This window comes from Apteryx rowi, unplaced genomic scaffold (genome assembly GCF_003343035.1).
Source record: "Apteryx rowi isolate R43461 unplaced genomic scaffold, aptRow1 scaffold_100, whole genome shotgun sequence".
NCBI lineage: Eukaryota > Metazoa > Chordata > Aves > Apterygiformes > Apterygidae > Apteryx > Apteryx rowi.
Window position 1 is genome coordinate 1,950,762 of NW_020447198.1, and position 144,179 is coordinate 2,094,940.

At 41.2% G+C, this 144,179-nt stretch overlaps 1 protein-coding gene across 1 annotated transcript; it reads left to right on the plus strand.

Annotated features, from left to right (window-relative positions):
- The first annotated feature begins 4,822 nt into the window (after positions 1-4,822).
- On the plus strand, positions 4,823-67,611 carry PLA2G4A (phospholipase A2 group IVA). The gene is made up of 17 exons (XM_026062842.1): positions 4,823-4,955; positions 11,617-11,698; positions 26,093-26,241; positions 30,288-30,401; positions 33,860-33,897; positions 34,231-34,372; positions 39,173-39,309; positions 43,440-43,662; positions 44,690-44,804; positions 48,427-48,564; positions 48,893-48,985; positions 51,287-51,358; positions 53,481-53,723; positions 58,836-59,020; positions 62,966-63,161; positions 63,395-63,552; positions 65,056-67,611. The coding sequence occupies exons 1-17, from the start codon at positions 4,923-4,925 to the stop codon at positions 65,185-65,187; spliced, it is 2,250 nt and encodes a 749-aa protein (XP_025918627.1). The 5' UTR covers positions 4,823-4,922; the 3' UTR covers positions 65,188-67,611.
- The last annotated feature ends 76,568 nt before the right edge of the window (positions 67,612-144,179 follow it).

Genomic DNA, 144,179 nt, shown 5'->3' on the forward strand with positions numbered 1-144,179 from the left:
GACAAAACGCACGGTTTGTGTGTAGTCCTTTCTCCAGCATCACTGCAGCGCAAGCGTGACAGTGTGTGTGGGCGCTGGGTGATACTACAGTTTGCTGCACTGAGATGTCAGAAATCCTGGGAAAAAAACAGTTTGTGTAACTTGCCCTGGAGACCAATTCATTGAATGAAAAAAGATATTTACAGAGATTTTTTGTCTAGCTTCCAGCTAAGTTTGGTCTTTTGCTGACGTGTTTTACCTGTACAGAAGCCAGCTCTTAATTTCACTAGCTCTTTGCATTTTTTGAGCTTTTTGCTTTCTACGCTTAATCCTTCCTCCCCGTCGCCCAGGCTCTTGTTTGCAAGGCATGGGAAGCACCGAGGAGGAAGCCTTGCTGCTTTCCCTGTAGGTCGACAAAGCAGGTAACTTTCCACTTGTGCTGGAAATGGAGCGAGGGGTGCTCTGCGCAGAGTAAGAGGTAAGCCTCATTTCTTGTGTGGGAAGACCCAAATTAAGAAATAACATTACAGTAATTTTCCAGGATGCTTGGCAAAATCGTGTAGAAGCAGATTATTTGTTATTTCGGTCGTACAATCACAGAATCCATCTGTAACCAAATAAAATTCTGCAATCTGATTTGATAACAGTGGATGGTGACATTCATACCAAAAACCTGAGTCAATACTTGGCTTATTCTGTGCCCACCATTTTTATCATATCATCTTCCGCATTAATGACTGTGCTAATGAGTCACATTTATTGACTATCTTTTAATTGTTCATGTCGTTGATTTTAAAAAGAATTGGCAGACTTGTTATAAACAGTCTCCCCTTATGATTTTTCTTACTATCTTAAGAACTTATTCTAATTGTGATATTTATACTGAGTTGTGCTTTACTCATTTTTGGAGTTTCTTTGCTCAGTGAGACTGTGGAGTAAACTCATACCCAGCATGAAAATGGCAAAATCTCATTACTCATGTTGTCCTTTCTCCTGGACATATCCAATAAAACTGAATTATCCCTGGCAGTGGTATTGGATAAACACTGAAAATGAAAGCTTTTCTAGTAATAATCAGTGTCAACCTCTTTTTGTGTGTTTTTTTTACTCTTTTTATAGTTGATCTTTATAGTCAGTCTTCCTGTATCTATCTGAGTCTGTCAGCTCATGTGAAAATTGCTGAAGATCACGACAGTGTCTTAACTTAAAACACAAAAACACCTGTCCAATAATAACATGTTGCTTTTAATGTCTTGAACTGTGCCTAACAATTAAATGTTCGTGAGCTGAAAAAAATGGAGTTACTTTTCAAGTGAAAGTGAGAATTTAGCAGAAAGCTGTCTCTCTGTATTATGTCACCAAATTTAACTGTGATCTCTTCAGGATACTGTGTTTAGTATGGTGTTAATAGGACAATTTGCAAATAGGACATTTGTCAATGAAACATCAAGGAATATATCATTAATCAGTCTGGTCAGCTTAATTTTGGTGAACACATGAATAGACACAGTTTATGCTCATATTCTCCTAGTAGCATTATGTGCTTGGTGTTTGCTAGTCCTTTAGGAAGGAAGAGTTGAGGGAATCTCACAGTCCACAGGCACGGTGTCAGGGACGCAAACAATATGTGGTAATACTACTAAAATGTCCTTTTGGATCTGGCTAGAGATGCTAGTTCCCCCGATCCACCAAGGGTTGGCCTGTCAGCGGCTGAACTTTAACTCAGTTCTTTGTATGTGCTTATGAAATTGTCCCTAGTTATGTGATTGATCGCGTACTGATTTTTCAGTTAGGCCTCGGTGGGATGGATGGCATATAGGGGCTGTGTGATGTGAGAGACTCTTCCAGGATCACAGCTTGCTTTACTGCAGACACCTGAAGTTAAACATTCCCTGGGACTTTCTTTGAGGCTTTTGATGACCTTAGTGGATAGCTTCTCCTAGGGCTGTACTTTGGTTCCTCTGCCACAGCAAGATTTTAGATAGACAAACATATTAGCGTGATTAACCCAAATTCCACTTACATGGTTAAAGTAGTACAGACTCAAAGAGTTCGTTGTTAGTTATGTTAGGGTCAAGTAACTGTGACTTGGATTAAACCCACTGTAAAGGACATCAGCTAGCATTCGGGTGACTTAAACATCGGTGTCTACTGCCACTTCAGACGTCCTGCTGGCTTCTGGAGGAGCGTGGTTACCTTCAGATCTGCCAGCCCCACGAGGTGCCCTGATACACTAGCACATCTAAAAAGGCACTGGAGGACTGTGTTCAGGTACCTGCCTGTATTTATCGCTTCCTGAAAGCCCATGAGCAAGCAAAGAATTCCAGTTTAGAATAATGTCAGCATTACTAGGACTGGGATCCCTCATGCTGTTGGTTGGAGGTGCATGGAGGAGGGGATATTCTGCTTTTTGTATCACACCAGGCTCCGTTTGCTCCCTGGCCCTTGTTTCCCAGTTCAGAGACTGTCTGTTTATCCTTAACTTGCCTTTTGTGCATGCGTGTTTCTGATAGAGCTGTTAATTCCGTGATTGCGTGTTTGTTTGTCTGCGTGATCCTTGCCACATTCAGCATGGAGGACAGATGGTGCCCAGGGACTCATTGCGACTGTGTAATCAAAGAGGCTATTTGCAAGATCACAAATTTATTTCCTGCAGATGTTGTAATAAATGAGGCAGGGGGTTGTAGGAAGAGAAGGGATGATCTCATGTCTAAGAGTTCACTGATGACCTAGAGAGCTGGATCCCTGCCCCTAGGATACTAGACAAGTAACTCAAACCAGACTTTTCTTCCTAGGTCTAACCATTTTTCTTAATTCTAGAGCAGTATCCTCAATTTAGTTCAGTGCCTCCTCTCAAAATGAGCATGGTAACTTGTTGGTAGTTGACTATTCACTTAAGAGACATGGTGTGTTTTCTGTTTTGTAACTTCTAGACTTCCTCTTCGTTATAACGATCGAAGTTTCCGTACTGGCTTCTTTTCTCGATCCCCTTTGAAGTTTGCATTACGTCTTCAATCCCTGAGATAGCCAGGCTTGTTTACCAAGGCTCTAGAATGTCCTATTTTGTTTAAGTAGGGCACAAGGTAACATAAACTGGAATGCAACAAATCAATTATATGATAYGTATATAAACATAATACCGCTTCCCTGATGTCTGCCTGTTTACACCTCTGCTGAATTTGGCTGATAGAATTTAAATTTAAAAAGTCTTTGTAATTATTATTACAGGACCATAAGCAATGGTATATTTGCGTGGTAGAGATTTAACTTCAAGTCTGAAAAGCTCCTTCCTTTCTCTAGTAAAGTTCACTTGTTCCTGTGCTCCAGGCAATGAGCTGCCTTAAATGAAAACTATGAACTGAAAGTATGTTAAAGTCTTTCTTCTGCAGACTTCCTTAGAGTTTTAAAAAATAAGCCACTGGAATTTCCAGCCTGAGGATATTGGTAAGTCTGACAGGTTCAAAGAAGAGAYACAGCATATTTTAATGATCACAGCTATATGGAATTTTTATGGATCCCATTGCACATGATCTCCCAAGAGTTTTTGGAAGTGACATAAATCGTCCTTCTGTAAGGCTTATCCTGCCCTTTAAAAATTGGGGATTAGCGGGAAAGATTTCCTTGAAGCCAGGACTTGCACGGTGCTTTTTTCATTTCTCTCTGAAGCTTCTGTTGGTGATTGTGGTCTAACTGAATCTTAGATCTGATCCTGGCCTGCAGTTTCTGCATTTTTAGAGATGCAGAAAAGCCTAATGCTTTTTTTGTTTATTTTACTTTGCTGGTTGAAAATGGTTTTGAAATTTAAGGCCCCTGATGGCCCCTGTCTTCAACAGAAATCTTCACGAAGTTTTTTCAAAAGCATGGTGGCCCATGGAGAACCTGTTTAAATACTGGAAGCTGATTTGCAGTTTGCCCATCAAAGCCTTTCATGGATCTCTGTAGATAACTGTGTTGGTGAGGGAGATTATATACAGCTTAAATTGCAGTTCTCTTTCCAGATTTACAGTGGGCACTGTTGCTTCTAGTTTGTAGCTAGGTGGGAAGTTGTCAGGTAAATTCTACTGTGCTGCTGCCGACGAGTAGATGCTGGAATTTGTTTTCTGCTACTTTCTTGGCTGCACTCAGATGCARCTTTGGGAATTTGCTGTTTGAGAAAAAGCTTTCCATGTGAAGGTAGTGTTAGAAGCTGTATTAAACTGGCTTAACAGACTTGCTGCAAAGGGTTGCAGCTGTCTGAGGCAAGTTGCTGACTGTCCCACTAGCGCTCTCTTCAACTGGCTTTGCAGTTCCAAAATTCAAGCGTCTTGGTGCGAGTGCRGGACACATGCTCGTACTACCCCCTGTGCAGAGAGGAAGATGCAAAGAGGAACTTGGTTTCTTCTATCCTGACCATGTGTGCACCTTAATATAGAACCAAAGTGTAGGAACCAAGAATTTGTCACTACAGTAAGAAGACTATTAACTAACCAATCATTTTGATTATCCTATTAAAATAATGTATGGAATTGTATACATTTGAAAGTATATAACTGATAAATATAATTGATTTATTATTTTGTTTATCTSTAGGGCTGAGAGAAACACTTGGATGACTGGAATTCGGGATATTTGGTTCATGCTCGTACACTAAAGTGAAGGAAATAAGCACAAGAATTTTCTCTGGTTCAGGCAAGTAGAAATCTATACCTTCATAGTTTATATTGAATCAATTTCTCTTTTAAAAAGATGAGTTTTGGGAACCTTATTAAAATGGGGCAGCTAATCTTTTTATTACAGACTATATTTTGAAAGGAACACAAGAATTTTAATTGCAATTCCTGTTCATTTCTTAGTGGTTAAAGGATCTGCCATTCTAAATTCTGCTTTGAAAAACTGGGAAGCCTCGTCAGTGTGGAGTTGAACTGGGCACTTGACAGCTGTCTTAAACAGATATTGAAACAAAGATGTCCTTCATAGATCCTTATCAACATATTGTGGTAAGTATGTTTGAATATTCTACGTATGCTGTCTTGTATAGCTTATTCTGTAAAAAGTTACCATAAATAAGCACAAAGTATTAGTGTTATCAGGAATTCCTTAATATAATTTTGAGTGTGGTTAGAGGAAATTTCTGAAGAAACTTATTTGAATGAAATTTGAAAGATATTTGGGTTAATTTTTCAGAAGCACGTAATGATTTTATGAGCGTAGGTGCCAATGCATAATTGGCATATGCCAATTGGCAATGCATAATACAGGCTCCTCCTAACTTACCATGATGAGCAGAATTTCAGGAGAGTATGATTTTAAAGGAATTGCCTGTTCAATGCGATTAGTCAAAGTGCTTGTATTTGATTATTTTATTGCATATAAATTTCTCACATACTGATTGTCAAACTGAACTGCCAGTGAAAACTTTTACCAACCATCTACGAAAATAACATTATGTATGTTAAACTTTTTCTCTTACGGTACAGTTTTTCTATAAAATTCTATTTAACAAGTAACTTTTTTCCATTTTCATCAGGATGAATAGAGGGAAGTTGTGAATTTTGGTAGATCCTGAACCAGTGTATATCAGTAATGTTGATTTTTAAAAGAAACTTCCAAATATTAGCCTGTAAATGCTGAATAAAGGTCAGTGAGATGAGCTGTGCAGCACATTGCTGCCAAAATCTCCTTGCTCCCTCCTTTCCACTTTCTTCCAGGCATGTGTTCTTGGTACATCCTTTGTACCAGCTCTGGAACTCACCTGATCTCCGAGTGAGCCAATTCACCTTCTTGAATTGGCAGAAAGCTAGACCAACAACAACAACAACAACAACAACAACAACAACAACAAAAGTTTTCTGCTGTCAGAGCTGGTGCAAGGACAGGGCAGAACCGTGTGGGCACAAGCTGTGAAAGGAGAGAAGGAGGGACAGGAGATGGAGGAGAAGGGAAACAGGAGCAGGACTGCCCTTTACGTGGTGGCAAGCCAGCGGATTGGCTCGGCTGCTTGTTGAACACTGAGTTTAGGCTGCAGTGTTCACTCGCATATCTTTGCTTGAGTGACTTGCCAAAGAAAACACTGAAATCTCAATTCCTATCTGAGCTGGAATCTTGAAACAAGTTGGGTGTGTTTGTATCAACTACTTTTCATAACAGAACCGGCATCTATCACGGCAGGAAAAGCAATTCATAGTCAAAGATATGTACCATCCATTTGTTGTAATGTTGAACTTTTACATTGCTAAAAATATAGTGTCCGCTTCCTTGAAATGATCTCTTATCAATTATGTGGTTTTCGCCCCACACAGTCACATCCTTTACATGAGTCGGCAGCTAACAGATGTAAAAGCTTGTGTTTTACACCATAGTCTTGTGAAAGCTGCTATAAGGACGTGTTTCAGGTCGATGGCTTTATTTAACACAGAGTTTTAAAACAATGTGCTAACTTGTTCCTTTTTGCATCAGTGCCCTCTCCTGGGTGGAATGTTCGATCCCATACCTGAAGGGAAGCGGTCTCTGAGGCACTCATTTATATTTCATCGAGTCATTCATATAAAAGTCCTGTTTTGGTACCAGTACAGATATCATAGAGGACAAAAGGCATTAGAAGCATATGTAGTTAAAATCCTCTGGCAGTGCTGAATTGTTGTTGAAGGGACATTGTTAATGTAAGAGCTGATACCAGAATTGCTTGAAAAATGAGATGCAAGTCTTTGAGGTTTTTTGATTTGAAGAYTGAAATTACAAGGAAAGTTTTACCAAAATTAAACTCAGAGTCAGCAGAATCCTATCAGTGCAAAAATGATGTGTTTTTTTTTTTTAAATGGCATGTGGCATTGAAAGACTCAATTAAAAGAATTCTGCATTTTCCAAAAGTCTTTCTGCTAACTATTATGTATTTTACAATCTCTCTATTTTTCTTTCTTCTCATTTTATGAAAAACTCAGAGGAATAAAAGAAGAAATTGATCAAATTACTGCAGGTACAGGCAAAACTGACTGTACAGAAAATGCTTTTAGACTCACTGAATAAAGAATTAAAGAAAATTATTATGTAATATCTCTTCAGTTACGTTGATATTGGGGATAAATATTAAAATAATGGGTAAAATCATTTCAAGATTAAAAAAAATCSAGGTGTATGCAAGAGTGTCTGTCTTAATACGTAATATACCGTTAGGAGAATGGACTTTATGAAAATCTGTTACTTAAGAAAACAGGCAAACGTTTTCACTTCTCCAGCCCTGTTGCCAGCTCAAATATCCTACTTAATGTCAAGGAAGTAAAAATAATAAATACTATTTACACAATCGATCTATACCAGAACTTCCTGATGTGTATAATAACATCTTGTGATTGAGTTACATTTAATGACTGTGCATTCTGGACTATGAAAAATATTGTACTTAACAGATGCAAATTTCTTGCTTTCTCAGTAGGCGCAGAAAGTACATAGACAAAACCTGATTGTGTTACAGCAAATTTTAGTGTTGTTCTGTTTCCCATTTGAGAAGCGGGGAATATAGTGGTATTTATGTACCTGGGAATGTAATGATACTTATGCCTTATGTAAATAGAGGAAATAAGATAATTAGGAAAATTTTACTGGGAGAAAATACGGTCAAAGGCGGAAGAGGAAGGAAGGAGGCAGGAGGAGGAGCTGGAAGGGATGGAGAGCTCTGGCGTGGGAGCAGGAGATACTGAACAGTGGCTGTTCTGAATATTCAGAAAATCTTGTGTGTAGCAGGGGCACGGTGAACCRTCAGAGAGAGGATACTACACGTAGAAGTTCTTATCGTTCAGAAAAAACATGTTCAGAGGTGGTATGGTACGGATTTTTCTCCTTCCTTCTCTAACTTTCTGGACAAAGAGGAAGCAAAGTGGAAGAAAATATTTAAAGGCAGGTCACTTTTGAAGATAGGATTTAGGCTTTTAAATTAATGATGAGCTTCTGCATTTTTTAACCTGGCTCAGGTTTTTAAAGGTATGTAGATGTTGCTCCACTCAGTGTTGCAACACTTGCGTGATTTATATACCAACTTCCATTTTTCAGAAGTAACTAAGGAGTTGGCAATGTACAGATTTTTATCAAGATTGAAGGTGAACATAAATCATTTTGGAAAACACAGCTTAGTCATCTAAATTAGTACGGGCTGGATTCATAAAAGTATTTAGAGTCGGTACATTTCTTATGGTATTTTCAGGGGGGTATCTAAGTTCTATGGGAGTTAGTTTCTCTGCAAACTGACAAACAAATGTTTCTGAAAGTCCTGCTAGCTGTTAATGTGGATATTTAAGCTTCTTAGTACCCTTAGAAATTGGATCCTAAGTGCAAAATAGCCTTATTTCTAGGTTGCTAATAGTCACTTCTTCATATGAACAAAGTTTATAGAAGAAAGCCAGGTAATGGTAATTTTTTTCCTTTTTGGCCTTCAGAACCACTATGGTCCTGTCTTTAGCATAACACAGAGCTGAAGACTGAAAGCAGTAGTATCAGTAGGCAGTTTTACAGGCAGGACTCTGGGGCACCAAAATTACCCAGGAGTGCCACAGAGCAGCTGAGAACTAAATCCAGCGCTCCCATGTCCCATACTTGTAACTTATTTATAGCCCCATCCTCTGCTCTGTTGCTAAACGTTCAGTGCTCTCTGATTTGTGGTCTTGGTGAGGACGGACTCTCTGTCCTAACAGCTAAGAATAAGGGGAGGGGTGGCGTGTTTGTACTTTGGGCTGTCTCTTTTAATTATAAGGTTGCATATGACAAAGCAGCTACATCAGTCTGTTGYGAAGGACGTCTGGGGCCGAGGCCGCACTGTGAAAGCAACGCTTCGGCAGTCCGACGTGCGTGCGAAGGCCGTACGCGCTGACAGAGCAGCTTTGAGCACTCCCAAGAAGCCAACCAAAAACAAGGGACTGAGATGGAAGTTGTTTTCTGGAGAATCTCAGCCCGTAAAAAGTCTTGAAACAATGTAAATGACAGAGCTGGAATACTTTTAGGTAGCTGTGTGACAGGTAACGCAGGCAGAAGTTTGTTCAGGGAGAAGTCCTACTTTTTCCCATTCATCCGTTTACTCTGGGAAGCAGTGAGGCAAAAGATAATGGGTGTCTCAAAAGTACTGAGATGTCCTCACGTCAGCACAAGCCGGGCTATTAAGTAGGTGTTGCTTCTTAACGCTTTTCCTATTTACATATCTAGACCCTTTCTGTTCAGTTTGATACTTTTGACCAGAGTTAACAGCTCCACTTGGGAGAATCGGTTGGAGTCCGAATTGCGCTTTTACTGCAGTCGGTAAGCCGCTTGCTGTGGCGCGATGACTTCGGTGTGCCACTTGCATGCTAATAGTTTGCCTTGCCGCAGTTTTCCTTCTGCCTGCTTGCTTGTCTTTGGAACAGACAGCTCCTCCTACAGCTTCCAGGGGAGCAATTAGAGCTGGATGTTATTGCTGAGCAGACTGTCATGAACTGAACCTCCCTCCAGCGGTCCTCGCAACGCGTGGGCGACTGCAGCCTGGGGAAAGAGGCGGCAATTCGGTGTCTGGGTCAGGCAGTGCCTGCAGTGAAGTCATACCCTTAATATCGCTGTGGGCATTTTTCTCCTTGGTGTTTGCCGCCGTGGTGTGGCTGTGCCCTTTGCAAACCTCTAGACTTCAGACTTGTGGAGGAGTTTCTGCTGGTATCAGCTGTGTTATTTTTCAGTGCTTCCTGACTCAACTGTTACTTAGTTATTCACAAGCCAGCTTTGCTACCATAAGATGATTAATTTGGGCTTTTGGGGGGGAAAAATCGTATAAGAAACATATTTATAAGAAATATTATAAGAAATTTAGAAAAGAGATTAAAGGAATTGTCATTTGTTGCCAGTTTGTATTGGAGAGGGATCCAGTTTGGTTGCGGTCTCTGTGTGTGAGCGGGATATAGGTATAAAATGGTGAGACGTGGCTGAGACAACCATGGTTCTTCTGAAATAGTTGTGAGAACCTGTTGAAGGCCCTTACAGAATCTAGCTGTTGAATCAGTAAATAAAGGCACATGCCCCTGCTGAAAGCTAAAGCGCATATGAATTGAAGGGTTTCACTGGCTCTTCTGTTTCTATTTTTAAAAAAGGGGTAGAAAGAGGGGAGTATCCAGAGGAAAAGACAGCAAGAAAGCAGCAGGCACAGCCTGAATAAGCGGGTGCTATGACCACGATACTGTGTATCATTTGTAAATAAACGTCAGAATTTCCAGGTTCCAGCACTTTCYCTTTTCCTTCTAACTGGAATAGCTTGTAAGATCCTTAATACTTGGTTCATTGTTTTGGTCCTGATAATTTACTGATATGCAGTGTTTATTTTAACATATTTCACAAAGTTAATGGATGAAAAAAGATAAAATGGGGGTCATTATTTCAGTTTTACAAGTTGAAACCTGAGGTACAGGTGCATTACGGTATATCGGAGGTGACTTACCTATAGGAGATCCCATAGGAGGTATGTTTTTGATACAAGGGCTTGAGTGGTAAGAGCCGAGCAGCGTGGAGGAACGCACTGATGCTGTCTGTGGGGTCGAGCTCAGGTGTGAGGCAATCTCCTCCCTGAGCCCCAGTTTCCATCGCAGGAGAGCGAGTCGGCTCCCTCCAGGCTGGGCCGGTGGGCGAACCCACGCCTAGGCCGCGTGGGCAGTCAGACAGCTTGGGTAGAGTTAAGATTGGCGTTAAGATAACAGTTTGCATGTAAGCACTGTGAGGCAAGAGCCTGAGACCTGTTCCTGGCTCTAACGTGTAACACTTAACGATTTACCCATTAGCTCTGTGCTGGCTCCCTGTAGACGGTGTGTGCTGTCTGCCTTGTCCCATGCCGTGGTGATGCTCCTAATGGTATTCAGTTGGATAGTCAAACTTATGGACTATGTACRCAAAGTAAAAATAAACCTGAGTCACCGGACTCCTCTTCATTAAGTTTTTTACTTTGTTTCTTATTTTTACATCTCTTTCTACTTCCTGTTTCATACAGGACTGTGGTGTTCTGGCTGCCCTCAGAAAGCCTGCTCCTGCTGCGTTCCTGGTTTTGCAGGGAGCAGGAAGCACCGGAAACTGCAAAAAAAGCTCAGCTCGTGGGTGTTTTTACAGCTTGCTTTTCACCTTTCCTCCATTGTCTTAGGGACGCCTACACTTTGAATATTGATGTGTGCTAAAAATGACCTGGGGAGTCCCTGCATTACTAATGATTCCCTTGCATCTGCAATATGCGTGTATCTGTTCCAGAACATATACTTAGATATAATTGTACCCTTTTTTTATTGGAGGAAGGTAATTACAAACACCAGCGCATTGTAAAATAGCCTTTTTTTTTCCCCCCATACCGAGTTGTCACTGCCTGACTAAATGCCTTAAAGCAAGTTCTGCAGAGAGGAGGAGTGTTATTCACTGAGATTAGAAAAAAATAAAAGCATGTTATGAAGAACCTGTTAAGTAGGTGTGGCTGCAGGAAAATCAAGCAACCTTAATACAAGGTCTGACCTTGCAGTAAAGCTACAGGGTGCAGTTGYGCTTTAAGATGCTCTATCCAGTATGCATTTCACTTACGTTTTGAATGGGGGATCTCTCTTTTTCAGTTTTTGGACAAAATGAAACCTATTTTGATGCTTTTTGGTTCTGGAGCTTAATCACCTCTAACTCTCTGACTTCCAGGTGGAGCACCAGTATTCCCACATATTCACTGTGACTGTAAAGAAAGCCACAAATGTCACAAAAGGAGCGATTGGCGATATGCGTGAGTATTTTTTTTTTCTGGTTTCACATCTTTCATCTCTCTTCTAGGAGACTGTTTCCTTAGGYGGGGGAGATGACACAATAAGCTTGTCATGCATTCAAAGATTGTGGGTTTCTTTTCCTTTCTTGTTAAACCTAAGGCAATGCACTTATTTCATTGCTCACTCACTTTAGCTCATAAAGCAGATTTGCCGCTCCTTCTTTCCATTGATCCAAAAAAGATGAATGAGTGAGTTGTACATAATTTGCCTACAAGCAAGCAACACCTGTGTTTAGTTTTTGGCTTAGTCGGAAATGCTGTTCTGAGTATAGTGAAACTGGCAATTGCTGTATCTTCAAAAGGCTGTGGTTTGGTGGGAACACTTAAAGAAAGAAACCCAAAGCTCTGCTGAGTCAACGCTCTAAAAAGAAAGAAAGAAAGAGGGGGRAAAAAAAAGACAGATAAGCAGATCTCATGATGGAGAGCTATATGAGACACTACTACTTCTCCTTTCTGTTACACTTCTGAGTCTCCAGATGTGGCTGCGCAACAGGAAACCACTAGGAAGAATGACCTGTGAAAACTCTTGTCTGCTCTTACGAGGGGAAGAGGGAGAAAATAATATGTTGGCTTAAACTGTTTTTTTGTGTTTTTTTTTAATCTTGCTTCTGTGATTACAGCTGTGGTGGTGTTATCAGTTCCTCTCTCCCTTTCCCTGGCACTTCGTGCAGAGCATTGCATTGCCTGATACTGCAGGTTGAGGCTGGGAGGATGAGTGTGGTGCCTTGTTCCTCCTTTTCAGGGAGTTTTGATCAGGCTTGTTTGATATACACTTGTTTCTTTCCCGGCACATTCCTGGAAACTGCTTTCAGGTCAAAATACAGCAACTGCTCTAACATGTAGCTTTGCCACAGCAGGTTAACAGTTCTTTTATGTTTGGTGTCCAGTACTGATATTAAACATGGGGGTAGGTGGGAGTGGCAGTGAGGAGGGGAACATAGCAGAGCCCCTAGTATGGGGGGAGCCTGGCAGAAAGGGAGAAGGAATTGGGAGTCCAGTTAATACCTAGGGTGGGGAGCACGCCGAGAAGGTGCACTGGGGCATGGCCTCTGAGAGGGTGTTTATACAAGAGGTGTGCTCCCTTGGAGCGCAAAGGCCCCTGGCATGAGAGAGTGTGGAAAGGGAAGAAAGGAGTGTGAAAAAGAAGGTAGGAGGAATGGGGGCTCCATGATGTTAAAGGGACTAAGAACATGGAAGGGGTGAAGAAGAAAGCCAAGAGCCCATGGTAATTTTTTTTTCTTTTTGGCCTTCAGAACCAGTATGGTCCTGTAATTCCAATTAATAGCTATCAAAAAAATTGGTGTTTTTCCAGCAAAACTCTTTCCGTGAAAACTTACTGAATTATCAAAACTGAAAAGTTATTCCAGAATGACTTCTTTTTGATAAAACCTGCCAGARTTATGCTCAAGGGCCGTTAAAAACTGCCTGGGTTCCTGCTAGCTTGTCAAAGGCAGCTGCGAATGCTCCATAGCTGAAGCACCAACACTCTGGGGCATCTCGGAAAGGGCTTCCAAATTCCTGGGGCTTGTGCTTGAGTGCCTGCGGTCCTGGCAAATACTCCAAAGTGAAAACATTTTAAATGAAGGAAAATATTTGTCTCCTGTGTATTTATGAAGCTCAGTGTATTGGAGCCTGGAAGCTATTTGATCAAATTGGTAAATAATATTAAACGCCTGAGAAAGATGCATGAAGTTGTGAGCAGCGCAGGGCCATTAGTTAGTCATTCTGGTCAGTATTTTTTTCATTTGATTTCTTGAAACCTCAACTTATTGAAGGAATGTGCCAGCTTTTACACTGGATTTCTCTTCTCAGGCATAGAATTCACTGCCAGGGAGAGGGGCTGGGATATTTAATGTGAGATGCCCTGGTCTGGGCTGGGACCTGAGTGCTACTGTCTGTGACGTGGGAGAGCAGCAAACTGTTGACTGTTCTTGTAGGGGTTTCTCCTAATCTCCTCTGTCAGAGTTGCTCCACTTTGTGCAGTTAATGAACTGTTCTGTGGGCCAGAGGTAACTTTACATTGAGGTGGTGATGGAGATTGTGGAGCATGTGAGATTTTGATTCATCTTTTGTTTCTGTTCTTTTTTCCATGTCCTAGGTGAATGCCCGAGGTGCTAAAAGTCTCCCACTAGAAATTTTCAATTCATTTCAATTTCCTTGTATATTCACTGCCCAGACTGTAACCTGGAACTCTCTCTCCCTTTTGGAAAGGCCTTACTTGATGAGATGGGGATTTATACCTCTAGGGGATGTCAAATGCTGGTTTCTGAAGAGATTCTTGTCCTCCGGCTCAGGGCATGGGTGGGCAGCAGCTTTTGCTCACTAGAAGCACCAGTGTATGCACACAATGTGTTGCAGCCGCTTTATTTGTTTGCCATTCTTTCCCATGATCGATAACTTTCTAGAAAATATGTGAAGGATCTGACTAGATCTAAGTTCATTCAATGTATGGAAATGCTTATATTTGTGCTGCATGTGTAATACTTCTGCGGTCTGCCTCTGCTCAAGGAGCTGTAAATGAGAGGTCTGGTGAACAGTCTTTAACTCTGTTCATGGTTGGGGATGGAGGGCCTTACTTCTCATCCCTGACAGAAAGCGTGTCATAGTTATCCACACTGCTGTCTCCTCAAGCCTCGGTTGGGGAACTATATAGTATTTTAAGTAATTTTTCAACACTTCTTGTGTTCTTCATTAGTGAAGAACAAAAATGGTTGTGTCACCCCTAAAACTAGGTGATAGATGCACGCTACATTATAACAGCCACAGGCTCCATTTTCTTGTGTGAACAGGTCATGCACAACACTGCTGATTCAAGAGATATTCTTAGTTTCTTGGCTGATCTGGATGCCCGGAACAACAGGGAAAGTTGGAGCTAGGATAGCTTCCAGCCCTCTACTTTTATTTTGCTTGGCTGAGATTTCCCGTTGTCTCTGTAAGCTCTAAAATCTCTGTAGAGTGATCTGACTAAGACTAGCAAACAAATCTGAATCTGGGTCATAACAGAATCTGAGTCTCTAAGCTACAGTGGCTGTTTTGTTTCTCACTGATAAAGCATGTCAAAATAAACAAAGAATGACAAAAATCACATCATATGGATTTTCCATGCCAATATTTTTCATATGTGCCTGAAGGAAGTTGGTACATTTACACCACTTTGGCTTTCTGTTTGGGGGGGAGAGGAGGGATATGTGAGAGTTACTGTAAAAAGGCATGACCCATGCTGTTAAAAAGTTTTGAGAGCCTCTACTCAAAGGCAGACTAACGCTTTCTCAGAAGTTCATTCAAGTCCTTTATTTCAGAAGTCGGTTCATTTTCTGTTGCCTTCATGTAAGAGTATGTCCTTTACTGATTTCACTTGCTTTAATGTCATCACTTCTTTTTCAAGGCGTCTTTCACACTCTAGATGTTGTCCTAACAACATGCAATCAGTGCAGTTCTATCTTTACAAAAACTTTAAATTATGTTTAAGTGACTGCTGCTGTGATAGCTGTAATGAACTTTTCTGCTTAAGTTGCTCTACAGGCTGGAAGACTTATGAGAAGAGCAGCTTCAGCCTGTAGAGTATCTCAACATCTGCATGTTTTTGGAGAGGGTTTGATTATCTTCATTCCTTAGCTTTCTGCTGGCCACAGGGTCAACAGAACTTGCAAAATCATTTCTCTGACCAGGGTTTTTGGAAAAGACCTCAACTCTAGTCCAGCAAAATCTTATGTAGTAAGTGTTGAGTTCTCAGTCTGCTTCAGGTACTAAAGCATACTTTCCTTACTTCCATGAAAATAGAGGGAGTTACAGGAAAGAGGAAAAAAAAATCCAAATCTGCAGAGTGTTGAAAGAGAGAGCTTGCAAACTTTGGTTCTTTTTCAACTGGATCTTTCCCTTCTGGGTTTTCAAGGGGCTTGGTGGAGAATTGGACCAAATGAAGCATTGGAAAATTTGTCCTACATTTCTAAAGATCTGTTTTTTTCCTTTAAGCATAGTGGCTTCCAAAACAATATGTAGCATCTACAAAGGAAACTAGTTGTACGACTCTGTTCTTAGTGATCCATAATCTTCCTTAATCCTGTTTTGGATTCATTAGCAGCTTTTATTTGCTTTATCTGCTTTTCATGTTACAGTAATATACAGGTTAACTCTAGGCATCTTATGGAAAAGAGTCCTTTTTTAAATAATCAGAGAAGTTTAAAGTTTGGGTAGCTCATGGCACTAGAACTCCAGCTTGTATCCCAGTTTCTATCCGTCCAGTTGGAATTAAGGATGCATTTCCACTGTGGTGATGCTGCTCAGATAAACAAGTTAGTTAAAGTATTGGGAGCAGTCCAGTCAACAGAGCTTAACCCTGCTTGCAGAACTTGCCAGCATGAAGACTGAAAGCAGCTGATGATGGTTATAGCCCATGCGGCTGCAACCAGCAATAATTTCCCCTGGAGGCTAGAGATGTTCCTGCACTGGGGCAGGGTCGCTGACATGTTCCCTGCCTATCCCAAAGGAAAGGAGGAGCCATGGTGTTGCACAGGGCGAGCGTGTGCCTTGCCCTGCCTGCAGCGCGAGTCCAGGCCCTGACTGCCGGACGTGGCTCAGCAACATTCAGGGGCAAGAGAGGAGATGACTTTCAGTGCAATGTCACAGTTGCCCTTTCTGTCTCCATAGGCTTTTACCTTGGCGTTGTCTTCACTTCTGGCCGTAGCTCTGACTGTCCAAGCTAGCTCATTTAAAGCCACAGTAGTTGAGTGCAGTTCAGGCATAGATGCACAGTGCTTTAAACGCGAGCTAGCTGAAAGGGAAGGAATTAGAGATTGCCTGCTTGTAGTGGAGTAGAGACACAACAGCTTGTGTTACAGCAGCTCATTTGGGACTAATCCAGATTGGGTAAGCCTCTCATCCTGACTTAGCTACAGTATACATGATTTAACTGTTGACGTGTCAGATAACTCTTCCTACAAGGCCATGAAGCAGGACCTGATTTTTGCCCAGGAGTTGCAAGAACAAACTAAACGCTTCCCCCTGCCAAYCTAACAACCTGGAAAAAGTAGGTCAGAGTTGGCCAATCTTCCTACAAGCTGCGTATCCAGATCTGCACGTGGCCAGGAGCCGTAAGATGCACTAGATCCCTAACAGAGCAAATGAGAAGGGGAGCGCTACAAGTAGTTCGCAGGGAGGAGATAGCGGTTTTTCCATTTGGACCTATGCTGCACCTATCTGTGTTAGGGTGGCCTGGATGGGCTGCCGAGTCCCRTGGTGACCAAGCTCTGTGGGCTTCAGCAATACATCTTGACTTACCTCTTGCCAACAGTCCCTGTACCAGCTCTGCTGTTGGTTGCGTTCTGCAGTTCTACCACGCTCCACAGCCAACCATAGGAGCTCAATGTGGCTCCCGAGCCATGGGCTAGTAGTATGCTATTGCCTAACTTCAGAAATGAACAGTACTAGTCACAACTGCTCATGAAATTTCTCCTGCAAATCTCAGTCTAACCTTGAGGTAAATGTAGGCCTGATTATAATTTCCTTAACACATTGCAATGTTTTCGCCATGTTGTAGGGTTAGCCATAAACAGCGCTGGGATGTGAAGGTCATGTTGAACACACTCATGTGTTCCACAGTGAAAAATGTTGCATTTTCCGGTTGCAAAAATATATTTTTGATGTAAACAGATTCTGTCTCTGAACACTTGGCATCTCATTATGGAGACAAGGACTATTTTGGTAGAATGTCAGTAAAAACTAGAGTTTTCATCTTAGGGGAAGGCTGTCCTGTGTCTCCTTTACATTGTAATAACATCAAAGCAATCATACTGGGTTAGACCAAGGATTCATTTCACCTGATATTCTGTAGAGCCTCCTCATCTTCCCYTCCTGGCCCTCACCAAGCTGGCCATTTATGACACGAGGAGAAGAAAGCTTGATGGTGACTGTGGAACTGTTTCTGTTCCTGTGTCCTCTCTCATCTCCAGGCATAATTTCACTGGGGACTCCTTGGATGCCTTCAGGAGTGGTGGACRCTGCTGTTTCTCCATTTTTAACCTTTCATCTTCGATCTTCCTCCTTTTATTCTGTTTTTCCTATAATCATTTAATTTCTTCCTGCTTTCTTTTCTCTTCCCTCCTATCCCTCTTCCCAGTGAGGTCTTTGAGGTTTTGTTAGGGTTGGACTAATGCCTGAAACTAAGGGAATATCAAGAAGAACATGTGATACTTTCCCCTGATCTTCTCTGAGCACTCAGCTGTTTTCAGCAGAGGGCCTTCCTGAGCTGGATCTGGTTCTGATGTAATTAATAGCCCTCATTGAGTTTCTCTTGCATAAACTTTACTGTTTTCCTTGAATCCATGTAAGTCTTCTCATCCACAGCTCCTTTGAGGAATTCTGCAGGATACTATCTGGTCTGTGAAGAGGCACYTTTTATTTGTAAGACCCAGTTTCAAAACAAGTGTAACTTGAAGCACCTCCTAGTTACTCTGCTGCATTTTCATGATGTTGCCTTTCTCTAATATATCAGTCCTTATCGAAGAAAAGTTTGTTTGTTTTTTTTACTAATAAGTATGCCAATTTATATATTTCTGACTGATGAATGCATTCTAAAAGGGAGAAGAACGTTCATCGTTCCTCATCCTCCTCAGTACAGAAAGGGTTACGTTTGTAAAGCCTGTCACTAAAAACAATGCTCTGTCACAGTGTCCTGCAAACAGTATTAAGTATAGGACAGTTCAAATACAGGAGACGGCTGCTTGCTCTATGCCAGACTGTGCCATGCTTCTTCGGCCTGATCAACGCGCGTGCATGATCCCTTTCCCTTTATGGAGCTGTTAAGGTTGGTGCGCGTACGCTGTTCTGACTAAGTGCTTCACCATCCAGTCTTAGTACTCCAGATGAAATGCCTCCAGTAACTGCACTGAGCAGCAAGGTTAGGGCAGAAACAATTCATAGGTGTCGCTCTAAGCTTCCTGTAACTGCTTGCGGTAGCACGGATGACGGTTTTCCTAAGACATGATGTTTATGTAAGCAACTTGAGCCTATGCTGAGCTACGATTCTTCCTAGTTAGGACAGCTCCAGGTTTTTGAAACACGTTCCTGACAATCGTTTGAATTAAAAAGTCAGAGCAAGAGCCTGTTCTCCCTAAGGCCTTGAGGCTGCACTTCAGCAATATAGTAAATCCAGCCTCAGGGCTCCTGGTAGGGGATCAAAACCTCTAGAGCCCCATGATACCAGACGCAGGTCCAGTGTAAACTTGTTCTGCGGATTCAGAGTTGTTTAGAACATGTTGACAGGTTAAATTTGTATTAGTAGACCTTATGCCAGACTAGAAATAATCTACACTCCATCAGCCAACATAAATCTGGAATAAAATTCATATTGTGGGTTTTGTGTAATTTACCAGGAATGTGATGATATGGCTAAACATATTCTAGATGAGATTATCACRGGACAGATCTGGCATTATCATGGAACCACAGTCATAGCTCAAGTGGGCAGCCATACCATCTATTCCTCCCTCTCCTGTTAGTGTCTTTGCTGGCAGAGTGAAGTGTTTCACAAGTTGAACACTGAAAGCTCTAAGAAGTCGCCACTTCAATTAAAAAAAAAAAAAAAGGGGGGGGGGGAAAACAAAAACCCAAACTTGGATTCTGACACACTGCTAGAAAACCAGATTTTTCTCTGAACTCTTGCAACCTAATGTTTTAGTAGCTTTTCACTGCTCTTTCTCTGCAAATGAAACAAGTTGGACAGATATTCTAGAAAAGCGTATTTCTTTTCATCTTGAGACTTTTACAAATTTGGCTTGAACCTACTGAAGGGTTTCAGCTGACTTTTTTTTTTTTTCAGGACTGGATCAGCATAACTCCTACCAGTATCCCACCTGCCAGTAAACTAGGTGGCAATATTGTGTTCAGCTGATTCCTTCACAAGTAATGCTGGAGATGAAAAGCGCTGTAATGCACTAGTAATCTCTGGTGAATGCATTACTCAGTGATGGGATTTCTCATAGCAAAGCCTTGTTGCTTCAGGAGCTGCCTTACCTCACTCGTAGTCACCTTCCACCCAGGAAATCTAGCACTGCATCCTTCCCTTTGCAAAATCTCTTCTCGAAATGCCCTGGGATTCCTTATATGCTTAAAAGAGGCAGTCAGAAACCTGTCACTTCCTCCCTGTGGCCCATTACTGGTAATCTCTCTCTGATCTCCCAGATATTTCAGGCTTCCTGCGACCTTCTGTCTTCTCAAGACTCTTTAGCCTGGCATCCACGTTACCACTAGCCTATGAATGCGTCTGTTTAAAGACATAAAAATACCCGTCCCAAACTAATGGGAGGCATGGATTTAAATGTATTAGTTAAAGTGCACTAGTACCTATTGTGAGCACTTGTTCAGAATTAAATTCAACTAATTTTAATTCACTTCTGAGGTGGTCTACATAGAGATTTAATTTAACTTGGCCAATATGCTTTACAAGTTAATTGTTTTAGTTGTCTGTGTATCAGGAACCCTACAAAATTGGCCAGTTTTGAAACTGAACTAGCTGGAGCAGGCTTAGTTGAAATCTGTTTTATAAATGGGGATGCAGGTCACCACAACTAGCTTGAGTACAGGGGACTAATCCACTGTCCCCTTAGAAAATGGGAATTCAGAACAAATTCAGAACTTCAGATGAAAAGTTAGGCCCTGCTGCCTTTCAGAGTCTCCTGTTAGCTCTTCCAGTGCTTTCAGTATCGCAAGGAGGGCTTGGATTATGCAGCCGCGTTATTCTTCAGCGTAGGCATTTCCCAACAGGGTCACGAGACGCTTGTGTGTGCTGCGCCCCGACACGGCCCGTTCGGCTGCCTTGCGTTCCTGGGCTCCACCTCCTCCAGGGGGAGAGCAGCTTTTTGCTTCCCGAAATCACACCTCCAGCCTCCGCGGTAAAGGCGTCCATACCCGTTTGTTGCCTGTGACTTTACAGGGAAGGGAGGGTGCCCCAACCCGGCGGCTTMCCCCGAGCACCAGGCAGTCTGATCGGACTGGTTACTACCCACTCCAGCCGGTCGCCCAGCCAGCTAGCGCTGCTGGCTGCTGGATAGGGGAACTTAGGGCTCTGCTTGTTTTCTTTTCCTCCTCACCCCTTGGAGGCTGAAATAATTAGGAAATCTACGGTGCCTACGTCCTCCTGAACACAGGAGTCGCAGCTCTGTTAGGGCCTTGGGTTAGCCTGTCCCTTCACCAGTTTGCCGCAGAGCAAGGCTGAGCCCAATCTGATGATACAAATATTTGTCAATTTGTTGTTATTTGGGAATTACTGATATTTGGCAGTTACTGATAAATACTGTTTTTAGTTCCCATTTCCCCTTTTTTAAAAAAGGAAAATCACATTCAAGTGGGAAAAGACACGATTTCAAAATACACTGCATCTTCTTCCAGATCTTCTCACGACCACAGTAGAGATATATATCAAATCACATTTCCGTGGCATTGCAAAGCATATTGTGCAATGAGCCCACAAAGTTTGCTATTTGAATAAAAATTCATTATTTTTAAGCACACGTCCATCAAAACTATGCTTCAAGCCTAGGCGGAGATTCGCTGTAGCTTGCACCCTGCTGGTCTGCTGTGATCTGTACTGGTTACTTTTCGAAGGGAGTGCCCTCCTATGTCCCGCTTGGGGTTTCTTTAGGGAAACAGTAGCTTTAGTAACTTCTGTAAACTTCCGAGGAGCCCTGCAGCCGCCCAGCAGCGAGCGTGTGCTGTGTAGGCACGGCCTGCGCAAGTTCCCTTYCCCAGCGGGAAGCACTTGTTCAAGACGGACCCCTGGCGTCTTTTGTTTTTTCTAAGGTGGCAGCTTCCTTCCCCGCGCAGGAGGGTGAGTTAATTCAGCAGTTCCCACTATGAGCGTGGCCTCGTTCAAGTGGCGGAGCTGCACGTACCTTCCCCCCGTTAGCGCTGAAGTCAAAGCGGTGAAGCAGCGTACGGCAGAGCAGAGAATCACCCTTGGCGTTCTCAGTGTCGCGCAAGAAACGAACAGTCGTGAAGTGGGGAGGCATCTCCAATGGTATGTTGGTGTGGGAAGGCAACAGAAATGTGTGTTAATTCATTTCTAGCTTCCGAACTCCCAAACTTTGCCATCTGTGTTTAAAGGAGAATGAGATGTAATTAAGATTTGTTAGAGCTCCTGTGATAATCAAGTTGAACTGCAGTACCGGAAGCAGGGCAACACTATATCTTCTTGGTGGAAAGTAGGCCAAGATGTTCATTTGGGACTACTCTGATTTTATTAAGAAGTCTGCACTTAATGGTGGAGGATGTTAGTTAACAAAAAGGCAAAAAACTCTAATGAACCAAAGTAACTTCTGTAAGAAAATTCTGCGATATACTTGCTGGAATATTTCTGTAATGCCCTAGACATGATTTTTGGAGACCTGGGTCCAGCTTTACTTTTTATAATGGTGATGCATATGTTAACTGAAAAATTATATATTTTTATTTAATATTCAAGTGTTTATGAATGCTCATGTGAAAAAAAAAAAAGAAATTCTTATGATATTAAATTATTTTGTAACAGAGTGGATTTTGGAACAGTTCAGGAACTTTGTGTTTCTTTCAGTTTCCGATGGTCAAATTAGATAAATTTTAGTGTATGGTAGGGGTTGTTTTAACCTTGATATTTTAGATATGAATGGGTTTTCTGTAGTTTCTAGGTGTCTGTTACTTTGCTGGAATAATTGAAATTGGAATGACTGAAATATATCTAGTTAATTGTATTAATATGGAGGCCTGGTTACAGTTCATCCCACCAAATRGGTAACCTAAAATAAAAGTGCTTTTACTCATCATAGGAAATTTTCCAGTTTCTTTAATAGACAGTTTGCTTTACGCATTACTCATTTTTAATGTGAAGATGATTGATCCTAATTACTGTCCATTGTGTGTATAACTTTGTGATTCATAATGTAATTCATAATRTAATTTAGAGATAGGTTTCTATGGGAATTATGTGCCAGGAGATAAAGCAAATGAGGAAGACTCATTGAATCCTTACTTCCTACCTCCCAGCCATTTGTTAAGCCGGCGTGTTTAAAAATAACAGTTTAGATGCTGACTCTATTTTTGATATTGGATATCTGTTTTTTGAATAAAGGTACTCTGCAAATTAGCTAGCAAAAACATACAGCAATAAATGCACCCATGCAAAAAGACATACTGCAACTATATTATCTGCATATGGCAACTTCAATGTTCTGAAATACGTTGGGTGAATACTTTTGTGTTACTTGCCAGGTTGCTGGTAGCGAGTTTTTGAGTCCCATCCCCAACCAATAGCAGGGAGTAAGATTCTGATTAATGAAGTATAGCTTATAGCAATATTTTATTCAGAGTATACAGTCTTCCCGTATTCTTCCTCTTCATCTGAAGAAGGAAGTTTTAAAAGAATAGGTTAGCATTTTCTTAATTAAAAATAGYGCAAAATAAACTTTCAAACATGAAAGGGCAGAGGATTAACTCTGCCTGAGGTTAAGAAAGATAATGAAGGCAGGGAGCGAGGGGTAGGCTTGACAAGACTGAGCTACTAAAATATTTTTCTTATTTAGCGTAGTGACTGACTTGAAGCTTAGTTGTCCCCTGCCTCGGGTTTGGTTTCTGTTTCCACAGCCTGATAGAGAAGTTAGTAATGGGATGCGTATGCCAGCGTACTGCGGTGTGGTTTTTGCCCACTTCAGGCTTGTGAACGCTCAGAGGAAGCCGTTAGAGGAAAATGAGTTACAGAGTTTTCACTCATTAGAGTTTTGGAACTCCTAGTCAGAGCTGGTCACAGCATCAAGTTAAAAACTGATTGCAGAGGGAGGCAGTGGAGTTTTGCCCAGAACGCTGCTTCGTATCAGTGTTTTGGTTAAAAACCAAGCTTTTGTGGGTGAGTTCAGGCTCTTGGTGCTGCAAGTCTGCAGTGGTCATTGCCAAAGCACTGCTCGATGTCCTGACTTTCCAGATGAGATCCTGGCACTACTGATTTCAGTAGATGTTTTGCAGTTCAGTTTTAAGGGGCATCGATTTCCTTCCCACTGACACAATTTTGCATAATAGTTCAAGGGAGCTAAAGCATTCAGTAAAAGCTGACAGTTAATTACATCAGTCAGTGAAAAAGTGGTGCAGAAAACACCTGAGGACTGATCCCCCGTTCCCCTGACTGCAGATAAGAGACAAGGTAAGATTTAAATTCTTAGGAGCTAAAAGCTTTCCACACTGTTCTCCAACTTTAAATAGCTATTTGTTAGTTATACAGTTAGCACTGTGACCTACCAAGTCCTCGCAATTAGAAAGACACGCACGCATGGAGCACTGTATAAAACTCCCTAAGAAGTTCTTTGCAGGATTGTAACAGTCCAAGAAAATTCTGACACAGGCAAATCTGTTAATTGCAGAACAGGTGGGACATTTTTAAAAGTGTATTTACATAGGAAATTTTAATTTAATCAGCCTGAGTCTGTGAGAAGATCTGTTTACTGCCATTTAGGTTTCACTTGCTAAAGGAATTTTCAATTCACAGCATGAGACTTGCATATTATTCTGCATCTCCAGAGGTATTTGAAAAACTTTCTGTATAAGTTCAGTTTTTCACATGTTTGGAGGTAGAGTCAGAAGGAGAGTTAAGTCTGGTTAATGTTCTCCATTAGAACTGGCAGGAGACCAACTGTTTCGGTTCATAAATATTTTTGAAGTTTTGAATTTTGTTTCCATTCTACCCTGGAACACAAACAAAATCTCCTGAATGATTTTTAAAAATTTGTTTTTGTTTTTTTTTTTCCCCCCCCAAAGAAGACAGATTCCCATTTGAAAGTATTGYGATTTTTGTTTTGCTCTTTTCCTCTCCTCCTGGCTGGAGCCGTGTGGTTCTGAGCCTTGACAATCTCTCTGATAACATTTTGTTGCAATCAGAGTCTCTAAAAACATTTGGCTCTGAGAAAAAAGTATCTTTGCACTTAAACTATGTACAAGGAGGAATGTTCTGACCTGCTTCACCCATTAATGGGTTCACTCTCGTTCACACAGAGATCTCTGAGAGAAGTGTTCTTGTTTAGGTGAGTATTGCACTTGCTTGAAAATGTTTCACGAAAGCGGAGGACAACCTTTGAAAAGAAGATCCTGGGAAGATGTGCGTTAATTTTACCCCAGCAGAGCAAATGGCTTTTAATGATGACCAAAACCATGGAAATAACTTCCTGTGCGGTCCTGTGAAAACATCTGAGCGGTGTTGCGGAGGACTCCATAAAGGGCTACATCAGCCCAGGCCTTTGGCTATAATCGTAGCCTCTTACCTACTGCTTTCTCAGTTTGGCTGAATTTCTTCTATTTTTGTATATGTGACATCCTCTCTTTTGGAGTTGATAGAAGAAAATTCCTATTTCCACAGTGCTCTTTGTCTTCTCAAAAAATGAACTTAAATGTAAAAACATGATAAAAATCTCTTCAGGAAATGTAATGTAGCACTGTGGAAGGTTCATGACGACTGATATTTCTCATTTAGGAATGAAATATCATCACACTGGTGATGCTTAAGCCTCAAAGATCTGTTTGATTTGTCAGAAAAAATTACTTGCTTTAACTGATTGGAAAAGTAGGATTGGTAGGGCTGCCAACAAAGCATCTTTGCTTTCAGGAATGAATAGCTATTATTAAACATAGGTCAGGTGAGGTTTTTATCGAGGTGTATTTTTCTGCCACTGATAATTCAACTTAGATATTGTTGGCCTCTGTTAGTATATTTTCAATTAGTCTTCTGCACGGTCATTACTCGGATATGGTATGTAAATAAAATCTTGATCTGTGGTGACTTCCGGAGAGCTCCAAAGATTGTAATGGCTTCAGTTTTGAAAAGCTCTCCTTAAGCTGTTTTTAGGAGTACATAAGTGTCCTGAGTTGTTTCCTCTGTGATTGCCAAAGCAGCAAAGGTGAAAGAGGATGCAAAAGGATATACCAAGCTGCTTGCTTTCATTTCTAACTGAAGACTGTTTTCGTGCTAAACTTACTGCTCTGACACAAGCCAAACTCATTAAAGGATAGAAAGAGAAGGTATAAGAGCTTTTGAAAATAAGTACCACTGCCAGGTAGAAATGTACTTATTTCCAATAAACTAAAATCATTCTCAGTACCATTCTGTTTGTGCAAGACTTTTTCTTCCCCTCTTTAAAATCAAAAGCGTAACTTCTGTTTCTTTTGGGGAGACTGTTAATGTCATTATATCATTTATGTCATTATATTCCTATAATTTATATCATTAAATTTACATATATTTTTCTGTCATAGACCATGAGATGATTTGTGGTTTTGCATAACTGTTTTGCTTATTACAACCCAAACTTGAGTTTAATCTAACTTTTGCATCTGTTTTGCTCTGTACAGTTGACACTCCAGATCCCTATGTGGAGCTGTTCATCCCATCAGCCCCTGACTGCAGGAAGAGAACTAAACATTTCAATAATGACGTGAATCCTGTGTGGAACGAGACCTTTGAGTTCATTTTGGACCCCAACCAAGAAAATGTCCTGGAGGTAAATCATCTGACTGAGGTGTATCTGTAAAATGGAAGTTGAACAATGTCCGGAAGGTTAGAGTAACAGTATCTTGTATGTGTACAGCATCTGTTGTCTCAAGATTTCAAAGATTTTTTTGAAAAACATTAAAGGCTATACTTTGCCTTTAGGCATGGTACTAAGCAAGAGCGTAAGTGTATGGATTGTATTATCCAAGGAGTAGCCTTGATAGTCTTTGTAAGATAGGCTGCTGAATCATCTCTCAGACTGCCCCTGAGGGCTAGTAGCTTACTATTCTTCACATCAGCTGCAAATTATTGTCTCCCTGCTTCCTTCGCTGATTCAACTATTATGGACAGTGAATAGCTGGGGGTAAAGTCAAGTCTCTGCCCATTCCCTGCTCCTCCCTGAGGAGACAGAAACCAGAAGCATGGCTCTTTCTCCTCTCTGCCTGAAGCCAAGGTCTGAGTTGCCCACCTAGTGATGTTTTGGGAACCTTTACTCCATGTGCAGGCTTGTTGACTAAGCCGCCATCTAATCTGAGTGCATTAAGCCTTTCCGGACTGTGTACAAAAGGTGAGCATAACTATTTTGTATGTGGACATGGTAGGCATTTAAGGTTATCTATGGTGCTTTGTTAGCTTGGTGGTTCTTAGAGGATGGCCCTAAAACAGAGTCCTCTTACTCTGGTTTAGACGTGTTCAACCTAAATTAATAGACCAACTGGCACAGAGACTAAAGCTTATGAAGCCTTTATTTGAGCTAGTAACCATAATTTCTTGGAGCTAAACTGTTCAAGGTCTAAAATTGGCTGGTGCTTCCTACAATGTTCCCTGTGTCCCTGGAGAGGCAGGCATGTTCTACCGTTCAGGGAGACAGAATCACACGATCAGCTCACTGGAACACGAAGAGCCCATGGTATGTGTCCTCTACAGGAGGCAACAATACTGGGGAGGTCCTGACAACTTCATTACAGCTTTGCAGAAAGGAGATTAGCTGAAATAACTTCCTCCAGCTGGTCAGGTGCACCAGTCACCTGAGTTGACTCTCACCAAATGTTTTGGTCATGGATATGCAAACTGACACCATGAAGCCTGAGAAAAGTTTGGAATCTCTAACTTCAATTATTTTTTCTAATAACAAGTCAAGCGAGTAGATATCAGGAATTAGAGGAATGAAGTAATTCTGTTTTCTTTATGAGAAGCATTTGTGGAAATGGAGAGGAAGAAGAAAAAAAGAACTTGGGTTCATCAACCTGCCTCTGTTGCAATATGGGAAATAAAAATTGTTATATTTCTACCTGATGAAACTATGTAATCCTTTTTGGAGCCTTTGACTGCAGATGAGCAAATAGTAGAACACAATATGATGCGTAAACAGTTTTTAATAGCTTCAGGTGTCACAATCAGTAATAAAACTTTCAAGTTTAGTTTAAACTTCTACTATAATTTCAGCTAAAATAACTGTCTGCGTTTGTAATCAAATGAGTGTCTTAATTGTTTTTTTAACCTCTGTAGATTCTAACGTAAATCCTGGGGCAGAGCGCTTCTTGTGCCTCCTTGTAGGAGCTCTTGCGCTTTTTAGTTTCATCATTTGCGAATCAAATACAAAGTTTGGGATAGTACTTCTTGTTTTTGTGCTTGCATCATACATGCAGGGGTTAAAACTGCCTCAGCAAAAAGGACTCAGCAAAAATCTGTAATATAATTTATCCTACCAGTTACATGCTGAAGGAGCAAACAAGTGAAAATGGTATGACAAAGGGGAAAATGGAAAATGTAACTCTGCATGTGAGTTACACTTGGATCTTTTTTAAAGTTCAGCGTCTTTCTCTTGGTTTTAACCGATAAATTAGTGAGGTGTAATCAAATCCTCATCTCCATCTTGATTAAGATTTTGTCTTGGAATTTCTTTAGGCTTTTTTCTCATTACATTTTAAAACACATTTATGAGGTGAAATAAGTTACGAGCTCTGAAATGGGATCACAAAARGTTTCCTAATAGGCTTTGTGCCCTCCAGGACACTGGATTTTGGGAGATAAGAAAACAATGCTTCTTTCAGAATCAGGATCAAGGAGAATCCGTTGAATAAAGAACCTGACAGATTTCAGGGAGCCTGCACAGTAATTACAGAGACTCTGTGTGTCAGTTGTCTCTGCCTTGGTTCCTGCTGGTTGTCATTCTGATGCTGTTACAGCTGTTGTGGATGTTGGAAGTTCTGTAGGAGCTGCTGCTGGCTAAAAGTTTGGTGTGGTCTGTAGTAGCTCCCATGGTCCTCAAAAGGTGAGAGGAATGGAAAACTAGCAAATAGCTAGTAAGAGTTAAAATATAGTCACTTGGTTACACTGACATTTTATAAAGATTGGGTCAGATTCTGCTTGTAGTTACACTTAGGCAGCTTCCCTGGTAACGTGTTAATTTGCTGAGTGTAAAATTTGGCTCAAGAATTTTAAAAGGATAAATTACTAAATCGTGAATGCAATGGCTAATGGCTTATCTTCTGCCTTCTTTAGAATCAGATACTGCCTCTTGTACTCCGTATCTTTATGCATTCTCATGGGAAGAAGTTGGGACAGTGGCAAGCCATTCGTTCCTTACCATTATAAGATCTCAGATATTTTTGACCATGGTGTGGCCCGAGTCATTCACTTCCTTCCATGGTAATAATGTGCCTAACTCATTTCCCACTATGGTGAGAATCACCCAGTTGCTAAAACATCTCCTGTACATCAGCTAGCATTTTATGAGGTGTTTCTCATTTTTTAGCGTGGTTTTGTACAGTCATTAGAAAGCATAGTATTTTATGAGCTGGCCCTCCATTGATTTCCAGCATAGTATGGCTACGGCATATTGCTGAATTTATGTAAGTCTCCATTTCCTGTAACAGAACATAACAGCAATCATTGTAAGTAGAGTTTGGAAATGTTTCCTTTTTGTTGTTGTTGTTTTAATCAAAATCTTTAACTTGATCCCAAGCACAGCCTTCACTTTGAAGAAATCCCCTGAAGAACTTTTTGCTCTGGCATTGATTTTATAAGAGAGCCCTCAAAGATTACAGCAATTAGCATAAAGTTCTGTAAGAAAACAATTAAATAATGAGTTCTAGCCTAACATACAGTTCATCTTTCAAAGGATTGCTTGTGGCACAGGATGAGGAGGATTCTTTATAAATGAGGAGAGATTGAACCCAGRCACAGCAACTAGTCATTCAAGTGATTGTGTCTTTATTCCATTTGTTTTATGCAAAAGATATGGTCCAAGCCGCAAACAAGTGATACTTTAGAAGATACAGCTCAACAAAGTGGAAAAAAAAATCATAAGCCAAATCAGTTTGAAGAGCTCACTTAATAGAAACCATGTAAATGGTAATTTGAAATTCTTTTTGAACATCTTACTTGAGAACTTGGAAAGCTAGTACTGACAAAAAAGACTGCTAGATGTAGACCCACATGGATTAGAGCAAAAGCACTGAATGGTGCTCTTTAATATCCACATAAGTGTTTGGATTTTGAAAAGGTATATGCTCTGACATGGAGGATATGAGAAGAGACTTGATCTGGTTGAATACAGAGAAAAGCTTTGTGTAATTTGGAATGCTGTACATTTTGCCAAATCATTACCATGACATTCTTGGTTTGTAGATATAAGGCTAGGGCATACAGATTCTGTTTCCATCTTTACTGAAAAGTGAACATCACATTTAAAACTTTTATTAGTTTCTCCATGGATAAATTTTATTAACTGGAAATTTGAAAAAAAAATTGTATCTGCTTAGAAAGGTGGTGAGATTTTATGACGGCAAGGTGCCCAGATGAAAAATACTTTGTAAGCGGTACTTTCGTACTTGTGCAATGGAATGCCTTGGAAATGCCACATACACTATACGTGAGCTTTTCCTATTTTTAAAAAATATCACTCCTGGCTGGTGTTGGGTGTTGACTGGGTTGGGTTAGTCATATTCTTTTCTACATCCTTTTTTTTTTTTTTTTATTTCAGGCATAGGCTGTATGGAATTAAAAACGTAGTTGTCAAAGTAGAATTGAATGCCTGTGTATCTTTTCTAGGTCACTTTGATGGATGCCAACTATGTTATGGATGAGACTCTTGGTACATCCACATTTCCTATATCCTCCCTGAAGCTGGGAGAGAAGAAGGAGGTCCAGTTAACTTTCAACAGTGTGAGTTGCAATATTGTGTAGCTTCACCTTTTTGGCTGCAGCATTGAACAGGACGGAAAGTTCTTAAAACAGCGCCTGAACTGTTGGGTAGATCAGGACATACCATGTTTCAGTCCTTTATCAGGTGTCTGAATTCTAGCTCTGCCATATTCCGGTTAAATAAAAGCTTCTTCACAAATCACGTAGAAGTGGCTGCTTATAAAGCGTAAGGAATCTCACCGAGCCTGAGGTAACTCAGAGTTTTCCCTTAGTCGCTCTGTTGAAGGATTAGAAAAAGGTTTGACCTGCTGTTGATAGACGGTCCCAGATAAAAGGAAGTCCAAGACCATTTCTCATCCCACCAGTCTTGCCCAGTACTATGTATGGATGTTTTTTTTCGATGTATAACTTAAGTTTTAATTTCAGAAATGGATTAGAATACACCATGAAGGGGGTAATGGTGGCAGCCTTTCAATCAGGAAATCGCTGAATTTGGGGGGGCTTGGGAGGGATAGCCCAAGCGAGGATTGTTCTCTGCACGCCCTGCTCTGAAGTTCGTTTTCTAAGCGTTCACTCCTGGCCACGGTTAGACACACGGTGCTGACCTAATGGAACTATATTTATCTTCTGAAAATCCTACTGAGAAGAAGAGAATAAAGAAAAGCAGGGCTGCTGAATGCTTTAGCATCTCTCTGAGAGAATCCTCTTTGAAGCTCCAATTTTAAACTGTTGCGCTCTAAAKGAGTTTCTGCACCACTTGGTTCAATTCATTTTAACGATCTTTGCTAGCGTGAGAGGTTRTGCAGATGGTGCTGTTCAATATGGTACATCTACTGCTGCCATCTGTGGCTCCCGGAAAGCTAACAGGAATGCTTTTACTGTTATGCATAACGCTTTCAATAAATGGCTTGTCATAACACAGCCCTAGTTAACATGTAWTGTATAATGCATTAGTGTGACTGCTCTAAAATGAAGGCAAGTCCCGATTAGATTATTCTCTTTAAGCCTGTGTACAAAACAAATGGAGTCAATTTGGCAGGGAGTGTTTGCCTGTGCATAACTCCTGGAAATTGCTGGTAAATCTGTGTGTAATTGAACTTTTTTCAAATATGTTAAAATATTGTCATTCATTATAGCAACATATCAGAGGCCATTCTGAACATAATTCATTAGTTATAATTATAACCATCACTTCTGGTCATCTTTCTCTTTCCGGTTTGGTCTATGATTTAATATATGATCAGAGGTCTTATGYGATGACACCTCCTCTTTTGCTTTCAATGTGATGTATCTATAAAAGCATGTTTGGTTACAGCAAATAACTGGTTAAGGCCGATTTATTGGAAATCAGAGAGTTTTGTATGCAAAGTTTGGCATTTCAGTAGGCGTAGCCTTAGGGCAGTTGTAATTTTAATACATTTAATACGTTGTCTTTTTCTGTAAGTTACTGCCTTTTTTGAAGTTGTTGCGTATGTACTTTATAGAGTGCTTCAGTAACTCTTGGGCTTCCTGAGTGTAGGCCGGCTGCTGATGTCTGCTTCTGCCAGGCATGAGGTGAGGCAGCGAGAAAGAGCCGATGATCTTTCGGCAATAAATAATGAAGAAAACAGAGTTTGCAAAGTTTGTGTCGATAATGTAAGGCCTTGCCACCTTACGRGTATATTTTAACTTCTCATCAGCACTCGGCAAAGATTGGTAGAGTACATAGGGAAAAATCTTAGGGAAAGAAAACAAATACACTYTGAAATTTATAAGTGAAAGGTAAGGGAACGTCAAGTCAGGCTGAGCCCGATGTAGACAATTTGTATACACAACTTGTATTCCGAAGATTTCCATTGCAGTCTGTATAAAGTATAGAAAATGACATGCTGTTTTCCTATTGGGACATTTCACTTAAAGGATTTATTTAATACTGTGTGCATACATTTTATTCAACTACTGTATCACTGCACATTTTCGGAAGTGCTTTCTAAATTAGTAATATCAGGTGCTGGAATAAAGTAATTACTACTCTGTCTTTGAAGTATTACCACGAATGACTCTTCACTCTGTTTGTTCATGTTCTTCCTTTGTTATTTCTTTGTCTTTTCTTTCTCCCACCGCCTTCTTCATAAACCACCTCATTTACAATTCCCATTGCAGAGTGAAGCAATTCAGTGCCCGATTCTGCCTGGCCCGTCGGCAGTGTGTGGGATGTGGGAGGCCAAAGGGAGCTTTACACTTCCATCTCCTTAGCTAGCGTGTGTGAGGGCCAAGCAAATGTTCCACTGGAGGTGATGGTCCAGCTCTAGCTCTGTTCCTAGTGATCACGCACCACCCATGAGGAGAATAATACATTTATTGCAAGGGGCAAAGTGAGACAAGACACTAGATATGAGTCCATTACCTACAAGGGTGGTGGCCACTGGGTGTTGAGGGAGCTTGTGGAGATAAGAACACCTGTCCATTCTGTCGTMGTTCCAGCAGTTTCATACTCTTGGGCTCTGCCTAACAAATATGATCAGTCCTTTAATAAATTTTAACTTTTTGCCTGCGAAAAAGCCTTTAGCTATCCTGTAAAGGAGGCCGAGGAGACCAGCCCATAGCTTATGAGTCAAGTGGTCTTATGTGGCATGTCAGAGTGTTCTGATATCCCCGTYCCCTTCCGTGTGAAAATACCTCCTGCAAATGCAGTTATTCATCTAGGTATCATCAACCTCTCGCGCTTGTTCCCAACAGTTAGAACACTTTCGACTAGGAATAGCTGCGTTGGTCCTTTTAGCGTTGACAGTGCAGTAGTGTTTTACTAGACTGATGTTTCTGACGAGGCAGGAGAAATMATACTTTATTTTGATTGTTTTAGCTTATTACACAGGTGATGCTTAATGAAAGTGAAAGCATTACATAGTTACATTTATTAATTTACTCACATCTTGCAGAAATTTGTAAGCAGTCACTCTTTCTGACTGATCATTTAGGCATATTTGACTATGGAAAGGCATTTGGTGGCTCAGGTAGAACATACAGCAGTTGTTCACTTACAGGTTTTTGTTTCAGATGCAAGTTGAATATGAAGTTTATCCAGTAACATTTATGTGAAGCAAATGCTGGATGGACCGTGGCTGGTACTAGAAACAAGGATTATAGTGTGTGAAGCCAGTTAGATCACTTCAGCCGAGAGACGAATAGCACTGTCAAAAAGTGATGGTCAGCAAAATAAAGGCAACATAATGGGATCTGCCTAATGAAAGTCAGGACCTAGCATCACCTAGCACCTTTCGACGGTATTCAGTGCTGGTGATGTATTTTGGAAGCACTTTCTGTGCATTTCAAGAAAGGTTACTTAGAAAAGAAACTCATTTGCATATTTCAGAAATTGTTTCCTCTTTTTAAAAAAAAATTTTGCAGCAGTAGTTAGTTTATATTCCAGGTGTATATGGTTGKTTGTTTTTTTTTCTCTCTACAAATGATGTAACCAGGTTTAAATATTTCTTGTTTAGGTCACAGAAATGACTTTGGAACTGTCTCTTGAAGTCTGGTAAGTATCTCATATAAAAATGTACTGGCAACAAGGGTAATTTTTGTTATATTCTATATACTATATATATATACACCACTAGTGGTGGGTTTACTATATAAAATTCATGTGTTAAAGACACAGTGTGCCATTATTCCTCACTTCCATCACTCCTTAGAATCACTTGATGCAATTGTATCACAGGCATAATCATAATTTAATAGAGATTTTATTTCTTCTCATGTAAGGTAGTAAGGAATTTACTTCCATTCATATCTCTATTTTTGGGGGGGGGGGGTTTAGTTCTGTTTTGAGTTATGCTGTTTGTTAAAGCCTGTCTGTTTTGCAAAACAGCTCTTCAACTGATCTTCGATTCAGTATGGCTCTGTGTGATGAGGAGAAGAAATTTCGGCAACAGCGGAAAGATAATATCATGCACAGTATAAAATCATTTCTAGGAGAAGAAAACAGCAAGAACCTGACCACTTCCCGAGATGTAAGTTTGGAGAGCTCTGATTAATAGTAATTGCACATCAAGATTAGTATCACTTTTGGAATCCTGCATTTGTCTCTCAAAAGAATGAGTGAAAGATGAGGTGGAAGGGTTCAATGCAAAGACAGATGACAAAAGCAAAACAATTTCTTTTTCCTCTGTGYACCTACTGTATTTAGGATGGAGAATTTTCCTTGTGCCCTAAATCTGTAAGGTAAGGAGACAAAATCCTGTGCCAGAATGAAGCTGCACTTAGGTAAGATGTGTTCCATATGGCCAAAAGGACAAGACAGCATAAATACCGCTAAAGAATAAATATCACAGCTTTTYATTTGCACTGACACTTTAAGCATGTGTAACATTGTCCTGACTCGTTATTCTTTTAATTCTTAGCAGGCTATACCAAGGGTAAAAGTGAGGGCAGAAGGAGATAAATCCATGTTTTTTGTTTTGCTCTGATATTGAATTCCATGCTTTGTTAAGGTGTTGGTCCTGACCTGAGATCCTCATTTGAAAAATGCATGAAAGGAGTGTGAAATAYATGCTGCAAAAAAGTGTGCAGTGGCTCTAGGCAGGCACATAACTCTAGAATCTGCCCTTGCATGCTTGATAGCTAACTTGTGCTCTTAAGGTGGTTTTGGCTGTGTGGCCTTCTCTGTCTAATGGACAAGGCAACAAATGAGTAGTTTTAATGTTAGAGTTAGCTTAGAAATGATTTTCTTTCCTTCTCTCCTTCTTTTCCCTTAGGCCATTTTATAGGATTAAGATTTTGAAGCTTAATTCTTAGAGAGCATGAGATGCCACAGGTTCCACTGACTCACTGGGACCCTGGTGTCCTTGGTACTCAACCCAGCAGAGCTAGATGGACTGATGGTGSTTTGGGTCGTATCAGAACGAGGAAGTGTACTGAATCCTACTGATCCTTTCAGTGATTTCATACAGCACTGCTTTATTTTGAGTTAATTAAGGATACAGTTGGTACAAATCCACAAATTTGTTTTTAGTGGCTTGTCCATCCTCTCCTTTCCTCCCTGCTTGTTTCCTGTCCYGTTCTGCTCCCTGAGCTCTGATAGCATGGCTGTCTAGGGGAGTCAAGCAATGAACTGAATTAATTAATTTGTCTGGGATAAAAATATCAATTCCTTCTCTGCATTTTAGTAAAAGGAGACTGTAACAGTCTTTTGCAAAAACAGGAACCAACACAGAGGAATTCCTTTCTAAATTTGAATGAATTTTTGAGCAGGCACTCACTGTGTTTTTGATGTTTAGTTCTGAGCTTTCTTTTAGCTAGTAAAATGTGCTAGCATGRGCTTTCTGAGGAAGATGAAAGAATTTGAGAAGTATGATGTGTATTTTATCTGCAGTGGTATTAATCACAGACGTTGTGAAGGAATATTTGCGAGGGTTTTTTTTTCTAMATTTTCAGTGCAGTTATTTTATTGTTGACACATGCACATTTTATCAGAATAGGTATTTGTGGATGTGACATTGGTCTACCAGAGACTAACATCTTTCTCAGAAAGAATACAAAGATATTTTGTCAAGCTCCCRTTAGGAGTGGAGTGATACTCAGCACCTGAAGTATCAGTTCTRTGCAGGTGGTAGGACTGCATGAATAAAATCTCATTATTGCAGAAGCTAGATAAGCTTTCATATTCTTTATATCATCGTCTTCCCTCAGTATCCCTCACAGCCTCACATGCTGAAAGTTCATCAGTTAAGGTGCATCTTCCAAGACCAGCCAGTAATGTCTGAATGCAGGTTTTACCAACCCTGGGAAGGACTGAGGTAATGTGATCCTCCCCGTTTTCACATGCCAAATTTGTAGTTCTGAGCTGACTTGTCAGAATTTTTAGCTGCTTCTAGCAATGRAAAAAACTTTTTTGTTCAGATTAAAATACAGTTTTGTCCTTATAACCCATCATTTTTACTTTTATTGCTGCAGATTAGAGATAGCAGGAGGATTTATGGRATGTCTGTAGTCTTAACATGGCAGCAGAAGTCAGGAGACACGATGARTATTCTTAGCTGCCTATGAGTCATTTTTTGATCTTAAACAAGTCACTTACTCAGAGTTCACCTAAGTTTCTCCATCTGTGAATAGCAACACATGTGCCTTGCAGGGATGCTGTGAGACTTAAATACCTGTGAAATAATTATACATCCCCAGATGAGGAGATAACTGTGTACTTACAAATCTCCATACTTAATTTTGAAACACATTCTGAAAAAACGGAGGACGAGACTTCTGGTACCTGTGTTATTGCTTAGTTCATTTTTATTGTTTTGTTGGTCTAAATTTTCTAAAACTAACATAATCAATTAAAGAAGAYACATAGTTCTCTGAGGCTGGATTTGCAGAATGATTTGTTAATACACATCTGTGTACACCATGGCAAATATTTTTAGACCACATGTATTTCTGTCCAGGTTTTGTACACTCTGTTTCCAGGGCAGTTGGACAAAAACATCTGCACCACCCATTCCCATAACAAGATTTAATATGTTTTAGCTTTTTTGCCAGGTYGCTGGAAAATATGTTTGAGATGGTCTTTTTTCAGAACTCACTTTGCTTAAAACATTTATTGCCAACAAAGAAATCAGGAAGATTCTTCTTAGCAAGTCCCAGAGTCCTAGTTCTGATGCTCATCATCCCAGCCATCTTCTGATCCAGAACTCAATCACTTCATGAGTACTGCAGCCCAGTTTTTTACTGTTTGGCAGTAGCAGATGAGGTACAGCATTACCACTCATCGGTCCTGCTAGCATTTGCATTAGGAAATTGTCCCCAGACAATCTACAAACTTCCCAGATGGCATGCACAGTGCTGCTGYGTCTAAGCAGGCGGTTAAAATTCCCAATGAGGACTGGAGCCAGATCAGGAGACTTCCGCTGGTTATTTATAGAAAGCTTCAGCCACTTCATCCTGTTTGTCAGGTGGTCTGTAACAGACTGCCACAACATCTCTAGTGTTGATTTCTGTCTGTTCTTGACCCAGAAACTCCCAAAAGACATGCCTCTGGTTTCATCCTGAAGTTCTGGGCAGTCAAGGAGCTGCCTTTCATAGAGCTCAGCCCTGCACCCCTTCCTTCCTGCATAGTCTTCCTCAGCAGCCGTTACCCTCCATTGCAGTGTTCTGTCATGCATGCTCTCCCACCAAGTCTTTGTCATTCTGATCATGCCATAGACCTGTGACTGCACGTGTTTTTCTTCTCTGACGTCCAATCTCTGTGCATTAATGTACAGGCATTTGAGGTAAGCCTCTGAATACCCTCTCTTCTGAGCAGGAATAAGCAAGTCTCCCTGCTAGCTTTCTCCCATGCACACCTCCTACATTTGCATCATTTGCTCACTTAGGTCCCTGTTCCCCAGTGAAGCTAGTCTAAAGTCTTTCTCATTAAATTATCAAGTCTGTTAATGAAGGTGTTTGTCATTCTGTTGGTCAAGTGGTTTCCATTTCTTCCCAATGGACCATCTTCAGCAAACAAGGCTTCATGTTCGAGAAGACAAAGTCTTCCTGGTGATACCACCTGAGCCTTTCCTCTTCCACTGGAAGGATCAAGTCCACCGGCTACAGCATTGGGCCCTGTCCCCTCTCACTCTTGCTCCAAGAATGGGCAAGGCACCTCTCACCTGCTCAGGGTCTCTTCTGACTGTATCATTAGTGCCCACTGGGACGAGCAGTGAGGGGTAGTAGTTGGAAGGCCAGATGAGACTCAGCAGTCTCTCCAAGGCATCAGGGACCTGCAGTCTGGGCAAGCAGCAAACCTCCCTAAACAGTCAGTCTGGCTGGCAGATTGACATGTGTCCTGTAGAAGAGCGAGTCACCAACTACCGTCACTTGTCACTTCCTCTTTGTAGCTCTGATTCTCATCCAGTAACTTGTGGTGTCTGGTCTAAAATCTTCCCTGACAGCATTTATTTGTTCATCCTCCTCTGTCACCAGGGTCCTAAACCTCTTTTCTAGGCACAGAGCTGCTCATGGAAGGGGAGTCTCTCTTGATGCCAGAAGTTGCAAGCTTGCAGCTCYCTCTCTCTTGGGAGTTCATACTTTCTTCCTGCCCTTGTATTGCCTCAGTCATATCTTCCTTCTTGTCTGCATGGGTGATAGGCACATTTGTCCTCCTTATATCCCTGCATGTTTTGTTAGTTACCTCCGTTTTGTTTGCACCTCCTGGTTGCTGATGGTCCATAGGTGTCAGACAAATAGGAAGCTGGAAGGAAGTCTGCTCTGCCCCACTGGGAGATTTTCTCCTGGGCAGAACCTCTCATGCCATCTGTTCGTTCCTGGCTGCATTTGCTTGTGATCAGCAGTCCCACCATATGCTACCTTCCTCCCATGCTGCAGTCCAAAAGTACTTCTGCCACCCAGCTCTCTTTGTCAAGCGGGAGGGACTGAGTAAATGACATACAGTTATTCTACATCATTCCTGGGTCCAGGGAACCTAAGGGGTAGTTAACCTCATGGCATGGCTTTGTGGTGCTGTGCCTTTCTACTCGGAGAATTTAAAAGTCATATTTTGAAGTGCTGTTTTAAAGTTATTTGCTATTCTCTACTACATGTGCTGCTAAAAGAAAACTGCAAGTATCAACAATACCTTCTTTTTGACTTGTTAGAACTTTTTACACCCAGATTAGAAAAAGTGTAGATGTCATCTCTGCCGTGACRACCATTGGAGAGTGACTTTATTAGTTGCACAAGACCAGTGTATTTGGGCAGCAGCTGGTGGATAAACTCTATTTACTTCTTTAAATCTATATCAAAGTTGATATGATGGTTTGCTGTTCTTCTTATCTATGCAGGTACCGGTGATAGCGATAYTGGGTTCAGGCGGTGGATTTCGTGCCATGGTAGGGTTTGCCGGAGTCATGAAAGCACTCTACGAATCAGGAATTTTAGACTGTGCGACTTACATTGCTGGCCTCTCAGGATCTACATGGTAAGGTGTTTTTTTTTTTGYTTTTGCTTTTCTTCACTTTTTGTTCAGAAAATTCAAGCAGAAATTTTCWTGGTAGTTGATGACTTATTCCTAAGGTTGTGATTCAGAGCAAATCTTATACACTGCCAGGAGGGAAGAGACTTCCTGAGCCAGCTGTCTGGCAGCATGGTAGGTCAGCGGAGTAAATCTTCTGGTGGTGGAGTTTCAGAATGCCTGGAAGGGTGAGGACAGCTCAGACTCCAGTTGGTCTCCCTAGGAGCTTTGATAGCAGGAATGGATGAAAAGAGGTGCTACACGTATGCAGCCTCTTCCCAGTATCAATGGCCAGCATTGTCCTTTGTAACCTGATTTCTTTTATGTTGGTGACTGAACCAAAAAAATTAAGAATTCAAGTTGTTGTTATACTAGAAATATTTTTGTTTTGTGTTGTTTTCTTCCAAATGAAATGGGGAAAAAAATCTTTACAATTTGAAGAAGATGATTCATTCAACCCAAAATGGAATATATCCTTTTGGGACACTTCTCAAAGGTTTTCAAAATCATGGAAAGATCTTCTGCTCCATTTTAGACTCAGTAGTCCCTTGCTTAGTGGATTTACCCAGGATGTGCTCTCTGATCCTTTTTCAGCTTTAGGAAAGTTGAACAGATGCATTTCGGCTTGTAAGGAAGAATTCTGAGCCACGGTGCATGGCATCTGGGCACGGATTGCCTTGTATCATTCCTATCATCACTGTTTCATTTAGAAATGTACATTGTTTATCAAAACAGTTTGTCAAGCAGATGGGGAGAAAATGTYTTTCATGATGTCTCAACTTGAGGATGCCTTTCTGCCTGACTCAGWGAATGCTTTATGCCATAAAGAGGAACAGCACTAGGAGAAAGTAAGAGTGACGTCACCGTGTGAACGGCACTCTCTGGCTATTATGGGCTCAAGGCTTTGTAGGCAGCAGAGTGATTTAAACCCCAATATTATGTCTGCCTTAAACACTTYTGTGAATAAGGGTTTCTCTTCTCCCTGCCCGGTGTTATGAACCTAGCCTTTTCTCTCCTTGGCTTTTATAAAAATTGCCCCAAAAGGTACATATTACAAATGTTGAAACTATTTGTTTTGATATTTCTTAAATGAAATGATCTAACATTTTTAAATGCTCTGTAATTTTCATCAGCCAAAGGCATCTGGCACATTCAAACCAAATTTCTTAAATGTTTGGCCTCCTTAACACTGCATTTTTCATTAATTGCAGTACTTTTTTTTGTCTATCTTTAAACCTTAGTTTTAATGTCAGTGAACCAGGTTGCAGTAGAGAATGTTACAGCTTAAGAAAATGTTGAACTTTTCYAGGAAGTATCCTAACTGTCACAAAATATCATTTTATCATAACCAGTACTTTCTGTATCATAACCAGTTTGAATATTGAAGCTGTGTCTGGARTAATGAATCCAGTTTAGGGCCACCTAGCACAAGAAAGGTATTGACAAACTGGATGAATTCCATCAGAGGACGACCAAGGTGATGAGAGGTGATGAGGAGCACGTGGAGGCTGAGGGACTGGATTTGTTTAGCCTTGAGAGAAGGAGGCAAAGATTGGGGAAGGGCTGGGACCTGGTTGCTGTCTCCAGCTACCTAATGGGTAGTTGTAAGGAAGACAGACTCATTTTGGAGATGCACAGAGAAAGGACAAGAGGTAACGGCCATGAGTTGCAGCAAGGAAAGTCTGGTTAGCTATTAGGAAGCATTTTGTGCAATGAGAGTTGTCAGGATTGCTCCATCCTTACTTGACTGGACTGGATAAGATGTCATACTCTTTCTGTCTGACTCAATGAATACGTCAAGTGAAATGAATACTTGACAAAACCTTGTGCAAAGTGATCTGTCTTTTAAGTTGCCTAAGCATTGAGCAGGAGGTTGGACTACAGACCTCGAGCTTCCTTACAGTCTAAATTATCCTATGATCCTATGAATTTCTTGTTGCTTTGAGACCAAGGGAAAAAGACCTTCACTGGAATAAGTAAATATCCATGAGCAGGGAATCTCCCTGGGATGAATTTTACACTCTGGTCTAACTCAGAGCAAGTACATGAACTTTGGTTCCACCCATTCTAAGGAAATAATGTAGCCCCAAAGTTGTTGACTCTTTTGGAACAGAATGATAAACTCTTCTATTCCTTGATTTTTTTTTCAGTTGTATTTCAATCCTTCCCCTCCCACCCCCGACTCAGAATGCCAGAATTTCTGTGAACTAAGAAAACGTTTCTTCATTCAGATTTAACTACAAAAGGTTGGCATCACTGGAATCATGTTTCTGGTGGATTTTCTAGGTCACTGATGCTCAAGGGGAGGGGAGATTTACTACTCTCTGTTAAGAGATCTGGACGTACATTTGTCAAATTTGCAGCAAAAGTGAAAGATCTCATTCGGCTGGATTAAGAGGAATTGAGCAGTGCACCACAGTGTGAAAAATTTTCAGGGTATTTCTAGGGAAGTCCCTGAGTCCRTGTTTTGGTGTCAGTCAGCTGGGCATAAAAAGAAGGTAGTAAGACTTCCAGAAATCAGTTCATCATCATTCCACTTACCTTTCATATCTCAACTAGCTGGGCAGAGTAATTGAAAATGCCCTTTTCAGCCCTCTTGCTTTATTTAGAGACTAACTTTAGATAGTCGAGCTGTTTTTTGTGAATAGAGAGTTTTGGTGAGGATTCATCCCAATATGTTGACCCAGTGTAAATCTATTGAATCTATATTAAAATAGCAACATGATCTGAACTGATCCAGTCAGAAACATATGTTGAAAATAGTTTGTTTTTAAATAAATTAGCCTTTTCTGTCTTGGTGATATCACCTATTCAGACTTTCCTTTGCTTGATGAATAAATAAATTAACACTTTGTCACTCCTTTTCTTTTTTCCATGCCGTCTATTACTTGGGAATAATGCTCTCTTTTTTTTTTTTTTCCTTCTGAAGGGTGGAGTATCCCTTTCCTGGAGGGAGAGGCAGGTTTCTGCTTGTTCACCGAGATGCATGCCTAACCTTGGAGCAATGCATTTACCTCCCTGACTGTCTCAGTCGGCTTGCTTCAACCTTGTACTGAATCCTTCGCATTTCGCGTTTTCCTTTCTCTGCTCACGTGGGAGCTTGCTGCTGTCTTTGTTCCACCCATGAGTTGACGTGCATGCTAAATGTATTGCTGTAGAGCCTGTGCCAGTGCTAAAGAGGTAGCTTCTTGCATCCTGCATGGGACAAGGTTCGTCAGACCGCCGAGTAAATTGCAGGGCAGCGATCTCGGGGCCAAGCTTACGCAGTGTGTAGCTCCCTACTGTACAGAGATATGACGGCAGGATAGCATGTATAGCTGAGCCAGCTGTTTCAGCAAATAATAGTGAAATGAGCCTCCAGGAGGTTAGGACAGCCTGTCTTGAATCTTCACCCGTAGCGTTATTTAAGCCAACCACGTGAAACCTACCCTTGTCTACACGTGTCTATACTTTGTTTTTGCTGAGTAAGCAGTTTCCAGAGTTACTTAATGATAAAACCAAGCGCTGCCTGATAAGCCTCAAACTCAATTAAATCTCTGCATGGATTGTAATTATTGTGCTTCACCGTAGTGTGAAAACGTCTAGATCCTGGAAAGTATGCTAATATATTTTAGGAATTTTTGAGCAGTGATAATGAACTGGAGCATGTCGGTGAGGTACATCTTAGAGCAAGAGAGCTGTGTGTGTTTGCTTATGGAATCTCCAGTCTGCCAAATGTAGGTGTACTGTGACAATCTGAAAAGCTGTGTTTTCAGCTTACAATGATTCTGTCCATTGGATAAATAAATAAAATAAAAATTAGGTAGGTAAACGGTAGGTAAACCGTAAGTAGGTAAACAGTGAACACTTTAATCTTTTTGACACCCAATGTAGGTGTTTGTGGAGTAGTTGATTGAAAGTATACATTTAGAACAAATTGGTTAGCTTTCTATGCCCTGATAAAAAGAAATAACAATTTACTATATAAATGATAAGTAAATTACTCTGATTTAATCAGCAACATACCATATCAAATTATTTATGGGCTTATTGTACGGTTCAGGCAGGTGATACTGAACCAGGCTTTGATGCTTACTGGAGCCTATTTTCAATCTCAGGTACATGTCGACTTTGTATTCACACACGGATTTTCCAGAGAAGGGACCGAAGGAGATTAATGAAGAACTGATGAACTCTGTGAGTCACAACCCGCTCCTGCTGCTCACTCCTCAGAAAGTCAAACGCTACATTGAAGCCCTGTGGAATAAGAAGAGCTCAGGGCAGCCTGTCACCTTCACAGATATCTTTGGAATGCTGATAGGTGAAACACTCATCCATAATGTGAGTGCACTTTTTATGATTACTAGAGTTGTGAAATTATTGTGTAAGAATGTCTATTATTGTGTAATAATGTCTACTGATATATATTTTTAAATGATCTCGGTAACATTTTACTAAGCACATTTAGCAATAGGAATATTTAAATTTACGTCTAAACAATTACTACGTAAGGAGTGTGGAAAATGCCTTGCTTGCCCTGGGATGTTTATCGGAGTGGTTCCCATTCCTTTAAGAGCAAGGAAAACGTCATGTGTTCATATGCAATGAAAATGAACTCAACCACTGGATGCTTGCGACAAGCTACAATCATTGAGTATCACCCGTGAAAATTACCGTGTAAGCAATTTCAACAGAAGTTTACAAGATGTTGCAACCTAGTAAAAGTCCCTTTTTACTAAGGAGTTAAACCAGTACCCAGACGTTTTACCTTAATTCTGAACCTCATGCAATCAGTAAAAAAATGGAAATAACCAAGGCTCTTGGTTGTTCACAGATAACATTTCTTACTACGATTATATTGTAATGATTTTCAATCTTTCTTAATTTGCAGACTCCAGAATATATTTTGGGGGAGATGCAGATCTTTGGTTAGCAAATGTTAAGCCTATTAATAGTCTGTTTGCTTTTCTTAGATATCTTTGCTGACTTATGAGAAACATCCCAGATTGAAAATCATTAATGGTGGTTCTGGCTAAAAGAATGTTTTTTCTAGTTTCAGTGCATGTTTTTTACAGCAGCAGAGGGGAAGAACTTGCTTTGTCCAGTAATACTGCTTTCTTTTTGGTCATGTTACCTTGGATTGCATAAGATATACTTATTTCATCTTTCTATAAACTCCTCTCTGACCCCTTCCCTCCCAAACAATGTTGTTTGCAAAACTATGCATTTCAGATGTGGAAAACAGTTCAGTGAATGTGAAAGGAAAACATCCATGCTTTAGACTTCTGCAACTTCCATTTCCTTGTGTTTGCATTTTTTTTTTTGCAAATAGAAAGAATTCAGGCAGAACTTCTTTCTTTTCATGCAGAGAATGGACGCCACTCTGAGCAAAATGAAGGAGAAAGTCAATGAAGCACAGTGTGCTCTCCCCCTCTTTACATGTCTCCATGTCAAACCAGATGTCTCAGAGCTTATGTTTGCAGGTATGTTTTTAATCTGTGTTTTGAAAAAAGTGCTTGGCTGGAAAACGGCCTGTTAATACTTCAGAGAATAAATTGCATCCCACAACTTGAGTATGCTTGGAAATTGTTAGTCCCGTTGCAAGCATTATGAAAGAATTTGGCATGAAATTAAGCATTCTTTAGGGTTTAATAAAATTCACAGTATTATGAATTAAATACAGGAAGATTTTGAGTTTAAAAAAAGAGGAAGGGTATATTGCAGGCTATGTCAGACAGGCACACGATAAGGACAGTTGATGGGTTTTAAAAGGTGATGGGGAAACGGAGACTTGTGTGCTGAGCGGCTTCTGGGGATCTGACAGTAGAGCCTCATGATAAATCTGCTCAGGGCTAACGAACACGTAGATAGGAGGACRCTTATTTGGCTGGTGCGTTATATGGGCACCGGTCTTCAAGGGTTACAGGATTTTGAAGAATTGTCACAAAATGGACATATCATTCCTCATGGCTTACCCTGGAATTGCACCTCTTCTTGGCTTTTAAGATGCATCTTTTCCTGTCTGTATTGCCACGTAACACAGAAAGGCAAACAGGCTTTATTTTAGGTCAACAACTGCCTTTCTTTTATCCCTTTCATTCTTGTTTTTGGAGGAGCTTTTTTCTCAGTCCATTTCATAAGCTTTAAAACTTTCTGTTGCCTTAAAATGAACTCCGGCGTGATAGCAGCCTCTTTAGGTTTCTGATGAAATGATAAAAGGTAGCCAATTTTTGTTCTTTATCTTTTACAAAAAAGATTTCCTACCAATGAAAAGAATATTGCTTATCCAGCAAGTAGCTAGAGTACCTTACAGGAGTCAAGAAAAACAGAAACTTGGTATTGCTCTCCAACAGCAGAAACAGGTAACGGGAAACGTTTTCAGTCAGCCAGGATTATTCCTCTCTCTAAGAAGAGAGAAACTAGAACTGAACAAACAAATCAGATACACTTTTTTTTTTTTAATTTTTGCACAGTTTAAAGTACTATTAGCACCATCAAAAGGGGAGTTTGCTTTTATTTGTGTCAGATTTTAATCCCATCTAGCAGCCACAGTTGAGACTGGGATCCAGTTGTACTGGATGCTGTACAAAGGGAGTTATATGTACATTTATGTTTATACATACATATATTTTTATATATATTTAGTTATATATGAGACTGAGAGGGGAAGCACCAAGTGGCTTGCCCAAAGTTAAGAAGTCAGACATTGTATCTATATTATTTCTTGAAAAAGTTGCTGTCAAAATTTTGTTCATAGTGGAAAATAAGGTTGTAAAGTAGATTAAATTTTTAATGGTAAATGTCTGCTTTCCTCCTTAGAAAACTTAAAACTTTTCATTTGAAAACAAAAGTATTTTGCTTTTTTATGATCTTCTATTTTCTGAGGAATTTTAGTTGGGTTCTTCATTTAGTGTTTTCAAAATGAAATGATGTTTAGTTGCTAGTGGTCTTCTCTATATATGTTCAGTAAGACCTGAAGCTCCTGCAGGCTTGTGTAATATCTCCAGCCTTTTGGCTGGACCAGTTAGACCAATTGGTCTGATAGAAGATATTGCCCTTGTTGATGGATCTTGATTTTCCTTTTTTTTGAGACTATCACCTTTATCATCAAGTATGCTAGATCCTGACTGTTTCTATTGTAAGCTTTTTTCTTCCTCTTAGAATTGAACAACTGTTCTTCATGTGAAATATATAGTAAGTTTTGAACAAAAATATTTATACTTTCTTACTTGCTAGATTATAGATATGGGTGAAATCTTTCATGTTGTTTCATGCTGAAATGCATTAGTTATATCAGATAACATTCCTTCCTTCCAGGAGTGATGGTACAAGGTTTCGTGCAGCTGCTAATAGCTTTCATGCCGCAGGCTCTGCATGTTTTCACTGCCAGTAGCATTTCTGACCCTGGTGGTGCCGGCCGTACCCAAAACTTCAGCAGTCATTATAACTGAACATAATTACTGTGATTTATTTCAAGAAAGTGTTGGGTTGTTTTTTTTAAGATAGCTTCTTTAATAAGAAGAAATGACCTGTAGATACTGATGTTAAAAGGGGAGTGGAGTTTAACGTTTGGCTTTGGTATTTATATATTGGTGTTGGGATAGTTTCTGTCCTCCAAGGAGAAGCTCGGCTCTTGGGACAGATTCATTCCAGTCCTGCCCGGTGAAACGGCTCCAGTCTCTAGGAGCTCGAGGAATGACAGAAGCTAACTATCAAAGTCCTTTATTTGTAAGACGTAAATCAGCTTGTTTCCTTAAATTGAGGATCCGAGTTGAGAAATTGTCTTCCTTTATGCAAGTGTGAAAATGAAAATGACTATCGTAGATTAAATTAATTCTGTTCCTAACTTTAGTATCGCTCTTAAAAACATGGTTCTGAAATAGGCCTGAAAATTAGACTGCCAGCTCCTGTTTACAATCCTTAAAGGGAAATTCATTTAAATTCCTCATTTGGGCCTTTAAAGGAATTTCCCTCCATTCCGACAACTATGAAGATTTGTGGGTGGTCTGTTTAGAAAATGGGATGTTGTATTTGATGTAGATTAGATAAGCATTGCCCCACAAAGCGAAACTCGGTACTCGTGATCAAGTCTTTCCTTTTCAGGATGAGTTGTTAACCTTATCATTAACATTTTAACAGAAATGCTGAATGTTTTGAGAGTGGATGGCATCTTATGACTTGTTGGAATTTTTCAAAGATGTTTCTTGTGCCTTTCAATTTAGGAATTATTTCTGACTTATTTATAGAGTCGAATTGATCACTACTGAAAAACTGGAAGATAAAATGGGTGAATGGGTGAAAAATTAAAAATGTTGGGTATTTTTTGTTTCTCATAGTTCACTTCTTGAAGTGAATTCTGTGTTGTGAGCAACTCCAGTGGTCGCTCTTTAAAAGCATTTAAAAGCAGCTAAAATCCATTTTCAAAAAAGGCATTCAATATAGAAAGTGCATTTGAACATTTTACTCTCTCTATATTTTTTTTGCGTTCTCTACCCAATAAGATGGCATGTCCTTTTAAAAATCTGTTAACATCATTTGGTATTAATAAGGTTTTCAACTGTCTTTCAGCTTTGCCTTTTCATGTTGCATTTTAGTGGAAACTTCAGTTTGTGGTGGAATGCAAATGCCACTTCTGGAATCTTTCCACAGCTTTTGTGGTGTTCAATACTTTTTCTGCCTTCCGTGTCACTGCCCTCCACATTCTTAGTAGGATCACAGTGGAAGGAAAAAGCCTTGGAACTTAGACCCAAGCTGGCACTTCATGTGACAAGGGATGGCACTGAAACATGAGATGAAAACCCAGGGTCATTTTGGGTGTTTCTCCTTCACAATTGCTACTTTTTTACTTCTCTTTTTACAAGCTCATGTTTTTCTGCGAAAGTCTGTTGCGGTAAGAGAGAGTGAGACGTCCTTCTTTGCTTTGACATCAGACTTCATTTGAAATCAGAACTGTGCTTCTGCATAACCTAAGAGAGATTTCCATAAACTCATTTCTTTCCTTGGACAAAGGTTGCAGTCAACTTAAGCATGTTCTCTGTTCCTATTCACAGATCCTATACAGATCGAGATTGCTAACTAAGCTTTTTTTCGTTTCTTATTTTGCAGATTGGGTGGAATTCAGTCCATATGAGATTGGTATGGCAAAGTATGGCACTTTTATGTCTCCTGATTTGTTTGGAAGTAAATTTTTTATGGGGACAGTAGTGAAGAAATATAGTGAAAATCCCTTGCATTTCTTAATGGGTGAGTATGTGATAGAAGGGAACTATTAAACTAGGGAACTATTCTGTTGACAAGTGCTTTTAAATACAATCACAAAAACTGTGAAACAACAACTAGAGTTCTTGTTCTCCATTTGTTGGAAGACATCCATTTAAAAGATTTCAGAGACATGGATGGATATTTCATGGTTTTTGGCAGCTGGCGTGTACAACTGAGTTTATGACTTAGCATGTTCCAAAATCCAGATTTTCAGAGGGGTATTCAGAATGCAAGTTACTACTTAAATAGTGCAGTATATGTTTTTTTTCTTCTACCAGCCTCCATTCACTGTTTATTTGTTCCCTTTCAGGTGTCTGGGGCAGTGCATTTTCTATATTGTTTAACAGAGTGCTTGGAGTCTCCAATTCTCAAAACAAAGGTCCCACCATGGAAGAAGAATTAGGTAAAATTAGTAAATAATTGTACTACAAAGCAAACCAATTGCTAGCAAGATTCAGTGAACTCTCGTTCTGTTTGTGGCAGGATGGCAGTCTGCTGGGAATCATTTTAGGAGGGCATAATTCAGGCAACTAGTTGCTGCCATCACTAGTGAAGTCAGGGAAGGAGAATCGGTAATTTCCTTTTCTTTCTTTCACTTTTGTTTCTGATTCGTATAAGAGGCACCAAAAGTCATCTCCTTATATCCGCCAACTGTTTTCATAACAGAAAGGTATGATTCCAACCCCCTTTTTCATGATGTTGTGCTAGGTTTTGGAGCTCAAAAGCTGACAAATACTTGATAGTTGTTTGTATAATGTCTTGATACTGGATTGGATTAATTAGAGGATTAGTCAAGTAAAAACAAAACTTTTCTTTTCTTGGTTGTTACGTCTATTCCATTCTAACCACAAGTCATCTGTTGATATCTGATGACTCCTTGGCTTGTTATTTTAAAGATTTCTGTTCCATTCCTAATGCAGAAAAATCAAAAAAACCCGTAAGGAGAGAGTTGTAGCTTGCTTGGGATAGACTTTGTTGTTTTTTATTTTAGAATGCATTTGATAATGAAACAGTTTTTTCATCCTCAGAGGAAGGCTTTGAACAGAAATACARTTAAATCAATAACTGAATTGTACTAGATGGCCATTTTTTTCCTAACAGTGTATAGAGAGAATGCACACTGAATTGATAAAAACAAAAAACCAAAACATGCTCAGCTGTCTCTTTCTCCTAATATATTATTATGAGAATACATGTACTTATTTATGGATGAAAAGGAGACCTGAGCCTTAAGGTTCATATATGTAATATATTTCATGAGTGTTAATGCCTTCTGATGGGGAATACGTTTGATTAAATTTGATAGTTAATAGAAATGTCTACCTTACTGCTTTTTTGAGATGTTGAGAGCCAGAATTTTATGCCCCATCCCTGGCTAAAGTCTCTATTCATTTCACATATAATTTAAAAAATATTCTCTAAAATGGGAGTYGGTATGAAAATACTGGTGAGACTTGCACCGCAATCTATTAACATAGCTGTAAACTTCCCAATGAAATCTTGGTACCACCAGTCAATGGCAAAATACCAGTGGATGGCAGAAGAGCGACGGTTTCACACAACATATATAAGCAGTAAATGCCTTGGCATGGAGTTTCCTTTAAAGAGATGATTTGATGCCCAAAAATTGCATTTTTTTTTTTGTTGTTATTAGTTACCTTTTTGCTTGCTAAATTTTTTTTTGACCTGTGTCCTTCGTCATTGCTCCAGAATGGTACGTTTGTCCTTTGTGCATGCTTGTCCATCGATGGTATTTGGATAGGGTTCGAGGACCCACAGAGTATCAAAAAATAAAAATATTTAAGAAAAAATRTGTGATGACAGGAGCTCTTCTGTTTTTGTGGAGACTTTTAGTGTTGTGTGTAAGCCTAAGAGGGCATGGCCTTCTTTTAGCAAAACATCAGCAATGGTGGTCATYGGTATCTGGTATTCCTTACAAAGCTTAATAAAGCTATGTATTTTTTGTGCTTGGTATTATGGTGAATCTCYTTTAATCAACCTTTCCCTTTCAATSAAACATGCTTATAGGYYGCTGATAAAACRTTGAAAATCCGTAGTGTTTCAAGAAAAGCTTCCCTGCAGAATTTTAAACATAGGTGATTACTTCRTGTGTAATATCAGAAATACTTATGGAAAATAATCTTGTTGATCTGTAGTACATTTTCACATGAATTCACCTCCATTGCAAACCTTACCTGAGAGTGGACTGCTCTGCTATTTCCTTGCTCATTTTGACCTCGAAGTATTTGCTCGAGATAGTAATGAACAGTCTCAGCCTGATTTTGTGGTTATTATGCAGGCACAGCTGTTAACCCTAACGAAACACAGACTTTTTCCAGAGAAGTTCATTCATTTCTTTTTCTCTTTCTCTCACTTAATGGTATGAAATGTAAGCAGTCGTCTTCTAAGCGTGTAACTGCTTTGGCTTTTATTTTTCACATGTGTTCCAATAACACTTTCATACCACTTTCAGAACCGTCTTAGGTATTGTTTTCCCTGCTATTTTTAGGAGTACGTGCTCATATATGTATGAGTCAGGTTAAGCGTTACTCTTTTTTTYCCCAAATTAGCACTGAATTAACAGATCTATTGTCTTCCTAGTTCACTAGGAGTTATTCAGAGGACAATTGAAACTTTGAAATTCTTAGCTAAACTCGCATTTAACCCCTAGCAGATTAAAGTCATGTTTTATTTCTTTCAACAGAGAATATTAGGCTAAAGCACCTTGTGAGCAATGACAGCTCCGACAGTGAAGATGAATCACAGCATCCAAAAGGTAAGGAAATCCCCATATTTTATTTTGTAATTTACTTCTCTCTTCTRTTCTGCTGTCTCATTGTTTGTAGGTATTGGTTATTAGCCAAATCCCATATTTCTTAGTCTTATCAAAGGTCTCTTTTAGCTCTGCTGTCACTTATGCCAATGGTAAAACTTCATTGCCCAATGATCTTAAAGGATCCAGTGACTTAGCAAAATAGAGAAATGTTGAAGAAGAGACCTCAGAAAGGCCTTTGGCTTGACTTCATACCTTCTGCTCAAGCTGATGATCAAACGATCCTCTCATGCAGAATCAGTCGTGGCATCAGCCTGACAGGACTCCACAGGGGTCTGCAATTTCATATACMTGCAAGAATTGCGCTTCATGAGCCGCTTATCTCAAAGTCCGTTGCCAGCAAGCTCCTGAGCTCACAGGCATGTATTAATTRTTATCAGCCCAGCAAACTAACGCTAACCATTATTTTCAAGAGTCCTTGATCAAATATTTACTTGATAATGGTTTACTTTGTGTTTCCAACATTCATAGATATCTGCTAGCACCTGTACAATTGACACCTGATACAGGAAATTCCTAGTGTTTGGCACAGCGTTTTAAAAAATGCCCAAGTCCAATTTCCCAGAAGAGGCATAAGCATATGTGGAATGTTTGTCCATGGGAAGAAAAGATTGTATTGAAAATCCTGTTTAGGTACCTAAATCTCTTGGGGGTGTCTGATCTTAATCACTGTCTTTGTCTCATCCTAATAATGCTTTCTGTATTTGATACTTCTGGGGACAAGAGTGATTATTTCACCTGAAAATTTTGACATTGCTTTTAACAGCTAAAGCAAAGAAGGGAATGCAGCTTCTTTGTAATTTTTAATCTTACAGGAAGAAAAGAAAATCCTGTGAAATCAGACAATGTGTAACTAGCTCAGCAGCCTGGTAACTTCTTCACTTCCTCTTATTTGTAAAATAATAGGGAAAGAGCGATATCACATTTTGTGTTTATTTGCCAATTTCTTGGTGGACCATAGCCACCAAGAAACACTAAATTTAAATTTGTGATTTGCAAGCACTTGGTAATCTCACTCACTTCTACAGGATACGTATGTACAGATGATGTACCTCAAACTCTGTGGTGTTTGATGCTTTTCTTTCTCTCTCTCTCTCTCTCTCTCTCTCTCTCTAAAACAGCTCTTTTAAGAGCCTGGATTAAAGAGGCACATTTCAGCACTGGATTGTACTTTTTAGTTGACTAAACCCAGATATTTATTGTACTCTAAGTTTAATGAAAGGTTATTTTCAGATAGTTTAAAATTCCCGTGTTACAGCTTTCTCATTTATGCAGATATTGTAGAATTTAACATTTCATTTAATATCTCTAACTTTACCCCCGGAACCCCTCTGACTGTGAAGAATGCATCTGTGTACTGGCACAATAAGGAATGTGACTGGCAGCAGTAAGGAATCTTTAGACAGATGAAGCCATAATGACGTTTTTTTGAGCGCAAACATCCTAAGTGCAGCACCAGGACTGTGTTTCCATCTAAAAGAGTGGTATTTGCCAAGCACACAGTAAAGGTGTGTGCTAAGGAAAAGCCCATGAGCGTGTGTCTATATACTTAACCTTGCCCACCTGAGAGAAAAGGGTTTCTATCAGTCAGCAAAGGATGGAGAAGGGTGTTAATCCACATACGCATGAATGTAGGTCTGCGTAGTATGGATCTGTACATAGTATGGATCTTAGCAACCACACGTGTCCTGTGGGCTCAGGAGAGCTGACTCATTTTGGCTGCTAGCACAGGCTAAAGCTATGTCTGTCTTGCTTTTGTTATCCAGACTAGCTAAATCCAGCTCAGGTCACCTAACACAGTCCCAATCTATTTTCCTGTATGGACACATCCACGTTACTGTACTGCAAATGAGAAGGCTCGCTGGCCTGTGAAGGTATAAGAGGGCATGTTATCTCCATTCCTCTTGAGTTCTTGCAACAAAGCTCCTTCATTCAATCCCCTGCTTCTTGAAAGAAGGCTGCGACCCGGTTCCTTTCATTTTAACAGGTCCTTGGCCCAGAAGGCTTTGTTTTGTACTTCCGAAGTTAACTGTCTCACCACTGATTGCTTTCGTTTTCTCTGCAGGCACTGAAAATCCTGAGGCAAATCAAGAATATCAAAACAACAGCCAGGAAAGCTGGGTGCAGCGAATGCTGATGGCTTTGGTGGGTGACAGTGCCCTTTTCAATACCAGGGAAGGGCGTGCTGGGAAAGTGCACAACTTCATGCTGGGGCTGAACCTCAACAGCTGTTACCCGCTCTCCCCTCTGGCAGACTTTCTCACTCAGGAATCTGTGGAAGAAGATGAACTAGATGCAGCCGTTGCAGGTTAGTTTCAAGAAGGTCTGTGCGCTGTGTATTCGTTGATAAAACCGGAAACTGGGGTTCATCAGTTGATTACATTTACTCAAACTATGATGCTTAGAAGTGCGTGTGCCTGAAGGAAGGCAGGAGAGGCTTTCTGTAGTGGCAGTCATCACTATCCGTAAGCACTGCTCCAGATGATGGTCTGTGTTGTTCTTTTATTTGTCTTAAGTCTTCTGGTGGAAATAAAACCATTGCTTTTCCTGCTACAGTGCTTTCCTATTCCAAAAATGCTGTAGCTTATCTGCCATCTTTGTCTTCCTCTGAAAAACCTGTGGAGACCACACACATACTTCTTTACTTGTAGATCCTTGCTTTGCTGACACTATATTCCTCCCAGTGTGACCGATCTGTCAGATGCATCCACACTTCATGTTGGCATAAGCAGGATGCAGGAACACTGAGTTTCAGAGCCTGAGTTTCAGAAAACTGTTAATTTGCAAGAGAAGTTCAACATCTTTCCCTCCCTCTGTGAAGTATCTGGTGTCTGGAACAATAGTTGTGGCTACATTTGTGACAGAGAATTAGGAATCGGGTTTGATTTGGTATTTTGAAGATTTCCTATAGATAGTTGCAATTACATTTTGCTCAGGGAGAGCCTATGAATTTCTGAATCTTCTTCTGGCACTGGTGCATTTCTTTTTCTTCAGCAGTAGGCAACAAAGCACCGAGTTAAGGATCTGACTCTCCCTATGGAAAAGGTATGTCACGGTGCACATGCATCCTTGGTGAAGCCTCCACATAGAGCTTCTCTGATACAAACTGTGATGTTTGTGGATGCCACCTTCAAGCTGAGGAACTACCAACCCCTGAAAGTGGTGTCCCTTGCATGTTCTTGTGCAGTGGCAGCGCACTGCCAACCAGCCCTCATAATAGTAATTGTCACTTCAACCCTTGTTTTCTATACAGAGGGAAGAGATTGTCCTAGTTGGTCATTATGCAATAGTAAATACCAGATGGCATTTAAAAGCTTAAGTAGCAGACGCTCTTTAATATGTATTTGTTAATGTAACAAATCCCTCTGAGTGGTTGTATAGTAATTTCCATCTGTACTCCACTTTCTAAATATTTTCATCATCTCAGGGGTGTTTACAACTGCGTAATCCTAATATTTACAGTGGTCGCAAAAGAGGCAGGAAAGCGGATAGTAGATTTATGGTTGGAAAAAATGACATTTGATGAGAATTTTACATAATTAAGGTATGCGGATAATCTTCAGAATCAACTATCAACTTCCTGGGTTTTAATCTGAATTAAAATAAAATGCTGGTTTGACAGAATGAGCCTGCTTYTCTGAGACAATTAAGTTTGAGTGCCTGTCATCTGGAATTTTTCTGGCTAAAAATGTTTGGCAAAAGTTTGCTMTAACTGCAGTTTTTTAGTGTTTGCTGAAGCCCACACTCATAAACCTGAACTAACAACCCTAATCTAACAACTGTGAGTATTCCCAGCGTATGCCCTCTCTCTCTCTCCCCAAAACACAACACGGATGAATTCAAAGACCTGTAGATTCTCCTGCAGGTCCTAGGTGGATTTCAGAGGAAAGGACACTGCTGAACACCAGCCAGWACTACCTGACCTGCACAGAAGAGGGAGCAGATCCAAGCAACTTTTCTCAGGCTTGTGAGTGCAGCAAGGAGTAGTTGTTTTGACTGGCGTTAGTCAGGAGGAGTTGGCTGGCTAGTGAAAAAAGCCAAGTGGGRGACAAGGACCCAAATTTTGTGAGTTTGCCATGGATATGCTGTCTGCCGAGGTTCTTGACACCTTGGTGGCAATTAGGGGAATCACTGCTGCTTAGTTCAGTGGAGTGGTGTTTAGCTCCTTACAGCTGTGGAGCAGAGAGTGTACATGCAAAAATTGTTTTTACGGTAAAAGTGTGAGYTCTTCAAGGGCTTTAATTCGGTGAAAACACCAGCCTAGCTCCTATATTTGAACTGTATTTTCATTTTGCRGTCCTTTTTTATGCGTGCTCCCATAGTTTGGGAATTTTAGCTCTTTGGTACTAGCTCATTGATACTCCTGGCATATATGCTCAAAATAGCTGTGTTTAATTTGCTGTGGATTCTGTTGTTGTTGACCATTTTCTTAATTGATCTCAAATAAGCTTTAAAACGTTTACACCCCCGCGTGATTTCATTGTTCATTCTGAATCGTGTTTCTGTGCCTTGACATTGCAACACACTAAAATCGCTTGAGAAAATGCCAAGTGAATAACAATAGGGAAAAAACCCCTCATCGTCTCTGCTTCCTTATTTCAGTATTTATGGAAAGTCTGTTACAGAAGATGCACGTCAGTAACAAATGCCCTTTTCATCCCTGTTACTTTCATTGAAGCTGTTGGCTGCGACGAGAATCGTTTGGAAATAAAAACGAGCATGTTTCAGAGGTCAAACTTTAATATTCTTTTAAATATCCGATTACTGCACATCACGCAGGCACGCTGTGCTGCTTCCATAAAGAGCTGGACTCGCACACATCTGTGCTTCTCCCGGTTTATTGTTTCATGGACCGAAAGCTTCGCTTAATGTGGATGCATCTTTCTTAAAGGCAGTGCACAGGGGCTGAAAATCAGCGTCCCAGGCTCGCAAAATGTTACCACTGCTTTCAGCCTTCATACTGTTTGATGAATAGTGAAGAGCTGACTTACCGGGGCTACTGGGGTGATTGCCCTGGATTCAGGTGTCGTAAAACACAAAGAAAAAGAGTGTCAACCAACCCTGCGTAAATCGAATCAGATTAAATGCTGAGCCAGCCTTAAAAGTCATGTCATTGAAATAAATATATAAACAGTGGATTATTTTCATTTGTTCTTTGGATTCTGACCCTGTGAGATGCACATAAGTTACCCCTTGGAACTTTTCYTCTCATTTGGAAGATTAGAAATGTACTTTTACAAAGAGTTATAACAAAAAGATAGAAAAAACTCGTAAGTTGAATTTTTCCAGTAATCACATCAGACCACCRCTTTAAAAAATGCTCTGTGCTAATGATAAATTTATTGATAATATTATGATACTTTATCATTTGAAGTATGGTAAAATTATTATGATAAAATTGGTGATTAAATCATGAAAATGATAAGTATAAGAACCATCTTGTTTCTCCCTGCCTTGCTGATGTACTTTGGACAACATTTTTATGATTTTTATAAGATATTTGTATAAGCAATAATACTCCTAATCACTAAYGTTATTCTAGGTGGTACCAGTCTTGTTTAAAGCATCACTGATAACTCTGTTTTGGCATCAAGCTGAAATTTTATAGAAGCTAGTAAAAAGTAGACCAAAGAATGTTTTTGCAATTTTTAAAAATTCCTTTGAAAGCAGGATGAATAATAAGTTATGTGATGTTTGAAATATCGTCTTTAAACAAGAAGAGAAAAACAAAACTAGCTTTAATTCACTTTTGTTTCCCAAGTTGAAAGAGAAGTTAATGAACAGAGAAGATGCTAAAAAATCTGTAGTCAGTGTGTTTTTTAACAGTAATTTTTGAGTTATGAATCTGTTGATAGACCTTAATATATATKTTTTTTAATTGTTTTTTTTTCTAACTTACAGTTRTTTCTAAAATAGGTAYCTAAACGAGCTTGGCTCTTTAATAATAGACAGCAATTGGAAAGTGTTTTCTCCCTTAGAAATCGGGGCAAAAATTAGGAAAGTGGTGCATCATTTGTTAGCACAGTGTCCTTGAGTAAATTAATAATAATATTAATAATAATAATAATAACAAAAATAAAAGAATACTTTCTTTGAGATTTATTGCTGCTCGTAGCAATAAATTTTCCTCACATACCCTGAAATGAAGGAAGAAAGCTGTTCTTAGGAACTTGAGTTTGAATTAATTTTGATAGATTTTCTTTACATTAAGATATCTTTTATCAGATGACTCCGTGCCAATAGGTAGGTGTTAGGAAATTAAATAATACAATAAATAATATACACTATTCGATTCAGCATTCCTTAGATTATACTGCCCTCTGCAGATACAAGCATTAGTTCTTAGTCAAAATACAAAAGCATGCTTTGGAAATGCCTTTAAGAGCTAGAGCAAGAAAAGATTGTCAGCAGAAAAGTTTTATTACTGCAGGGATCGCTGAGCAGTATGCAAAGATTTGGATAAGTGCTAAGAGACATACAGAAATTGCTTGTTCTTCCCCGAACGGCACCAGGGGTCAGGGGTTGGAGTCAGAGGGGGAACATCATCTCCTTTGGCCATTAGTTTGGGCAGTAGAGAGAGGAGACTATTTTATGCTGTACTGTGACAGTAATGAGAGTTAAGTAGCTTAAATTCAATTCTGTCTAATTCTTAAATTTCAGATATGGATCTGRGTTACTGTTTGGTTTTATTCCCAGTATCATAAGAAATAATGAGGTCATGAGATTTGGAATAGGTTAAAAAGCAYGTGATTTGTCTCGTTGGTCCTATTTATAATACACAGCCATAGGCAACCATCACTCGGTCCGAGCCACATGAAGGCTGGCAGGCAAACGGCAGTTAGCTGGGGGAAGAGGAGGTGGGAAGGACGGGGGGTTGGCAGGGAACCTTCTCACCGCAGGCGTATCGGCTCTCGCAGGCTGCCCTCCTCGTTTCTTGCTCCTCCGACCCAGAGGAACCCCGTTCGGTAACATGGAGTACCCTCTTCACCCACGCGGACGTATGCTTCTGCCTGACTCCCATCCGCCTACAAAAAGCGTCTCCTCCTCTTTCCTCCTTCTCTCCCCCAACATGAACACCCTCCTCTGCCGCTTGGGTTGTTGGGGAGGAGAGGGTAAGGCTGGGAAGGCTAGGGTCAAACCTGGGCGTATGCCTGCGTCGGTCATGCCACCTCTGCTTCTGCCTTGGGGCAGCGTGTTTGCCTATGTGACCTCCTGATGTCCCTCCCGGCCTTGGCTTTTTTCTTATTCTCCTCTCGTTGAGACGAGAGTTAAGATTGCACGAGAGTTCGCAGTATGCTTACTGGCGTGCTGTCCATTTTTAATCTGTGAGCTCTTGGGAAACGCTTGAAAGGTTGGGCCCATCAAAATGGCAGTTCTTAACTGGTGTGTTTTGTATGTGTTTTTCGTTTGTTCTGTGCAGATCCYGATGAATTTGAGAGGATATATGAGCCGCTAGATGTGAAGAGCAAAAAGATCCACATAGTGGACAGCGGGCTTACATTCAACCTGCCATACCCACTTATCTTAAGACCTCAAAGAGGGGTCGATCTTATCATCTCCTTTGATTTTTCAGCAAGGCCAAGTGATTCCAGTCCTCCTTTCAAAGTAAGTAAGATAGGCCATTCCTTCTGTTCGTGTTAATAAATTCAGGATGATTCAGTTCTTTATTCTAGGCAGATCAGTTGCAAATTTAATGGTTTCCRAAGGCTAACCTTAGTGCTATTGTATCTACAGCTTTGGAGTAACTTGTTTCCACGTCAAGGCAGAATATTCCACCCTGTCTCAGTTCCTGTTTACATGACTCACATGAGACAACTGACACAAAGAAGGCAAATATAATTTGGGTCTCAGTAAACCACTGTTTGAAGTAATAGCTATCTGGTTTTTATGAAAATCTTGCCTTCAACACTGAATTGTGGAATTTGATTTTATGACGATATTAAACAATTGAGTCATTTATTCTTACTTTATAAAATGCGTTAACAGAAAGAAACAGTAAGACGGAAGTAAAGTAGAAAAAAACTCTACTTGTTACCTAAAACACAGTATGAGTAAGGGAACACATTAGACTGCTACTCCAATTCCATCCAATTCAATTCCATTTTTGATGTAAAAAATGAAAAATCTTTCTCTTTGTTACTTGTAACATTATTTTTAAGATCTCCAGTGGATCACATGCTGACATATGTCACTTRCTGTGATCACATATCATAATAAAGCATAATAATGAAAAAGCATTTAAAATTCTCAGAAGTTTCTCATGTGCAATTCAAAAGTGATTTAGGAGTTTAATTCCCAGCACATGTGTGTAAGTGATCTCTTCTCTGAAATTAAGATTTACGGTTTTCGGTAACCAAAGGGCTTATTGAAAGTCTACCCTGAATGTAAATAAGATTTCAGTGCAGGAGGGATTGATAAATGCTTCAGTGAAGAAATGATTACAAGTTTCRAGAATATATTCCTCTTAAGAGACTTTTTATTACAGCAGTTTCATGAGTACCTGCTAGGGCTTTTTTATAAAATATCCTGCTGTACTTCAAGTAATTTTTGTGTTCCTGACTGTTCTTATCTCCTGACAAAGATTCTTAAAATCAGATAGATATCTGTAATAAGCTTACGCACTGGGGACTTAATTTAGCTGTCAATGGGGTCAGTGGAAAGTCTGAGAATCAGTCTGGATCAATCTCCTTTAGAAACTGTCCACCAGAAATCAATGTTTATTTTTATAATCAGAAATCTAACAGTTCTCCCATCTCTAAGAAGGAAGGCATTTCCATGTCTTATGGATGAATTACTACATGTGTTATTATGCATTGAACATCAAGTGCATATTTGGCACCAGGCATGAATCCTGGCCCTCTTAATTTTAAAACTAGCATATTAATAAGATTTTAGTCAACTTGCATGCAATTAATGAAGATAAAAAAAAATCTAGCCATATGCCTTAGATATTAATAGGCTAGCTGGAAGAAATGACAACAGCGATGATGATGATGAGTAGGTAAAGGAAGTCTGTGAAATGGATTAAATGGCGTCTTTTAAAAATCATCAGACGTTCTGTTTAGACCTTCTCTCGGTAGAGTTGCCCAGCTGGGAAGGTGGGATGGCAGGTCAGAACTACAGCGGATGAAAGCCTGCAGCCATGACCCCACCGTGGCACAGCCRCTCTTCTACACAACACTGTATTTCCAAGGATTTCAGCCCCTTTTACTCTGGAATAGATAGAAGCAGACCTGAGCATAAATGAAAATCACACCATTTGCATGGGGGTATATATAGGAACAGGAAGTTTATAGCTTTGGCTCAGGAAAATGATACAAGTGTGGCTAATTTTCCTCCCCTGTGTCACCCCTACATCATGACAGTGAGAAGGGCCCAAATCCTGGTTTTGTAGTTATGTAGTTTTGTAACTGTGAAACGGTTGAAACGTAGTTGACATTAGATTTCTCAGGATTAATTCCCATAGCAGGAAGGACTGCAACAGCTCGGACGTGACCCAGCAGGTCTGGTGCTCTAGCTCTTACAGCCGTGTGATGTAAATGCATGGCYTTCTGTCATCTTGCAGAAATGTGTCCAATATTGCTAAATATATAGCATTTTGGAAGTGAAACTGCCAAACATGTAATGTTTCGGAAGTGATACTTAACTGTTCAATTGCATCTCTCTAGAATATAGTTGTTTTGGGGGCTATCTGTAAGAGTAAGATACTAGGAAGAATCAGCAATGCTGCTCCAGTCCTTAAGTTTTCCTTAACTGGCTGAATCCCGCAGTCTGCTCATTCCTTCAGGTTTCTGTTCATTTAAGAATTTGATTCCATTTTTGTCAGGATTGAGTATTTCCCCATTAGCTAAATTTACTGACTCAGCACCATCATTTCCTCCGAAACATCATTTTCCTCACTTTTTTAAGTTCCCCACATGGAGTCTATGTAAAAGGCTGTGTATTGATGTCTCTCTTACTCTTTGCCAGCRCGTTGAGCTTTTTTATCTCCGTCAGCTGCAATTTTCTGTGCCGTTTTGGGGAACGTACCGTAACATGGAGAACTTGATTTGAAATAGCAAGATGGTGTCCAGAAGGTTTTTTTTTTTATATAAACTAATTTCAGAAAGGTAGAATCGTTCTCAGAAGGAAAAACGGTGGGAAAACTCAGTGGKGCTGTATTTAAATGGTTTCTTAAAGCCACCGTCAAAGGGACTGGTTCATTATTTCTGAATCACAAATAAGTGTATTACAGCAACGGGGACGTACCGCCAAGGGATGCGCAGCCGTAGCCCGCAGGCAGCGGCTACGTGCCCGTGGCGCCGTTCTGCCGAAGGGACACGGGCCAGCTTTGTTTGCCGCTTGGGCAAGCCCAGGGCTTCTGCTAACCTTAAAAAGAATAAATGTCCGTTCAAGAGCTGGCCCCTGTCTATTGTAGGGCTGCAAAATGGTTTTATTACTCCATTGCATAGGGAGATCAGCCAGCTGAAGTCMATGACTCCACTCTTGTTTTATCATTTTACACCCACTATCTTTTAATCTCTTGCGTATTCAAAACAGTTGCCCAAAGAAGGGTCCCGTTTCCTTCAAAAGCGAGATTAAATACACTGACCTTCCCCCGGCTCCCTGTCACACGCTCTCATTGCACGCTTTGAGTCATTATTTACAAGTTATTTTGTTTACGGACTTGTCACGAGGGCGGGGAGCGGGGAGAAGGCTGGTTTCCAGCCTTGCATCTTTGCTTAGCATGCTTTCAGCTGCCGTTCGGCACGGTGATGTGACTCCAAACATAACAACGTTGCATCGGTGTTTATCAACTCTCCTTGGTTTCCATAGCGCTGCTCCRCTGTTTGCAAGTAAAATTGCGGGCAGTTTTTTTTTCTAGCTGTCAGCTCTGTAAATTTACCCCAAGATTTACGTGACAGACCAACTCTTTCCTTCCTGTGAATCATCCCAGGTGGGGAAGATTGGGCAGGCTGAATTAGGTGCTCATTTCTACCTGTAAAGCCCCAGCTATCAAAAATACCTTCCGTGACAGTTATGGAGCTCTACACAGTCATGCTGGATTTGCGTGGGCATAACTAATTATATCAACTTATGGGCTGATGCCATCTCAGGGCTTTTCAAAGCCTCTCCCCTGTATAGAGTCTGAGGGCATAAAATGGTGTTTCTGAGTCTGCCCTTTTGTTGCTAAAGTCAACTCAGAGTTATTACTTAAAGAAAATTAAAGATGTATTTTTAAGATGTGAATTTCATTATAAGGGTCTGGGATGTAGCAGACTTGAAGGGAGGCTCCCRTCCGTAACAGCTTACCTAACTCCTCTTAGCTGCAAAGAATACACATGCCAGTATGGATCTGGGATGGAAAATCTACCATTTAAAGAAAAAAATGATGGGTGTTTTGCCATCTTGTATACAAAGATTGACTTGGTCAATCCTTTTGCGGTCAAGAAGCATGACTTAATAAAATTGCTCCTATTATTGATAACTTCTTCATTCTGTGACTGTCCAGGTAAAATCCCACTTTGCAGTGGATGTTTTTAATCGTCTTAAACTCTTTTATCTTTCCAGGAAATTTTGCTTGCTGAAAAATGGGCCAAAATGAACAAGCTTCCTTTCCCCAAAATAGATCCAAATGTGTTTGATCGAGAGGGCTTGAAGGAGTGCTATGTTTTTAAACCAAAGGATACCTCTTCAGAGAAAGACTGCCCAACTATAATCCATTTTGTTCTGGCAAACATCAACTTCCGGAAGTACAAAGCTCCAGGTGAGCTAACAGTTTCCGATGCTAAATTGAGTTGTTCCTTTGAAGCTTTGTATCAACATATCAGTGATTATATACTGGAAGTGTTTTGTCTCTGACATAACTCTTAAGTCTGTCTGTAGTAGTCACGGATTTCAAAAGGTCCATTAAAAAATGAGATAGTCATTCCTCAGTCTTAAAATTTAGATTTTCTTTTTCAAAATGATAAATACCTTTTGTATTTGTTCTGTATGCAGGTGTCCCAAGAGAAACACAGGAAGAGAAGGATTTTGCAGACTTTGATATTTTCGATGATCCTAATTCACCGTTTTCTACCTTCAACTTCCAGTATCCCAATGAGGCTTTCAAGAGGCTTCATGATCTAATGGAGTTCAACACCCTCAATAACATCGATGTATGTATGCCAGCGCACAAGGGGCTTAAAGTGTCCAGATTGTTAAAGGCGAGAAGTAGGTGATGTGAATACAGCCCTAAATCTGCCATACCGAAGGTCCGGAGATTTACTTTAGTGTTTTCCTTATTGATTCGTTTTGACATATTAAGTGCTTTCTGCATATAGAGCTGAGGCTGGATCAAAGGCCATTACAGGCAGTGAAAAAAATCTGCTTTATTTTAATGAGGGTTGGAGTATTCTCTAAGAAAGTTCTTCATGAGCTTGTGCAGAAGTGCGGTGCTTATGGGTACCGGCACAAACTGTTGTATGGTCCGCTTATTTCCTTCCAGCCTGGGAAGGGAAGGAGAAGGGAAGGTTTTAGCTGCATAGATAATACAGCAACGGGAGTTACCTGAAGTAAGACTGGAGAGAGCTGGATGAGTTGCAGTGAGAATTAGGGGAGACGATTTTGCCTTTTTTTTTGGGGGGGTCTCTGTTTTTGAAGTGTTGAGGTATCAGTGCTATGGGAATTATTATCRTATATGATCCTCTGTCGATTACAAACAACTAGGTAAATACACTGCTGAAAAGGCCAGAGGTGCTTTCTAGTGGATAAAAAAGTCTAAACAATATTTCTGGGGCTAAGATTGACTTAATATTGTGGTCATCTTCTGCCAAATGGAGGAACTAGTAGAGTGCAGTTAAACCTCTATGGGCTTTTTATGTTTGACCCTGTGCTTGTTAGGATCCTTTCTAATTCATTTTCTTATCTAATTTGGTTATTACGTTGTTTTTTGTCGTTTTAACATCAGAAGTCCTGCAGTGTAGCTGAGCAAAGGTGACTGGGCAGGACATAGGACATTAAATCCAGGATGCATTTTATATTCAGATATTCATGTGTGATTTCCTAACTGGAAACAAGGGATAATGGAACATTTTGTAAGGATCTCTGGAAAAATCTGTCAACTAACTCAGCCAGTAACGATTAATTATATTATTTAATTGATACTGTTACACAGGACCTTGATCTGATCCCATTTCCCCAGCAACAGTGGAGTGACTATCCATATTCACAGGTGCAACTGTGAATGCATCATCCCAGATACAGATTTTCTTTTAATGTAGTGAGTCAAACTTGTGTCTTTGGGACCAAGTAAGCAAAACTGAAGATTTAAACTTTCTCAAGATATTGGTGATTCATATATCCTTTAAGTATGCATTTTCTCATGGTTTGACGGACCCTTCAGAATCGCACTGGGACTCAGTTTGGATGGTGTATATTCCCGTGTGACTTCTTTGATGCCAGGGCTATTCTGCCATCTGCCAACACTGAAACCAGTATCTCATACAGTCAAGAAAATGGAATTCAAAGCAATACTCAGCAATCGCTTTGGTCAGTGATGGAGCACTGTGGAAATGAGCAGCCACGGGTGTTGAGATCTGATGGGATCTTTTCTATCAGTTAAAAAGTCATAAAAATGTTAGTCCTTGCCCTGAATGACACGCTGCTCAACTCTTTTCCAGGTGATCAAGCAAGCTATGATGGAAAGCATTGAATACAGGAAGGAGAATCCGTCTCGCTGCTCGGTGTCTCTAAGCAATGTCGAAGCAAGGAGGTTCTTTAATAAAAACCACCTTAACGACAACCATACGTAGAGGATGTGCTGTAGGTCCCACTCCCTGAAGAGGCTGCCTCTATCTTTATAACTGGAGTTGAAAAGACATTATAAAGAGCGTTGCTGCTCTCGAAAAGGGCTGTGCGAAACTCCTGAAAACCGTTTCTTGTGCATTTTCAAGTTTCAATATTATTTTATACTACTTGCTTTTAACCTAAAAATTGAAAACATTTCAGTGTGCAGGTCATTCCCTTTTAAAAACTATGGAACTAGGTTATCTTGGCTGTAGAGTCATTTGGTTCACAGTGAGGGGGACGGGGGGGGGTGTTGTATTTTTTCTTTGTTTTTACAAAATTGTAAGTACTGTTTTCTCCCAGTGGGGCAATTTTCTTATTTTTAATTGATGTAAATTGGGCGTAGCTTCAAATGCGTGATGAGATTTGAAACACGATAGAATGAAACTTGAGTAATAGAGACCATATAGAGGTATACCTGGACTTGGGCCCAGATCCCCCTCCGCTTTGTGTAAATGAGAAAACTTACTTTGACTTTGGCTGAAAAGTCAATGACTGATAACTATTGCTAGGCAATAGCTGCTCCCTACTATATTAAGTCACTTAGCTGCTTACCAGCACTGTTAAGGTTGATTTCTTGTACTGGATGGGATTTTGATCGCTAATAACCATTGGCTATATTGGCCTTACCAAAACTCCATAATCAAGCTGTGTTTCAAATTTTGCTTTTCTTGCATTAATTATAGAGCAGTGTCTCTTAAAAAAACACACACACAACACAACACACACACATTTTTTATAACAAACGGGTAAAGAAATGGGGTTTATACATCTTTGATAATATTATGAGCAGGATCCTCAGCTGGTTTTGAACGTTAGCAGAGCTTTGGTGAGTGATGCCAACAGGGATCTGCTTTTGAATCTTTGAATCTCGAATATTTTCACACAAATTGAAGTCCACTTCACTACTTTTTAATATTATATGTATCCACTCAGTAAAAAATCCAACCTCTTTTATTTTTTTCCTCATTTTTCACAAAATTAAATTGCTTGAGTTTTTGAGCCGGCAGTACCTGTGTGTTAAATAATTGTTAGTTCACGTACCTCTGGCCAAATTGCTTTAAAATAAATTAAGAATCATTTAGAGTTTGATCATGATGAAAAACATTACATTTCTGCAAAGGGACAGTGGCAATGTTTACTAGGGATCGATAAACATTCCTAGGTAAGAATGTGAAGTAATTCATGTGCTAAGGGCTATATTTTTTAAAATATATTTTTACTACTTTGACTAATGAAAGATCATGCATAGACATAGATTATTTTAGTACCGGCTGAACCAGTGCTGAAAATCTTCCTGGTAGAGAACTGTGCTAACACACAGAAAAACGTGGTCGTGCCTCCAAAGCCACCAGCGGCGACCGGGTGCAAGATTTGAGTGTGCAAATGTTGAGCGCTTGGCTGGTGGTTTCTTTTTTTTTCTTCTTCTTCTTCTTCTTTTTTACAAATGCAGGGGATTAATTCGCACCCAAATCCTAGCAATTGGTAGTTTGCTGCCTTTTTTGGCGGCGTTTGAAGGGGAAGATGGCAACGGCTGAATAACTCTGAGAGTTATYGCGAAGGTATTTGCCGAGGTGAGAGGGTAAAACCGTCCCCGGCTGCCGCGCGTGTTGCTTGTCCAGCACTGCACATCGGGTGGAGAAGAAAAGCACTGGGAAAAAAGGATTATTTGCAGGGTCGTGGCCACAAGCCATGAGGGTTTCTTCGCAAGAGCTTTAAGCGAAATTTTGGTCTCAAGCCTTCTGTTGCCGTTACGAGGGTTCCGCTTTCGGCCTCCTCTTGTCGCTGGGGCTGTTGGGATCCCGGCAAGCGCAGAGGCAGCAGTCACAGCCAGTACCGTGCCGCTGGGTAAAGCCCCTGGGACGCGTATCTGATTTCTTGTTTGATAGTAATTTTGTAACATGATTTTTACAATTACTCCTCGTTTCTCAAAGCGTTAATTGTTAATTCAGTGGCTGTTCCTTTTATTGTGAATTATTATTTTCAGTTGCTAAAATCTGCAAGCCCATGGGAAAGGAAGCAGTTATAATGCATTCCTTTTTATAGTCACTGCACCATCCCTCCTTAAATCTACATGTAATGTGTGATTAATAGCATTTTTCATATTGATTAATAGGTTTTATCTCTGTTTGAATTAGAGCATGTTTAAAATCAAGAGAGAAAATAAAAGTAACTTATCTTAGTGCTGCGTAATTTAAACATTTACAATAATTGCTTGAATACAGGAAGAAACTGGTACCATTCTTTTATTGTAATATTTTCTTTTCAATCCATTTTTTCTTCCTTTTGGTTAACATGATAACATTTGTATTTTATATTTTACAACACCTACCTTCTCTGTTTTATGGAAGTGTTTTGTCATGCTTTATACAGTTTGTATTATCACAGTGTTATCAAACAATAAAAAATAAAATTTAACTGTGTTTGGCATCCATTGTTTTCAGACGGTTTATTTTGATTGTTTAACGATACTGCCACTTTTATTGTGAAAAGGTGTGAGACAGACAGATATCCTGTGCGTGGAAGCTGGTGGGACAGCTGTCAAGTAGGAAATTCAACATTTTGCTGGTTAGTCTTTCTTTTTAGTTTAAATGTTAAAAATGCAACTTTTTTGAGCAGTTCAGCGGAGGGGGGAATACCCCGTTTTGGTTTCTACCATTTTTTTCTGATACGATCACTCTGCGAGTCATTTTGTGCTGTTAAGAGCTACTAGAGCGAAACACAAAAGGGGTTTGGGGGCTGGGTCCTTGCTGTCTCTAATGCTGTACTTCTTAAAAAGCAGGTGAAGGGGAGACGTTCCTCCAAACCTGCAGACCCAGTTCCATGAAATCCAGCTCAAGCAGACGTCGGCCTGCGTTTGCTGCACGACAAGAAGAGTTTCTGGTCGGCAGGTGCTCCAAAACGCCGGGGCATCCTTCTGGCAGCAGATCCGTGAGTAATTCCGTTCCATGCCTGTACGGCAGACAAGGCTGTGAGCACAAGGTCTACGAGTAAAACGTTAGAGGGACCAAAGCCTTCCGTCGTAAGGCGTGCGGGGGCGCGTGACAAGCGTTTGACGTGCCGAAGCGCCGCGGTCCCCTGAGCCGGCGCGGCTGGGACCTTGCCCCCGCTGCGCCTGCCGACACGGGCCTCGTCCGGCGGCAGCAGCAGCAGCAGGCCTGTCCGCTGGGGCCCGCGGCTCGCTCCCTCTGCAAAGGTCCCCTGGGACTGTCCCCACTTTCTCGAATGACATTTGAAATGTCTTGGACTCCCAAGAAGCTCACTGGTAAATTCATAATTGTAATTTCACTACAGGCTCGAACAAAAAAGTTCTTTAATCCTATGCCCATAAATAGAAAATCCGTCTTGGTATGATCAGAAAGCTAGAAATTGAAACCTGTTTTGACTCAGCTGTAGAGCAGAAGATTAAGACTTCTAGTCTTAGTCACACAGTGTATTAAAAATTATGCCCAAGGGGAATAATAACGAAGGGAAAAAAAAACCTTCTCACAACTGCTGTGAAACCAAGAATGTATACATTTTTGTATGCTTTTTTATTATTTTTTTCCTCTCCTTCCTGCTCCTAACCCTGGTTCATCTTTTTTATCCCCGTGATAGTTTTTCCAACCAAATGTATGCGTACTTACAAGAAGGTAGAAGGTGGCTTTAGAAAATGAGTTATTTCACATTTCAGGCATTATTTGAGGCAGTGCTTGCAGGATATGGAAATGCCACAGCGCTAGCGTAAGGCTGCAGAGAGCTCGGCCTCCCGGGTCAAGTACAGCTACTTCAAAGCAGATTTGGAGCGTGCGTCTGTCCCGTTCCAGGCGAGATTGGCAGCAAACCTGTGACATCCAGTTCGGAGGTTATTCTGTCTTTTCTGTAGGGGCTTAGGGCAGAGTGTCCAGCTGTCAGAATAAGCATCTGCAGTCTCYGCTTACGCTTTTTTACAGCGGAAGTAAACGCGCAGAAAAAAATCCTATTAACCCGGCGAGCGTGAGAACGCGAGCGCGTTGACCTCGAGCGCGTTTGCATCAGCGAGAAGAGAATTCCTTCTGGCAGGGGCTCAGAGCCCCAGCAGCCGGGCTCTCTGCTTTGATCCTGCGTGCTGCAGGGGGGGCGGCAACCCGAGAAGCAATTGGGGACGGCTCCGGTGCGCTCCGCAGCGCGCCCCGGATCGCCCAGAGGCCTCGCTCCGCTTTGYGGCGCCGCCGCCGGGATTGCTTTCGAGGGGAGCCGTTGAGCCGCCCTGTGCGAACAGATGGACGTGATGTTGGTAACACTGCGAAGCGAGTTGTGCAACCAAATAAATTTGCATAACACATGTTTGCTCTGATGCTCGCTCAAAGCCCAAGCATGCAGACGTTTCCTGAAGCTGTAAATTCGCCCATCACTCTTACTGGTTTTTCACTTCACATACAGGTTGGATTTGGGTATGAACCTGACTCATCCAATTAAGTTATATACACTGGCCCTTCTCACGCTAGGTAAAAGGGAAGATCGTCACAGTTCACAGCAAGAAATTCCCCATGACAACAAAAACACGAGACTCTCTTTCATGCAGGGAAAAGCCAGGGGAACAATACCGTTGACAAAACTGAGTTTAACTTTTAGCTCACCACAGAGACAATCTTCACCCCATTTTTTAGGACAGTATTTGCAAAGYCATTTTGTTTTATGATGTGAGTGGGGAGAAAATACTCGTTCAGCACCGGGTGATCAAGTTTAATTGCCCCAGGTTTGTAGGTGGGAGGCAAACCCGTATTTATCAGTGACCCCGTACTGAATTTATCCTTCCGGCAGGTCCTGGCGGAAGAGGCGCAGCCTCTACCTGAGCTCAACGCGGCAAAGCAGAAGTGGGAGCAAAACCTGTATAGTTTCCCACGCATCAGGGGAAGCGAATGTGGGAGCTGCCGCRCGGAGAACAGCGAGAAAAGCCGTAAGTGGAAAGCGCGATCAGGCCGGGRCGAGGAAGGGAAGCGGTGGCCATGCGTTGGCGGCGCCTGGCAGCGTGGCCAGGTGCTCGGGCGAGTGCCGGAGGGCAAAGGATGTGCAGCGGCTGCGGAGGACGGTCAGCCCTGCCGGCCTGCCCAGGGCTCGCGCCRGGCCAGAAATCCTCAGCCCCGTTCCAATAGCTGCCAGAAAACCCTTGAATSCATTTAGAAAGCTGAGTGGAGACTTTATGCTGGTTGGAAGCCAGTCACTTACGATTTTAAAAGCACTGAACTAGGCTTTTCTGTCTTTGTTTCCTTCAAGCCATGTGTCCAATGGCCTCGGAGGGCTTTTTACTTGGAGCCAGCTTTCTGGTTAGAAAATGTTTCGTCCTGAATCAGAGCAATACTTCTCCAGTGCTTTCTGCTTGGAGCCTGTGGCAAAGCTAGAAACAGAAACCTGAGCAGCTGGAGATGGTTTTGGCCTTTTGGTTCCCATCTAATTCTCAGCCAGACTTTTTATTCTTTTTTTAGGCAAATCAAGATGGACCAAGGGCAAACAAGCACCTCCCTTCTTACTTGGGTACTGAAACGGAACAACTTTCTATCCTCATAGAACTACTTAGGTGAAGTTACACACTTCATTTTCTAATTTGGACTAATTCTAATCTTATTTTCTAATTTGGACTCTTCCGTTCCTGGGCAGGTTTTCTGGATGGACTTGCGGGTCGGGATGGACAGGGCCAGCACTTGCTCTTGCAAGGCGAATGGAAACTCGGCTCTTTTGCAAGGCAGGTCATTAAGTGCTTCAGAGGAYGGGGTTAATGCGAGAGGCATGTTCCACGTCTAGGTTGTGCTAAGTACACGTTAGAGGCATTTTTTTGCCAACATGTTGTTTAGGGTGTGTTCTGGAAAATATGAAAAGGAATTAATGTAATGACATTAAAAGAAATTGAGGCAAGGATTTTGCCAGTATGGTTGGGAATTAGAAACGCTGATACTTTGCAGCTGTAGATTTAATACGTATGCTTCCTTCTGGTCCAGCTTTTTTAAATCCGGGGGATTTGCTACAGGACATTTTTGCRTTACAGTCAAATACTGTTTATGACACTAACTAATCCGGGCTAGCTGTCAGCAGAAATAGATACAGCCTGAATTGCTGGGCTAATATCCGCTTATTGGCAGACAGGGATGTCAGTCTGTCCAGCRGGGGCAGGAGAGGCGTAGGCCTGACGGAGCTCTTGCTTTCAGCTGCAGATCAGGCGACTTTGGTGACGTTGCTTAGGAATCCCGACTGTGTCCGGAGTCGTGACCTGACCTGGCCGCTGAGATGGCCCCGCTGCTTTTGGTGCTCACGCCGGCTCTGGTCCGCAGCCCAGGAGCGATGAGGAATACRGGGGACCGAGGTCTGAATCAGCGGCTAAAAAAAAAAATCAACGCYGGAGTTAGACGCATGCCACAGGCAGTCTCAAAAGCATATTTTTACAGCGCTGTTGCAATGATCAGCCTCATAACTGACGATTTCCTCTGTGATGGAACCAATGACGGTTCCTGTGCGGTGTTCAGCATTTTTCCATTTGCCTAGGAAGTCCAGGGAGAAACACCAATTAAGTAGTTTTGCTGCCCGTTCTGAACCGGTGCGCGCTTGACCTTAGCCATGTTCAGATACTTAGCCGGTGCTTTGGTAGAGGCCCTGATTAGTGCAGGTTTGCCACTTCACCTTGAGCTTCACGTCTCTTCGGACAGCTTGTTTAAAGCCCCCTTTTTTCCTCCACCTTTAGATGGAGAAGCCTCTTTAGAGCAGGTTGCAATGACCCACCTGACCGTAGACCTTTTTTATTATTGCGTGCCCTCGCGTCTTTGCGCTCTCTCTTTCGGGGCTGTATGGGGCAAAGGCCTGACAGAAGAAAAGGAGATAGTAATTTGGTATCGGGAACTCTCTGTGCGTCCTTCTCAGCCGTTTCCTTTTCTTTATTTTGTTATCAGAGCTTGGTGCTCTTTTCCTTTGCTTCCTCCTCCCTCCCTTCTCACCTCAGGAAGCTGCTGGTGTCYGGATAACCATCTTAGCACCGTTCCTCTGCCTCCATCCATCCTTTCTCTGCTAATTCTCCTTCCTTCTTCAGCAATCGGATTTCTTCAGCAATAGGAGTTCACCAGCATCTGCTTTTCTCTGCTTTCTTGCTAAAAAGGGCAGTGCGAAGGTTGGAAATCTCTTTGCAAAGTGTTCTGGTGAAATGTGCCACATGGCTTTCTTCTTTTTGTTCTGGAAGTAGGAAAAACAAACCATTAGGAAACGGGAAAAAGGCTGTGGCAGTGACATGCAGAAGCCAGGCCCGAGTATTACGTATTCTTGATTTCCCTAGAGAAAAATCAGTGCTCTCTTCTGTGCCTCTTATGTGGCGCTTTCGAAAGCAGGAATGGAAACAAAGCCCAGACCAGCCTGAGATGCCTGTAATTAGGGGGCTTCATTAATTCCCTAACGGACAACGGCTGGATCCAGCAGTAAAGGGGGATCACGGGAACTGTGGCTCGTGTTAGCAAAAGGATTAATAAAAAGAGCAAAATGTCACAGCTTCGTTTTTCCCACAAGGCCTCCTTAAGATTCAGCTTCGTCACCTGCCTATCCCGCAGCGCGGCGACTCATGTTCTTGCTGCGGTGGGACATCCTGAACGAAAGCAAATGAATAATCAGCGTCTGTCTAGATGCTGTTCTTAATACTAGTGAAAGGGCCACCCGCGTTTTCTTCCTTACTTAGGTACAAGAAGCTTCATATATAGCTGCGAACCGGGGTAAGGCAGCAGGTCAAATAACAACTGCTGAGCTGCGCGGTGATACACGCAGCGTCAGACGGTCCACTGGGAGCGAAGCCTCTCCAGATTTAGCCGGAGCAGAAATCAGATTTCTGGTTTGCGGACGTCTGGCTGTTTTGCAACTTGTTTTCAGTATGAGCAATACTTGTTTTTTGCAAGGGAAAAAGGGTCAAGGCCGTCATCGCTGTGGCTGTCAGGGCTGCAGAGTCAACTTATGAGGACCGGGAGTAAAGCGGGGAGAAGTTTCAATGTTCGAAACTCTTTTAAAAGGCCTCCGCCAACCGGGCAAGAGAGGGATGGAAGACTGGCTGGCTAAGCCCGGAGGGATGCCGGTTTGCCTTATGTCAGCTTTAGGTGCTAACAGAGCCAGAAAGCCATCCCTCTATCCTGAAGTCTGTACTGTCAGGTGTTTCGCACAGCGTATACTTTACCATAGCTTTTTTTCTTATGAACAACAGTAATTAGCTTCCCACAGTATCAGTCAGATTTGAATCCGTTTAGAGGAAAACTCAAAGGCTCAGACTTTAGTTTACAGTGCTGTTTTGTACGAAAAATAGTCGTGCCTTGTTCTGCCTGATTCGTACCGCAGTCAGTATTAGTTCCCTGTCAAACCAGTAAAGTCCTGAACAGCCCTTGACACAACCTACCTGCGTTGCTAATAGTCCTGAAATGCAGTGTTTAATCAGCGTATTTTTATTTAATGCTTTGGTTTTAGAGTACTTTTTGGAGTGCTGATTCCTTGGAGGTTTACCCCAGCGCATGAGATGCCAGGATTTGGACAGAGGAGAAGACAGGTCAGCTAATGTTGATCAAATTGGTCAACAGAAAATAATTCTAGGAAAAATGCTCCTGGAATTTTTTAGCATTTTTTTAAATCTATCGACTTGTGTTTCATTTGCAATTGAAAGGGGATTTTAGGGTAAATGTTGCTGGGCTCCCTGAAGGCGGCGTTGCTGGGGGTAGGATCATCGTTACGGTGTGTTAGCCTGAAAGATCAAGTCGAATTGAATAGGGGGGAATTTCACCAAGGGGATTTGGCCTGACTGGTTCAACCCAGGAGGCTTTGTCTTGGAAGGACAACCTGAGCGTAACGGGAGGTGGGACAGATCGAGCCCAGTTTGTGTGTGTGTGTGTGTGTGTGTGTGTGTGAATTAAGCAGATACGATCGCCTTATCGGGAGCCCAGTGCTTCGTTCTTAGGCTTGGATTTTAACATGTACATGGGAATATATGATGCCAGAAAACATAAGTTAAAGTTAGCTCGTTCCCTTTGTTTCCTAACCACTATAATGTGGTCAAAAGGGAGCGTGACAATACCTGGTAGATGTTGCTTTTCTTCCACAAAAGCATGTGAACTGGAAGCAGGGAATGTAAAAGAAGGAAAGCTTTAAACTCACTGGTTCCTCCCATCCATGTTGGTGAGTCAAAGTCTGTTCTTGCAAAGAGGTATATTGACTGCTAAATGCCAAAATTATGAAACCTGTGCACAAAGATATACTCCCTTGATGCTTGCGTATAGGGCTGGCTAAAGAGAGTTTCTTATTTTAAATTTGGATTTCCTTCCGATCAGAATGAGAAGTCGGAGTCCTGTAACTGAAGTAGAACTACTTTTCAATGGCTCATTTTGATAGAGTTGAAACACTTCACTATAATGTAAAATTTCAACATTTATGTTTTGCAGCATGATTAAAGGCAACTTTTCGGCTATATTGTGTAATGTAATAAATGTCAGACTGAAAAATTCAGCTTCACTGAAATGCCTTTTTATAATTGCCCGTGATGTTGTAAGATCCATTTAGCAAAATGTGTTCACTTAATGGATGTAATTGAATCATCATTTTGTGATGGCAAAGCATCACAGTGGAAAAAGTCCTCTGCTAATAATTTCCTGGTTCCCTGTGGGCAGGACACCTAGGAAAGCTCTTGTGAAATACAAAACTTTGTCTTATGAGTCTACAGGTAATGCCGAAGTGAATGGTCTTTTGCCTGGTGAATAAACAAATGGTTGGTTAGGGAAAAAAAAAGACCTGCCCTTCGGTGCCCTGCTGAAGGAGGAAACGGTGCACGAGTGCCTCCGTAGCTCGGCTTTGGCTCCTCCCGTGTTTGCATTGCCACTAAAACCCCCCTGGTGGGGGTCTGGTGGGTTTTGGCAGAGCAACGCAGCCTAGTGCAGGAAGGAAGGGTGGGATGCGCTACGTCGCAGAGCGCCCGCGAGACCTGGTTGAGACTTGCCCATCATGCAGAGATGATAACGCCCTTCTCTGAATGGGGAAATGCAGCTAGAGCAAAGTGCTAAACATGATGATTTATTAGCTTACTAAACGGGAATTTAAAGATTCGTGAGATTTCACCTCGGTGTACAAATATCCTTTTTTCAGGCCATGGACAGGAGCTGCCTTTGAGCGAGCGGGTTGCCTGGCAGGGGAGGAGGACGTGCGCTGTTGTACTCCAACACGTCTTCCCGCGACTTGAGGATGGGCCACCACAGAATCAACCTAGTAAGCTGCAAAGAGGCTAATTATCCTTGGGCTATAAACGATTTCAGTGCCAAAGGCCTCGTCTTCCTTTATGGTAGGGCACACATGCCAGTTTGTCATTCGATTTTTTCCAGCAATCTTATCCCAAAATGTTTTTTACTTTTCAATGGTATCACAGTAAAAATAAGCCTGTATGTATTTGTGCAGTTGAATTATGTATAAGGAGATGATGCTTTCATCAATGAAATATTAAACAGTGGGGTTTTTAGAGAACACAGTTATTATGTTCAAGGGAAACGTGAAGAGGACCCTGTCAGCACCTCGGTGTGGTCTCTGGCGCTGAGCCTCAGAGGTTACCCAGGTTTTCTCCCACTTGTGGACTTGTTGCAGATCGGAGGTAAAGTACGGTCGTTCACCAAGTAACTTATGTTTCAACCTGCCTTCTTCATAGCAGCGTGTAGCTCTAAAGAAAACTTGCCATCCTGTACCTTATGTTGCAGACAAGGGCATCTGCGTGTAAAAATAAAAACAGAAGAAACCTCTGCTTCCGGGGTAGGAAATTTCAGATTTCCGATGGTTTGATGGTGGTGACAAAACAGGAGCTGTCAGCCCTATCTCTTATCTAGGATGAAGTGCAATGAGCCAGCGTCTGCATGAGACGGGGCCTTGGCCGTGTTTATCACAGATAACTGCAGCGTGTGATACCGCAGCATCCTAACGATCGTGGGCTGGCGACGAGCGTACACGTGTCTTCGCCTTCTGCCATATCTGCATGTGGGCTATTGAAGGACGGTTGTATCTTGTGGGTTTCACGCTTGTGTTTCAGATCTAATAAATTCTTATTCCACTGTCACGTTACAAATGGGTAGACGGTGGTTTGGGGGGAATTTCAGCCATGAGCACATACACACACAAAAAAAGGCAGACTTCTATGCAGCAAATGAATCAGAGAGAGTTTGAACAAGATTAAAAACCTCGAGGCATGGGTAAATATTCCCTCTTAGCCTCTGTATAAAATTTACATTCAGCACTAAATTATAGTTAGCACCCATTAGAAATTCCTAGTTAAATGGAAGGGCTGCTGTGATCTTTAAATTTATTTTTATTTATTACTGTTCTGGGAAGACTGAAAGCCAAATCCACAGCTACCCTAAATCAACTGGGAGGAATTAGCATAGCTCCGTTAACATCGGTGGAACTACTCTGATCTATCCCAGCTGAGGATTTGGCCTTAGGATTTAGAAATGGAAGGCACAAATCCAGGAGAGCAGGGTGTTGTTAACAGGCTGTCTAATATTTTGCTTTGTATCTTATTGTTTTTCTTGCCCTTAGGTATTTTCAGCTGTAGAGAGCTGACAAACAGATTGCTAATATGTTATTATTTATCACTCTTGTCTGAATAAGCAAGAAGGAAAATGACACTATATTTGGTTTTAATCATATTTACACATAAGAATTTTAAATATTTTTAGTTATTATCTTTTTAAAGCAGATGTTCTTTAGAAGGGTCAGATCCAAGGTAACGTGCAAAATCTGTTGAATGGAACATCAAAGGGTTGGAGAATCGCCGGCCTTTTGTGGCTGCTGGGTCGTGTCCTGTGCAGCGTGTTCTGGGTACGCTCTACTGCAGCTCATTTCAGCTTGAATTGCTAACATCGACTTACCATGTTTTCATGTAATCTGTTAGTTAGTGTTAAGAAAAAAAGCAAGCATGATTCAATGGCAGTGTAGCAGCATGTGTTGTTAATCTGATGGGAAGCTGATCTCAAAACACTTTTTTTACCAGTGGTTCTGTGCCACTGATTCCCAAACTTGCTTGCTCTTCTCTCTCTCCCGTCTATTTTCCCTTGCTTCTGATCCTGTGAGGGCAATGTGCATTGAAAATATCACCTCCTGGCCTCTGGCACTTTTTGTATTTCATAAACAGTAGGTGAAAAATCCCGATTAAATATATAACTGATCCAGAATTTCATGAAGATTTAGATTGGAGAGACAGAGATGTGGGAATGGAGGAAGAGCTGGAGAGATGGAGCTTCTCAGAGGTCCACAAAGCAAAAGGGACTAGAATTTCAGGGAAAATGTAATGTTTTTTTGAGACAGGAGATTGAGATGCACGTGGTGACTTCATCCTTTAAGGATTATCCACTATTATGCACTTAGTCTTGCACTGTTTAGGCTGATTCTCAGTTCACAAAGAGTATCTATTGGTGTCGCATTTCCATCTCGTGGGGTGTGTTAAGAATAGTTTGCATAAAATTGGCCCTGAAGGAATGACTTTGTAATCAGTCAGCACGGCCGCAAAACCCCCAGGCTGCCGCAGATTTCACAACTGCTTTGCAGTGTCCATGGCTGGGGTGCAACGTGTCGGTCAAATGGCCAAGGCTCTACCATAAGGCCATTGGCACATCAACAAGGACGTGAAGCAATTCCATGTTTTAGTGGTAAGCGTAAATTAGGATACAATCCCTTAGAAAAGGCTGCCTTAAAATAGAGCTGATTTCTGCTCACAAGCTGGCCATAACTGGCTGCTGCGGTTCACTTTTAAATCCACTTTCAAGAAGCAGGTTCCTTCAGCCCCAGAGCCGAACTCCGCTGGTTTCGTTGGTCAAGCAGGCTGTGTTCATTTTATGGGTGTTTGGGTATGTACGTATACACGTATTAAACGCAGWGTTTATATATTCCTTAGTGTGCATGTCTTCCCCGTACTTCCCCGCAGGTATCTCTGGGGGCTGGTAACCCTCCAAAGGCCTAATGACGGTCACCTTGCTGCTGTCTTCTGTGGCCGCTAGCTAGCAGCGCTTTCAAACTCCGCGTTGCTTCAGCCAAACAGTGATACTAATTGACCGCCTTTTTTCTTTTCAGGTGTGTACAGCATTGTTTTAAGTCTCCAGCCCAGAACTAAACAAACTTTTAGATCCTTCTTAGTTAATATTTACCTGCGCAAATAAGGTAGAGCTTATTTCACAGGGGAACTTGTGAGAGTTTCTCACTTCTATTTTCTCTTCCTGATGAAGAATCACAATACCGTATCAAACTGCGGTTCATATTCATCTGCACTGCTGCTGAAGGACAGTTGTGCTGTGATCTATATTCATATCCTAAAACAGTCTTGCTCTAGTTAATAGCTAAATTTTTTTTTTTGAATTCACCAAATAAGCCCAGACTGAGAATTTTTCCAAAACAGTCAGAGTTGTTTCAAAAGTATTGGAACGAGCTATGAAGATCATGAATTTTATAAGGGTGAGAAATGTTAACAGTGACTCATCTACTGTTTTGAATTAATAATGAATATTTTTATCTGATGTAAAGAAAAAAAAGTCTAGTAAAAGTTTTGACAGTGAAAAACGGTTACTTTTACATCCAAATTTTAAATTCTGTTTCTGGAAAGGCTTAATTCCATATCATGTTCCTCAGTATCGGTCTGAATGTATAAGGCAGTTTAAGGTAAGTGGAGTACTGAAATCACACATTTCAAGTTCTGTATGTATTTAAACATGTGATGGAAATGGAAGGAACAATAACATATTAACCCGTTTCGCTGATTCCTTTAGCAGACCTTTGATTCACAAGGAGGATAGTTTAGTGGCATGACTTAATGTCATTATTGCAAGGAAGGATGTTAACCAAAGCCAGTTTTAGCTTGAAAATGGAAGTGACCCGAAGTTTGCAAGTTACTCAGGTGAATTCCTGCCCCCCACCCTAGAGATGACAAATAATTTGGAGTTTCTGCAGCCGTCCGTGCTCGCAGGAGCTCTGTCGGGGCACGCAGCTCTCCAGCGGAGATGACTCCCCAGCTACCAGCTGAAAGCCTGTAATCACTAAGCTGAGGCTACCTGGCCGTGCAGACTGCCAGGCTTGGCTGCTGTAGCTGGTGAGCAGCTGGTTTGGCCTCTGGCTGCAGAAATTGGGTAGGCAGCGAAACTCACTTTTTCCTCCCTTTCCTCATAAAGAAAATGATTCAGCAATATTGCGTTTGTGGTTCACGGGTGCGTCCTGTTGACCCTACCAAAAGTGTTCAGCTCACCTGGACATTGCCGTATAAATCACACTAATAGGAAAGATAAGGCAGGCCCAGCAATAGTAGGGAAAAAAATTACAGCATTCCAGCCACTGTAAAGACTTTTTATCCTGGTACGTGAAGTATTTAAATTCAAATGTCATTCTTTTTAAGTACTTTAAAGAAATTTGCTTATCTGTTACAYTGCTTGGCACTCATGAAAAATGGTGCAAGCAAATAACAAGCATAGACTATGTAGGATAAAAGGTTAATTCTCCCATGCTCAAAAACCCCACAGAGAAGATGGAGACTGCTCTTCTAAAGTAATTTATGCTTAGGAGAAAAATGTGGGAGGCACAAAAAGCAGCAGAGATTTCCATTGATTGCTTACTAGTGAGAAGATCAAGTAAATTACAAAGACAGCTTGAGGTGACTTTAGACATAAGTCATAAAAAGTGTGCCATCAGGAATGGAAGAATATAATAAGCATTTGCCGTATCAATATATGCATGAGAGACTCTCTTTTTAAGCTAAATAATTCAACTGCATTGTTAAGCTTCACAGGGTGAATAATTTCTTCAGTTTGCAGAATTTCAAGTAAAATCAGCACCTTGCTGGTAAACTAGCTCCTCGTAACTGTGTCTGTTTTTACCTTCGTCCCATGAAGACGGCCTATTGCAATAAGGTCTTTCAAGTTTGTTGTTGTCCTGCTGGTATTTGGAGTGCAGTAAAAAAAAAAAAGAGTTGTACGCCGTGCAGGCGGAGAGCAAACCCCGGCTGTTAGAGGAAAAGAAGCAGCCTATAGATTTTGTAGGAATTATATGTGTAAAGACTGTATTTGACTTTACTGGCTCCCTTGTCTTGATAGGGACAAGAAAACAATTTAATTAAAACACTCAAAGCATTCCAGATGGCACATGGCTTTAAAGCAGGTGTGTATAGCGTGAAACCTCCAGAGGTGGTTTTCCCACTTCAAGGGATGAAAGAGGGTCCATCGGGTTTAGTACAGAATAAAAACATGCTGTGCAGCATAAATTCTCAGAAGCTTTGTCAAAAGCAAGATTTAAATACATGCAGCCCCTTCTTCTTTTCTTTTCTTTTCTTTTCTTTTCTTTTCTTTTCTTTTCTCTTTTCTCTTCTCTTTTCTTTTCTCTTTTCTCTTCTCTTTTCTTTTTTTTTTCTTTTCTTTTCTTTTCTCTTTTCTTTCTCTTTTCTCTTTTCTTTTCTTAAGACAGCTCTCAAGAAGTCTGTTCTGAATCTGGAAAAATACAATTTAATAAAGTTATTAAAAGATTGCTCCAGCTGCAGTTCCTTTCCCTTGACAAAGCCATGAGGTGAATTTATAAGATGTTTTCCTTGCTATTAATTAAGAGTTGAGCTTGGTATCTCCTTCAGCCTAGACCCAAGTTTTGAAAAGCACCAACTATCATAGTTTTACACAAAAATACCCATTGCTGTAACGGATCAGAGTGGTTGCTGGTCTTCTATACTGTCTTCTCTATCTTTAGCTAATAATAAGTGTTTTGTATTCTGAAAAGCTTTAATACAAGCAGCTGTGGAAAAATCAGCCCCATAATTGCTATACCTCTCAGTTAGTGAGAGGTGTTAGTAGTGAGTTACCTCTGAAGTACCCAAGCTTATACATCTCTAAAAATGTTGGGAATATTTTTTTTATCCATGTAAATATCTAACTTTTTTTGGTAATCATTATAATGTCTCAGTGAAATCTCTGGACAGTGTTTCATAGGCAAATTTTAACAGAAAAATGCCCGTTCTTTTCTTTTTTTCTGTTTCAGTGTATTGTTGATCATCGTCTTGTGTTTATAACATGAAGGATCAAGAAGAGAAGAAAGACCTACATTTTTATTCATTTACCTGTATTAATTTCCTTTCTACACTAAATGGTTTGTTTCTCTCCCAGGCTTCTCCATTTGGAGATGTACTGAAGCTGCAGATCAGGCCAGTTGCCTGTCCCTTAACCTTTCTTTTCCCTCCTTCCCTCCTTCCTTCTTTTCTTCGAGAGCTGGGCAAATATACTCAGTATTCCAGATGAGGATACTCCATCATTTTTTTCCGGCAGAGTAGCTCTTAGGTGAGCTCTTCTCATCATCAATACTTCATAGGGAATGAAGTAAGTTGTAACCCGGATGCATCTCCCCATTCAGGAATACTGAGGCACAAGGTGAGATTTGCCCAGGCCTGGCCCGTGGCAGAGTCCACACGGCTTCATTATACTATTTTTAGTGTTTTCCATCCTGTTAATAATGAATTCTAAATGCGGAGCTCTATTTTTTTGACAGTACCTTGAAAGATCTGTCTTTTGTTTGCCAGCGGGTTTTGTGCCATGGTATAGAAATGCAATACTTGTGATAGAAGTATGAAGAATATCTGAAATTACATGATAGCATAGTCAAGCTCTTTGAATCTCCAGTAGGTTATGCTTAAAATCTTAATATGGATATTCACTTTAACTTAAAACCTGAGAAATTTCAGCTTAACGAAGGCTAGTCAAAATGCAAAAGGGACAAAGCCTACCATACTTTTTACTATGGCATTTAGTTCAAATGTCACTCTATGGGGGTGCATAAAACTGAAACAGAGGCCAATGAAAGGAGCTCCAAGAAAGTGTAGCCTGTCTGGAGTAAATCAGTCAACAAAGACTGGGGAAAAGGGGCAAATTCCTTATTTGCGCTATTCAAGGCTGCAGCAACAAACAGCTGCCGTCTCGAGGCTGGCAAGGGAGGGGGTTGCAAACAGTGACCACGTGCAATATTCCGTTCTTATACGGTTTCACCAAAAATCTGCCAGGTTAGGATATTTGTTTCGTTATTTGCCTTGCTAACTCTGGTCTTAGTAGCGTTTTGCTGGTGAGTTCCCCCACTGAAAACCAGTCCCGCTAGCAATATCTACTGGTTTCTGGGCGCCACCTCTTGGGCACTGAGAATGAATCACAGCCAGTTTGCTTCGTTTATTCCGAAGCTCTTGTTCTCAATGTACTCTTGTCATACTGTGCGTTGAGGAAAATAATACTAAAACAAATGAAATGCAAATGCCAACCTCGCTTTATTCGTGATTTGGATAAAGGAAAAGCAATATTACAACAGTACTGTATGACACGGTCTCCACGTAGGCAAGTGGTGAGTGTCAGTTGTTTTTAGACGTGTTTCTTCTGTAGAAGTTGGCAGCAAAAGTCCTACTGGTGTTAGTGAGAGCTGGATTAGCGCTTCACAGCCGTCTTGTTTCAACACGTGTTCCCTGTCCTGCTGCTGTGCTTTTCTATATGATGCCAAGGTCTGGAGGGATGCGGTCAGGACTCGGTGGGTATTGCATGTACGGCTAACGGATGGTCTCTGCCCTGGGAGCTCCCACTGTGGCACGCACTACTCGTAGGTCAGAAGAGCCGTTAATGTGAGTGGTGGTAGTTCACTCGAAACATCCCTCCAGCATCAGCTAGAAGTTTAGTAACATCATACAAAGGAACTAAGAAAAATCTGCCTTTTTGAAATCAGTTCCAAAACCACCTCCATAAACTTTGTATTTGTGAATGACAATAGACCATAAGGTATTGGATCAGATCAGTTGTTTGCCTAGTTCATCTTTTTGCCCCTTAGACTAGCCAGATCTTTCAAAGGAACCAGCTATAGTCTACAGGGAGAGAGTAGTCTGATGCGATAACAAGTCTTCGCATGCCTATAGGCAAGGAGACTTGTGCTCTCAAAGGTTGAGAGTCATCTGTCCTTTTCATTAACTTATGGAACAGCAGATACTTATCAGTGTAGTTCTCCATTTCCTTTCCCCCCCCATGCATTTAAACTCTTACATAATTGTGTTTCACATGCTGATTACATTTTTGATAATCTAATAAAAATTGCGTGGCAGTTTTGTGAAATGTTCCTTTATTGTTCTCAGGAAAACAGAATTTCCCAGCATGGTATGTGTTAGACGTTTTTATATGACAGTCTGTGAACCACTGGTGGCATTCAGGGAGAAGATTGAACAGATGGTGATGGCTTTCCCCTGGGATCCCACGGTAATGTTTGGATGAAAAATCACATTTGTTATCCCCTTAATACTGAGTTTCTCTACGGAAGTGAGTGCTTGAGTGCATCCTGGGGTGTTTCTTGAGGAATTGGAAATGGAGGTGTTCTGCATAATCATGAGGGGGGTGGAAGGTGCACCATGACATCATTTTAGTTTAAAATGAACCTTTCTGCCCTGCATCTTCAGTATGCAAGATATGGCCAGCCTTCTCATCAAATACGTTCACCTCCACTCTCTAAAACCAAATGTACTTTACTTGCTACTTAAGGGATGCCAGGCCACTTTCTACCTTTAAAGGGCAGAGCAGCAGGAATTCCAGGGTTGTTGTTGGTGCTAATTAGATAAGCCACAGCCTTTTGTAGCCTTTTGTTGCCTGAAGTCTCTGAAAGAAGGAGCAGAAATAGCAAGAGTTAACTACCTGTGCTTTTTACAACAGGGATTCATGCCACAAAGCTCTAGAAATGACTTGCTGACTTACGGCTTGCCTTTGTTTGGGAATTTTATGATGCCATCCAGGATTAACTGATTTTGCCATTAAAGGAAAAAAACAATAAAACTGAAAAGCAGTCTGTAAATTCCAGTAACAAGAGGTGCCAACCTCTGCATTTTGTAATGGATGGGACTTTGACATTTTTATGTTCATCTTTATTTCCAGTTTGGCTCTAGCTGAGGGAGACGATGTTTAATTGCCAGGAGAGAGAGAACAAACAGTGCAACTAATAACAACCTGAGCTCATAGGACTGTGTGATGGTTTGGAAAAGCATGAGTATATTCCTTCATATTAGCTGTTTTAATCAGTTATTAAAGAATCATTAAAAGAAGCAACAGAAAGCTTAAAAGGACTGGAGGAAGGCCTGTAGCTATTTAAAGGGTAGGCTGGAGGGCACAGCTGGTGAAAGCAAAGCAAAAAGTAACAGGATTCAGCTGCACAATCTAGATTAAAATGATATTAAATGTTATCACCCTGCTATCTCCAACCCACCAACATTCCCCACCCCTCCGTACTATGCAGTCTTCATTCTCTAAAAGGTAAGACTTGAACATCCATCAGCTCTGAAAATAGGCCAGGATTTTAACACCAGAAATGAAATGGGTCTCTGTCCTACAAAACCTCCGATTATCTTTCACTGGAGAGGCAGCTGCCCTGAGATCAGTGAGGTTAAGCGCCATTCACTGCACTGCCTGAAGAAATCCCGGGGGGACAGAAAACTCCAGCGTTTTGCTCGCTGAGCTGTTTAGATAACCTGTGTTCGTTGTGCTAGTGCTATTTGGGAGCAGCAGCCACCACTTCCATCCCCTGAAGAAGCCTCGATAAGCCAATAATTTCCTCTTGGTGTATTTTGTAGTGGCAGCAGTGCTTTCATGATTTTTTTCTTTTTGGGACACATCAGCAGAATTCTGTTCCAAATATCTACAGCTCTCAGTACGGTCATTAAAAAGGAAAGAAATCAGTACCTCTTTCTGACTGGTCATCCATTTATTACAGCTTAAATTAACTAGGACAGCAATACTAGGCAYGGCAAGAGCAAACCGCCAGGGAATAACAGTGACAGGGTTTGAGAAGGGGACGTCCCCCTGCCTCCCCACCCGCAGAAAAGGGCTGTGTTTGAAATGTGTAGTGATGACAGATGACTGTCAGCCTCTGTTCTCTCATTCGGGGTTTTCCACAGCTGCCGCCGTAACTCAAGGGACCGGATTTGTTCTAGGTCTAGATGTAAAAAATAAAATTGTTGCGAGTTGACTTTGAGGCGAAGCTTTGAGTCATGAATTTCAGACCGGTTTTCATTAACAGATATGAGTGTGGCGGGAACTCTAATCATCCTGGATAATTTCATTTCTGTATTGTTATAATTTCGGCTAGGTGCACAACATGAACGAGAGTCAGGTAAATTGTAAAAAAAACCCTGAGGAACCTGTGTCAGGGCCTGTCAGCCACATTATCCAAAGGGCCACCACTATTTCTGTCCTTTCTGGGAGACATGTGACATCGTGCCTGTTTCTCATACGGTATTTTAGGAACCTGTGTTCTCACTGTGTCTGGCTGACATGTGCAAAGGCAACGAGGCTTGGCAGCATCCTCCTTTCTGTCCACCCAGATCCTCATAAGGCTTCTATCACTGTAATATCCTGTTTCTGGATCTTTGATTTATCTTCCTTTAGCTCCTATGTGTTAAGCAGTAAAACTGAAATTATGATGTCAACTCTCCTCGCTTTTTTTTTCTTTCTTTTGACAAGAAAATGACCAGGTTTACTCAGGGCAGAGGAGGAGGAAGAGAAAATAAAAGCAGGTAGAAATTGAGTTTTCTAAAAATAATATCTTTGTGTTTTCTGTTTTCTCTCCTATTTTTAGGACGACGGAGGCAAGATGAAGTAAAATCACTAATTATTTTGTTTAATTTAGAGATTAAAAAGCTATGCAAATGTTTCATTTGAAATAGAATTTTTCAGGCAGCTCTAACAAATACAGTGTCCATGTTGAGCAAATGAGAAGCAAGGTACAGATTGAGAAAAGTATTTAGCTAATACAGGATTTGGAAAATCTGGGTTTATTTCCTAGGCCTGATACAGACTGAAATTTTATTCTACTCATTTATTCTTGTAAGGGGCAATCAATCAGGGAAAACGGAAAGTGGCTCGAAGGACAGTTTGACTGATTAGTGCTTTGATCTGAATCTGCGCCTATCTTGCCAAGTTGAGTTTTGAAGGACTACCGCTGTAAATATCCCAAGGAATCGATACGGGTGTATTTGTTATTTCAGCATTTGCACTGCAGTAGCGACCAGACATCCAGCTCAGAGAGGGCCCGTTCCCGTGGAGGTATTGCATAGACCCCTGTTAAAAGATAGTCTCTTCCCTCGGACACTTCCAAGTGACGAGGTAGATACCAGTGCTAGTAATGCAGCAGCTGTGCGAACGAACAAAATGCTCTGAAAATTATATGAATTTTCCTTTCTAATTTTAATCTCAGTTTTGAACCCTAGGCATTACTGTAATAAATGTAAATAATAAATGGAAAGATAGGCTAGCATTGAAACAGGCAGTCTGTAGTCCAAGGAAGCATTAAGTAACAAACTGAACTATTTTTAAGAAGTTTTCCTTCCATCAATAACGTCACCTCATACCATCATATTCAAAATTACATTTTTATCTCTTTGAGCAGAGGGAGACAGAAGGATGGGTTGGGAATGATACTAATATGTCACTTTGGGGTCTAGCAAGCCTGCACTGAATAGATGCCTTTGGAGAGATTCTCATTTGCAGAGTCATTTACGTCGCTAAATTGGTCTTGCAGTAAATGAGAATCTAGCCTCTTCTAGATATCATACCTATCTTTAAAGCTAAAGGAGTAAAATGTGACACTTTGTTATCCCTCAGGGCCCTAAAGCATTTTAGCTGAAGAGCCCTGAATGTTAAGTTAGATGATCCTAAAATGGACCGTTTGGGAATTTTGCTTTCAAGGCTGTATTATTAGTCAGACCCAGGTTTCCATGAAGTACCTAAGGCTGCCTCCAAGGTGATATAAAGTTTTATTGCTTTCCCAGTGGATGGAGTAGTACAGAAATTCTCTGTAGGAATATATTTATTTGCAGCTCGCTTGGTCAGTACACTGAAGTGTGCGATTTTTTTGTGTGGAAACTAAAAGAAAGGCTGTGCAGAATCTTCTCGGTGTCTCTCACTCCATATAGGCTTTGCCTTTCACTTTAGCACTGTTATTGACCTCTTTCTTTTTGGTAGCTCAGTCAGTCCTCAGGAGTTTCTGCAGCCCAGTACATTGGCGCAGTGTATCCCCAGGTATCTGCAGTAAACAAGTATATTATATCAAAATGACACTAGACCTGTCTCATGGGTCCCACTTGCTGGCATAGCTGATTTCTATTTCTGAATGCCATTTCTAGTTTCTTCCCAGTGGTAAAATCTTTGTGGCGAACTTAATGAGGTTTTTCTTACCTTTGGGAAATTAAAAAAAAATAGTAATCTCTTATTCATAGCTAGGTTTAATATATTTTCAGGGACAACAGGAAGAGAGCAGAGGAAGGGGAAGACACCTAATGTTGTGTCACTTATGTGGAAATAGTGTCTATGTCTATTGATTAGTTGTAAGCTGTCTTTGGTAATCAAAAGCACAGTGAACTACCTGGAAATATTGATAACATGTTCATTGCATCACAGAGAGAAAAGGTAAAAGTAAGAAGACCTGATGAAGTTCCAGAAAAAGAGAATTTGGTTCTAGCACTGTTAAGCTGGAAGTCAGGTAGCTTCAGGAGAGCGTTGGTGGTCTTCGAGTTCATTGCAAAATGAAGGAGGGAAGAACCACCTTCTCTTTAAAGACAGCCAAAACAGTTGACATCTTCCACCAAACCACAGACTGCTGCGGTGAGGAGGGGACAAGTGAAAGATTTGGTAGCATGCTCCAAAGAGGATGCGGAGAAAAGCTGCTTGCCCGGGTTACTTGCCCAGAAAGAAGCTACGAGCTGTGTGTGAGAAACCAGACTGTAAGGGGCTGGCTTCTCCAGTAAGGAGAAACTTCAAAGAAACAACAAATCCCACCATCAAATTGTCTCCTAACAAAATGAACTGACAATACTAGATGCATTTAAGAATTAGCATAAGATCACTGTAGGCAGGATCCACTCTGCCGGAGAGCCTGTTATAAGCCAGTAATCCTGTTAAACGCATATGGAGCAAATCAAGGATGTGTCCAGAAGGATTTTTGTCAAAGGTGCAGCCTTCACAGAAGGAGCTAGAGCAGGACCTAAAGTGACCAGTAACGAGTAGCTAGGAAGATAAATGAATTTTTAAGACTGCCTAATGAGCTCAGATCTGCTGGCCCTGCAGAATTTGCCTCAGAGGGGGGGTCGAGCCATCCAGATTCGGTTGAAGATCTTTAAATAGGATTTCAAGCAACCGTTAATCGTAGTTGGATGGGGACAGGGGATGTTCAGGTGAGGGTCTGGAAGGAGCAGGAGCAAGTCTTAAACTGCCAAAAGCACAAGCCAAGGTGCTACCGAGGCCCTGGAAGTGCCGGCTCAGAACGGGGACTATTTGTGGCTACGCACACAAATCACAAGCGGTCAACTGCTGCTCTTCAAAGGCCGGTGGAAGGTGGATAAAACTGATTTTAGGGATAACAAAGAGAGCAAAGAACAAGTATCCAGTGTATGTGAACTCTACTTATACGGTAAAACTCGGTCTAACAGGGAATTTATGTACCGGTAAAGAGAGAACAAGAAGGCAAGCAGTGTTGGCAAAGACATAAAAATAACCCCAAGCAGCCCCAGGAGCGGAGAGGAAGAAATCCCCATGAGCAGCGTTACTTATAGCCCTCCTGGCGAGGGATTTGGGATGCCGACGGCTCCCCGTGACGACGCGTTTGGGGAAGGGTGAGCCTAGCACCAGGGTAGCGGCGAGAACGTTTTGTGTATATCCCTTTTAATTATATCATCCTTGCCAAACAGCTGTAATAATTGGATACTTTGGACTATAAATGCTAGTATCATTGTAACTGCTAATAATAATTCTTAGACCGTCAAGACTTTAATTAGACTCTCGGTAAGCTCTGGGCGCTGCGCATCAGGTGCGCGCCTTCGGCTCACGCAAACTGGCCGGGGCGTGCGGTCTGGTGCCCTGCCCCGAAGGCTGTTGTAAAACCGGAATGCAGCAACAGGTGTGAGGGATAACGGGCCTTTTTGCGATCTTCCAGAGCAACCAGAAAAAGCGGTAGTAGCGGCTTGTTAAAGCTGGGTATGTCACGCTGTCGAGGATAATTCCTCTTAATGTTTGTGACCCATTTCTCTGTAACAGGGGGGCACAAGGCTAGCTGGGTGCAGAATTGGGCGGCAGAGGCTGCCGGGTGCCTCGTCTGCAGGAGGCGGCGAGCTGCCCCGCGCCGCTTCCAGCCGGTTCCAGCCGGTCCGTCCCGGCTGCGCGCAGCCCCCGCGCCCGCAGCAGCCCCGCCCAGAGGAGCCGGCGGCGGCTTTAGCAGAGGGCGGGAGCGGCGGGGCGGGAGGGGGAGCCGGAGGGGACGTGTGGGGAGAGAGGGGAAGAGACGCGGGTGGAGGAGCGAGGCGGGAGGCACGTGCGGGGCGACGGGGCGGGGGCGGCGGGAGGAGGCGCGTCTCGTCTCGGGGGCCGCGGCCGTGGGGTCCCCGCCGGGGCAGAGGAGCCGCGCAGAGCAGGAGGAGAAGGGTGAGAAGCCCATTGCGGCGGGGGGAAACCTGCAGGCGCTGAGCCCGGGCTCCTGCGCCGCCCGCCCGTCGCCTCAGCGCGGGGGCTGGGAGGGAGGGAGCGAGCGTGAGGGGCGGCGGCGGCGACGGGGGGAGCGGAGCCGAGGGAGGAGAGGTGTTGGGCTGTGGGGACCCTGGGGAAGGGGGGCAAGGTGTTTCCTCAAGTGCTTGTGTAGTTGTTTGTGTTCTCTTTGTTTCCCAATACCTGTACCAGCAACTAAAAGAATCTAGGCTAATTGGCGATCAGTTAAATTAAGTGGAATTTGCGGATTTGAGGCACAACAGTATAATTGGTGGAGGATGGAGGCAGCAGCACCCGGAGTGGGCACGGCCTGGTTTTGGAGTACTTGCAGTGAGTGTGAAGCTCTGGTGGCGGCCTTGGTTCCAACAGCTGGGGCAGGGAAGCTGAGGACTTTGGCAGATTAAAAATGGAGCCCTTTCAGGCCACCCCAGGTACAGTGAGCAGACTTAGGAGACTGGAGCACCACTCCCCAGAGCGTGACCACTCATGTGGCAGTGCTGGGAAGCTGGAGCTGCTGGGCTGCAGCTAGGGGCTCGAGAGAGCATTGCTTTGAGGAGTTTGGGGCCTATGCCGCTTTTAAAATCTGCCCTGCACAAGGGAGGAAGGCTTTGGGATCAGCTGATGGAGGGATATGTGGAGCAATGGCCTGATCCTACAAATGAGATATCCCCATGAAGTGACTGGGGAGGAGGTAACTGACTGTAGTTGCTTGGACTGCTGGAGCGTGTTTACAGGCAAGGGGGGAGGAACCCTGAAAAAGTGGTGATTGCTAATGCAGTGGCCCAAAAGCTTCAGCAGCTGGGCACAGTTACTAATGACCTTTTGGTATCACTTGATAAGCTGGTGGGATGTTCTCTTGACCAAGGAGTGGCTTATATGTGCTGTACTGGAAAACAGGTGTAAGATTAGCAGTATAGTTGTGGAAGATGCAGGGATTCCAGTAGTATGGTAAACCTTGAAAAAGTGTCAAGAAGGGTTGCAAGATTTCCATCTTTTGCCAGGATTTCTGGATGTTCCTGAAGGAAAAGGGAGAGGATATGATGAAGTGGGTCAGAAAGCCCTTCAGAGATTGCGAGTTGTGAGTTAAGGAATCGCAAATCCAAGGGAATTGGTCATAGGTCAGAAAATGCTGTTAACAGGATGTGGAGGAAGCTCCAGGAGATGAAAGCCACTTGGTGCATCATTTTACTCCCCAAATAAGGAAATGCCCCCAGTGCTTCAAGTGAATATTGTTCACCATCCTTTTCAGATATGGATGAAACCCTGCAAAGATAGGAGTCGTGAACCTTTTGGTACCTCAAACAGTGGCGTTACTCATTGCTCAGACTATCTTACTCATTTGCTCGTGTGCTAAAGTATACTGAATATTCAGACTGTTGTAATGTTCTTGGCTGTGTTTTGCAGGGATAAGGCCTGAAGTTTGTAGTAAGAGTTCAGATTATTAGGGTGCTAAGCCTGATAATCTAGGTCGTAGAGACAAGCGGTGGAGTTTATAATGGATATATGTTCAAACTGTTGCAACCTTCGTGGTTTTGTGCTTTGCAAGGGCAAGGGAGAGGTGTTGTAATGGATACACGTTCAATTTGTTACACTGTTAGTCCCTGTAGCCTGGTTGGCAGCTACTTGACTCTAAAGAGCAAAATTTGAAGGTAAAAGGGGGGGAGGCAAGATTTGTGAAGGTTTGGGTAGTCAGACAGCTGTAATGGGTGGTTGTTTCTTGAGTATGTAATAAGACTACTGAAAAGCTTAGAGGGAACAGATATGCCTTTGCATCTTGATAGAGCCCATTTGTTAAAGCTGTTTGATAATGGGGGCTTTAAAACTGAGCTATATATATGTATTCCTGATAATCTTGAGAAATACATACCCTTTCTGCAACTGAGGAGAAATGGAGTATGGATAATGGAGAATATTTCAGGTGGTGTGAATGACACTCCTTCAGGTGGTCTGAATTTCATTCCAACTAATTGCTATTGTATCACTTTCAGCAATGAAACTACAAGTCCAGCTGTAGCAACTTCCTTTAAAAATGTAGCCACTGTGAGGCAAAAGGTCTGAAGGCAAGTGGTTTTCAGTGAAGCTCTCTCTGAGTAGAAGTTATGATGCATGTTTAGGTAGGTTTTCAGTAAAGGGAGAGATAGGGAGTGGTTGAATTCTGCTCTGAGACCAGGGTCTCGGGGGAATTTTAGCTGCTGAAGCCCTTAATCTGAGCCAGAAATGGATTCTGGCTCTCGAAAGTGAGCCACGGGTCAAAAAGTGGTGGTCTCAATGAATGCTGGTGAAGAAGAAAATTGTGAAGGACGAAAAAGGTGAATGCAGCCTCCCAAAGCTTGTACTGGTCCTCTTCTAGAACAGTGACATTCAAACAAGGTAGCAGATATAGCCGAATCTGTTTGTTTTCAGGAAATAAGTTGTTGTTCTTCCTAGTCAAAAAGACACAGTTTGTCTTCTGTGGTCTAGCTCATGCTAGAGTTCTGGGGAAAATTGACCCTGACATAAAAATCTACCTCTTAAAAGAAAGTAAAACCTCCAGATCTTTTTAAGAAATGATTACTCAAAAGTCTCAAACTGAAGGTTTTCACATGTTTTTCTAACATGTTAAAATGTTGCTAATACCCATTTCTTAAATTGTTTCTTGTTTAAATGACAAATTTCAGATATTTTGTTTAGAAGTGTTGATATTTTTCTCAGTTGTCATCACAGATGAGACTTTTGCAGATAATCAGTCCAAGACTGATTAACAGCGCCTCTCCTATTGCTAAATGTTGACCCTGAAAGACTGAAGAAATAAAATTCACCTCATTTCTCTCTCCCAAGTTTCCAAGGTTTCACACTATGATGTAAGACAGAAATTAATGGAGTTAGTTCCTTCTTAGGAAGGTGGGGAGTTTGCAGTTCAGTTGGGCAGGCTGTATGCTTAGAAATGCTGCTTTCTGGGGAAAGCATCTTGCGAAAGAGTGAGACCACCTTTGTACAAACTACAGTTTCCCTTGCTTTGGGAGTATTTTAAAATGCGTTTGTCTACACTAGTGTTTTAGCTTGAAAGAGGAGTGTGCTTTAGAAGGGATGTTCCCTGCTTGCTTCGCTGGGGGTCATGCTGGGAGCAATCTGAGCAAGCCAGCTGGTTGCCTCTGCAGACACCTCCCTGGAAGAGGTGCGAACAGAAGCACTCCTGCTGGGCTCCACAGTGGGTACCAGGTCACAGGACTGGATCACAGCTAGGCTGTACCAGTTTTCCTTCCTGCTCCAAAAAAAGTAAACCTTGTGTAATGTCCCTGGAATTTCAGCACTGACTGCTCTCTCGACAGAGCCCCTCCTGTTGTGCTGCTCTCCTTGCCTAATGTGCCCACAGCCTTTGAGACCTGAAGTTCCCAATATTCCAGGCAAATTTTGTGTACTGATTTTGGTACTTCTGCTGCAGTTAGTACAGAAGCTGTATGCCTGTGGACTTGTTCCTTAGCCTCCTAAGGGCTTGGAGTCTCTTCCTTCCTGCAGCCTGTGATCCTCTCCCCAGGTACTGTGAGGTCTGTGATTTTGTTTGATGTATGGGTAGGTTTTACCTCTCTTGCCAACAGAAATGACAAAGCATCCTGTTAAAATTTGACAAAGAGGCAGAGTGAGATTTGACTAGTGCAGTTCAAGTAGGTGTATGCGTATACAAAAACAAAAGTGGAAAAGGGTATAGCCTTAGATTCTCCTTAGATCTGTTTCCATTCCTAGCAGTGAATGAGGAGCCGCAATATCCTAGCATGGAAATTGCCCCCCTCATCCACTAGATGTTACTGTTGCTCTATAAAAGTGTGTTACGTAAGCTAGGAAATTCCTGAGCCAAACCTCTTCACTGTGTGAGGAGCTCGTTCTGTGTCAAACCTTCCCCATCACCAACAACCCCCCTCCCCCCAATTTATTTTTTTGATTGTTACTGTCACATCTAGAATTTGCAAAATTGTCACTTAGAGTAGAAAGTGACAATTTCCTTCTAAATCTCCTACTTGTGGTGGCCTCTTTTTGCCCTTTTTCTAAGCAAATTGAATACATCCAGTACATGGCAACACTTAAAAGAACAAAACAGCAAGAAGTAAGGCTGTTCCTTTTTAACTCTTCTTTGAGTTTATGCCTTCAATCCTGCAAATAAATTAGTAATGAGTTTAACATTCTCTATTATTAGTCCTGGGGTTAAAGAAATATGCTGCAAAGTTTGTCATTAATTTTGACTTTGGGTTCTCAGGTCTTTTTTTATTGTTGTTACATCAGCAGTTAGGCAAATTTGTTTTGAAGAGAATTGCTATGCATTTGCATCTGTTTTTCTGTTGTGTTTGTTCTCCCTCTTTTCCTGTGTTTAAGAATACAGCCAAATGAGAAGGGCTAGTTGAACGCTGTCCACCTATTCCACAGCCCAGTTGTGCATGGTTGCGGCTTCCATTGCACCAGCTCCAGCAGTCTTCTACTGCCATCAGAATTCAGCAGAAAACTAACCCAGAAAAGAAGTGAAAAATTTTCTGTCAAACAAATTGAGTTGTTTTGTGGTGGGGATGAACACTGAGAGGTGGGGACAGGACCATCTCTGTCATCTCCTTTGAGGTTCTGTTCTCCATAAGCATCTGAGGAGCTTCAGCAGTTGGCTGGAGACAGCGAGAAGGAGCTCCTGGAGCGAGGGGGGAAGGAGTGGGCCTGCTCCTTTTTGTGCCAGATAGGTTCATCCATCTTGCCCTAATTCATGGTAGAACTCCAGAATTTCAGCTCTCAAGTTTGACTTCTACCCTGCTTGCTTCTATCTGATTAAGAGATCTTCAGTAAACCATGTCAGTGCAAAAAGTTTTGCAGATTTTCAACTTACTATCATACCGGGGAGTTTAGAGAGGCAAAAAATTATCTATATATCCTGATTAATGTCTCAAAGACTGTTTCAGGCTTTCTTCAGGCTCAGGAAGATGGTGTTGCACTGTCTATACCAAAATCACAAATGAATGGCTGTCTTTGCAACCAGAGCATTAACAAGGGATGGCAATAGCTTCTCAGGTTGTTCAGGGACTCGCAATGTGGACAGAGATGCCTGCCTTAGCAGGGTTAGACTGCTACTTGAAAAACTGGGTTGTATTCCTTTACCTGTCAGTGACTTGTTGCGTGAACTTTAGGCCTGTCTTTCCTGTCCAGTCTTGCTTTTTAACCAACCTGCACCAGTCTATCCTTCATTCACTGTGCAGTGACCAGGGAAATGGACTTGTAGGCTCAACTAAGTACAGCACAAATGTTAATTAATGATGGATAACTTGCGACACAGAAGAATGGAATAGGTACAATTTTGAATGTTCTTTTAAAGGACAAAAAGGTATGTACACCAAAGAGTTCATGCAGTGCTGGTGCAAAAATGGTGGTTGTTTTATAGTTGTTAAACTGCTTTATGCAAAAGCCACAAAAAGTCTCCCCGAATAGCCATAATTACATTTATATGGTCTTAAAACCCATGTTTACACATGTATGCTTTCAGAGGAAAATGAAGATTTCCTTAAGCAAATCCTGGTGGCTTTAGTTCTTGTTCCTAGTTATTTCTGCAGGCATTATTTTTTAAAGCATTTATATAAAATCTAATTAATCCCAAGTTGTTCATAAATGTTGTATTTCTATAATGGCAGCTGAATAAATTGGTTTGATCAAACCAGCCATACCCCTTGCAGAAACTACTTTAGCAATTGCCTGCCTCAGGAAAGAAGTCATAGGCAGATGTGATATCACCAGATTCGTCTTCTGCTGTGAAGGTGTACAAGCAGAGCAGCGTGGGTGCGTTCATCCTGCCACAGCCCAGGCTGTGCTTGCTCTGTGGAAAACGCTTTGGTCCTAGACAACTCACTTGACCTCCTTTAGTGTGAAATTCAAATGCGTGTACCTGTACGCATACCTTTACCTTACTGGCTAGCATGAATCTTACAGTACTGTTATCAATCAGAGTTAAGGCTGTTGTACAAAAAGGAGCTGTTCAAAATCGTTTTTGAGAGACAGTGCTTGTCATGGAGGACTGGCAGCCTAAGCTGATGGAGATGGTAAAACCAGCTCTTGCTTTGTGAGGTAGAAAGCGGAGAGCAATATTAAGTGCTAGAACCACAAATGACGCAAGCATCAGCTTGCTGAGCATTTCAGCAGTTATAAAGTGCTTTTTCCTGTTGAAAACAGTGTCAAATTAGGAACGTAAGCCCTTACTCTGTGCCTGGAGTTAAGCACCTGTGATTTTCTGTGGCAGGCAGAGAATTGTTAGATCAGGATCACATCTTTGAACTGTCTTTTGATGATTAGATGCCTTGGGGATCTCCTTCCCATAAGACTTATCCAAGAAGGGGGAAAAAAGGTAGGGCTCAAAACATCTATGAAGCAGGAGACCTTGGTCCAGCTTTCTCTTTTACATGAAAGATTTTCAACTCATGCCTCTGAGGAGAGTGCCTTCACCAGTAAGGTCAGTCCTCTCTTCTGTTGCCTGGAAACTTAACATGCCTAGGCATAACTTAGTGTGAATGGTAGTTAATGGTCCCCCATGCCACAGTTGAATCAAAGGCATGCAATTTCTTATTTCCTTTTTTTAAAAGGACAGAAGTGGTGCACATGCCTAATAGTTCTTCAGAGAATGGTTGTCAGCTTAGAATAATTAATATTTACTGGGGGAAGAGAAGTGCTGAGCATGACCCTGCTGCTTAGGGGACTTCCTACTTCCACTCTTTAATAGAGTTGCATGGTAGTTCTGGCATGAGCTCAGATGCATGTCACAGCCTCTTTCGTTCCTCTCTACCAAAACTCAGTAAGCATGAACCAAGAATTTGCGGAAGTTTCTCTGCTTCTATTTTGTGCTTAGGCACCCCTTTGTGTGCCTTGTGCCAGCTTAAATTATGAATAAAAATGTTGAAAACCCATTAGCATCTTTTCTTATAAGATATTTATTTCTATTTTGTAAACTGGCTAAGAATCCAAACCCTCTTCTGAATGCTTCTGAGAAAAACCTACCAAGACTCCTGGATCTTTTTCCATCACATTTGTTTACTTCTTTCAGAAGATGGTGAAAGATAAGAAAAAAAAATATAACAATTCAGAGATGCTCCTTTATATTGGAAGTACTTCCATTTACCCCACCCAACTTTAATCAGAAGCTGGTTAAGCAGGGTCTGTTTGTCTGACCTGTCTCTGACTGCATGGTGCACATGCATGTTTGCACGCACTGAGAATAGCGAATCTACTGCTGCTGAATGGACCCATGTGGTCCCAGTTGCCCCCCAACAAGCTGAGTAATTTTGGAGGCAGTGCATTGGAAATGCAGGCCAGTGAGTGTTCTTTTGCTTTTACTGAGACTTTTACTGGAAAGGTGGTGGTGGTGGGGGGGAGGCTGTTAAGAATGATACCAGAGGGCATTTTATTCAGGGTAAAAATAAGGTTTGATGAATACTGTTCTTCTACTTGATTATGTGAAAAGAGTTTGATATTTTGAAGTAGCGCACTTCCATCTAGCTGTTTTACAGATGTAATTTGCTTTTGCTTTGSTTTGGTTCATGTCAGGAATTGGAATGGGATGGGAATTTTGTTGCTATAGATGGTGCCTTGACAGAAAACTCTAGTGTAGAATAAAATTAACTGAAATTTCAAATTATGCCTAAAGGCTTAGAAAAGTGAGTTGAAATCAGTAACACAGCAGGTGTTGGCTATTTGTAACTTCTGCTCCCTCATTCAGGCAATGTCTAGTATCCTTTTAGTTCTGGGGTTTGTGCAGGTTTGGCTCTGATGTATGAATGTTGTTGATACTTTTTTATACACTCTAAAAGGTAATATCTCTGTATATAACTTTAACTAGGGTTCAATCTGAATGTCCAAGAACTGTGCTAACTCTCCTTGGGCATCCTTTCATAACAACTTGCTTTCCACCTGAATGGTGAACGGACTTATCTTTACTGACACCTCTACTTAAGCTCATCCTAACTTAAAAGCCTTGACAGCAAACTTCAACAGCTCTTGGCTGTGTATTTAGAAGCCTTTTGAATCAACAAAGCCATGAAGTATCTTGATGGTCTTGGCCATCTTGCTATTCCTTCCTCATAAACGAAAGAGAGTTTGAGAATACTCGTATTCTTCAGGATGCACTGAATTTTTGTGGGAAGCATATCATTTGGGTGAGGAAACCTATAGCTTTCAGGAAATTGCGGTGATATTGACTAATGATTAAACTAGTGGAAATAAATAACTAAAGTTGCTTGAATTCTGTAGATGAAGGTGCAGCAACTGGTCATACGTATTCTAGCATTGTATGATAGTAGAATATGTAGGGCTTTCCAAAGCAAGGGTTGAGTCGGTCTTGGTGCCTCACTGCTGGTCATAGACTGCACGTTATAGACTTTGTTAGATATGCTGMCTTTTAGATAAGGAAGAATGGCATCTCTTACAACAAGGTTCACCCTGTGGCAGACAAGTATTTGTTCACGGCTGACCTGAATAACAGCAATGGAAACTTTCTGAACCCTGGTGTTTTGTTTAGAACTCCCTCTCTAAGTACTGACAACTCTTCCTAATTCTGGTATGAAATAACATGCTTCATTTTATAAATGAAGAGACAAGTCTAAGAGGAATTATTCTGTTCATTTAGCTTCCCCTTTAGTTTTTTTAAAAAAAGGGGGGGGCAATGGGATGTATCTGTTTAAAAAACTTTTTGGAAAAATTTTAGATATAAAAATTGCTAGGATTATCCAAGAGTGCTGCCATCAGCACTGTTAAAATATATGAATCTAATATTCTGCCTTAGTTTGTTTGGAGATTCTTCTTGTATCTTTGATCTCTGTCATATCTTGGCTAAAATTTGAAGAGTCCAGTGCCATAGATAAATTCCCCATATTGCTATTTATAGACCTTTTTCTTTTGACTGTTTTTTTTTGGGGGGGGGTAAACTAAGAAGATAGAAATCTTGGACTCTTTCCATGTGACGTTAACTTTCAAAATCTCTCTGATTCAGTAGGCTTCTTGAAGCACATGCATCAAGACAAGATAGATTCTTGACATGGCTGTGCTAGTGCAGGTCATACCATGTACTCCAAATTTTTGTATTTGAAGACTGCACCTTTCTGGGAGCTCATATTCAGCTCACTGTTGTCCAGGAACTGTCAGCACTGTCTGTGAAAGGATTTGCTGTTCATTAGTTCTGGCCTACAGATGTAGACCAGATGTACAATTTAATGTTTATCCATATTTAGAAGAGTGCTGCTTGCTTTACCTAGTCTTTTGAAGAGTGACTTAGGTCATTCTTTGTCGGTGACATTTCTGCTTTAGTATTTTCCTCTGTCTCCATTCTTTTTCATCTGCAAATGCTATTAGTGGTTATATGATGCAACGCTTCCCTTCCTCATATCACTAATAAAAATATGAAAAACAAGGATTCATCCCTGTGGGATCCCGCTGAAAGCATTCCTGTTCAATTATGTGTTCTTTTCCCTTTGCAGTTTTATTTCAAGAGCTGCCAGTTATCTATGTAGTAGCATCTATGATGATTTTTGTGTGGTGTTAGTTACTTTATCAAACAGCACATGATACTTAAAACTTTCTCATAAAGAAAATGCATGTGTACTTCAGTTACAAATACTGACATTTTCCAGTGTCACTCCTATGAAGTGCATAAACATTATTAGTTCAGGTATGAGAAAGAGGAAACTGAGATTAAGCTGAGTTGTACGGAAAGTCTGTGCTGAGGAGGGAATAGAAACTCTCCTCTCCTTTCAGTCTCATTTTTCCAGCCACAAAACAGTTCTTCCTACTTAGTATCTCTGAAATTTAATATTTTCTTTCTTCAATTCCCTGTCTTTTATGTTTAAGTGTGTTCAGTTCTTATTTGTGCTCTCTCGTACTCTCTCATAAGTAGTTAGTGGAATGACAGCTAACAAGCCTTGATTAGAGGCCATCTGTTACACTGCCCTGGCTGACTTGAGGAGAAGCATGTGTTCATATACTTGAGCTGTCTTTAGGTTACAGCCCCCTCCCCAACCCTACAGAGAGAAAACACTTCCTATAGTTATGAGGTATGACACAAATTTTACTTTGCAATGATTTTTTTCAATGTGAAGATTAAAGAAGCAGGATGAAGTCCTGGCTCAAATCTGAGAGGCGTGCTGTTGACTTTAAGATGAGGTTTCAGCCTTTTTGTTTTACTGGAGGGTGTGTGTGTACAACAGTTGTCTAAGAAGCTTTAATCCCCGCTGCTTTATTAGCTCTAATTAGTACGGTTAGATTGGTTCTCTGTTATGCTATGTGATTGCAGCTGTGAGGCCCTTACTGTTCAGATCCACATCTGTGTCTGAGGTGTAATAAGCTAGCACTCTTACCTGAGAAGTGTTCACAAAGCCATGTTCTCCGCAGTATAAGCCAGCCTTGCAAAATAACTTGTACTCCAGCCACATACTATGAACACCACCTCCAACATACCCCGCTGAAATCGGTTGGGCACTTAAATGGGCACTTAAATGGGCACTTAAATGGGCACTTAAATGGGCACTTAAATGGGCACTTAAATGCTGAAGGTTAAATACATGTATATTGCATGTACATGAGCCTGGGCCCTGATGGAAGCTTCAGGTAGAATCAAATGGTTTGCTTGTGTGCTTATTTTATATTGTCTCAAATACAATTAGTTTGAAAAAAGAGAGAGAACTATAGCTTTTTAATCATCCTAGAGATGATTCTTTTACCCACCCACCCTTAAAAAAAAAAAAAAAGTTAGGTTTTTCTTTCCACCATGGCTTCTTATATTGTATTTTTAAACTAATGCTGGAGGGAAACTTAGTTTTGTGTTAAGATTTGTTTTTGCATAATTTAAATAAAGAATTGAATACAGTATTTACATGATACAGTAACCATCCTTTCTTAGGGGAAGGAAGAAAAAAGCCCCAAAAGTCAGCTGGCCAGAATGAGGTTGTTTTGGTTAAGTAACTGTTGTTTCCAAATAGGAATTGGTTTGCCAGAATGCTCCCATTTGTCACCTGTGGATGCATGCGTTCCTGTAAGATAGGACACTTCTTCAGTGTCATCTAGTGACTTTTTGGTATTAAGGACAGAATTTCTTTGGATAGTTATTGCTACCTGGAATCTGGAATTTTATTGCAGTTACAGAAAACTGTCAAAACCAACATGAAAATCAAACTGTGGAAGGTGGAGAGAGACTTTTCCAAAGGGTGGAGAAGCACATGAGCGGGGATCAGTGCAATGAATAACAAACCATAATGAATATAAACATTAAAATAAGAGCAAAGTATCACTTGAGTTTGCAAAGAAAATGAAATGACAAAATCTCCTGAAGCTGGTAAAGGACACTAGTAAGGTCACTGTGGTGTGTCTGGATAGGCATGGAATTCATACGGTGATTCTTATTCAGTGAGTCTCCACTACTTATTATTCAGAGGAGACTATGCAAATGGTTGGCATTGGCATTTTAACACATAACCATGTTGAACTACTTGGAAAGAATGTACTGAATCCTCTGAATGCAAAAAGGCTTTTTCTCATCATTCACCGCTACCCCATTCCTCCTGGTATTTGCAATTTATTTTGGACAAAAGTGGCCCTATTGTTAACTATTGTTTCTGTTTGTTAACTAGAAAGATGTTTATCCTTAGGTGCTTGATAAGCAATTGAAAGAGGAATCAGCAGTCTTACTGCAAGTCCTACTGGACAGTTCTTACCTCATACACACTCGCACAAAAATACTGCAGTGAATGATATGAATTAGCCATCCTGCCCTCAGTCTTAGCTGAGAAATCAAAGCTTATGAAGACAAAAATCATGTCGCTCTATATTATTCTTATAAATTGTAGTGGGCCATATGAGTTTCAAAGACTGTAGAGAAATGGAGAATAATGGGCTATAATACAATCAATAGAGAATAATTCCTTACCTCTTAAATGAGTTTAATGGAAAGCCTACCTCATGTACAGATGTTGCACTCAATTTAACAAAACAAAAGTGCCACCATTGTTTTAACTGTACTACATAGGTACTGTGCTTCAACATCTGTAGTGTGCTTGTAGAGATGTGTTGCTTTCACCAGTACAATCAATTCTAGTTTTTGGAAGAAAAATTAATACATGGCAGGTATACAGCCTATGTATATATATGTAGTTTTACGTGTGTATGGTTGGAATTTAACTTCTGTATAGGTCTTATCACATCTTTAAACATAGTGTAGAGCAGATACAGGAACTGTGCAGGGAGTGGACTACTAATGGAATGGAGCTATGTAAGTTATCTGTGGTCTTTTGAATTAGGGTGAAATCACTTTTTACATCTTGAAGAACTTGTTTATCTAAGTCCTTAATGAAATCGGTGAAATGCCCTCTTCAGCATGTTTAGTTTGCCAGTGTGGCCATTAACAATTCCATTGCTCTGTGTTGATTAACCCAAAATGTTAGTTGTTAAGCTAGTCTTTGTTTGCAGAACTAAGGAGCATTTTCTTGAAAGACCAAGCCTTCAGGTATGCTAACTGGTACTCCACTTGTCATTAAAAAAAAAAAAAAATGCACCTCTAAACCAAGAGCAGAGTCCTGAAAAATCCCTACATGTGTCAGGTGACGAGAGTTAGAATACCTGAGACGTGGTAGGACTCAGCAAGCAGACACTGAGAAGATGCTCTTCAAAGTGACTGTCCTGTCATGGTTTCAGATATGACTAAAAGACTAAAGGACAAAACAGGAAGCTGACCTACGTGTCTTTGAGTTTAGGCAGGCTGAGGAGTAGTTTATCTAAACTAGGATAAAGCTCCTTTAATCTACTAGAATGTTATTTGATTTCCTGATGTTTTAAGAGAATCCCTTATGCTTTCCTCCTGTTGTTAAATAAGTTGCCTAGGTAACAAAGAAATGGAAAACTGTTCCAATGCTTTCTTTGGTGCTCAGTGTAACTCAGTGATCTGGCAAACAAGTGTGGGCTAAGGGAAAGCAGCCTTTCATTGTGTGGGTAAATTAAGATAAAGTAAAAGGTGAAATCTACCTCCTTCATCCAGGTCTGGCTTTTATCTCGCTCTTAAGCACAACGATCTTAACAGCTCCGTTTTCCTTTGTATTTTAAGTTCTTTTTTATAGTTAATCTCTTTCCAATTTCCTAGCAGTTGATTAATGTCATTTTTTTTTTTTTCCAAGCTGCAGGAGAAAAAATCAATATAAAACCTTGATAGCTCAAACTCAATCTTATTTCGGAAAAACTTAAAAATCATAAACACTACAGGTTGAGGTTGAACGTCGCACTGTCCTTGCTATACTTTATTTTTAGAAATTCTGTGCCTATTCTGGGCTTTACTGTTGTTGCCTCACATCAGATCTGATTGTTCAAGACAAAGAACTGTTCTGGCTGTCTCTCAAAGGGATAATCCCTTATGCTGAGGAAATCTTTAGACTTAATTAAGACAGTTTTATCATTCCTCTGAACTTCCAGAGTGGCGCAAAAAGGCCTTATTAATGATCAGAAGCTTTTGCTATTCTAATCCAGTGATATTAACCAGAGGTGTATTTCAGTGAAGGTAACACCCCTCTCCGTGTGGACCTTGTTTTGCACCTAACTGTGGATTATTTCTTTTTCTTTCCTGGAGATACAACTCCAAAACTTACTGAACAAATAATTAATTTCACCTTAAAGAGTCACCTCAAAAGTGGTACTAGACTGAAGAGCCTGACTGAGGTGTCATTTTGAAAGTATAAATATCCTCGGAGTTTACCTTTTTATAACAATTTTTTCTTTAACTGTTTAACATAAAAAGTAGAGATGCCTCTGATCAAAGAAAGCCCCCTGATGTTTTATGCGAGATGTCTTTCTTTGACTAGAACAAAAAATAGATCTAACAGTACTTTAAAGTCTAATCCGTTGAAAGAAGAACTGTACTTACAGTATGCATCAGATCTCAGTTGTTTGAAGTGACTTGAAATTTTTTCGTCTGAGTTGACATTATTTTACTTCATTGTTCATGTATTTAAGATAAAATCATTATTTTAAAGATAACACAAAAAGTGATCATGATCAACACTAAAAGTTTACAATTTATTGTCTGTAGGCTTTTCTGGGTGCTTTTTTGAATGACTGTACTTTTTCTGTACAGGTCTAGTTTTATGTTAAATTACTATTTACAGTATTACAGTGCTAAAGAGCTGGAGGATAATCTTTCATAAATGTCCAAGAATCATTCAGGTCTTCACTTTGGTTTGCAAATTTGGGCTGGGATTCTTGCAGAAAGATGATCCCTGAGGATTACTGTTGTTTTCTGCTTTTGACTGGAGTTTATATATCAGTTGGGAAAAAGCCTCGAGTAGAAGTGGGAATTTATGGAATTTGTAAGCCTACCTTTTGCTTGAATATCCTTTGAATGATCCCAGCTTAGCAATTATTGTCCAGTGATTGGTGTATGTTTTATTGCTTCACAGGAAGTGGGATTTGGAGGCCTTTGCATTTCAGTTTACCATTTGGAGCATCCAATCATTGATGCACGGTTGAGAGATTTTCGTTGTGATTTTGAATGTATTTGCAAATCCCTAAGTGACCTACTTTCCGAAAAGCTGTATTTAACACATGACCAGTTTATTTCCAGTCTCTGATCTAATACCTTTCCTGTCGCTATTGCTTCTAGCTCTTCTAGGGGTCTAAAGCCAAAACTGCCACTCTGTTTCCTTCTAGCCTCCTCTGACTTGTTCTCCTGGTGAAACGTATCACATAACTAGAAGCTCCTCCACAGCATTTCAGGTGGGACAAAGGCCCTGGGTGTTTGACCCCTGGGTGTTATACCCTAAATAAGTGAAGCAATGACCTCCAGCTTCATACTCGGCAGCTCAAGTGCAACTCCCATCCTGGATTCTGTCAGATGACTAGCAGGGGAGTTGCTGCTGGGAGGGTGCCAGGAGAGAGGGTAATGGAAATCTCATGGAGGCTCTACCGCTGAGGGTTGCGAGAGGATGTGGGCCAAGAAGGGAGGCTGAAGCTAGTCTGGTTAGGTTTGCCTGGGACTTGACCACATCTCCATCAGGGTTGTCCTGCCCTGGACCCTGGAAGAGCTGTTATGTGTTGCCTGTAACCCATTTCCAGAGCTGCTTTATCTCCAGCTTTTCATGTTATATGCGCCTTATGGTTTTGGGCCGTGAGAAGAACTAGATACACAGCTCATATAGTTGGGAAGGTCGTTGCTGCTGCTTTTGTCTCTCTCCTTTGTCCTCCTTCATTTTCTCTATCACACCCTCATTTGGACCAGGCATTTCATCCTGAAGGAATTAAAATATTTCTTGACAAATCCTTCACAGAAACGTGTACGTTCCCATGAAAAGTTCCGATCTCAACAGATCCACAGTGAAGGATGAAGTATTTTGTTGAAAACATCCTAATTTCCTTTACTCTGTATATGCTGCTTGGTCTATCTTAGTAGCTTTTATTCACAGACTGTTACCTTACAAAACAGACAACAGACATTGAGCTGTGTGTCTGCCGAGCTTGGAGATGCTGCCTCCTGATTTATGTTCATGACAGTGAATTTCCTTTATGGATACTGACCTGCTCATACCCAGGCTAAGAGGCTTCCCAAGTCTGGCTGTTGCTGATAGCAAAGGGAAAGGCCTATTTTTGATGCTGTTGTGCCAGCTGAAGAGTCTACCACCTGGGCTGATCCTAGTTTTTAAATCCTCCTTTACAGCAACTGCTTGTGTGAGAAGTTTCTGACCCCCAAACCCATTGTAACTTAAGGCCTTTACATAGCTTTGTAGCAGGTTTCTGCTAAATGATATGGGTTGGAGGAGAACAAAGAAGCATCTAGGGATGAAAACCTCTTCAGCTGCACAATTGCAGTAAGAGGAGAACATATGAGGAGATGTTAAGTTTCATTCACTGCACCTTGTGTCTAGGGAAGCGACCCTTGGTTGATCCAGTGAACTTTACCATTTCTGTTTGGATCTACTTTAGCTATTAGGTAGGCCTTTTAATATGGGAATTCTTCCCAATCAGAAAGTAATTATAATCACAGACTGAAACGTTTAATGGAACAACAATCACACTTTTTTTTATTGCAAGCATATGTTCTCTCCTGAGTTTTGAAAGATGCTGCTACATCCTCTTCAATCACAGAAAGGAATGAGCCATGACATTTCTTTTTAACAAAAATGCTGATGTACTGTTTATCTTCAGAGAGCTAAATGAAAAGTTTCAAAGACTGACTTAGTTGAGTATATTTACGCTTTAGCCTGTGAAATGTAGCGCTTGTGAGCAGTTTGATATCTTTCTTCATGTTTGGTTTGATTTTAAAAGCAGGGGAGAGCTCAGCTTGCTTTGTACCTCATCTCTTTCTGGATCTTCACTGACTTGTGATGGATGGTTTTATGTGGTAGAAAAACCTAAATGTTGAGCGCTGAAGCATGTCTGTTAGGAATGCTTAAAATGATCCTTCCCTGCCAAAAGGAAAGGATTGTTTATGTTTTATAGAAGTGGATAGATTGTCCAAGATGACAACTCCTGTTTTTTCAGATCTTCCAGTCTGTTCCTTTATGCCTTACCTTTTTTATGGAGGATGATGTAGTAGAGAGACAAAACCTATTTCTTCCGGCTCTGCCTCATTCCACAAAAAAAGACAGATTTTGTTACTCACTCCCTCTTATCCAGAATGATCATGTCCCTGACAGCTCCCTCTCACATCTTTATCTTCTGCTGATGCTTCTTGGAAAGATGATGGAGGTGAGAAGGATGGAAAAATTCTGCCCTTTGTCTGCAGGCCCATCTCAGCTGCACTGGCTCTGGGCTCCCTGGGGAATCTGGACTCCTCGGAGATGCGCTCATTGCTTTGTGTCTCCCCACGACTCGCCTCACCAGGCGCAATGACAACTCTGTGCGATCGCAGCGCGTATAATAGTGACATCTAATCTCTCAAACTGGCCACTTTCCATAAGATACTCATAGCTGGTTTTAAAAAGAATATTTAAGTGTTTGGCGGTAGCTAATATTCTGCTGCTTGCAATAATGTAGTTGAATACATTAGTGCAGTAGCATTTGCTCAGGGACCAATGTGAAGAATGCTATTTAATATCTAATATTAGCTGGCTTAGTTGTTCACAGAGAGTGAGTTTTCAATAAACAAAACATTTACCATGATAATGATACGGCAGAAGCACACTGTGCCAAATGACTGTTAAAAATAATTTGTGGCTGGCATAGGAAAATTGCCATTTGTAAGTTGTATAACAATACTGTTGCTGCTTTGTAATGGCAGGTACCCATAGTACTTGAGGTTGTCTGGATTCTGTTCAAACACATGCTTTCATAGCCAATTATCAAATATTAAATGGCAAGGGGGAAAAAAAGCTATGTTTCGTACCCTCCTGACTTAAATTCCAAAGCTTCCACACTTCAAAATTTTAACAAGGATGAACTATAGATTTAGAAGCCTTACAGAAGTTTTCAAAACTATTCGGTAAAGTCAGTTCAACAAGGAGAAGAATCCCTCCTGGATTTTAACGATCTCTCCCTCCTCCTTCTTCATTTCAGCATATTTCAGTTTAGAAATCTGCTTTTTTGGTGTAGTTTAAACTTGTTTTGGACCATTTTAATGGCCACAACTTGGGGTATTAGCCAAAGGAACAGGCAGGCTTTAGTATATCTTTGTCCAAAATCTTTCCTTGAACTTGAACTTTCTCTTGCAAGCAAGCTTTTACTTTATGCCATATTGGTGTACCGCACGGCTGTTGTAGGTCAGTCCTTTCAACCCCGAGACCCTTTTGCTAAAGTGGCTTCCATAGTATGTCACAAGAGACTTCTTAGACTTCTAAAAGTCACAAAAACGATTATTTTTCTTATTTTTCAGTTCCAGCAGTTTTAACCAGCTGTAGGTGATTTCAGTTCTTGCCCCTGTTTTATACACAGTGATAAATGTTTTCTGTCCTTTTTGGTCTTCCCAGTTCTCTCTTCTTATATTAAATTCTGCTATAGTAGATTTTATTATTTGTGTATGTTGTCAAGGTAGCTTTTCTGCTAGTTATGGTTGCAAGCAACTAGACTCAGATTCAGCTGGCTTGGGTCCCTTGATAACCGTTGTATGTACACTTTATTTTCAATCAATGATGCAAATTTACAATATGTTGGCTCTTTAGATGGCAAGCAGAAAGCTACTTGCTAGTTGAAGCTTCTGTCCTTTGCTGCAAATAACTTGTTTAAGCTATACAGCTCTGTAATCATTTTCCCCTCCTTTTACTGAATAATAGGAGTGGAAAGCTCCTCCACCTCTAGAATTTCAAGTCGTGAATTTTTTATCCTAAAGCTCTAATTATGGTATTGTGTGCAATTACTGGTTAATTCAGTTGCCTCTTAGAATGAGACAGGCTATTGTACTTGCCTGTTTGCTTGTCTGCCTTTTGGTTCACTCCTAATGTTACATCTGCCAGCTCAACGTATCGCGTAGCTTGAATGTCAGAAGAGCAATACCAGCAGGTGGGCTTGGGAAGGCTCTGAAAAGTTCCTTGCTGCATCCGCATTTAACAGCCAGTTAGTTCTAAAGGGCAGCTAACCAGACCAGCCAAATACAGTCAGCACCCCTGTAGACCAAATACTAAGATTCCCTTTCCTATAATGATAATAAGACAGTGCTTACGTGGGTAGTGATGCTGGATATTGGAGTGGTCAGTTCTGAAGAAACAGCTAAGTGGAGTTTGTTACAGTTTTATATACCCAATCTAGAGGCGGCTCCACCTTTGCTGTTCATATAGTGAACTTTTACGGTGCTCCAAATGGCTGAATTATGTAATCCCTGCAAAAGGTTAATTGGCTTGCAATAAAAGATTCCTCTTTTCTTTCATTTGATAGCATATCTATTCTAGGTACTATCCATCAGTGTATATTTTCTTAAATAACCTGTTTGTCTTTGGACTATCCATTAGGGTATATTTTTCCTCAGATTCAGGTCAATATTCTTTAGACATGGCATCATACGTTTTTCCAGATCTGGTTCAACATTGTCCTGAAACATTCTCGATCATGCATACGCTCTTAGCTCAGGGTTCCCAGATTTCTCCGAGTCCCTGGAAATTCAAATTAGAAAGCAGTAGTAAAAGCATATGTCTCTGTATAGATTGTGATGTGCCAATAGAGAGGCATCCGGGATTCTTTTGGATTCTGGGGTTAGTTGCGCTGAACTTGAGAGAGCATCGTTTGTCAAATATGACTGTTTATTAAAGATAAGAGGTTATAACAAAGCTAAAAGTATAGTAAAGCTGAAAATATAGCAGAACTGAAGATATATATACATATCAGAGCTCTACAGTTAAATCGAGGGTGCACAGTACAACGACCACTCTCACCCTTTATGGGCCACCCTTCTGGTATACTTTTCCCCAGTTTCTCCTCACCACGCCATTGACATCAAGGGTGTCACCACTGATGGGTGGGTCCTCCAGTCTGCTGGCCAGCTGACAGTGGGGCCGAATCCACGTCAGACATGTGGCTTACTCTCTTTTACAGCCAGTCAAAACAATGCCAGCCCACAGTTTTACACCAGCTGTGTGGCTCTAGTCAGTAACGGTGTGCATGTCAACAGGTAACCCCGTGCTCAGCCCCCAGCCCTGCGCAGCGGGTAAGGTAACAATATTCCCATCAACAGGCCCTTCTGAGGGAGAGGACTCCACAGCACCCAGATGTTTATGGTGTCACTTCTTTGTCCAGACTTGTCAACCATGGGGTCGTTAGCCTGGGGGCACACCTTCTACAGCAGCCTCGCAGCGTGGTGGCTGCAGCCGTGGTGCACCCGGGGTTTGGTAACTCCTGGGGAGCACCCCAGAGCAAACCCCTCTTCTATGGGCTGCACCATCCGGAGTCCCACGCTTGCCCGTGTGGCGCCTGCTAATAGATATGTGTGTATAATACCTTTCTGACTACTGGTTATTATCATCTTAACTCCTACCCGAGTATGGCAATGTTAACAGTAGTTATCAGGTTTCTTTATTTGCATTCATTCAACTCTCCTCAGGCTATGAAACCCTTTCACAGGCTTCCTGTCTACCTCGTTGTGCTCAGTTACAGCAGCTGTAGTGCACCTCTGCTTCCAAGAGTATGTTTAAACCTACCAAAGGGGTAAAGGAGGTTATTCCTTTACTGAATTGCATGGCTTTACGCGTAAGCTTCAGCTTAGCTAATTATGACTTTTGTTTGTAATATTTTTTTTTCTGAGCAACTCCAAAGGAAGAACTTGAATAAAGTAAAAATGTCTTTAAAGGGGGTAGAGACGAGTTCAGCTGGTTTTACACAAGGTGGCCCTTTACTGTGTGTACTGCAGACACTGGCAAAACAGCCAGACGACCAGACTACGGCCTGATTTACAACTGGGATTATGCAAAGAACAGTTCCATCAAAGTAGTTTGGCATGAAATCCTCTTTGGCATAATTTAAAAAGTCCAGTTTTGTGGGCTAGGGTACTAATGTAAAGAAATACCGCCCCCAGAATCTGACCCTACTCCAGTAATTGTTACAAGCAAGTATATATGCCTAATCTGTCCATATTACCTACCCACATAGCACRTATTTCTCTCTAAGTGTTATTGCTTCTCTTTTATGTTAAGTTTTGCATTGGAATTGCAGCTGTCACACAATAAATTATTTTTCTGCTATAGATTAACAAAGCTGCAATACTTGATGCCATGGGCAAATCATGATGTATCTACGCTCATAGATCAGGGTGGCAGTGAATGATGACTGCTTTGCAAAGCAGAATGCCAAATTGATTACATATTGCAGTAGTTGGAATATAAAGCATCATACTAAAAAGACATAATACTTTATGTTGTTTAGCCCTGGGAGAACTTTTTTTTTTTTTTTAAACAATGAGGTAGAGGTGATTTTGATGGGATTAATAGCTCTACAGCTGATAAGAACTCAGCAGCATGGTAAGCCAAATTCTGTTCTTGTCTATACAGAAATTGACTGTATTTTCAGTTTACTATTTTTGTACTGCTCTGAAACGATGCCTTCTTTCCTACAGAAGGTGTTGCACCCAGTTGAATACGTGAGTAGTAATACCATACTATGATGGCTAAGGGACTCCTTTGCTCTACACAGAGAGAACAAACAGAACTCTTAAAGCCAAATTAAATAGTTAAAGATGGTAGTCATCCCAGCGTGCTGCGCATGTTCAGGTCAGCCTACCTGTGTTTTCACTGAGGTCACTGACAGAACTCCAGAGACTCAGCACCTGACTTGCGTGAAACTGAGGTTGGACCAGTAGGGCCCTCTGCAGTCATGACTGCAAGAAGACTTTGTGTTTTCTGAGGTTCATCATGCTTTGTAGCATTTTGCTTCATCAGACCTAGTTTTAAAAATTAGGAAAATAAATGTTATCCAGAATCATTCCAGATCTGCTAGTTATTCTAAAAGAAAGGATTTTTTAATAGTACTTATTAGTTTTCTCTCTTTTGAAATCTTCTCAAAATTCCAGCAAATTCGAGCAGTCCTTGGCTCTTACAATCTCCTGAAGTCACGGCCCATTTGGCATATACGCTGTCTGTCCTGGTCACTGCACAAGTAGCTGTCTTTGGTCTTAGGTGATCCTGCTGAGGGTCCATTAGTAAGAGGTAATAAAGGAAAGATTTTTCTCTGGTAATGTGCTGTCAGTTGACAAAAGGGTTATGCTGAAAGGGAAGTGAGCAGAATTTTCTGCCTAAAGAAGAAATGTTTTCCTTCTCTTCTTAAACAATTTCAATAAACACTTAAAAATGCAGCACAAAAAATATGGAGGGAAAAATGCTTTTTACAAGTTACTGTATATATATATATATATATATATACACCCACCCACCCATGTTGTGTTCACAACAGGATCAGGTGGCTAATCAGAAGGATATATTTTTCCAAGGGGGCAAGGGCATATCACACATACACATTCTCTTATTTTAAGAGAATGCCAGGCTTTATCAATGCCATCTCTGTGACCTTGATAAAGAGTAGAATGAGCTTCTGGTCCATGAGTTTGAGAACAAGAAAAGTTTAAACCCTCTGATATTTCTGGATATCTGCAGTTGCACGATATCATAAGCTCCAGTGCATAGATCTCTTTGGAGAACCATGTTAGGGCCAGCTGGCAGTGCCTTTTCAAAGGCTCTAGGGCCTTGTCAACACAGGCAATAAACTACTAACCATTGCTGTTCTTGGAAATCCTCCTCAGGGCAGATCGCTTCCCACTGCATTAGTTCGCTTCTTCACTGCAAAGTTCTCCAAGTTGGCCAGTGCCACAAAGAGTACCTGTCCCCATCCSGTTTTGGCTGCTCTTCACCTTCAGAACACCTTCCCCAAGGAAATACCAGAGCTGGTTCTCGTAGGTRTGGTGGACGGCTGTCCCTGGTGTGCGCTGTTATAGCAGCGTCCCACAAACCACACCGTGCCTGTGCTAGTTTCATGGCTCTGTTTAATTCTTCTGCTCAGAGAGGGAGRGTAATCAACAGAAGGAGCCTTTGCTTCCAAAGTGTTCTCTACTCCCACTGAATGATTRTGGCCGGCAATCTGAATTTCTCTTTGTTTGTTTGTTTTCCCCCCTCCTGTCCCCTTACTCTATTACAAGAGATCTTGTAATAAAACAGAATGAATAAATAAACTTAGGCCAGGATACAGTTTAACCAAAAGATGGTGCTGATGCATCTGTGGAGCTGATTAGCCAAAACTGAGAGAAGAAGACAAAACTTGCCATGATGTACATGTGCTGTGAAGAGATATACATTTTAAATAATGAATGAGCATTTCTATTTACTGTATGACATTGTGAATGTAAACAATTTAATATTTACAGATAATATTCAGCTTCTGTAAATGGATTATTAGATATTAGCAGCTTAATGGTATCTTTCAGTGTTAAATAGGATAAATGAAAATATACTTGCATAGTAACTTTTAAGTTTTGCTACTATTTTACAATTCCCATGACTGGCCTTTCTCCTCATAAAAAAATTAATCTGAAAATCATAGAAAATGCTAGAAACACTTAAGTAGGATAAAGAGTCAAACCGTACTTTTTGCCTAACCATATTTGAATGTTTATTTCAATTTATATCAGGTTTGATTTAGCCACTATAATCTTGGCATTTTCTAAAATCATCATCAAATGACTATGTAGATGTATTTTGCTGRTGATAGTACTGAAAATACGCTTAGATGGTGATACTAGCAAAAAAGCAAATAATATGAAACTTTGCAGTTGTATTATTAAAGAAATCCCTAGGAATTCTTCTAACCTGYGCAAGAGCTCGCCACGTTCTCCCCGCAGACAGACGTCCTCTGCCYGTGGCCGCCTGGCAGAGGAGCAGGATGATCCCGGGGGTTTATGCAGCCTGGAGCTGGCYTCTGTTACTGGCTCTGCCATCAGTGGTAGAGTCACTTGCTTGTCTCCTTCCCCAGCTGTCATTTATGCCAKAATGTTTGAACGTGCAAAAACAGCGACGGGGGTATGCGTGTGTGTGTGTTGAGTGGAGTGTAGTGCCCGAGGGGGAGAGGGAGGAAGTCCTACAAGTCATGTTCCTTCCTAGCAGAGGAGGGTTTTCCGTGGAAAAGCTATAAGCCATGAGTATTCCGTTTCAGCCAGGAGTTTACAGGCAATACGGTTTTCAAAATCCTAGGCTGCAGATTTCCAAAAGACAAAAGTTTTCTGCAATATTAAAGAATGTAACTGTTGCTTGTTGGGAGAGACCTGAAGACTCAGAATTACTAWGGATTTGAGTTTTCAAATGTACTCTTAAGAATTGTGCTGTCAAAAACTAGCAAAGAAAGTATTGGAGTTACTTCTTCACTCTGCCAAGAGGTCATCTCCCCGCTGTACTTTGCGAAGTTATCCCTGCCAAACASAGGATCCTTCAGGCTCATGAGATACTTCTCAAAGTGTACATTTGGCTCTTTAATACCAGAAGGCACTAAACTTCAAGCAGTTAGAAGCATAAGCTTGGAAATACCCTTAGGTYCCTTCCCCCCTTCCCGCCACATGCACTGCATAAAACTCCTTATTTCTCTGCCCCACGCTTAGTTATGGTGATCAGAAACTGTTGCAGTCTCAGTGCTGGTCTAAAAAAAACAAAAACAAAAACAAGCAAGCAAAAAAAACCTTAAAAAAGAATTCTTGTAGATTTTTTTGAACCACTTTCATTTTGGGGGACAGTTCTCTTTCCTGACTGTGCAGGCTCTGCCATCCATACCAGCAGACTATTCATAAATTGTGCTATACCTCATTGGTTTACATGAATAACTGTAGGAGGYGACTTTTTGACCTTCTTCTCAGTGTGGGATGGTCGCCGCCGCAATCCTCTGCGGTGATTAAACCCTCCTTCCCCGTGCAAATGGGAAGTACGTGCATAAGAGACACTCGCCTCCTGCAAGGGGGTGAGGAGGATGAGCAGGTGGTAATTCGGCTAAGCTAGCACAGCTGAGGCTGGGAGAGGTGGTGTGTTTAAGGTCTAGCTTTGCTGCTCCTCTGGACGTGCTGTGATATGCCTACGCTTTTAGCCTTTTTCCGCAATGCTGAGCGTGAGATGGGAGTGCTTCTTGCAGCTCGGAAGGGGTTTTAAGCATCCTTTGGTTTCAAGGTTGATTTTTAGTTTTGATAGCATGCTTAGTAATTTACAGGCAAATAAAAAAATCTAGCTCGATAAGTAAATAACATCAAATTGCTTGTTAAATGGTGTCGGCATCTTCTTGGGCTTGGTGCTGTACCTCTTTTACTTAAAAACAGGGAAAATAAAATAATAGTTTCAGGAGCTCTTGGTCACAAGCTAAATGGAATAAGCAATTAGGAGCTGTTTTGTGAAAATTTTGGCAGCACACCTCTGTCTTATTGAATGTCAGCAAAGATCTTGCTGTGTTATATATTCYATTCAGAAAGTTTTAATTAAGAGTTGCATTTTTGAAAGAGAAGATGAAAGGGAAGTGAAAGAGTTTTGTATTCTCTCAACTTTTTAAGCTCAAAAGGAGACAGATCAGGTGGTCGAATAATACAGATTGAGCTGTTTTTTATACCAGCTCACAGCTTTTCCAGATTTCTGCCCTGCAATAAGAGAAGGAGCCCTGTATATTTAGCAGTCTAAATTCAAATGTATATCATTTGCCTATGGTATCATACAAATCTGTGTTTTAAACCAAGCTGATAAAATGCTTTCCCTTCCAGTTCAGCAGGCAATTGTTCTACACTTTGCTTTTTGTTTTCTTTTTCCAGGTGTGGCCATGATTATTATTTCTGCTTTGTCTACTTTGCAAACATGTTGATCTTTAATGCAACATTTGTTGATAAATATAACTAAAAATGCATGTATGGTTTTATATCAGGTTTTTGTTGAATGCACAGAAATTGTCTTTAACATCTATATACCTGTCAGGGTTATTAATGAAAGAAGGAGTCTGTGTGGAAGAAATATTTGCTTTTCCTCATCATCACTGACAGGATTTGTTATCACAAATGGGAAACCAAACCCCAGAAATGAAAACGTGGCTAAGGGAAGGATGCTGCTAGGAGTGGAAGCCACATTCCTGTGGTTAAGATTAAGATACCTTAAGATTTTTACCCACTTTATGCARTATCTTATAAAAATTTTTTTGACAGTCTAATTGCCTGCCTATGTAGGTTTTTATTTATTTATTTTATGACTCTGAGTCTCTGACARGTTTCTGGTGGATGCCCTAAGGCTTCTTTCAATAGGAATTTCAGAATTTGCCAGAGTTTATGATGCTTTATGCCTACCTGGTTTCATCGCATTTTATAGAAGAAGAGTGAGTTGTTCTTTTCTCCTCTGTGTTGAAGCTCCCATTGCTGCATCCTGCTCCACTGCAGACTGATGTGGAAGATGAATTTGTGCTTAGTCTGCTCTCCACAAGTACAACAGAGTGTCACAAAGCCCATGCAGTGAATGACCTGCTTATATGCACAGAGAACCATTCACCCGGGCTTACAGATAGTGTTGCATCCCATATATTAGATTATGTTTAAGCTTAGACTTAGAAAATAAAAATGATGACAGTCTGCGTCGAGATGTTTTTTGTTGTTGTTCAGAAATAATCATAACTGTAGAGTTGGTTTAGACCCATACCTGCAAATACACAGAGAGGTAATTTTTGTGTCCTTGACATTTTTATCATCTTTTAAGGTCAGGTGAGGATGTGTGTACTGGGAGAGGGGAATGAAATAGTAACCAGAAGTTGTTAAAATTACATTCTGACATTTTTATTAGGTCTAAATATGTCAGTTTCTCCTGAGAACTTGTGTGTTCTGTATAATACCACATTATTCACAGTTCATTGCTGTTCTGGTTTCTCATGTCTTCTGTTAGAGAAAAGAAGCTACTATCTGGACCTGGCAACCGTGGCGCGCGTGGTCTTTGTAAACAGAATCAACAACTTCCAGCTGGCTCCAGCTGCGAACTAGCAGTGTTTACATTTTTGATTGTTTTACCTTTTAGTTAATTCTTAGAAGTAAAAGCATCTCGTGCCGTTGTCCTGAGATCATACGAGAGGTTGTACTAGAAAATAAGGAAACAACAAAATTAGCAGTAATAAGTGCAAGTCCCCCAAAAGACTGGTGAAGGAAATGTGTCAGACTGAGATTGTCTTTTTGGGACAGTGGCGTGAGCAGTGGTCTGTGTTGCATCCCGCTGGAGCACAGTGCGCAAGGATGGATGTGGAGGAGAGTTTGTTTTCTAGATGGAATCAATCAAGGAATTAAAGAAAATAAATAATTACAGTCACTCTCAGTGAAAGTGGCCTCAATTTAGTAGGACTCCAGAATAGATACTAAAGTGTTGCTTTTCATGAAATAATTTTTGATTCTGTCTTTTGGGCTAAATTTAATAGGACAACAGTTAAAAAGAAAATACCAAAATAGCATTGCCTTTCAGAAAAATGTTTCAAATTGCTCTTGGTAAAGTTTGTTTGGCTTCTCCTGCTCTTTTCCTATTGTGCCTCTCTGTATTCTTAAGCAAATTTTAGAGATCTTAATGGACTTGTTGGAATTAAAAAGATCTATATTAGGCCTGTTTAACAAACTGGATAGGTTTAGCCTCCTTGCCTGTTGGAGCTCCCTGAAAAAGAGATGCCTTAGGGAAGGTATTTGTTGATGATATATTTATATATGCAAGGCTGAAGAAATATTCTCTCTTAAAATAAATGTAAGCATGTATATCTCAATCTAATGTGACTTTATTTGCAGAAGGGGTGACATGAGCTGTTTATTGTCTGCAGTARCTGATCACCCTTTGAATGGAGATATTCCATTCACAGTGCTTCTATTCAAAGTGCTGTATYGGACCCTGTATGAGAACACGGTGACAAAGCCTCGAGAAGGACTTGAGAAAACAAGCGTACAATAAAGGCAGGCCAGCAAAGTAGTATGTGTGTCATGTCAGGAGATTTAGGAGACTCGTTTTCAAAGTGTTATCACAGATCTGGTGTGAGACTTCGTGTCTGAGGAGATAAGATCGGTTAATCCAGGATCAAGTTTGAAAAAAGTTCTTGAAAGAGAAAGCCCATTTGGAATTTGGCTTTACAGTTCAAGAGATGGTTTATCAGGGAAAATGAGGAAAAGTATGAAATTTCCACTGCCCTATGTGCATCTTATGGATGATGATACAGATGCTTCTCGCTTGTGTAGTTCATTTTCTATTGCCACGTGAAAAGCCAGAATGAAGTTTATGACCAGTTTTAAAAATCATGTATATAACTTCTGCTTTATAGGTATGTACAGTTTGGGTTTTTATTCTGAAACATATGTTGTGAAACAATAAACTTGAATGTGGATCATAGGTTAACTCGGGCTGTAAGGGACCTCGGGTCCCTGTCCAACTGCTTGCTCAAAGTTAGGTCAGCTCTGGGGTCAGACCAGGTTGTTCAGGGCTTGATCCAGTCGGGTCTGGATCCAAGACCTCCAAGGATGGAGATGGCACAACCCTGCTGGCAACCTGCACCGCCTGACTGTTCTTATAGGGGAAAAAGTTTTTCCTTATATCCGGTCTGAACTGCTCTTGTTTCAATTTACACCTGTTGTCGCTCATCCTTCTGCCGAGTGCTTGTCTGGGAGCAGCAAGGGCCAACTGCTTGCTTGAGGGACGAGGAGCCAGGCGCCATGCATGATAGCCTGGCTGGCAGGGCAGAGGTCTCAACAGGAGGGACTCGTCCCACTGCCCCTGAGCAAGGGGAGCAGGGCAGGCCCAGGGACGGTAGTCAGGTTCAGTCAAGAGTCCAGAACATCAGACGAGTGCGAGGTGATGCGGCAAGTCTGAGGTCAAGCTGGAAGTCAATCTATGGGTCAGGGTCAGAATCTGGTCTGGTGATGGTAACCAGGGTCAAGCACAGCCCAGTGATTGCTGAGCAGGTCCATGGTGACGAGGCAGGTCTGAGATCAGACCAGGAAGTCAGTCTGATGTTGTGGGGTCTGAATCAGCTTGGTGGAAGACTGAGGTTTTATGTCCTTGGCACCCCTTGCAAGTGTCAACTATAGCTGAGCTTTGGCGTTCCTAACACCTTCCCTACGTGCTTGGCCAATGTCTCCCAATTCCTCCTTTGTGGCCTGTCCCTGCTTCCAGCTCCTGCATGCTGCCTTTTTGTGCAGGAGCCCTATTATGTCCCCTGTTTAGCTAAACCTGTGCTTGGAGGAAGCTGTCCTCAAAGCGCTGCCAGCTTTCCTGAGCTCCCTCACCCTTCAGAGCAGCCTCCCATGAGATCCCAAGTACCAGTTCCCAGAATAAGCCAAAGTCTGCTTGCCTGAAGCCCAGGGCCTGCGCTCTGCTGCTCTCCTTTGTCTCTCCCCTCTGGCTCCTGAGCTCCACTGTTTCACGGTCACTACAGCCAAGGCTGCCATTGATTATCGCATCCCCAGACAGCGCTGCCTTGTTAACGAACGGCAGATCTGTCACCCCCATTGGCCTGTCCAGGACCAGTATCAGGAAGTCATCCCTGACGCCCTCCGGAAATCTCCTTGACTGCTTGTGGCCGTGCTGGCCTTCCAGCAGATGTCAGAGGGGTTGAAGTCCCCCACGAGAACCAGGATCTGTGATCCAGAGATTCCTCAAGTTGTTTAAGGAAACCTTTGCACACTTCCTTGCCCTGATCGGGTGGTCATCAGGTGTAATACACTCCCACTGCAGTGTCACCCTCCCTGGCCTCTCCCCTGACCCTGACCACAAGTTCTCATCCAGCTGTCATCTATCCCAAAGATGAGCTCCGTGCAGCCAAGCTGTTCCCTCACGTAGAGGGCAGCTGCACTCCTCGTCCCTGCCTTGCTTTCCTGATGAGCTTGTATCCATCCGCTGCAGGACTCCGGTTTTGTGAGCTGTCTCACCCTGTTCCAGTTATTCCAGGGATGCTGTAGCTCTGCAGCTGCATGCTGAGCTCTAGTTCCTCGTGGTTGTTTCCCAGGCGCCGTGTGTGTGTGTGTACTCATACTCGAGGCAGGCGTCCCTTTGCCCTGTTTTATAGTTCCTCAGATCTCTGTCGATCCTGTTGCCCTGCATCCTTTGCTTTTGATATGTGACGACTTCAGCTGAATGCAAATTCCATAGCGTGATATATAGGTGTATGTTTGTAATGCTTGTGAAGAACAGGAGCTCAATAACATGATGTTGCTGTTGAGCTGAGGTCAAAATAGAAAATGAAGCAATTCAGATTTATGAAAATAATGTCTTTTAACAAAAGCATACTGAAAAGGAGAAGCAATAAAAAAGTTGAAAGAAAAAGAATTGCTTAGTGCTGTGACAATTGCTAATTTAGTTGTAGGTAAAATTACTGTTGTTGGGCTGAAAATCGAAAGCTTTAATGTGTGTTCTGCTTTCCCTAAGTGCCACAAATGAATTTTTCTGCATGCCTGACTTTCTTTGTAGTCAGACGCTGTAAGATTGTTAATTGCATGTAGCTTCATTTTCAAATTCAAAAGCTGTGTTTGGTGCGTCAGTGTTGACAATGCGCGATTAAGGGATGCTTGCTGCCCTACTCAGACTCTTGTTTGAGTGAAATACTAAGATGATTTGTGCTTCTCTGTGGTTAAATTAGTCCAGGTATGATTGGGCTACTTTCAGTTACAGAGTTCTCAAAGCTTTGAATCCTTGAATCCTTGCTCAGGACTAGTTGTTACCATTGGTATCACACTGTGATAAAAACACATTTTTAATCTTACAATACTTAAGGTACACAGAGCATAACTGCTGTTAGAAATTTACTGGCTTCCCGCTGTTCAAGTTCACTTTGTCAGCAGTAGAGGAAACAACTTGGAGTTCATAGGCAAATGAGGAGAACKGGAAGGAGCAGTTGTTACTCAAAGGTCTTTTGTTGCTGGTGCTGGGGAAATGCAGAGTAAGTACAAATTGTCTGTTCTCTTTTTAAAAGCAGAACAAAACAAAGACAGCTCTTAAATCTCCATAGATGGGAAGTGCAGAAACATTGATAATAGATAAGAAATTAGTACGGGTCGTTACTTTGCCAGTTGAGGTTACCTTCTCAGGTTCCTGTGCATGATATTTAGATCTTAATTGCAAGTTTTTCCCAGGAAATACAGGAMGAGAAACAGTGCTTAGTGTCAAGAATAATACAGAGTCTGGGTCTGTGATAGCTGAGTTGAGGTAGSGGCTTCCTCAGTTTAGAAGTCTGAATAATCTTGTGTTTTGTGTTTATCTAARTTGTTCTCAAGCAATTAAAACTCCTCCTGTTTTTTCCCTGCTCCAAAGTCTGTCTGACAATATATTTTTTCTGCAGAAATCTTTGGCTAACCTTTTGGGGGGTTTTACAGAGCAGAATACATGATCTGAACCTTCATAGCAAATTAAAATGTTAAGTCATCTGCTGGAAGTGACTGATAATTTAAATTTTGATAAGGGCTAAGGGAACATTTCATTGCACTGAATGCACTGCTTCCATTTCACACTTTGGCATCTGTGAGCAAAGAGGTTAATATACCAATGGATAATTAGATATTTCAGCACCAGCACCTCACTATTTATTAATTTTGCTTTTTATGAAATTACAGAATTTCACCACCTCCGCTTTCCTTTTTTGACAGCCAGCGTTAGAGTCAGATTCTTTGCTGGTGCAAATAGGCATTGAAACTGTTTTAATTACTCCRGTTTACCCCCAAGATGGGTGCTGTGACTTCTGCAGTTTCTCTTGAGCATAACATAATTATATGTACGCAGGTGACAATTTTCTCTTCACAAATCAACTGGTCCTGCTAAGCACGTTAGTGTGCTATGAGGGTGTTTGAATTTATATGTCGGTTTATGCAGTTTGCCGTCCATTTCATGGATGGGCTTCTAGACTGAGTGTTTCTAGATCTCTGTTCCTATAGCGAGCTTGCGTCATGCCACTGTAGACTTCCAGAATGCCCTGGTGGATGCAGACACATCTTTTCCATTGAAGGAAACGGACATGGGTCTCCGTTCCTCAGTTTACTTTGAAAAAAATCTAAGTGCTAGGTTTTATTTCGTTTTGAAAGAAAGAATTTCATCCATTCGATTGTGTTTGTTTTAATTGTTTCCTTATCAAGCTGTTGGCATTGGTGTTTAGAATGAGGCTGTGCTTGTCTTTGGCGGAGACGCCGTTGTTTGTGCAGGTGGGGTGCCGGCTCCTTTAGCAATCCACAGTATTGCTGTAGATGTGCCTTCAGCATGTCCCTGTGTGATCCATTTGCAAATTACCCATGAGGAATTCGCTGTGATTTTCAGCGGCTTCAGAAAGCACATTTATGTGCTCATTTATCTGGCAGCACATATCCAAAAAGATTGCTAGTCAGCTAGAAATGCCATTCGTGCCTCTCTGTGATAAAATTTAGATAAATAAAACCTGGAGAAGAGATTCACTGAGAGATGACAAACTGTTAGAAACTTCCTTTTTGAAAAATGCAGAGGAACATCAGAAACCAAAAGAGGGAAGGTTTTAGTGATGACCACAGTGTGACTCCAGCTTTTATCTTTTCAACGAGGTAATCTATTTGCAATGTCCCATTGTCATTTCTTACAGGAGTTTGAGATGTCTGAAGAAGACTCCTACATCAGGTTAACTCTAATTTCAGTGGYATATGGCCTGCTACTTCAGCTTGATGCTTTTGAGTATCTGCACAGCTATAGCTGTGCATAGGGAGCAGAGATGGATGCATGGTAGCAATGTGTTTGGCTCTGCAGTTCTGTCACATAACCCCTTTGGAAAAAAATACCTGCTATCCCAAATCATGCCGACAGAGAGGGGGAACCCATCYGTACTCATGTTCCTGGTTCATTTAGAAGTTTTGGTATACAAAGAACCAAACACGCACTTCATAAGAGACTGTTTAAATCAAAATTGATGGGAGGTACAAGGAGTGGGAAAATGAGCCCTCTGTTTTGCAGAGGAGGAATGAGGCAGGGAGGGACTGAATGACAGGCCAAAGCCTCTGAAGAGGGCAGCTGCAGGGCTGAAGTCAAGTTTCCTGAGTCTCTGTGCAGTGTTTTAATAAAAAGAGCAGCAGTTTTTGTTGCAGCTGAATATATGTGTATGTATATGTAGACATCAATTAGGGAATTGGGCATCGCTGTGATGGGATTGTTTAGAAGACTGACAGGCCATTACTAAATTCATTCGTTAACAACATACTTCTTGCTAATGGTCAGGTGTGCAGGAACACAATATTAATCATCATCACTATATATACAAAACTGTTAATCTTTAACACTTATATTCTAAATTARCTGTAGGTAGACAATACTGGTGAGGCAATGTCATCTAGTTGGCACTGGTGGCTGTGGTTCTTGGTGGTCTTAGTGGCAGAGATCAAGGTGATCAAGCTTGGGAGCTTGTCGATGAGAGAGGTCTTAACTGAAGTGGTTGTCTTCTTTCTTCTCCCATTTTCTTTGCTTATGCCTGATGCTTTTTTTTTTTTCCTATTGTCCACCACCCAAAAAGAGGAATCTCGTCTGCTGCTGATATTGCTTATCTTGTTCTCTTCGGTCTTGCCAGTTTTGTGCATTCGGCAGGATGCTCTGTTCGTAGTCCCCTGTGCTGCTCTTGTCCTTTGACAAGGTTTGTTCCTCGGATGCCTCCGATGTGCAGCCGCACGGCTCTTCCTTTGCCCTTTTGGCGGTCACCTTGCTCGGGTACTTAGGTAAAATGCTTATCCGTTGTGTTGGGGCATGCCAGCACTGTGTTACAAAGTGCTTGTGTGCTATTGATAGTTACACTACTTTAGTACGCTTATAGCTGGCTGCAAGGCAAGCTAGTATTAATTATATCCTGACTAGTACACTTAGAATTTATAGGTATCATCGTCCTCTAATTAGGCTACAGTTTCCTAGCATTATTTTGGGAAGCATGACAGTAAAAATTATTTCCCACAGAAAGTGTGCGTGTACTCCTCAAGAGCAATTATTGTCCCGTATGTAACATAGATAATATTTACTCTGCGTACAGGTTGATGAGTTGAACGCTAACTGCTTTACTCGTATTAAACTGCTATCCAAATGTTTGTAATGATCAGATCAAACCATATATCTGAGTACTTAAAATACTAAGCAGTATTTTAAATAAAATTTGCATTAGAGCAAGCACACACACACGTGTGCGTATGTATGAATATATTTTGGGGCTTTTCAGAGGGAATATACTCAGTGCGAGAATCCAGAACCCCTTGACAGCCCATTCTTATTAAAGAGTTCCAGGCTTTGTCTGCATCTTTATCCTTGCGTGGGATTTCACGTTGTTGTTTTTCTTTTAAAGCCACTACTGTGTTATGTTGCTATGGCTACTCCATCACAAAACAATATTGCCAGTGCCTTAATGTGGTTGAAACTCAGTGTTTTCCCCCTTGTTTGAAATTCTGTAGTATTTTTTTTCTCTGGTGCAGGATATTTTGGAAGAGGTTCGCGTTAGAGCTCTGAAAGACCTCTTGGTTTAACAGATGAAGATGTTACTGTTCAGCTGTCCCCTTCACTGCTTTAATGGCTTCTGTCAACTCTGTTGTTGAGTGGCAGGAGGGAACGAGCGTTTGTGCTTTAGTTGTTTCGGTTCACATTCTGGTATTGAAATACAAAGTCGTCTTTACTGATAAATTAAGGTAACATACCRAAATGTGAAGTGATAGAGTTCGCGTGCCAGCTTCAGTCTTCCAGTCCTGCTCTAGCGGCTCAGGATCAGAGCAGGCTGCTGGGCTGTAAAGCTGGTAAAGAAAAAGTAATGCCGTAATACAGACAAGTCATTAGCTCTAAAGTATTTTTTGTTTTTTGTCCCAATAATATCCTAGACATCTAACGCTCCTGAGTGCTTTCAGTGTATTAGTGCTGTGAACAGCAGCTAGTCTGGCTGTAGGGTATTAGCAGCAGCAGCTGTTGGTAATCTCAGTGCATTCAGTCTTCATGCACCAGCAGTCAACCCTCCCTGAAGATTTCCTAATAGCTGGAAAGGAGGAGGGTGATGTTGAGTGAAAGGGGGATGGTTAGCAGGGCATTCGGGGGTGCGTCTCCCCTGCACCGTGATTACCTGGAGACAGCAGCTCCTGGAAAGCCAAACATTCCCTTTCTGTCTGATGAGAAGGGTAAAGTGATAAACCTCAAGTGTCCTTGAGTGCTACAGTTTTCTTATATCTTCTTGTTTTTTTTTTTTTTACTTTCACAGTGGTAGGACTGGATGTACTTTCAGTCAGATAGATCTCTAAGAAAAACAGCGTTTCATGGGAAATCTGTCTCCTTACTTCCCTCTRAAATAACTGTGGTGATAATAGTAAAAATACTCGTAATGTTTTATTTCTCTGATGTTTAGTTTACTGTTACTTTGTCCAGGCAAGTTTATTATCAGTGCTCAGGGCAAGACACAATAATGCCAGTAAATCATGTAACATTTTCTTTGCTACATGAGCGTTATGGGAGACAGCAGACTGATACTCCTGCCAGTCCTTAGCTGGAATCTCAGTGTATGTCTGACTTTCAAAATGTCCCTGCAGTGGGCTCAAAGGTTCTTCTTTCACAGCCCTCTCTGTGTGACGCTGTGGTCTCATCTCCCATCTTGGCAGGCATCTGTTAAACACCACCACCATACTAAAGAGCACCCTCAAGGGTTGTTCATTCTTCTCTTCTTGGCAGGAAGAAACTTAACAAGCTCCCATACTGTGATTATGGAGAAATGCTCCCAGAACTGTGGGAGATGGTTGTTAGGGYGGCAGTTCAGAGCTGGCCATCCCCAGTGAATGATCTGCTTTCAAAATGCTTGAGGGAGGAATGAGCTGGGGTGGAGATAGGTTGGTATTAGAAACTTGGACTTTCTTCTTGGCTGCCTAAAGCGTACCTAAGCCCCAGCTAAAGAGTTGGTATATGAGGTTTCTGGATTCCGATAGCTGCAGTTRCTTCTTTTTAATTCACAATTTAAGGTCTGACTCTAGACAGGAGTATTTGGGACTCATCCCTTTTGGTAGATATTTTTTTAAGTCCTTGGATCCTGGCGTTATCTGTGATCGTGGTGCTCCTGACTCAGCGTAGCCTCTTGTTTACTTTGCACATCTCTGCTTCTGAAAAACTGGAAGAACCTACGGAGAGTTTTAGACCTGGCGTTGTGGAGTACTGAGTTACTGTTTTCTTTTCATAGGGAGGCAAAGCTACTGTGGCTGTGTTAAAATCAAGAGGGATGTGAAATCTCTGTTTCCGTAAATTGCTGTTGTCACGTAGTCGTTATCCTCCGCAATTTTATTTCTGTGAACCGTTTGATACATGTTTGAAAAACAAAAAATGGAAGGGTATGTAGCACATCTCAGGTCAAAGAAAACACTGTTTATACATAGTAGTTTGAAGAAGTTTACACCAGGCAAGACAGTAAATGAATTCTAGCTCCTTGCTTAAGGGAGACTTAAGATGTTATTGCATATAAGGTACCTCTGAGGGGAAGCTTTGTGCAGCCTCACTTCCTAACTTTTATCTACCTTTGAACAAAGGAATGAACGTGCATGATCTCTGTCTACAAATTAGGACATGGCAAATAACCTTGATCCGGAGAAGTAAAAGAACTGAAGGAAGAATAGCCTTGTGTTTGGGATTTGGAAGAAACGGATTCTATTCATAACTTCTGTCACAAAGCGCGTGTAGCCTTTTATGAGCCACTAAACTATCCCATCTTTTATCTTCCCGTGTTTTAAAGCAGCCCTAAAGCACTCACGAAAGGTATTTTTGCTACTTTAGCTTTAATTAAACTGCTTTGTGCTTTTCCAGAGTGGTTCAGATCTTGTGGTGTTGCTGCTCTGCTGTTCTCATTGAAACCGAAAGAGCGTATTCCGAAGTCTTAGTGCACTCCAGGGGATCAGTGTTATCTTTGGTGAGAGGACTTGAGTGCCCACACAAACAGCAATCTGAGCGCGTTCCAGGTTCAAGTGTCCAAAGGCTCCTGGCGGAATTCTGCAAACGGGTGAGAGATCGTGATTAAAAAAATAAAAATCTGGTTTGTAGAAAAGCTGAAGATTTAGAAAAATCTGTGGCTTGTCCAAGTCTGTCAGGTACTTTGGAGTTCCCAGAATTCTTCACCGTGTAAAGACCAAATCTTCTGTTTACAGATTTGTTTTCTGAATTTATGCACAAGTGAAAGACTTCTATTTATTTATTTATTTTTAAGTATGCAGGCAAGAGAACTCCTTTTGCTTGCTCTTCTCATGGCTTTAAGAGCCAGGAGTGATTAATCTGATCTAGTGCCTTTAATTTGCAGTCTGGGACTGTGGGAACTTTCCTGAGAAAACAGACTGTGTTAGACTCTTGTTGTGGCCTTTCACATTCCTTAGAAGAAAGCCTTGAATTGTTCCTTCTCTGAGAGAAGAAGGATGCACATGTTTCGGCTGGTGCACTTGGAACAGTGAATGCCCCTTCTGGGAAAGGGGAAAGAAGAGATTATTTTTTAATCAAAGACCAGGTGAATGTGTGCAGTTTTGGCGACTGCTCCAGAGACCAGAGCTCCTTAGAGAGAGTTGGCTTATGCTATTTGTACATGCCAAAAAATGCTGAAGGATCATACCTATGGCAACAGGCTCAAACACGGGCAGAGGCAAAGAAGGCGGCAAACGCCCTCCCCCCACAAAAGCTGCCCTTAGTTACTCAGAAGGGAAAGAATTATATTCCTGAACCTAAACCTTAAACGTAGAATTCCTGAATTTGTGAGGACATCTTCTTCTCGTTTATTTTATTTGGAGATGGTAAGTATTTGTAAATCATAGTTGCACAGATGAGAATTGTTGAATGGCTTTTGGAGATGTCACTTTAAAGAAGGGAAAGGGAGTGACAAAGAAGGAGGCCTCCTCCCTTTAGGTTCTCTCTGCCTCAAAGTCATATTACAAATGTTAAATCCCAGCTCTCTAGCATTTATCTTGCAAAATGTCTCATATTTTTCTAAAACGACTAGATTGACCAAGAAAGAGATCTATTTTATATGATGGTACCTTGCAAAATTAAGGTTGACAGGTGATAGACTTTCTCTTTAAAAGTGCTTGAGAGAGAAATGTAATGAATGAAGAAAGTTATAGGAAAATGTTAGCACAAGAGCAAATGGTTTCAAATAGTCTGCTCATAAATTCAGGCTGGACTTCAGAAGTTTGCTCATGGATAGAGGGAATGAGGTTCTGGAATGGCTTTCCAATAACAGGAAAAAGCAATCAAGCCAGTTCTAAAAGGCAAAATAACTTTACCGCAGGCAACTATATTACATAATTTATAATCCCACTCACAATGTGGGAAGTTCCCTCACAGGCTTGTGTCCCTGTCTCTCTCCAAGTTCCAGGAGGGACTGTACTGGGGCTCTGCTGGCATTACTTCAGTCCTCCAGATCGTACTCTTTCATTAGTAATTTGCAGAAAGGAGGGAAATAACCTTCTCCCAAGCATCTGGGAATCTTTGTGGGTAAACAGTACATGAAAAGTTAGAGATTAGTTTGCAAGGTAAGACCACATCTTCTTTTCCACCCACTTGCCATAACCTACAACAAATAAAGTAAAAATACAACATCCCTGTACTTCTAGACTGGGTTAGTGCTTGATGCTCGGAGGCCTCTGAGAGAAGCAAGCAGCGGCATTCCCATTTTACAGATAAAAATAAACTGTACTAGTTCGGTTGGAGCTCATTTTCTAACTGATAGCTCCCTGATCTTTTTGTTTTGTTTTTGTTTTCTCCCTTGGAAGCAGTGTTATTCCTGTGCATAATAATACTTTATCTGTGTTGTATCTGTGTTGCTGTTGGGCTCCCCCCCGTAAGTATCTCTTTTGGTTTAACTGTAGGCAGTTAGGGACACTAATAGAAAGGAGATTAAATGATAGTGTTCAGAAAATATTCATTAAAAATATAGGTCTTTGCCTTACTCACCWCGAAAGTGCAAAATTTAAGATTGCTTTTCTTTAGATTCTTTTCTCACAGCCTATTATTAGCATTCTCTTCTCTTTTTTTAACTTTGTATTTCTTTCCAAAAAGTCAACAGTGTGTTTAAGGAGTGAAAATGTTCTCCTTTAAAGGTCAGGCCATTTTTAGATTGACTTTTATGTTGATTGCACTTGAGCTAGTAGCTTTAATTCATGTTAACTCCATTTGTTTTTAATTAAATAATCTGTTTTCAACAGAGATAGTCCATCACTACGGTCAACGGATAAGTTTTGCTCTTTAATATTGAGTCTTATATTTTAGTTAAACTGAGATAAAGCTTTGAGGGTGATTTACTCAGAGTATAGATTTTTAAACGGGAATACAAATCATTGTCTTGCAATTTGTAGTGGTCCAATTTAACCTAATAGCTTTTGAACTGAATACTCAAAGAAACAGCTAAGCATATCTAGTCATATCTTAACATATTTTGCCACAGTATCAAGCGAGAACCAGGTAGCATTTGTGCTTATTAACAGGTAACACTGACACTGTTAAAATACTTGCTTTCAGCTTTCAGAATTTGTGTGCTGTTTTTCTTTCGTGCCAGCAGAGCGGTTCTTTGATTGTATATGTAATATAYGGGTTTTGGTTTGGCTAACCAAATAAAAATTTTGATATGTAGGTTATAGTTTAAAACACACACACACCCCCATCTCCCACCGCAGGTGGTAGACTGCATTTTTCACCACTCAATTTTTCCTGTTTTCTAAAGAAGTGAGCACGGAGAAAGTTGTCTGAGATCAATAGCGGTGTCTGTTTGAATTAGCAGCGCAGCAAATTTATATTCTGAGAATCTTGTGCCAGACCTGTTCATGATGAAAGCATTAGTAACTTTTCTATTAAAGGCATCAGGCTTTCTGACTGATGATTGTATTATGTCTATTGATTGTGTCGTGCTCACTTAAGAGTACCAGGAATATGGCGTTTCTTTACGTAAGCAGGATTTGTGGGGTGCTTTTGTAGTACCGGTATTGTTTATATGTCTCTTATCTGTGTTAACCACATAACAGTGATTATCTGCATAGAGTACAATATTTGCATAGGAAATCAGCAAAGCAAATACAATCCTGTGTATAAAATTTGCAAGTGAAAGGACAATAATGGTTCTTGGAGCGTATTAAAACATTTTAGATGATATTTGATGGTGCAAGGCATGTGAATTCGTAAATCTTTCTGAATTAGTGATAATTAGTAATTGTTGTGATATGTGCATTTCTAAGATTTTGCTCCCTCCCCACCCCGCCGTGTTTTCTGTCTTCTGACAGAATAAATGGAAACTGTAGTAGTTGTGACTGGAATCCTAACAGTTGAACTAATCTTGTCATTTTTAGTCAGCAGGATTCATTAGCTTTTTTTGCTTGACTTGTATAATAATAATAATAGTAGTATTTTATATATACTTACACAATTGATTTGGCTTGATATTTACTGCATGGAACAGAATTTCTTACTTTTTTTTATCCTTTTGCTTGTTATTTCTTGGCAATTAAGCAATGTTTGCCTGTGCAGCTAGGTGGTTTCCTTTTAAGCGGGAGGTTCTGTTCAAAACACCTAACGTTTTGTTATTTCTTGTACTCAGTCCTTCTTCCCCCTTTGTCTCTGTACTTCTGGGTGAGCAATTCTTAGCTTTTGCTACCGCTTCTGAATAGGTGCTGTCTCTTTTGGAAAAAACTAATAAAAAAAGAAATCAACCACAGTAATCAAACTGAATTATAGCAAAGCTGATAATATGGCTTTCAGCTAGCARTTGCTACAGAAACTGGCCCGATTCGTTACATATGGTTATGCACATGTAATTGAAATCTCCTTCCTTTATTGCATAAATATGTTCCCCAAATACTGTATGTCTTTTATCCTTAATTAAGGGAAAAGCTTGACTTGCGAGTCAAGGCATCGCTAGGATTTCTGCCGGGCTGCAAGGGACTGCAGAAGAACTAGGTGTGGACGAAGAGAACTGCAGTATAATAGGTGCACACACCTTGCTGTTTTTACTTGGAGCATATTTTCAGTAGTAACAAGAAGCAGATAATGAACAATAGCTTGGTGTGAAGCGTTATTAGAGCTGTTAGAGAAAAATCCAACAATATGGTGGATGTACTTTTAACTSTGAGGCCAACATTGTTTCTCTTTCCGATCTGGCCAGTTGCTTGATGTTTTTTTTCTTGCAAGTTTTCTCTTGCATGAGAAATGAATGGCCGAGTCCTGTTTGCTTATGTGGGAAACCCTGTAGCCTTTAGCAGAAAAMAGGTGGGAAGGAAGGGTTTTCTTCACTTAAAACCCTAGGTCTCTGTCTGAGTTAGCACTCTGCCCAAAGAGAGAGACTATCTCTCATGGCCACGTTTCCAGTGCTGTTATTGCTGCTTTCTTCCTGCTGTTTTGTGGGGGCGTTTGTACGTGTTACTGAAAAATTGCCAGAAACTACCTGTAGCATTTTTATCGAGCCCTTATCTTTCTTCCCTGCACACCTCTGCTTCTGAATGGCTTTGTTCAGTGCACGTTTTGCGTTAGAGGTGCAGCAGTTTTTCCTAGCCTACTCCCTTGGATTCCTTAGGCAGATCGTGAACTGAAGGTGCTGAGTTTTTTGGTTTCAGTGAAGCTTTACCCAAATTTCACCATGGTAATGGCTCTTATCTCTATTAATTGGGTTTGTGGAGTCTGCAATGACAATGCATTTGTCATGTGCATGACATGAACCACACAAAAGGAAAAGAAATAGAATTACAGCTCGGTCACGCTTAGCAGCTTACATGCTTCAGGGTGGGTTTTCTGTCAAGGCGTCTTTGCTCCAGTGAGCCCAGTTGAGTTTTATTGCCATTCAGGTCTGCTCTGGGGATTTTTTTTCTCCTTGTCTGGTTTCCTTCCTGCTACATACAGGACCTGTTTCAAGAGCTTTCTGAAAAAAAGTCTGTTACTTAGGGCAGATCTGCTTGCAGGAACACATTCTCCCGTGCTTTTCTAGTGGAGGCTGTTTTCCCGTCAAACTTTCCCCCGTTAGAGCTTCTACAGTTACAGTCTCTGTTTCAAGGGGAGCCACGATGACATTTTGATTACCTCCTGGAGGGTAGTTACAGTTAAATTTAATGTAGCTTTGGAACCTACTCTATTACTGATACAGCTTTATAGGACTAGGGCAGCGCGAGGTCTCTGTCAAGGCTGTGGTATTTAAGCCAGGTACCATTTCACAGTCCAGCTTCGCATGCATGTAGTTTGGGTAGTTAAGAGTTCCATGTGGTATTTTGCATTCTGCCTTCCTGCCTAACTTCTCTCATTAGAGAAGCAAGGATCTGTTACAATTTTTGCCCATTTTCTTAGCATTTACCACCTGGTGTTGCTAGAATGAAATCCAGACTAATTGAGTGCTGATCCATGCCCTTCCTTCCTCATTTCCAGACTGAAGATTGTGCTCAAAGAATTAAAGTAAATCAAAAACAATGAAATGGTTTTTATTTTTTTTGTCTTTTTTTGTCTTTTTTTTGTCTTTTTTTTTCCCATGCAGCCATGTGTTCATCTTAAGCAGATGGCCTTAATCGCTGGTGTTTTTGTGCAATGCCCCATCCACAAGCATCAATCTCTAACGATTCTTGTATGCAGCCTGTGTTTTTTTGCAGTGGCTCCTATTTCTTCCTGCTATCACGGAGTTGCAGAGTAGTTGGGGTTGGAAGGGACCCCTGGAGATCATGTGGTTCAACCCCTTGTTCAAGCAGGGTCAGCTACAGCAAGCTGCAGAAARCAGCTTCCTTGCTTCTTAGCCAGTTCCCCTCACTCAGGGTAAACTCAGAGCTACCTGCACCATAAGGATTTTTTTCCTTTAGCTAACATGGAAAGAGATAAAATAGCTAACACTGTTAAAGGAGCTACCTCTAGGGTATCTGGGAACTTCCTATATAAAATAAATACGGTTYCTAGTGCGCTTTCTGAAATCTCAGCCCCTTCTCATTTCGCTGGATATATTGTCTGCTCTAAACTGCATGGCAGTTTTATTTAAGAAGACTTATTCTTAAAATCTGTGTAATAACAGACTAGTTAACTATTCTTCTTATTATGATAGACTAAGTCATGGAAAGAAAGACAGTGCGAATTCACAGGAGATGTTGTTCTTTAACTGGAAATGGAGTGCCACGTTAAAGTAGCGACTTTCCGCACCAGAGGGACCTAAATTAAAAGGAAAGATGGTGCCCACTTCGGCACCAGCAGCGGCATGAGCTGAAGCGCACAGAGCGGGGATTTTTGTAAGCAAGGTGGAGCTGCAAGCCCCACCGCCTTCGCTGGGCTCAGGATTTCCCTTGGTGAATTATAGACTATTTTACTCGTAGAATTTTGTTAGCTTGGTGTGTCGATCTGAAGGTGCTATGGTAGAAAAAGATGCTGCTTGGTGCTGCGTAGTTTTCGCAGGGTGCTGATCAACAAAGTTTGAGTTTTGGAGGGGAAGAGGAGGTTCCTGCTGGTAAGAAAGGCTCTGATTCTAATCCTTTGCACCTGTTGAACCRTTATTGATGACTTTCATTAACAGTGCTTTTTTGTCATGCTATGTAAAAGAGAATAATCAGTCCTGTATTAAGCTACGTGTAAAAAGTCTGCCTTTATTTGCATGGTAATGAAGTACTACCCAAATTGTTAGAAGTAGAATCAATAGGCTAATGAGATTTTATGCAAACAATCTCAAGTAACAACCTGGTCTCACCCTTAGATAAAAGGATTTGTTTGAAGCAAGAAAATACTTTTAAATTTGTTAAAAAGATGTATCCTTAAATCAGTGTAAATTGAAACATGAAAAAGAACTTTTTAGTTTAAAGTATTACAGAAAATAACTCCTATCTATCTATGTAAATAATAACCTCATCAGGCTGATTCTTACGTGCTGTGTGTTCTTGCATACTGGTCCCATTTTTTTTCTTGGTGCTAATACTTATCCTCAGAGACGAAGTATCTAGCAGTCTGGAGCTGAATACAAACCATCCTCTCTGCATCAAAAGAAATAAGTTTTTCCCTGCTGCTTCTCAGGTAACCTTCATATACTTTGTAGTTGGGGAAGAGAGAGCTTACAGAGAAGAGACAACTTTGGCTGGTTAAGAACTGAGYGTAAGGGTGCAATGTTTTGACTGAGATAGACATGCTACGATATTTGGAAAAAGAGTGTGGGTTTGCTTTCTGCAGCTTTACGYTGGTAACGCTTTTTCTTTATTATACTCCGAGTTAAGTGTTTGCATCTTCCATGTGAAGTAGTATTGCAGAACATGCTTTCTAAAGTCAGAGTGTTGGGCTGCAAGTTAGGGCTTGCTGTAGTTGCTGGTATGGAGGGGAAACTTGTCTCTGTGGCCTCTTGGAGAGAGACAGAAGAAGGCTGCAGAGAACTTACTGTGACTGGAAACGCTTTGGTCTCCTTAGCCAAGCTATACCATGGAGGAGCTAGGGAGCAGACGCAGGAGAAACATCTACTTTTAAATAACCAAGAGAGTTAGCTGTGCGCTGCAGTGAGATGCTAGGGAATAACGGGGATGCTCAGAAGGATAGGTTCAGTTGTGTGAGGTAGTTTGAAATCTCATAAAATGTGAGTTTATCAACATAAAAAATAGTGTAAACCATGCTGGTTTATTAGACAGAGGTGCAAAGAACACAGAGGTTCAGCAAGATGAGATCAAGAACTTGAGGAGAAAACAAACACTGAAGATATTGCCAAATGATTTTCTTTTCCATTTTTGCTGCTAGCCCAAGTATGAGAGTGGGAAACACATTTTTACTCAGAAGTCGTCCCTCCCACTAGAAATCATCATTCTCTTTGCTTGTGAAATAGAATACTTTTATATATTTTCTCAAGTGCTCCAGTGGTTCTGAAAGCTGTTTTCRTCAGCCGGTACCAGGGATGCGGTAGGTGTCTGTCTCAGTCAGAGACAGACTTAAATGGACTGCAATGAAAAGGACAGGGAGAACAGGAATGCTTCGTRTATCCTTGTGCATGAGGAAACATTTCTGCTGCGGGAGCAGTAGTTCCTACTGGTCGTACTGGAGCCAGGTATTTGCAACTCTGAAACGCCGGGTGTCCGGTGAAGCCTGTGTTACACCATAGCAGAGAAGTGCTCACTGTCTCCTTGTGATATTTCCTCTTTTCACGAGCGTTCAGACTTGGTTGAAGGTAAAGAGTGATGCTCTGTGTAAATGTTCATGCAGTCGCTGCTTGGGCATAGACAGGGCAACGTCACTGTTYCGTGAAGGCAGAGCTGGGTGTCATTTGAAATGCCGCCCTGTCGAGGCTAATAGAGGACACCACCAACCAGCTGTCTCCCCTTTTTGTCTAAAGACCAGGTCAAAACTGTGTGAGATTTGAGCGTAAACACAGAGGAGGAAAGCAGAGTTTTGGCTTGCATGATTTTTTTCTATCGGCCTTCTTCACAATTTTGTTTACTGAAAACAATGTACATTTTCAATTACTTGTTTATTGAATTTTAAATTCAAARGAGGATTATTAAAAACCTCTGACAAGCTAGGCAAGGCTTTCTGCTTAGGTTTTAACAGCTCTGCTGAAGAACTTACAATATATTCTRTGACTATTTATGAGTTAATTTCTCTCACTGATATAAATTTTTTTAAGCTCTTTGGCAAGGTCCTTAGTTTCTCCTATTGTGGAGCCCAAGGGAACCACAAAATTAAAATCGAATGACAGCGATCACAATGAATTAAAATTTTACCGTTTCCCATACGACGAATTAGTTTCTTCCATTTCTTGTTCTTGTTACAACCTTTGCCACGAGCATAAATTATCAAAATTTCTCATTGCTTAATACTCCRTATAAATTCTCATGGAAGAAAGACAGTGTGACCTTTGTGTTGTATTGCTTTCTGGTTTGGATTTCTTTTCCTGTGTCGGTTTAATAAAAGAATAAACAAAACAGCYGACTTCTTGTAGTTCTTAATAGCAAAGGCGCAGGAACATCAGTTCTTTGTGTTCCTCACGGGGGTTCCCAACATCCCYGTTGTGGAAGGGTAATGGTGGCGGSGGAGGGGGGATTTCCACTTGTCAGGTCTTGCTTTGATTTCTCCCACGGTCTCGGGAATGAMATAGGGCTGATTCTGCTTTGGGGTGCTGACAGACTACATGTCTGGTGAACATCTGAAGAACTACCTGTTTTCTTTGCTTTTCATYGTGGGTTTAGAAATAAATATAAAATAGTTCTTGGGGCTTTTGAACTGGAAATTCTGATAGCTCAGCTTTCACGGATGGATTATAAACTCTTTAGCAAAGCTGAGTGGAGTTTGGTGTTGAAAGCAAAGTCTCCAAACTAGGGCCAGTTACAGTTCTCGTTACAGGTCTAGCTGGCCTTTGTATAGGCCTCCATGAAAGATCGGATTGAGAAATAAATTATTTTTACTCTTTTCACATGATAAGGGCTTTGCAGGGGTGGGGAGGAGATTTGGTAGCCCTTTGCTCTGGATGTAATACTTTGACAGGGGTTTCTCTTCCAGTCTCGTACTTCGTGCACGAGTGGTGTCACTGACTTAACATGATTGCTCTTGTGARTAGCTCTGCGTGCCTGAAGGCTTGTCTCAACGAGGAAATAGGTGAATATTAAGTTACGATGTAAATCTGTCTTCTCCTCCCATGTTGTCTTTTTTTTTTTATAAGTGGAATAAATTATCTAGAGGTAACCACTAAATTTGTAAACATCAATAGTTAGTCTGAATCCGGGACTTCGTGCCGTCAGAGAGTCTCTGTACATGATCTATATGGCGAGTACTCACTGTGCCGTGAATCCATCTCACTGCACGCTCATTTTTCTGTAGAAAGGCTGTCAGGAACAAAGGGATCTGTGTACAAGGAACGACATCGGTAATTCTGGAGTAATGCCACCTGCGAACGGATGAAATATCCCAATAGTATCAGTAGATTATTTAAAGAAAAAAAAATTGTTCTGTTTGGAAAGCTGAAATACAGGGCTCTCCACAGAGCATTAATGTGGCTTCCATGTGCAACAGGGCCTGAGTGAAGGTGGTTTTTAGTGAGGAAGCACTGGTGTGTCATGCTTGTGGATCATGCGGTGGTGATGAACCAAGCCCTCTGAACTCTGTAACGCTCGGTTGTGTTTGTCTGTGTTTCTTCTTGTTGTATTTTGCTGCTTCAAGTAAATACAGTGTATTGTTTTCTTTAAAATAGCAAAGAATCACAGAAATTATTTTTTGCACATTCTCTTTAACACTGGCATTATTTTCCTATGTATGATACATTCCTATTTCTTTATTACTCTTAACAATGTTCTCTTCTTTGAGCATTGTATTTTATACCCAGTCTACAGAAGTGACAGAAAAACAAGCGCTGTTCACCTTCRTGGGTATTTGCTGACATGATTATGCCTCCAGTTTCACATCTCTCTGATGAGTTATGTTTAGTAGGAAGGTGATACTAATGAACATATTTCTACAAATGTCTTCCTTCAGCTCACGAAGTAGGAAACTGCAGTTTGTAAATAGGAGAGAYGGAAGAAATTGGTTTGAACGATGGGGAGATTTCAGGCGTCTAAATGAAGGTATCTAGATAAGGGGTCAGTGTATTTGGCTGAGCCGAGCRGTCCTCGTGTAGTCCGTTGGTTAAGTGATATACGAGGACTAAGGGCAAGCTCAGAGTGTTAAGAGGCCACAGCGCAGAGCACCAGCAGAAGCCCCTGTCTAGCTTACGCTGCTGTTTCRGTCCTTGCAGCGACCTTGAACTTGCGTGGTGCAGAGGCGGCATAACAGGACCGTTATCGCCGTCCTCTGAAGTCGACCCATTTCTGTGCGTCTCTCCGCGCGCCAGCTCCTGTTCTGACTTGTCTACTTCAGGCAAGCTGARAGAGAGGTATAATGGATAGTAGAAAATGAAATACGAACTGTGATAAAGGGCAACTCTTGACTTTTTAATYGCGGGCAAGGGACAAGTAAATAATCCCTGCTACAAACTTATCACTTCCGTCTTGTTAAAATATGACATGTCATCTGTAGTTCGGTGTTGGAGATGCTGAGTGCTGTGTAACACTGCATTCAAAGCCAGTTTAACTACTTGAGGTATAAATGCGTTGAGTAAAAACTCCCATTACTTATTTCTTATGTTGCCTTTTCTATTAAGGTGTTTATCTTAGATGCTGGCAATAGAATAACCTTCCCAAGCTACCTGTACAATGGCTTTAGCAGAGCGGATCGTTTATGTGAGATACTGTTTTAGAAAGTCTAAAGTGCTCTTTCCAAAGTGCTTTCAGTAGTGTGGAAGTACTGTCAGATTTATAGAAAGCGTGGTGTTAGTACAGCAGGAACTGAAAGATAATGCAGAAAACTAGTAGGGTGAGAAAACAAGTTCATAAGGATCTATAAAAACTGTAATTCCTAAGATCTCCCATTCTAAGATGTCCAAAACTTCTAATGGATCCAATGTTTATGGAATGTAATCCATTTCAGACACGGAGTTTGTTTATCATGCAAAACTCGAAGAMGAGAAGCATTCCCCTGGGCTTTACAGAGGCGGCTGGGGCGCTTCGCACTCAACATGTGCTCGTGTGTTTTTCTGGGCTGGGCAACGCGGGCTGGACAACGCAGCAGCTACCTGGGGATTCCTGGGACACCGTGTGGCCGCTTACTCCCGTGCTTTGCTGGCAGCGTATGCTCAGGAGTTTCCCTGGAGGGTCTTGCTGGCTGGGAGCAGTGTGCTGCTTTTGCTCGCGTGAGTAAAGTGGTCAGTATTTAATTCCGAGTAGTTGCATGTGAATTTGGAACTCTTACATTAAATAAATCTTCACATAGCAGAGGGTTATTGGTATCAGCTTATTATTCAGAGTGTAAACACTGATGATAATGCTTGTGTGCCTCGTTCTGGGGATTTAATTTTGGAGTACTACTAACAGGAAAACAATATGAAAGTTTATGTTGTGCATCAAAGGCAGTGCATATTCTTATTTCTTATTAATTTTATCAAGTTGAATAACATCTTTCAGAAAGACRTTTAACATAAACATGTCTAACAAAAAGTATAGGAAGATGATGGCAAGTGGAAAAATAGTGGAGAAGTCTTACTCAGAGTTTGGTGCCGTGAGTGTGCTTTGTGGCYAGGTCAAGTGTCCCCTCATACGTTGCCATTTTCTGTGGAATATGGAGCAGAGCAGTGTCCTTAGTTTTGTGTTTGTGAAACTGGTTAGCGTTATCACTGAGTCTTAAGCTGGTCTGATAAAGTGATTTATCTGGAAAATGGTCAGTTCCTCTTTAAGCAAGTAGGATCATAACTATACTGCTCTGGCCCTCGGGTGGGGGGGAAAACAAAGCTTGGCGCTAATTCAGAGAGGCATCTAAGCATGTGCTCAATTCTGAGCCTTCYGCTGGAGTCAATAGAAGTTAAATATTCATAAATGGTTTGCTAACTAGAGCCTGTGGGCGGTGGAGCTCATCAATAACGAAGCAAAGGGGGTAAGTAGGAGCTCTGGTTCAAAGGAGCGAGTTAAAAAAAAAAAAAAGTGGTAAAATGAAACATGCTCAAGTTGCTCCAGTGCTTTCCTGAATAAGCAAGCTCCTAAAGCGGTGCTGCCACGAAAGGGTCGAGATGCCAAGGGGATCGTGGGCTTCCAGAACAGGGCTCGAAAAGCAAAGAGATATACAGACCACGGCTAGGGAGAATGAAAACCGGAATGCGGAACGATAGAGCAACAAGTGAACCGAATGACGCGGGAACTAGGCACTGGCATTCAGATCATCTGGCACTGGCATTTTATCAGAAAAAGCAAACCATCGACAAGCAAGGAAGGATGCAGAGCCAAACGAAGCTYTTGGATAGTAAATCAAATCCTGTCAAATGTACAAAATTTTCCAAGAATATATTTATGATCAGCTTTTTGTGTGTGTGTATATATATATATATTTTTTTTTTTGTGTGTGTGTGATACAGGCGGATCTGAAGAGATAATAAAATGCCAAAGCAGAGATGAGGTCGGTAACGCGTGAAAGCAGCACACGGGCAGAGCCGTCGCTCGTGGCAGGGAGCCCGGTTGCCCGGTGCCGCTGCTGCTCTTGGTTCACGATCCACCACCCCGCGCTGACATGAGGGAGAGCCCGTCTAACAGGCGYAAAGAAGACACGGGCCACCGAAGGGCATCAGTGGCTGTAGGTTCTCTAATCACTGTGTGATATGCTGAGGAAAAGCAATGAGAGGCTCCTAGGGAAGGGCCGGGGTAATGTTTGAAGAGGCGCTCTTGTGGCGTGAGGGAGGCTGTTGGGGTCGGAGTGGATGGTTGGGGGGTCCTCCTGCCCTTTTTTGGATATTATTATAAAAATTTCTCTCACGCGCGCACACTCTCTATATACACATATATATACCAATAACTAAATATTGAGGAGTGTGGTTCAGCAAGTTTGGGATCAGTATGAAAACTTTGGCTTCAAATGTATGACCCTAATTTTAAGCTAAGCTCCATTTATGGTAGAGAGTGAATAAGGAGACATGTATTTAAGAGTAAGAAAGAGGAAAATCAATTCCAGGGAAATAGAGCAAGGGAAATAAGAGTTATAAACAAGTGCAGACTCTATGACAAGCGTAAAGGGAAAAAATATATGTTACGATTTATCCCGCCTTCATCTTGCATAAAATCTCAGGTTTGCCTAGAACAAATGTCAAGGAGTTTTCCCGTCTATCCTGTAACTTTTTATTTTCTTTCTTTTCTTTTTTTTTTTAAGTTTGTGGGCCATTCTTGAGAGTAGAGAGTGGCAATAAGAAAGCAAAAAAAATTTGAATCTATGTTTTACAAAAAACTCCCTAATTTGTTGTATTTTATTGCATGTAAGTAATGTCAGAGGATAAGAAGACTGCAAAACTTTGGGAGAGATGAAAACATGGTGTTTCGATTAACCATGCTTAACTCCCACCTCCTAGTTCTTGGTGCATGCATTTTTCCCTCCTTTTCTCCTCTTTTTTTYCCTCCTCTCTTCTCCTTACTTTTTTTTTTCCCCAGTTTCATCATCATCCATTCAGTTGTAGGAAATAAAGTAAATTCTTGGTCCTGAATGAGCCACCAGACGGTTTGGCCTGGGTTGGCAGGAATGCAAGGCCAGGGCTCCTCCCGGGCTCGGCAGCCCTCGTGCGCTGAGGTTATGGTTTCCCCGGATTTGGACGCGGCAGTTGGAAACTCCCACCCAGGAGGCTATCTGCCTTGCAAGCAAAGCTGGGCGCCCTGTTCCAGCGTTATAACACACCCGCGAGTTACACAGGCGCAGACAAAAGTGAAATCACAAATTTCTTTGGAGGATGTGCTGCTAAAGAATAAACCTGAACTAGTGAACCAAAAAAAAAGAAGAAGAAAAAAAAAAAGCAGAGTAATTTTCACCTATAGTGCTACTATCAGGTATATTTGTTATTTGTGGTTTCCTTTGATTTCCTTTTGATTTCGTTTCCTGAGCATATCTAAATCCCGATAGAAGCGCTTCCCTCGGAGCCTCGCCAAGCGTTGAACCGAGGGTATGGAGCAATGTGGTTTCYGCACAGCTGACTGTGACCCCTGATTTCTCTTTTGCACGTTCCCTTTAACTTTGCAAGGGCTGAAGCTGAACCTTAGGTTGGGATCTGCCACAAGGCAGGATTTTAGAATTGGATCTGAATGGAAAGCTACAGTCTGACTAGGGTCAATGGCTTCAGATGGTCTTACGTAGATTAGTAATAATAAAAAAAATACTCTTTATCGCAGCYGCAAATTCCAGAGTTATTTGAAAGCTATAAACTGTTATTTCTTTCTTAGCCTCTGCCTCACAGCTGTATATTTCAATATATTACAGAACAGTGTCGTAAGATGTTCAGTCTTCCCAGCGTGTCCTGCTGCCATATCTGTGCATACATTTCTGAAGATTAGCCCCGTGGTAATATTAGGATTACCTCGTTTTTCTTACCAGATTTGTTCCCTACCAGATTTATCGTAAAAACTGCTTTTTACAATAAAACTTTGCATGCATTATTGATTCACTCCTGAAATGATAATTCCTGTTCATCTGTGAAAATAGATGTGGTACTCACTGTTATTCATTCAAAATATTATCTTGCGTTGATCAGTAATGATAGTTTTCAGTTTGCATAAAACTAGAGATGAATTCCAGATCCGGGGGAAGCTGATGGGAAATTTGTAATTGACTGGAAACGAGACTTCCAGCAAGATTTGTAAGTGTTCTAACAAAGAGATGAAATTACTGTTTGTGAGTAAATAACCCCTAGCAGCAGGTTTAATATATACTTGTCAGCTGTGAAAATAGTGCAGAGGGCAATAGGACTTTTTAATTACATGTRTCAGCGTCGTGAAGTTTCAGCCCACAGTCGAGGAGAAAGGTTAGTATYGCTCCAGCTCGCTCCTAGCGCAGACGGGTAGAGTTCGAGCTTCTGGGGGTGCCTCATCCCAGCTGCAGAACTGTGCAAGATTTCACACCTCTGTTTTGGTGAAGACGTATTGAAAATGTAGCTGAAATGCAGATTTTCTTGTCTAGGGGAGGAATGCTTGCCCAGATAACAGCATTAATGCTTTAATAGAGATTGGACTCAAATCTGTGCAGAGGAAGTTATTCAACATGTTTTTTTCTCCCTGGAAAGCATAAAATTTTGGCATGTACTGTCCTTCCCCCTCAGGTGTGTGAATCTYCCCCAACTCTTCATTTCTATTTTTTGCCTTACAAGGGACCCAGAATGTTCTACTTGAACTTAAAGGGGATGTTTAATTTGAAATGAGCCATTTTCTGTGCTTAGGATTTTCATTTTGGAGGAGAATGCAAAAATTAAAARTTCAGTAGGGTGTTATCCTCACTTTAAATGGTTTTGTGATATTTTTTGTTCAGCTTTCAGATAGGAAGTTCAGGATTTACGCAGCTCAATAAGATTGTTTCTGTGGAGACTCTGGAGATGGACAGGTTAATTCCTGCACCACTGAAGCTCTGCCGCTTCCTAAGCTGAGCAGGGAAGGGAACTCACTGCGGGTGGAAATGGCAGAATAGGTCAGGCTGCAGTTTCACATTTTGTTTTGACATTTTTGAGCGTCCTGATTAGAATTCTTTCTGAATTTGTGGTCAGTACAATTCTGTTGTCCCTGTTGGGTGATGAAATGGCAAGAGAATTGCAGCACTAGTGCATGGATAGCATTAAACTGATGAAGCTCGTTTTTGGAGCTGTTGGCTAAGGAGCTTAGGTGAGGGTGGGAGTTTGGAAGGGAAATAAGCAGGCCGCTGCCAACGTTGGCCAGCGAAGTGCTGAAATGCAAAACTGGAACGGAAGAGGGGAGTAGCTAATACTTGTTAATTCAAAAATTATTGCCACCACCTTTTTGTGTTACTGTCTGCTGTAAGCACCCTGAGTGACGTGTGATTCATCTTGTGTTTGAACGGTGCTGGTGGTGGTCATTTTGATTCCTGTACTATATRTGCTGGGCTTTTGGGGGAGTTTATTTAAAAAGTGCTTGTGTGTTTGTAAGTTATTCTTTTTTTTTTTTCCCCCCTTCAGAGTTTTTTTTAGAAATTTGGTGGGGTTGGTTCATGATCTCTGTACCTCGGTTGTGATATTCTGTTTTTCAAATGCACAAGGACTAACTGGGATCAAACTGGGTAAGTAACCAAATTCTCCTGGTGTGGTTTTACTGATGTCAGTGAAAGCAGACACAGGTCAAAGGTTTAAATCTCCTCCTGAAATAGCTAGGGGATCTGTGGAAAGCCTGGTTGTTGTCCCAGCATGAAAGTTAAGGAAAGTCAGGGCTTAATGTAAAGCTCGTAAAATTCCCACGGGCRGTAAGGAGTATAAACCATTATAAATATGTCTGAAAACTGCTACTCCTTGCAGATCAGGCTAACAAAATGGAAAAATTAACTTGATAATGAAATATTGTTTGTCCTCGGGCTAACTCAGCTGGGCACCAGATGCCTTTCTCCTGGATTTAAGAGGCTTGACATTTCTAGACTCTCTGCGATCGTCACAGTTCACAAAGCCTGTGGGGTCTCGGTAGTATTTGCTTTCTAGCTGTTTCGGCTGCTGAAAGAAGCAAGTGGAAGTTTTTAAGGAGGTTTGAGGAGTTGAGGAGGGCAGCTCAGGCTGACCCAGTGGAGAAGCCTGCAGAGATCCGTGGTGGCATCTGACCTTTCTCCTCTCCTTGTAGCAAAGAAGGCTACACTGGAGTGCCTTAATTGGAGGCGCTGGCCAAGCTCGTTTCAGCACTCAACCTGCATAGGAACAGAAGGCAGCGGCATGGAGGGAAATCACTTCTCAGGCTTGGTAGAATTTCACCCCAGGATGATCATACATTGGGGCATCAGAAAGAGTAAAGACTTTGATTTAGACTTTCAGTGGGAGAGTCCTGCTAACAGCAGGAAAAATTAAAGGAAAATAAATAGGAACACTTACCTTCTGCCCATAAGATGACCTTGCTTCCTGTTCCCAGAAGGCTCAGAAAATGATGATTAATAATTTTTAAACCTGCTCTGTACTCAGTAGGTTGTGGGTTTATGCAGCAACACTCAATTTTATAATAGCTTTAATCCCAAATTAATTTTCAGCCTTCTGAAAGTGGAATGTGGCAGAGGGACTATGACAGAAGAGAGTGAATCACTGTAGACTGTGACCAYGATTGAATGGAAATCCTGTGCTCAGGTACAAGGGCAGGGATGCGGAGAGGAAGAACAAGTATATCTGAGATAAAATTTACACAAGGCTACTGAACCTAACGCTGTTAAACCTCACAGGGGTTTCGAAATCCAAATTACATTCCCAGAGGCTTAGAGCTAATATCCCGACAATAGGACCTTTAAACCTGTAAAAGTTTTAAAGTGGGGTAGTACTGACTTTGTGTCCCCCAAGCTTTGCGTACAGTTTGCCTGTTGTGGGTTTAGAAGGCAGTCTCTTCTGACTTTTATTTACTGCTTTGAGCCTGGAATATTTGATATCTCCAAAGCGCTCTGAACCCATATCACCATATGTATCTATGGAACTGCAGGACGCTGCGTAACATTTTGAAAATCAAGCAGCACTTATGTTGATGGCAGAAGCAGTGGCTGCATCCTCAGCTGAACAGCTACAGGGACAATTTCTAATCGTTCTTCAGTCAGCCGTTGGGTCAYGGGCATATGAAATCAGAGAGTCACAGAACGCTTGAGGTTGGAAGCCACCTCTGGAGATCATCT